This window comes from Pteronotus mesoamericanus, unplaced genomic scaffold, assembly GCF_021234165.1.
Source record: "Pteronotus mesoamericanus isolate MK-2021 breed Mesoamerican mustached bat unplaced genomic scaffold, CSHL_Meso_final scaffold_651, whole genome shotgun sequence".
Lineage (NCBI taxonomy): Eukaryota > Metazoa > Chordata > Mammalia > Chiroptera > Mormoopidae > Pteronotus > Pteronotus mesoamericanus.
The window spans coordinates 27,840,225-27,960,217 of NW_026555325.1; the positions used below are offsets into that span (position 1 = coordinate 27,840,225).

Genomic DNA, 119,993 nt, shown 5'->3' on the forward strand with positions numbered 1-119,993 from the left:
CCCCTGCTTTCTGTTTCCATTTTCTGAAAGTCAAAATCTGCTCTAACTAGCACCTTCCCTCTACATTCACTTTTTTACAAATGCCTTAATGATTCTTCATCACTGTACGTTAAAGCTCCAGCTTTGACATGCATTTGCGGTTCTTCATTATCTGGTCCCCACTTGCCTCTTGGTCGCTGTCAGTGCTCATTCTTCACTTGACCGATATTGAACGTCTGAGAATATTCTGAACATGCCGTCCTGTTTCTTGTCCTCGTATATGTCTTCGGTAATCACCATCAAGAGAAATACATACAGTAATTACTACATGCTTGGAATTGTTGATCTGAAAGCTTTACTTGTATGAAGTCATTTAATCCTGTCAAAAATTATTACCATGTACAGATAAAAACTTGAGGCAAAGAGGAGTTAAGAAACGTTTCAAGGTTGTTCATCTCATAATTTAACTGATATTTGAACCCAGAAAAACCTGGCTCCAGAATCCATGCTAGAACCACAATTCTGTAATATTTCCGGTGTTCAGGCTGCCCTAGGCCTCTGATTCTTTCAAGCCAGATCAGAGTTCACTGTTGTAATCACCCCTGTGTTCTCCCATAGAGTAAGTTTGTACTTCTTTTTCTGAGCTAGAAGGATAACGCAAACAATGACATACTGGGAAAACATGTTAGTGTTATTGATGGCTGAGAGGACTAGAATATAGTCAGATCAGTTTTGGACATATTAAGTTGATGGTGATAGCTGAATATTCAAATGTAAATGACCAAACTGGAATTGCAGCATAGGCTCAGCAAAAAGGTCAGTGCTGCAGTATAAACCTAAAAGGAGAGGAAAAATTAATGAACAGTAAAGGCAAAGAATCTAAAATATAAAAGAAGGCCAAGAATAGTTGAGTTTTATGGAAGACAAAGGAAGACATAATTTAATGAAGGAGGTGATGATGGTCATCACTATCAAATGTTAAAAACCCATGAAATATGATGATGACTGAGAAAAGATCATTGAATTTAGCTAATTGTAGACTGATGGTAGTAAAAGCCAGATATGAAAGCATTAAAGAGAGAAAGAAGGTGCTTTGGAAGAATTAAAGTCAGCATTGGTTTGGTATTTGAATTGTCAGTCACAATTTATTTCACACAGCTTGAAAAAAGGAAAGAAAAACCAGTATCTTGATGTTTTCCCATGAAATATACACATATTGTGGCAAGTTCAAGACAGGGTAAGGCAGTCATTAATAGTCCAGTGAGCAAGCTAAAATTTCTATGTCAACATATTTTTCATGAAGAATTTACACAAAATATAATTTCCTATATATTTATTTTAAAAAATTTTTGGTCTCCATACACTCATAAATAAGGGTTACATTCCTGGAAAACAAAAAAACAAGAAATGCTGCAGTTAAGATGAATAACTCTATGAACATCCTGCTTTTCTAAATAAACATTAAACAGAGAAGATATAACTCATGATAACCAGGAAGAGAGTAGGTACAGTTTTGTTCCAGATGGGTAATGTTCTTTGTTCCTGTATCCATCTTTTGTATTTTCCACTCCTTTCCTCCTAATGTTATTGAGAAGGATAATAGCCAGCATAGCATTTTGAAAACTCAAAATTCGATGCCAACAAGATTATTCACAGCCAAATTTTCTCATAAATATCACTGGGATCTATATTCCATTGAATTTCAACTGAGATTAAGGTGGTAAATATAGAACCCTGATTTTAGAAGATGACTTTTAAAAGGAATGAGATAATGGGCCTGTAGGTAAAAATGCATCAGAGTTGAGGAAAGTTATTTTTTGAGATTCAAAAAAATTTTTGAAAGTGCAAATCCAGACAGAAAGAGGCAGAGAATAGATAATAAGAGAAGAAAATAACTCATTTTCTTCCCAGTACGTAGAAATGAATGGAGAAAAGTGGTCTCTGGAAAGATATGAAGGAAAGGAAAGATGGAGGGAAAAGGAGAGAGGGAAAGGATGGAATGGTAGGGGGAAAGGAAGAAAGGACAGCCAAGAGAGGAGTAAGGACAGGAAGGGAGGAAAACAGAAGGGAAGAGAAGGAAGATGTTTTTCATTGGAGAGGAAAGAAGTTGAAGTTCATGACAATGTCTTCATGTTTTTTGGTGAAGTAACAGCCAGTTATGTGCAATACGGGTGTTCTGAGGGGATGATAAAGAACCTGAACAACATTGAGTCGATATTGCAGATTATCCACTTGTGACATTAAGAATTTCTGGGCGATGCAATTTCCCCAACAATATTTGGTTGCTTGAAATATTTTCCTAGTGTCTTTGCTGCCACATTGATTGAATCAATGTTAACTGACAGCTTCATAGACTATTCCCATGTGCGAGGAAGAAATGTACTATTGGCTGCACCTGACTGAAGTCATATTTTTTATCGTGAACCTTTTAATAAATTCATAGTGATTCAGAAACATTTATTATCTTACATAATAACATGAATTTCAGTGCATATGTGACAGAATATACAATTATAGCACGTATTTTCTGTCTTTAATATAGTTTATATAGTGCTAACACTTGAACTTTCTGGCACACACATGCAGTCATACAAACTTAAGGTTGAGTAGTTGTCTATCCCAGCAGTTTCTAGATCCTTGACTTCATATACTAGTAAAACACAACAAATAGGAGGACCAACTCAAGCCTGCCAGTTTTTAACTTGGCCAAAGGAAATATTAAAACGAATAACCTGCTATAACACACAAATAATTTTAACCTTTAAAAAATAATTTCAAAAATGCTCTTTTACAATATAAATCTTTAAATTGAAATATTCAACTTTATAAATATTTATGACATTATTCTTTATAATCTGGGCTGACTGTAGGCACATGAAAACCTTGTCATGGGGGCGCTGGTCTATGGAGCTACGTTTGGGGCGATTAACTTAGACCCAGGCAACGCCTGGGCCCCTGATCCGACAGCTAGTAAGCCAGCCACCTTCGATTAGGACATGGACACCATCACCAGAATTTAGGTCGCATGGCTCCAATCTACATCTCTCTAGCTTTAAATTCTGGGGCTTCAACCACAGATTTCTCCTAAAATAGGCTTACATTTAGCAATATAAAAATTATCATGGAGGGTAAAGAATGTAATCATGTAAGTGACTCTTCAGAGTGATGACTCCCAGGAAACAAGAGTAGTTAAAATACAGTGTTGTTTAAGGTAAGTGGAGATATTATATCTAATTTTGAGGGTACAATAATAAATTCTAGGATGCCAAAAACACACATGGTGTGTAGAGTGAACACATGAATACACATACTACTTCAATTAACACCGCAGTGACAAAAAATTATTCCTTCCCCAAATACCCACATATTTATATCTATATCTATGTATCTTTATTTACATACACACATATAATTAATTTCCTTTGAACCCATTCAAGAATGAGTTGCAAATATCATTCCATTCACCCCTAAACAGTGTAGTGTGCATTTTCCAAGAGCGAGATATTACCTAGGGTGATGTAATAGCCACACTAGATTTATAAAATTAGGAAAATTAATGCCTTTAGAATGCTATTAATCAACAGTCTATACTCAAACTTAGTTTTCTCGGTAATGTTGATGTCACTATTATGTTCCCAGCCCAGTATCCAATCCGGAATCAAACACTGTGTTTAGTTTTCTTCGCTCTTTAACTTTAAGCAATGCCTTAGCTTTTTTAAAAATTTGCTTTTTGTGACATTAACATTTTTGAAGAGTTCAGTCATCATTTTATAGAATGTTCTCAATTTGATTTTCCTTATAGTTAAATTCTGTTTATGCAATTTTGACTGGACACCAGAAAATTGTGTCTTTTCAATATAGTCAGTCCTATAATGATGATGTTATCTTTAAAGGTAGTGTCTGCTAGATTTCTCCACTGTAAACTTTCTTTTTTCTAAAAAATTTAAAATAATACAGAAGAGATACTTTGAAACAATATAAATTTCTTATTCCTCAGTGAAATCTCCCATGAGTTATAGTATTCATTATTTTTCCACAAATCGATTGTCATGATGATAGCTAAATAGTGACTTTCTAACTCCATCATTTCTACTACGTTTATTAGCTGACATTCAACTGTAAGGAAGAGATTTTTTTTCCTTTCTCTATTTATGTATATCAGTATATACTGGCAGACTCTTATTTTATTCAATTGGTTACAACCTGTTCCTATTGCTATCTATTTTGATATCAAATTGCCCATTTTGGCCAGTAAGAACCCCCTTCAAGTTGTTCACTGTGTCTTACTAACATCACTCCATTCCATGATCATTAAGTTACTTTTTAGCACAAAAATATTATGCAAAATAATACAAAAATGAATGTGGTGCTTTATGTGATTATGTTTCACCAGTTCTGTTTGTTTTTCATGAGTACTGGTATGAAGATGGAATATAAAAAACCTGTAGAAATTCTTGTATAACCCTTATTTATGTTGGTTGGAAATAGGAAATTCTTTTCAGCCATTGATAAATCAGAATTAATTGTCACATTGTTTTAGGACTATGATGTCATGAGGAGGCGAGGTCAGTTGTAGGACGAGGGAAGCACTGGGCACGCCTGCTGCATTTCTCGCTGAGGCTGTGTTCTCCCGTCAGGCTTCGTGACTGAGACTGTGCTCTTCTGATGACAAGCAGCACCAGAATTTAGATCATATGACTCCAATTTAGATAAGCCTTTTTTAGACCATCATTTTACTGTCTGGACCACTCCAGTGACCTTTCCGCGATCTCTGTGGATTCTGCATTCGACTTCATTGTAGTTCCTTCAGTTACTATTTCCCTATGCCAAAGCCAGTTAGATTAAACCTCCAAGCTGACTCAAGACAAATCTTTGCCTCTTGTCCACTTTCGAAAACTATTTCATCACCATATTGTCCAGGCAGGAGACAGATGGTAACCCAAATTGAGGCAACAGAGAAAATTTTCACGAAACGGGCATTTTAAAAGGTGTTGGCACGGCTAGGGAAAAGCTCACGAGGAGCCGGGAAGTCCAGCCGCAGGTCTAAAAGAGCATGGGGCATAGGGATGAACGACCTGATGATCCCCAAGGAAGTAGCTCTCATTGTAGGAGGGTGCTATCTGACCCAAAGCATCACTGTTGGTGATCGAAAGTAGCAACTGCCAGCCAAGAGCAACCCAGCAAAGAAGGATCTGGGGAATAAATACCCAGTTAACTCTTCTCCCATTGGTGCTCTCCTGTAGGGGCTTCCCATTGGCCAAAGCAGTTGGAAGCTAGAGAGTAAGAGGTTGACTGAGGAGACTGACGCAATGCATACAATCACCTTCACTCAGAGCAGGATGGAAAAGCACGGGGAAGCGTGGATCCAGAGGTGCGGACTAGAGAGCCAAGCCACACATAGCAACTTTCACTTTTGTAATACAGATTTAAGGGCTTCTTATTGTGCCTCAAGTGGTCACCCACTTGAGGCACAATAAGAAGCATTACCTGCGTTTCCATACTTTTCCTACTGGAACCACCAGTTTATCCTCTGATATTGGTTCCTTCTCCTAACAGAGACACACCTTACTGTCAGCCCAGGTACACCCATTTGGCGGGGATGTGTGTTCAGCTCCCCTTCTCCCCCAATTTGTAGAATAAAAATATCTGCACCTTGTTGTAAAATTCTAATGAAAAGTAACTTGGCAAACAATAAAATAAAAAATGTAATCTTTATTAGTTTTGCACATTTTTAATGTTGGTTAGCATCTTTTAGGGTAATAGTAGCATTTTCCAGCATGCAGTTCACGAATACAGTTTATCTAAGTAGTTTTAAGAAAAAGAGGAGCCTATGATTTGCTTCTTCTGTAAGAAACACAAAATGTCCTGATGTAATTGACTGTATAAGTTTATACTACTCTCTGTTTTTGTGGGGGAAAATGTGAAACCCACATCATATTTAGAGCAACCTAAAGCAGCATGATTGTAAAGAAATAAAAATGTAAACAGAAGTTAGAAGAAAAAGGACGAAAAATGAAAAACAATAAACACTACCTTAGTGCAGGTGCTACCAAAAATGTAAATAAAATTTTATGCCCTTTTCCAATTGCAAAACATAATTTGAATGTGAGTTGTGAACCTATTATGCCCCTTAAAATTATGAAATAATCTAAAATTAGCAAATGCAATAAAAAAGCCAAAATATACAACTACCCAGTCTTGTTTTCATTTCTTTTTTAGCAAATTTCTTCCTGTAAAAAGTACAATGGACAGAAAGTAAGAAAAGTGATTGTGATATTAACCTGAAGATAATTTCCTCTTCATATTTATGTACAGAATGCTGAAAAATAAAATAAAATGACTTTTTTTTTACAGTATTTATATTTGCTTATAAAATTCTAAACACATTTTTAACAGGTTAAGCAGTGTTTTGTTTTTTTTAACATGTCTGTACAGTCTGGCTATACACCATATGTTATCCACTTAAAATTTAAAAATAACCAAAAGGCTATTAAACTGCTGCAAACTATTGCTTAATGACTTAAAGAAATGAAGTTTGTTGAACAATTTCCTTGACTTTACCACTGACATATAGTTTCTCATAAACGAGATTCTGAGGAGCGGGAGAAACCAGATATAGCAGCGTGGTAATATAAACATGCATTGATAGCATCCAAACTATCTATAATGGTACAGAATACATTATATTATCTGTGTAAAGCTTGCACTCTACATTTCTTGTGGTACATATTTGATGCAATAAATACTGTGCTTAGGTCATTATTTGTTTGCTCAAACGTGCACCACAGGGTAAAATGACTATTTACATAATAAATAGCATTTCATTGACATATACAGTGTTGATCTTGCTGAGCTGAAGATGGCTAAACAAAGTGCAGGATTAAGCAGAAATTTATAAAGGATTCTTTTGGTCAATTCAGTCTTCAGGGGAGAAGCAATGCTCATTATTCAGTTTTTTTATACAATAAACAGAAACATAATATTTATGATTCCAGACATTTGAATGACGTTTGCACCTGCTAAGATTTAATGGCCAACCTCCAACCCCCAAAATGATACCCTTGGTCTAGGGGCTGGATCTGAAAAACAAAAACAACAAGATGAGCAAAGCACCTCCAATGATGAACGAATTACTCCTCCCAGAAACATGGATGGAATTTAAGAACTCATTGTTTCCCTTGTGACTTGTTTTTCATGCATGATCTCTAAGTGTAGCATGCCCTCATGCAAACCACGTCTTCGTTCAGATGGGAGGGCCATGTGATTGCTATTAGTCCCAGTGGCATACCTGTTAAAGAGTTCCTTTAATCTATTTCCCAACAGAAACCCCATTTACAAAAATAGTCACATTAATAAACAACATATGGATTAAAAAAAAGATGAATCCACTAACAGATTTTGTAAAAATGTGACAAATGTGGCAGTTGAAATGCGAAGAGTGGATACAATTACTACACTAAAGTGTCTCATGTTAAACAACCCCAATCATAGGTTTGCACCCCTTGGAACTGGTCCCTACAGTCTGAGTAGCCATTTTGTCTCTTGTCTTCAGCAGTGTCAGCTGGTAATGAGAACAGTAACCTCCTGTCAAGGTTGTCTCCCCTTTATACCGAGTCACAGTTTCTGACAAGGGGTCACTGTCTTATTGTAGGCACTGACCTTAAGTAGATTTGTGTAAAAACAGTTTGGCATTGACCTCCTAAAAGAGTCCTGTTGACAAAGATACATCACCTTCACAGGCTGTAAACAAATAGTAACCCAATTATTTTTATTTGTTTTTATTTATTTCCCTTTGGCTTTTTCATCTTTGCCTTCTTGCTCATGTTTTTCCACAATGGGCTTTGTTACCCGATCATAGGAGGGTGGACAAACTGCAGTGGACATGGTCAGATCAGTTTTTTCTGTAATAGAATTTTCATTTATTCTGTCAATTATCATGTCTTCTTTTACAAGAAGATTAGCCCCACCTTTGATTTTATTTTTATTATATGTGAAGGAAGCTTGTTTTAAAGTTCGCTTTAAAAGGTGGCGCCTATAAGCACGCTGAATAATAACAGCAGACACCTCCTCTTGTTTTCGTTTTAAAGTCGTAGTAATTGGCTGGTAGGAGGCCTTTGATGGATTAGAAGCCATGAATCTCTCTTCCATCTGTATTCGGAGAGCATCCATCTCTCCACTCTCTCCCAGAACCCGCTTAGTAAAAGCAAACAGGATGTCGAGACAGTGGATCCGGTCACCACTTACCATGGGCAAATCCATGGCAATGAGTTGGAGTTTGTTTGGCTGTGGCAAATGGAGAGGGGGTTCAAGGGCAGCTGCAAACTGAGATAGTTTTTCAAATTCCATGAACTGGGTGGCATCGGGATCAAACTTCTCCCAAACCTCATAGAACATCTCAAAGTCGTCCTCACTCAGGGGCTCTGCGCTTTCCTCAGTGGCAACACTGAAGTTCTCCAGGATGACAGCGATGTACATGTTCACCACAACCAGAAAGGATATGATGATGTAACTGACAAAAAAGAAAATCCCAACAGAGGGGTTCCCACAGTCTCCCTTTACTGAGCTTCCAGGATTAACTTTATTAGGATCACAGTCTGGAGGTCCACTATTAAGAATAGGTGCTAGCAACCCGTCCCAGCCAGCAGAGGTGGTAATCTGGAACAGGCAGATCATGCTGTTGCCAAAGGTTTCAAAGTTGAACATGTCATCAATTCCCACTTCCCTCTTAACATAGGCAAAGTTGGACATTCCAAAGATGGCATAGATGAACATGACCAGGAAGAGCAGGAGGCCGATGTTAAACAACGCAGGAAGGGACATCATCAGAGCAAAGAGCAGCGTGCGGATCCCCTTGGCCCCTTTGATCAGCCGTAGGATTCGGCCAATCCTGGCAAGACGGATCACTCGGAACAGGGTCGGGGACACAAAATATTTTTCTATAAGCTCAGCCAGAAACATGCCTATGGATAAAAAAAAAAAAAAAAAAAATGACAATGTCAACCAGAGAAGAAGTTGTGATGAAAATAATTAATTTTCTCTCAAGGCTTCAATGTAAAGTTAAGAGTTCTGAAATTCAGTTACATAATCTTTCATTTGACATACATATAACATTTAGTATTTAATTATATATAACATGTAGTATAAATAAATCATAATTTTGACATTCAACATTAAATTAACTCAATATTTGCTGTAGACTGAATTTTTTTAATCCTTAAATTCATATGTTAGAGCCCTAGCCCCCCAATGTGATGGGATTTGGAGATAAGGCCCTTGGGAAATAATTAGGTTTAGATGAGGTCATTATGGTGGGGCCCTCATGGTAGATGAGCGCCTTGATCAAAGGAGACACTAGAGAGCTCGCTGTCTCTCTCCAAGCCCTGCGCTCCCAGCCATGTGTAGACATAGTGAGAAAATGGACATCTACAAGCCAGGAAGAGAGCTCTTATGAGAAACCCATCATGGTGGTTCCTTGATCTTAGAATTTTAACCTCAGAACTTTGAAAAAATAAATTTCTGTTGTTCAGGACACCCGTTCTGTGGTAATCGGTAATGGCACTCTGAACTAAGACAATATTCAGTTCAATAAACATTTACAGCACTTTTTGTCTGTGAGAGGTGTTTATAAACTATTTTTAGCTTATTTAAATCCCAAGACTGAATCTAAAAAAAAGTTAAAAATTTTCAATTCTGGCTGAATCAACACTGACCAACAATATAAGAACAAGTTTATATGAATACTTTTCTGAAAATGCCAAATCACATATCCTCTTTTCAGTCCTTAACCATCTAAAAGTATCTGCAGAGTTTGATGCTATTTTCATCTCTTCATGAATGTAATACTCTCCCAGGTTTCATCTATAATATTCTTATATATTTATTTATATATGCTCTGGTACATCTCTAAAAGAATCCAGGGCTGATGCTGTCTCTGACATTGGTCTCTCAGCCTTTTTTTTTTTTAACTTCTTTCTCCATTTGCTTTTAATTTAATTTTTTTATTTTATTGTCCAGGTATAGTTGTCTTGCCTTTTTCTCTGTTGTTCTCCCCCGCCCTGTCTTCCCCAACCCCCAGAGTCAAACCTTTCCCCCACTGTCCATGCCCATGAGTCCTCTATTCATGTTCCTTGACTTGTCCCTTCCCCTTATTTCCCCCATTAACCCCTTCCCCCACACCTCTGGTCACTGTCAGTTTGTTCTTTATTTCCATGTCTTTAGTTCTATTTTTGCTCATGTGTTTTGTTGCTTAGGTTCTACTTATAGGTGAGATCATATGTTATTTGTCTTTCACCACCTGACTTATTTCACTTAGCATAATGTTCTCCAGTTCCATCCATGCTGTTGTGAAGGGCAGGAGTTTCTTCTTTCATGGGCACATGAAAAAATGCTTCATTTGCCTTTTAAATCATTAAATAATAATTGTACTGAAGGGGAGCTCAATAAACCAAGTGTCTCTGAGTTAGACTCAGTCTGTAAAGAATAAGTAAGCCACATAAGTGTGTGTATTATTTTTTTTTGGTATGTGTAAGAAAGAGAGAGAGAGAAAGTGAGAAAAGAGGTACATGCAACCTTATTACTTTATCCACAAATGATCACTCCATGGATTAGTATAGGTATCAAAGGCTACCTACAACATATGAATTGGATACAAGGCCAACTTCTTCAGAGTGAGGAATGACACATATATCTGCACAACAAAGGTGACATATATTGGATGGTTAAATATTGACCTAATCATATCATCTGGTTTTGGAAAGAATGAATACTTCATGCTCACAAACTTCTTCAATTAACTGATTTTCTTGTGCATTATTACTATAAGCCCATTTCAGGCTAATCTAGAAAATCTCTACCTGATACTCTTAAAGAACCTACTATATGCATTTGCTAACATTTTATTCTTATTTTTATTCTCTTCTCACTCTGTGCTTTTCCTTATCTTGCCATCAACTTCCACTCCTATCTACATGCTGATAACTCTATGCCCATACCTCTGATGCAATGTATTTCCTAAATATCAGACTAAACTTCTCATACTCTTTTCAACAGAGTTATCTAGAATCTAGATACTGTATAGCCTATTTGATCTCAACATGTCAAAACATTTTGATCTTAGTTAATAATATATTTCTAATTCAAATGAATGGAACTTTATTATATTTACAAATAATACACCTAGTGTCTACGATGGATAGAATAGGATACAATACTATATATACAGCAGGAACTTCATTTTGTAAGAAAAAAAAAACATACCTGGATGAAATACATTAAAATACAGTGGTTATCTGTGCGTACTGAGGTGACCTCTTTAAAGTATTTAAACTTGATTATTCCCACTTTTACTTTTATTGAGCTGACTTAAGAAATTTTAAATACTTCTTACCTACAATGGAGAGAATGACAACCACAAAATCAAAAATATTCCATCCTATGGTAAAATAATAATGGCGGAGGGAGATGAGCTTCAGCACACATTCTCCAGTGAACAGCACAATGAACACCAGGTTGATGCGTGACAAAATGCCTGTGACATATTCACTTTGGTCATCTGTTTCTACCATCATTGTGACCATGTTGAGACAGATGAGAATCATGATGCTTATGTCAAAAACCTGTCTTGTTACAAAGTCAAAGACCATTCCTTGAAATTTGTTCTGTAGAGAAACAGAAATGCTTTTAGCCACAGAGGGATTTTTCTGTATACATTAACATCTGTATAGGCACTTTTCTCCATTGACTCTAGTATTGTACAGAGTAACTACTGGCCCTGAATTTTTTAAGAGATGGTTTATGATACATTAATTCTTTGAATTCAGTTATCTAAATTGCTATTTACCACGTGTATTCCACATAATAACAATGCTTGTCAAAAGGAGACTTCTGATAAGAAACATTGCATACTAATTTTCTCAGAGACACAAAATGCATATTAACATATTAAGATAATGAGAAGTTAAGAAACTTGCTTTCTTTTGTTTTACCAATATGTCCCATGATCAGTTGTACCATACATGTGTTTCAAAATACAGTATATATTAACATTTCATTTGTCTTATTCTCAAAGAAGTGTTCAAGGGAACTTGGAATTTCCAGGACCCACCTATAACATTATGCATTCAAAGTTCATGCATGGCAGTACTGATGTTCTTCCATCACACAGTCTTTGCTGATATTGTCAGACAAAGAATTCTGATTGAGCTACACAGTGATATTCAGACCATAAAAGCATTCCTTATGCTTTGATGTCAAAAATTCACATCCCTTGTCACTGCTCCGTGGTTCTGCTTCGAAGTTCTGCCACTGTCAGTCACTGCAGGCTATTTGGCTCATTTCCCTAGGCCACTGAGGAACTCTAAGGATATCTTCTATCTTACATTTTTCCTATACACAGTTGACTCATTTCTACTTCCACTGTTAAGGCCTAACAAAGGAAGTATATTTTATTCATCATTCTCAAGAAGGCAATTGTTGGCTAGCATATTGTGAATGTTCACTAGTATTTTGTTCCTCAGTGCACCCCAGGAATTATTTTAACCTCATAGATCATCATAAAAATCAATACTGTGTGGGAGAAGGCACATTTCAGAGCAGTTGTTTGGTTGGTTTACCATGGAAACATAAGAATACTATTTGTCAGTATGAATTGTATTTATTGACTGTGACTTCTCTAGACATTAGTCATTTCTAAATTTAGAGCCATATATATGAATATTAGATATTAGAATTCTTTCTTTCTCTAACACACTCAGTACCTCTAATAAAAAATACAATGGAAATAAGGTGCTATTTCACTCAACACATCATCAACTTGATGATCTGGCAGAGGTTTACATGTACTTTAACCACATCCAAAATTTACTCCTCTCCCTAACATTATTTGGCAACTATTCTTAAATTATATGATCAACTCTTCTTGTGCCCATCACATTGCCTATGTGTTCTTTGCCATTTAGTTTGGATTCTAGTGTGTACTTCTAAATCTCTTGAAATTAAGGGTGCATTTCCTGTTTCTTCTTTTATTTTAGGTCTCTCTCTTTTTTAAAAGAATCTTTTATTATTATCATAAAAGATATAAATTAAGGATGCTCTAAAAATGGAAAAAATCTTCACTGCTGGAAATGTTAGCCTACTATCTCTTCTGCAAAAACCCATGTGCGTTTTTGTATATTTTTTCCCATATCATTTGATATTTCTTACTCCTGGTCGAGGTATAGGTTTCTGTGGCTTTTTCGATCCTAATTTTTTCATTGCATTATAGTATTTCTTCTGTTCTTCTGTCATAAAGATGTCTTGACCTCCAAAGTATAGAAAAGAAAAATCAAAACTGGTTAAAACTGTGTCCGTTTGCACATAATTTTTCAATGTTTAAATTAAAATAGAAAGTGGACAGTTAAAAAAGTAAATGCAAAATTATACCTGGATTTTTAAGTTGAAAAATTAAAAGTGCTTTTCAGGTACTATAATTTTATTTAATTCTCACAATCATCCAAACTTGACTTAATTATTATTTTATTATTATTTTATGGAGGAATAAATACCAGAAACTGAGAGGTTAATTATTTACTCCAGACCATATACTAAACAAATGGTAAAATTTGGTTTTGAGAAATTAAATACTTGGCTCATTACACTATATATACTACCTTCTTGAAGTTAAATAATGATATTTTATTTTTTAATTATTTTTAAAATTTATTGTTGTTCAGTTACAGTTGTTCTGCCTTTTTCCCCATTGTTCACCCCGCCCCATCCCCTCAACTCCCATAGTCAATCTTCCCTCATTGTCCATGCCCATGAGTCCCCTATTCCTGTTCCTTTGCTTGTCCTTTCCCCTTCTTTCCCCCATTATCCTCCCCACTCCCCTCTGGTCACTGTCAGTTTGTTCTTTATTTCCAAGTCTCTAGTTCTATTTTGCTCATTTGTTTGTTTTGTTGAGTAGGTTCCACTTATAAGTGAGATCATAATGATATTTTAAATTCAAATATAGTGAGGAGTTAGAGTATTTATGTTGTAAGATGGTTTTGAGTACTCATAAAAAGGCACTTCACTCTGCCAAGAATTGGTGCAAAAAGACAGAAAGAAAACTGGACGAGTTGGCAGAAGAGTTATTGGTAAGTCAGGGATCAGCATGGCAGGTGTGTGATGGACCAGTAGGGACTGAGGACTTGGAACTCAGGTTAATAAGCAAAATAAAGCAGCTTGATATTGCCTACAGAATAATATTAGGAATAATAAAAGCGGATAGAGCAGGAATGTTCTAATAGTGAAAAAGTCTCATATAATAAAAGCACTCCTTATATAATAAGAAAATATACTGAGCAAATGAGATGAAAAAGCAATACACAAAGAAATATAAATAACAAAAATAGAAATATAAAATGGCACAAAAATTTAATATATCAAATATCAAGGATTAAAAACAAAGAGAATATTTGAAGCCAGTGAAGTAGCACTGAGCTGGGCACACCCACGCATTGTTACCGGCAGTATGAGTGGGAATATTATTTTGGGGAAGCAAACTACTTTACTATAGGAATTTATCTTAAGAAAATAATAAAAATTCATTTTTTGGCACAAAGTCTTTTGACAAGGCAATATTTAAATAATTGAAGATTAGAAACAACTTAAATCATCAATATATTGGGGAATGGTTAAATTATGATAATGTATTAACAAAATACTTATGTACAGTCAAAAAGAAAATTTATCATTATAGATAAAATTATTTCAATAACAAGAATATGTATAGAAAAAGTTTGAATGGAAAACATGTAAATAGTGGTTTCTCATGAGTAATGATATTTCTGTACTTTCCATATTTTCTATAATGTGCACTTATATTTGGAATAATGATAATTAATAATATAAACAGCTATTTAATTCCAGACTGGAACTGGTAGTTTATAAGCAAACATCAGGAAGAATGAAGCGGAATTATATAAAGGGAATCAATGAAGGGATTTAGCTGGAAGATGTATTTTTAGTAGGGGAGTTATAGGGATAAAACAAGTTGACTTTGGGAAAGAAGCGTATGCTTGGGTTCTTTTCTAGTTTTTTCTAATTATTTTCTCTCAAAAGACAGAAAATATAGTCTCTGATTAAAATAAAACAGAGGTGAGAGAGGTTTTGCAAGCCCATGCACAGGAATATGGAACACATTCTTGGCTTTCTACAACCTGAAAGGGATGGGCAGTGGGTGGCAGAGGGGGAGAGGACAAAAAGAGATTTAATATACAGGGTCTGGCACAAATAATGCCCCCTCCCTTTTTTTTTTTTTTTTTACAAAATCTCTTATTACAAAATCACAGGCATATAATTCTGAGACAAAACAGTATCACACTCAAGCACATCGGGTGCTTGACATTTTAGGTGAAATGTACTAATTGCTGTCCATCTCATGCGAGACATTCATGTACCCTACCAACCACACTCAAGCAGGCCTTACTTCTACCAGACCCTGTATATACCCATTTGGTTTCTGGATTAAAGTACCATTTGGTGGTGAGAACACTTCAAATAATTTTACTATCTTTAGTGGGAGAGAGAATATTAGAAATACTTATCTTCTTTTTTTGCTGGTTGAAATTATCTATGATGACACCAATAAACAGGTTCAAGGTGAAGAAGGACCCAAAGATGATGAAAATAACAAAGTAAAGATACATGTACAGACTTTCCTCATACTTAGGCTGGAGTTCCACCTACCAAAGGAAAATATTTTGTAAAATATCACAATACATGTCGATGCTGGAAGTTTTTGGTGCTTTTTCATGAGAATAAAAAAGGAAATTCCTAGTAATACTTAAGGATACTTTTCCCTACTCTGAATCAACTACCTTTAAAAAAATATCTCTGAAAGTGGCCTTTAAGGATGTCTTCATGTAAAAAATACAGTTATCAAGAAACTTAAGAATCTATATCAATTTCAGTAACTGTAAATACAACAAATGTCTTGATATTTGGACAGTAGTATGTGAAATTTGGGAAGTTTTTAATGTACTGAATTTTAATAATTTAAAAATTAGTGAAAAATTTTTACTTGAGTAAATATATATAGATTGTTTAAAAACAACCATTTGTGCATACATGAATTTATTCAACAAATGTGAATTGAATTATTCATTTAGATTTTCAGCATCATATCTTTTACATCATAACATTCATCAAAAGTTTCAGGTTTGAGTAGATATAACTAGCACTCTATCTCAAAAATCTTCAATTGATAATTTAATATCTAAATTGTACTTATTGTAAATTAGCATTGAGCTATCATCTATCACTTAGTAAAGGTATAAAGGAGTCATTAAGGATACTTCACTAATAGATTTATGTCCTTCTAAAGACAATAAATTTAAAAGTCAACCAAACACACAAAACAAATAAGCAACCAAAATAACACACTCGAGAATATCAGGAGGTACTTAACATAAAATTAAGCCACTTATAGGAAGTGCATGTCAAGAAATATAAAAGTGAGCTCTATCAGATTAGTTTAAAGATTACAGGGACAGTCTAGGATGATAGACTAAGCAGATTGGGCTTTGGAATGGACAGATCAAGACCTATAGGAAATAATTAATTTTAAAAAGTTTGAGGAGCACGGTTGGAATGAGCATGGATATGAGTTCTTTTCTTGAAGCCTGAAAGAAGCTATTGCAGGAGAAATCAAATAAATTAAGTATTCACCATGGGATATACTTGTAAACTTAAAATAATCTGTGGGTCACAGAAGTGATATCAGCATTAGCAAAGGCTTGAGTAAATTTCTGGATACTAAAACCATATAAAAGAATGAATAAGAAAGAAACTGTTATGGGAATTTGAGTCTGCCTGAACAACACCCCCAACTTTAATACTGTCTAATATGGGGAGTAACTATATATTTCTACTACTGATGGCAATCACATATCTTTTCACATTTGCTCCTGCACAACAAAAATATTACTAATTATAATTAGTAGACAAGAGGAAACAAAATAGTAAATATTTAGTAAAAGAATATTTGTTAGTTATTAAATATATTAATGTGCTACTTTAGTTTTGACTTTCAAAATAGTTTTGATTTATCTTTGAAAGATGTTTTTGATAACCATTGGTACACTTGAATATTAATTTGAATTATATTTTTTCTTTATTTTTAATTAGTGTAAAATCATTCTGTTTGGCTGCTAGGCTGTGCTGAACTAATTTTAGCACTCAACCAATACCATAAAAAGAAAAGATGTATGAAGTACTTACATTTCTGGAATCAACTGCTGCATACATTATATCCATCCATCCCTTGAATGTGGCCTATTAAAAAGGACATGCATGTTTTACTTTGGCATAAAAATAATTGAGACCTGACTTTTAATAAATATCCTTACTTAAGTATTTTTAAAAAGGAACATTTTCAAAAGACTTTCAAAACAAATTTTATAGGGATTTTGGAATTTTAATAAATATTCTTACTTATGTATGTTTTTAAAAATGAACATTCTCAAAAGACTTTCGAAACAGCTTTTACAGGGATTTTGGACCAACACAATATCTTAGCAAATGTTTTAATTTTTAAAACACATAGTGAACAAAACAGTCATTTGATACATCCTCCTGCTTGATAACCAAGTCACAACTACTTCTCAGTTCTTTAGAGTTAATGAAATCATGCAATTTTTAAGTGTTATCAAAATTTGGTAGAATAGTTTTAGAAAGCTTTACAAATACCAACATATTTGGCAATATCTGTAGCAGCAAAACAATTACAATGATATGATCATCTGCTGAAATCTAGCTGCAAGGTGATCAAAATGATTGAAAATTTAAGGTTTCTCATTCTTTGTAACACTCTAAAGAGCATACAGATACAAAGGGGTGAGAAAAGTAGGTATACAGTTGTGAGTACGTGAAAGTTTATTCTTGTAGTATTTATTAATTATTGTATTATTTATTTGTATTACAACTGTAAACCTACTTTTGAACACCCCTTTATATAAAGTCAGAGTCGCAACTATCCTTCTAAGAATTTTGGAACATAACATCCAGAAATAATCCTATATTCCATTCTTTATAATATCTTGTAGAGTTGGTTAATATGGGTAAGAAAGGTGATAAAAAGCACAGTAGACACTTGGCATTCACAAATTCAAGAAAGATCTTAAGTCTAATAACTCATAGTAATTTATTTGTCCCAGAACATGAATTTCGAGCTCTATGAGCCTGAGAGGATTGTTCCTTAGCTAGTAAGCAAGTCTAGAAAAGCTTTCAGCATCTGTATTGCAATACACACAAACACACACACACAATATTCTCATAACGTTAACACTTGTGAAGTGGTGGATACTGTGGGGGAAAAAAGCCACATAAGAGTGGGGGTGATGGCAGTGAAGAGAAAGTAATGATTGTTAGCTAGAAAATAGAAGTTATTTGTATATCAAAGAGGAAAATGTTAAATGTGTCAATGGCTTGGGTCAATGATAGAGCCAGTCCATAAAAACAGTAGGTACAGAAACAAAGAAAAGTGATTCAAAGAACCATTTCAGTGAATAATTCTGTATGAAGCCAAATATAAAGCTTAGAGTTTCCTTAGTAGCATAAGTTATACAATGGCTTTGTGTTGGATCATTACCCTATATTTTCATAATTGTTTAGTATTTTAATGAATTAGTTGAAATTTTCAAATTTTAGTTTGTACATTTTATGAAGTGGGACACTTTGTTGATATTTACAAGTGTAGTTATTAGTTAAGTGTTAGGATAAATGCCCAAGGAAATACCATGTGTCTACTATCATCTGTAAAGAAGTCATACTCGCCAGACAGTTTAAATTTCTCTTTTAAATAAATGGGCATTCGGAGTAAGTAAGCAACATCCATAAGAGAAATAAGAATTTCCAACAAGAAGGTGGGAAGAACATGTAAAGAAATCATAGCACAGACACCTCTGAAAGAGATGCAAGAGGGTTTGACCAATGTAGGCTTGTTTGCTTGGCTAATCTCCTGGTTGAACAACTGAAATTATAACCTTAGTGAAAAGACATAAATTTCTGCCTTTACAACTCTGCAAAACCACAAGGGAAGCACTCATTCAGCTTTTAAAGTTGTTAAGTGGTGTTTCAGCGGACAAAACAGAGCAGTATGTGGACAAAGCTTTTCCCACTCTCTGGACTCTGTCTCTATCCACTGCTTTGCTGTGATGCAGTTGTAAAAGCAGCATCATAGGAAAATATTCAAAGGACCACCATCTTTTGCATTTTTATAAATTGTAAGTTATTTTTCTTTTGTATTAATCAGTCTTAGAGACTCAGGAGTGAAAACATTGCTATTAAGATAAAATAGACTTAAGTAATTGCACTGAAAGGTCATTTGCGGTGAAACAAGAATCATAGCTTGTGTTTCATCTCTGTATCCCATATTACTTCTCAGTATTACTTCCATTTCACTGTGAGAATCTGATCCTAAAACCTAAATATCATTCCCCAATCTTCAATTCAAAAAAAGCAACTCAGTAGTAGTTAATTCCCACCCGTTTGAGCCAATCCAATCAGGTGTGTTATGTCTGTGTGCTTTGGAGGTTGGTGGAGGTGTGATTCCACAGTGAAACAAACTTATCAATTGCAGTAGAAAAAAAATAATAAATTTAGTGATATATTAATAAACTGTTTCATGTAGGGAGAGAAAGCATTATGAAAAGAAAGAGGAAAAAACCTTTGGAAGGAACTGAACTACTTGGCCACTATCAACTATGTCTGTATTGCAGCATTTGGGCTCATAAGCTAGTTAAAATTAGGAAAAATATGTTATAAACTTCCTTTTTAGAAACGAAATAATGGATGTATGTCATTACTTTGTTATTATTCCAAACAATAAACAAATTTCAGAGAAAAAGAGTTTTCACTTACAACTTGAAGCAAAGAGAGATACCCAAATCCTACATTATCAAAGTTTACTTTCACATTTTTCCATCGGGCAGTTTCATTTCTTTCTATTAGTTTTAGGCAATCAGAATGATTATTCACTTCGCTGATTTCAAACATATCACCAGTTGTGGTGTTAATACAGTGGTAGAATTTGCCAGCAAACAAATTTACGCCCATGATGCTGAAAATTAGCCAGAATATAAGACAAACCAGAAGCACATTCATGATGGATGGAATTGCTCCTAAAAGGGCATTCACAACCACCTAATACACAAATGGAAAAAAAGAAAAGTCAGAATTCTTGTTGGTTAAGAAATATTAGACATTCCCTTTCTAGTCTTTAGTTTTTCTAAAATTTTCACTATTGAGACTATATTAGGATATTTAAAAGCAAAGTGAAAAAAAAATCTTACAATGAAATCCATTCTTTCTTAAGCAATACATTTAGGAAAAACAAATATAGACAATATGACAAAGAAACAAAAAAGTTTAAAAATAGAGAAGAGGAAATAGAAAAAAACAAAATTAGAAGCATTTACTGCCAGAGGAAGTCACAATATGTGTTGTTTATTAGAAAAAGAGAACTAGGAAATCCTAATTACAGGCTCATTTTTAAAAAAGGCAATATATTAAAGAACAAAACTAAAATATTTGAATTAGTTAATTTGACTAATATACTTTAATAAATTAAAAATTAAGATGTATAAATATGAAAATATTAAATACCTAATATAATTTGTCCTTAATTATTCATGCATTGCTATGACTAATAATTTTTGCATAAGAAGCAAGACAATTTAGCATTATGTATTTCATTAGATCATCACATCTTTATTTCAAGCTCCAGTCATGTCAGTTGTTTCATTTACTGAGTTTAATTCAATAAACTTATTTTAAATGAAACATAATAGTAATCAGTTTGTTAGGAAAATAATAAGAGGAGGGATGCCATCTATAGTTTCCAAATCTAATGTGATTGCATCAAATTCTGTGCTAAATAGTTCTCTACTTTTAGTTTCTATAGAACTATTTTTTCCCCTTTTGTCTTTATTTCTAGATCATGAATTAAAAATTGGAGTTTCCGTGTTTGTCAACATTGTAGGGATGACTGTCCTTTCTCCCTCCTCCACAGTTCCCATTGGAGCTGCACATGAGTATTTAAGAGGGAAGATAGAACAGGCCCTAAATTGCTCCTAAGTGGCAGATGATGCCTCAGACTTGAACATTAACAGCTAAGTTAATTCCACCTGGGTATCTCTATTATTCTAGTCATTCTGATCAAAGGTAAACAACAGGCATCAAAATATCTTCTGTCATTTGATGTTGGTATATTTTTAAAACAAAGTTTTGTGACTGCCTGTCTGAAAAAACAAATACGTGAGCGAATTCCATTTGCTTCTGAGCCATGTTTAATGTCCGTAAAGAACTGTAGTCTTTGTGGGGTTACAAAACAGCGTACTAGGTGGGCCAAGGGAAATAGTAAAATCACTAATGACAAAGGTGGAGAAATGAGCATGAAAAAATTAAGTCGGTTGAGTTATCCAGGCAGATCTGAATGATGTGGTCTTTGTAGCTTACCACACTGACACATGGCACCTGGCCTTATCTCACTTGGCTGTCTGCATTCATGCAACTGACTGAAGAAATATTTATTTATACTTTATTTTAAATGTGTGAGTACCCGTAGATTTCCCTTGGAGTCAAAACTTGAAAGTTGAAGTCAAGTTTCTATTTATTTGCCTCCTTTTCTAAATTATTTTGCCTAACATCTGGATAAAAAAGCTATTTCTATTGTGTATACACAAGAGTACATGTTGAAAAATGCATATTTTTACCTAAAACAGCCAATCTAGAGCATGAGCGAAGTACTGGTTACCTTACCAATTTTTTACATTTTTTTCACATCAATTTGCAGGTCTCCCACTTCTTTCTTCAAAACCTTTCTCTTTTCTGTCAGTTCTCTTCCATTTTCACCTTTGCCATTCTAGTTTTGGTTTCTGATTTTTCATACTTGCAATATTGTTATAGCCTTCTTTCTCCTTCCTTTGATCCACATTAGATGGATTACTCTTCTCCAAATCTCACTTTAAAGTAATTTAATGGCTCCCCACTCATTATCAAATATTTTCCTTACCTAGATACTCAAAACACTCCACAATTGACATGTCTAGTTTTAAATTCCCTAACCACCTACTTTTCATGCCAATCTGACTAATACAATTATCTCAGAATTGTGATGCCTTTTTTTTTGAAATATCCTGTCCAAAATCTCCCTTTCTAATATACTCTCTCTTCTCACAAGCTTTATTTCAAATAGCACTTTTTTCATGAAACATAATTTCACCCCCTCAGCTTAGCTTCCAAAAGAAAAATGAATGTTTCTTCTTTTGAATTCAAGAATCAATTCCAGCTCTGGTCAGAACCATAAAGATCATTGAGTATTGTGTTCTCATTTGGCAAGTGAGAAGAGTGAGGCTAAGTCAGATCAAGTTCAGAAAACAGACTAGAAGTAGTATCTAGTGCTCTTTGCACTCAACTTCCTTAATTCTTCTTAGAGTCATTTGCACTTATTTGGTATCCATATTGCTCTGTATTAGAGTTAATTGCATTCCTATAATGCTCAAAGATGATAGGCTTTTTATTTTTAAAATTTAAGATGCAAAAATATATTTTGAATTCTCCAAGACTTTGAGTGCCTTGAATGTAGAAATATAACAGAGTGCTTTGAACAGAGCACTCTGTTCAAATACAAAAATGGTTCATTGAATAAATGAATGAATGAATGAATGAAGTTTAACTTAGCATTTATTGATCAAAGAATAATTGTTAAATGTTGTTCTGGATATGGAATGAGAATAAAGAGCTGGGCACAACAAAAAATTGGAGGTTAGTCAATATGTCTGAGAGATTTACAAGATTGACTTGTTTGGTATTAAAATTAGCCCTATGAAATTCATGATGCAAGTCCTCTGCAGCAGTACCTTTCAGGTATGACTGCAATGCTGGCATACATTTGGCCCAGAGAAAAGGTTTATTTTTATGAAGGTAAAAGAACTATATTTTGAAAAACATTCCACATAGTATTAGGGGATTTACTATACAAAGGTCCTTTCATATTTACAATTTTATTAAGTTAGGCAATGAAGGATCAGTGAAAGAACTGTCTTTTCCCAAGAGCCCAAGCCTGTCCTTGGTTCAGCACTAGAGGGAGGCGTGTTAACCCTCTTCACCCTCCAGGGATTTGCGGTAATTGGTTCCCACATGGGAAGATGCTAGGCAGAAGTAGCCTGAATACATTGGAAAGAACAATTTGAGGTATCAGGCTGAATAAAAGGAGATATCTAAGACAGGGATTATTTTAATGAATTAATACTAGAGGTTGTTTGTTCTCATAAATGTTTTGTAAAACATCATCAAGTAGCATATCCTGATTCTAGCACAACCCATTCTTTTAAAAACTGTTTCTGGTTCATTATCTGCATTTTTGATTAAATCAATATGAAATGAGATATTGACAATTACATATTCAAATTAATATGAGGAATTTTGATACATGCAGAAATGTCTACTTGTCTGAACAAATTGTCTTTGAACTTCAAATCATTATTACTCATGGATTCTAATGTTTCTGTATGTGAGATACAAAAAAATACTATATGAATAAAAATCAAAAGTAGGCAAAGTATAAATCACACATTAAGTATGAAGAAGAGTAAGAGAATCTTTTAAAAATCTAATGACTATATTTGTTGTGGAGTTTAGTTAAGGTAATTGTTTTTGAAAGACATAATACATCAATTATCCATATAAATATTCCAAACTTGTTCTGCCTCAAAAATAAATACTCTCCTTCTTGCACATTATTCCTAAACTTCAAGAATACATAAAATGTAGATTTATTTTCATTTATGTTTTCACTGTGATATCTTCTAAGATCTTAAGCAGTTAGTTGGGAGTGATGTAGTCTAAGAGTGAGTTTATGCATTAAATTCAATTAATTAATGAATTTAATAAGATCTTTGGTTAATGAACTTAAATTAAATTAATGATTCATTAAATTTAATTTAAATTCATTAACCAAAACATCTTATTAATACACATAATGAAGTGCTTTTGTTTTATTTCTAGGTAGGTGTTCAACTCTGCATAATTCTAATAAGTCCTTGTATATTACTGTACTTTCATTTAAAACATAAATCACATGTGCATACTCAACTCTTTCTTAATATATTTTGCCTTGTTACATTTTGAAAATAACCCTTATAAATTTATACTTAATAAAAAAAATTAGAGTGGTCACATAGTCAATACTAGTCTTATACCAGAAATATTGCACTCTACCATCTGCTCTCCTATGTCAACAAGGCAAAAATTCAACTGCTGGTACCTTGTTGGCAATTTTCAGGACCCAGGCCAATGCAGAAATGGCAAGGGCTTTATGCCTCAAAAAGCATCATCAACTTGACAAGTTAAAAATTTCACCCAACCATTCTAAACCAAGGTCCCCCAACCATCACCGATCAGTCAATCTCCCCATCAATAGGTAACTCCACATACACATAACTAAATCATAATGAGTGAAACTTAATAAAGATATCAACAGTAGGGGTTCAAATCCACAGAGAGTAAATACTCAAAGGTATTTTTCTGAAAAGAAAATTCAAGACAATTGAAAATAGGGGATTAGAATGTAAATACTGTATTTTCCCTAAAGTGGTGCAATAGTACCCTTCCCAATCCCTCCCTCATCCCTCTACACAACGTCACAGTGAAAGGATGAAAGGTAGCAAAAGGGGTAATACAGTACCCATAATAAAGGGCTGAGGGGAGGAACCAGCGCTCCACCCCATCCAAGTTGGAGCAAGATTATCCTATATAAAATAGAAATATATAGTTTGTTATTAGTTAGAAATCTGATATGACAGAACATTTGGTGTTACTTTTTGTATATGATGCTCTCTGTCTGTTTCCCTATCAATCAAGACTTGAGTTCTTTTGAAAAAGAAGGTCTTTACGATTTCCTAGATTAGGAAATTAAAAACACAAATTTAAGTACAATTTTTTTTTACTCTAGATAGTCAATGACATCAATTCATTCAGTTCAATTTTACAAGTTGAAAAATTTGGACTGGAAATTTGAAATACAATAAATGTTTAAAAGCTCTCAGCCAGAATGTGCATGAAACATGCAAAACATAAAGTGCAACGTGATGATAATTTGTTTTTTACTTTCTAACTTCTTATCAAGCATTGTACAACATGCTTTATTTGGTAATGTTCCATAAAAGCACATGCTTTGAAAATGTGACAAAACAGCAGAAATAAAATGAATGCCTGATTTATGCTTTTACACAGCTATTGTGATTTTATGCTGCCAGGGAAAAGAATAAAATGAGAGTTCCTGAATATATTTAAATCTCACTTCCCAATTATAAGCATCATTATTATCTCCATGCTCTCCGTCAACAATGATTACATTTTTCACAAAGTCAAAAAATCAAAACACTTAGAAACACAAAAAATAGAATCCATAATCAGGTGATTTTGTCTCTACAATGCCAAATATGCATGGAAATGATCAGCATTTTGGGGTAGTGTATACCCTGTCATTATGAGGCAAGGAACGATATTCATAAATCTGTTAATTTAAATGATTAGTTCATCTCTTATCAGCCTTTATAAAGGGTTTGTGCTTTTAAAACTCCAAATTTCAAAAATTAATCTCTCCTTATAATATAAAAAAAGCATTACTGATCATTATAGATAAGGTCATTTCTGTAAAAATTACAGGTAGAGCCACAGGACCAACATTGTTATGGAAATAACATGTTTAAATATGGGAGTATCTGGCCTTTGATTCATGGTCAAAATTTTGCAATGTTTATAACAGCTCCAAATGCTTAGCATTGTTCAGATTTCAGGGGACTTTTAAAATGTGTAACAGGAGTCCCTTCTTATCCAAGGAGGATACATTCCAAGACCCCAGTGGATTCCTGAAACCATGGATAGTACAGAACCCGATATATACTATGTTTTTTCCTACATATACAAACATATAATGAAGATTAATTTATAAACCAGACATAATAGATAAATAACAATAATTAATAATAAAATAGAACAATTATAACAACATACAATAGTAAAAGTTACATGAATGTGGTGTCTCTCAAAATATTTTCCTGTACTGTATTCCTCTTTTCACTTAAAGAAAGCACTCACTGTAAGGCACTCTTTGCCATAACTGAATTGCCAGCATCACTATTCTTGCACTTCGGAGCCGTCCTTAGGCAAAATAAGGGTGACTAGAACACAAGCACTGTGATACCGCGAGAGCCCATCTTACAACCAAGATGGCTACTAAGTGACTGTCTTGCTGTTCACAGAGATGATTCAGGTCTTGGGTGGGACAGGGCAGGATGGTGTGAGATTTCAGCACCCTACTCAGAATGGCACACAATTTAAACGTATGAACTGTTTATTTCTGGAATTTTTCATTTAATATTTTTGGATTGTGGTTGACTGTAGATAACTGAAACAATGGGGTAAAACCTTGAATAAGGGGGAACTTCAGGTGGCAACTTTTCAAGTAGAACGTATTAAAATAACATTTTTCTCTAGAATTGAAATTGAAAATCTACAATAATAAAAGGTGACATTTTATTTGAAAATAAACTTAATTTCGCATACCCTGGAGAAAATTTACTTTAATATTTTAGTAAAAATATAACGATCTCTGTGAGAAATAAAGTAAGACTATATTATATAATGTTAAATTGTTTCTAATGAGGAAATTCTTTATATATGTTAGGGAAACTGAAGACAAGTTTTATGTTCTTAAGAAGTGACATTTAAAATAAATTTTATTTTAGAAGAACGCATAATAAAGCTATCAACAACCTAGAAAATGCAAATGGAAATCTATAATATAGCTTAGTTTCTAAAGACATAACTAAATCTTGGGCAGCAAAAGAACAATATTTTTCTATTTGAATCACATTTAATTCAGCATCTTTGTTTTGGTAAAAAAAAATGATTTTTTAAAAAACAACTACTTTTTATGCTGTACATCTATAAATTCTTCATGCTTTTAAAACAGGCATGGAAAATAACAAGTAATGGCAAAATTTCTAATCAGTTATAAATCATAGGAAATGGTTTAACATTTCCTCAGAAGAAGTAATATAAAATCTTGTATAATTCTGACAAATAATATTTAGGTTATGGTTAATTTATGAATCATCTATATAATGAGTCAAAATTACATTTTGTGTTATTATGCTGTGGATGTTTTACTTCATTGTCATGAATATTGTGTGGATTTATACATAAAAATTCTTTGTTACTAGTTGTATAAGTTAAGAATAATAGAGTTACAAATTGAGGCTATATTAAACATAATTTTTTTAAAGTTTAAATTTAGTCAATATTTAATATCTACCCTTAAATTATTAAAATAATGCAAACTTTGGCATTATACAAACAAAATTCTGACAATTTCTTTTTCCTTTACGCTTATCCTCAGGCACATGTGTGATTCACATTATTTTCAATAAAATTTGTGAAGTACAGTTTAGATCATCACAATTGAGAAGCACATGTCAAATTCACTTTAGCTGATTATCACCATGTTATTACATATAGTATTTTAATAGTGCATTTGCTTTTTTATATACAGTATGTAAGGAAACTCCCAATGTAGATTACAAACAAAGTCATTTTAATAAGCACAGCAGATAAATGATATTGTATCATTTCAAGGGAGGCCTAAATTCTCTTGCATATCACCTAGAAGTAAATATGCAAAAGATAAAGTAGCAATTTTGCAAGGATTTGCCATTCCTTTGCATGCATGGTTTATTTTTCCTTTTTAAAATTTAGTTTAATTTAAGCTATAGGCAATACTTCCAGTTCTTTCAGTTTTCTTACCCTCATCCCTTCAAATCGTGATAAAGCTCTTAGTGGTCTCAGAGCTCTTAGTGTCCTGAGAGATTTGATGGCACCAAGTTCTGAGTAACCCAAGGCATTTGCTGTTAAACTCACCAAGGAGACCTGCACCAATAAATAAATAAATAAATAAATAACAAATAAACAGATTTGCCATTTAATATGTAGTTAGTATGTCATAAAACAAATACGATTTTTGCTTATAATTACTCAGAAGATAAATGGTCATGTTTTCAGCGAACCTTTTAAAATTTTAAGGAAACATTTTCTGTTTGATGCAAAAAGGTAGCTTTTAAGATGTTAATTAAAAAAGTTATTTGAATAAAAAACCTCAAATGTCATGTAATTTCTTAGCTGTTCAATTAATTAATTAGTAGACCAACTAGTTTTTATAAAACTAAATAAAAATTAATTTAAAAGAAAAAATCCAACTGTAAGAAAATGTTACTAGTTATCCTTTCTTTATTTTATTAAGTTGCTGCTGAATACAGGGCTTTGCCTATGGATAAATCAAATACAAAAACTGCTTTTGCACCAGAAAAAGCAAGAAATCTCTATCCTGCAGTGGTATGTTCAACTAACTATATTGATATTCTCAGAAATTAATGTGTTAAACCGCATTAATTTTGCAGTTGATTTTCCAAAGGAGATTCATTGTCTTGCTAATATCTTGTTTTCACTTGTCTAACACTTATTCCTGTATAAGTAAATAGAAGTTAAAAAGTTATTTCATCATAAAACTCACCATATTTTCTATACTATTTTACAGCTTCTGCCAGTATGTGTGGTCCAAAATTGCCAATCAGTATGTACAAATAAATAAACAAACATTTACTTCATTTGTATGAAATATGCAATGACTAAGAAATAAAAATTTCAGATGTCTAATTCTCTAAATAAAGAATTTACCAAAACTTCATATCTAAACAGAGTTACGGTTTCATTCATTTGGAAATTTCCAAATACTCTGGACACAATATTTGCAAAATTTTCTATTTGTAAGTTTAAGTTGCCTTATATCTATTGTAATTTTGCCTTACTTTAGATGTGCTATAATTCCTTTTGTCTTTTGAAGAGTGATTTACTAATCCTTATGAAATAATCAAAATAGAACATTGAAAATAAAAGTATTACTATTGCAAAACTACAAAATGCTATATAAAATTATTTTCCTAAAATATTTCAGAAATGATTATTAAAAACCAACCTGTAATAATTATGAGGTGTTAAAATAGAACTTCTAATGTTTGAAACCTCAATATTAGAAACTATTTCTCTTAATAATATGATGAAACGATTATTTTGAGGTTTTCTCTAAATTCACTTATTTCACTGAAACATTAGTAAGCCTCTCAAATAGCTTTGGATTTGTCTTTTTTTAGAATTATGAAGATATAACGTATGCAGGACTCAGCTCTAGAAACACATTCCACAAGAAGTCTGCATAGACCTGCTGGATTATTGATATCTTTGAGGGGAATAAAATTGTCTATGAAACCTGTAATAACTTGGATATACTTTTCTAAAGCTGAAATTATGCCAAATTGATAACATGAAACATGATCTTGACTTTAACAAATTTGAGGGCAGTCATTTGTTTTAGGGCAGTCACATTTATCTATAAATACTTCATTTGTTTTAGGGGAAATGAAGTATTAATTAGTTGGTATACAAACCTGTGAAGGTCTGATACATTACTAGTCTCCATTCTAGGAAAACTCTCATCACTGCATAAAATAGTGTTTCCCTACACTCTGTACATCTTACCTCCTATAATGAAGTTAAAATCTATATTATATGCTCTTTAAACTTACCCTTTAAAAACTTTGAGTAGGTCAAAGAGAATTTTAAAAATTGACAGGAGCTCCCACCATTGTGACTGTTTATTGAGTGCTTTTAAAAATATATGTACTAATATCATGATTTATAGGGTCAGGAGCCAAGTAACTTACTCACTGGCATGGAGCCAATCAGTGGTAGGGCTGGGATTCCAACTCATCTGTCTGATTCACATACGTATAAGGGATTTAAGCAACATACTCAATTTTACCACTTTCCCTACAAACTGCTGTTTTTTTATTTGGCTTTTTGCTAGATAATGACCATAAATCCCATCCCTCCAATGCTAAATCATTACTAAATTAGTCTATTCTTACAAAACCTACAGTATTATTCAATGAATTAGTTTAGGTTCTATTAGCATATTCTGTCAACATAACATAATGCTCTGAGATTTACTATTTTAGAATTAGCGTATAGATAAACCAAACTATCTGGAATGGAAGACAAAGATATGGAGGATACATACATCAACAATTAAGAAGTCCAGCCAACACCAGGCATTGGTGAAATATGTCTGATAGCCATATGCCACCCATTTTAGAAGCATTTCCAAAATGAAAATGTAAGTGAAAACCTTGTCAGCATATTCCAACATTGTCTTAATTGTCTTTCGCTGATCAATATATATGTCTTCAAATGCCTATAAAGAAAAGTTATACATTTTAGGTTTCTAAAACCATTATACTTTATAGGTTATTTTTTCTTATTTATATATATATATATATATATATATATATATATATATGATATTCAATTGGAATAGGACAGAGGAACAGTAGCGATTGCTGCTTTTTTTCTCTTAAAGATCTTTTAATGAATCAAGGGAAAAGTTATACTCTCCATTTATATTATAACTGAAAGAAAAAAGTAAAAACATAGTTCTAATGAATTAATTTGAACTACTAAGAAATAGTTCTTGATGTCATATAATGATGGTGCTACTCCCACTTGAAGTTATTTATGCCTTTTGTTTAATTTCTTTTTCTTCCTCTTCTTGGCTTTTTACCATACGAAGGAGGTTGAAGAAATAGAAAGTGAAGCTTATTATTTTCATAAACCAAACGTTGTAATTGATAGTCACACTTTCCAATTTTACTGCATAGTTGGGTTCATTTATACCCTTTACCTTTCATTTTTGTTGATAGTTTATATTTTTCAGCAGAGACAATGATGGTAAGATAAAATTACTTCTCATTTAGGCCACAATATGTGTTCTTCTATTATGAACTTTTCTTGATATTTGATGTCTAAGTTTCACATTCATTTCAAGGGTGAGAGATTATTCTTTGTCTTACATAGCATGTAGAGAAATTTATTTCATCAGGGAAATAGGCAGGAAATTATAGGCCTATGTTCTAGTTATAAATTTAAGTTAAAGAAACTAAAGTAATTTTGTTTCAATCAGGTAAGATCTATCTATCTATCTATCTATCTATCTATCTATCTATCTATCTATCTATTATCTTCATCTATATATCACTTATGTTATGGCTTAGGTATTCCATTTGTGTCAGTGTTTTCTGAAATGGTATCTATATGCTATGCTTCATATTTTTGTAAATTATTTTTATGTACATGTAATATAATTCTGATGTAAAAAAAAGTTGATATAAAGAGAAGCCAATCCTTAAATAAATCACTTAGATACACTGCCTAATATTTGTTAACAACATTCATTGTTTCTTAAGTAGCACAAAAATTGTTACACAATTAAAAAGGGCACAGAAGTGCTTCCTAAGGACTTACTGATTGTCCATAAAGAGATAATAATAATATCACTCAGAAACAAAACTCATCAGAATTTAGAAGTTACAGAGTCCTAATCACAGGACTACCATTCATGTCACTGTATTTGCCATTCTTACTTTATTATTAAAATATAAATAATTGAATATTCATATTCTTTGGTTATAATGAATAAACTGAAAGGAGAAATTTTCTGGGTTACTGAATAAGCAAAAATTTAAAAATATCTTATGAGAAATGTATGTACACACAGTACAAGTAAGTATGGAAATGAATAGTTATAGATTAAGTCTGTAGTATGGAAGATATGAAATGGGCTAATTAAAATGCACTGGAAATGGATAAAAGGGTGGGTTCGTGGGTAGATGGGTGGTGGATGGATATGAAAATGTATGTATGTTTAAGGAAGAAGTCATGAGTAGAGATAACAGTTTGGGATTCATCAAATAGGGGTGATGGCTGGTGCTGTGGAAATGGAAATGGAAGCACAGTGAGGGTTCAGAGGGAAAAGCACACTTACTAAAACAATGCAACAGAAGGGCTTAATAAGTCATCAATATTAAATTTTCCTAAAACTTAGTGTTATATCACTTTTGCTTAATATTCACTCACCAGAGCACCACTACTAAGGAGAATCATGAAAACAATGAAGGTTTCAAACCAGTTATGCTCAACTATTCGGAAACATGTTCTTCTCAGGTTCCACCATTGCTTTCCTCTCCCTTCTTCCACACTGATTTGACAACATTTGAATCTTTGAACACAGCCTGCAAGTATAATGTTTAAATAGATAAAATAACTTCTATAGCTTCAATAGTAACTTCTGGCATGTCCCTGATCCATCTTCTCTTTCCTATTGCCATCTCTATTTTGCTAACTCTCTAAGCCTGGAGTAGCAAGAGCACATGTGTTAGCTGTGTGAAGTTGTAAAAATTATTCAGGATCTTTAAGTGGTTTCCTGGCTACCAACACCTGCTTTTCCTCACTCAACTGTTACTTTCCAAAAAAGAACTTTGTACAGTACAAATCAGTGTAATGTAACTTTGCCTTGTCCTCCATCATCCCACTGCACTCTGTTAAAGTCACTATAGAAAAGGACTTCAAACTGGAAATTGATTATAAACAGAAAACTTCCCTCTTAAAGAGGATAGAGAGTAACAAGATAGATCTCTCCCAACAATGCTGGTATGTTACTTTTAAGATTTTGTTGTGGTGCTCCTAGAAGAGCTTACTTGATTTTCAAGATTAATTTTGTCCACTAAAATTCGATTTGCACAGTTGTGCTTTGATTTATTCCTTTTCTTACTCTGCTTTCACTCAATCTAACATTAGAATTAAATCAACAAGTATCTGTGAATATCTTTGTAAACACCATGGAGGGAGGAAGGAAGGGAGGAGGGGAGGAAGGAAGGGAAGTCGGAAGGAAGGGGAAAGGAAGAAGGAAAGAAGAAGGGAAGAAAGAAAGAGGAAAAGAAAAAGAAAGAGAGGGAGGGAGGATGGAAGGGGAAAAGGAAGGAAGGGAGAGAGGGAGGTAGGGAGGAAGGAGGAAAGAACAGAACATGGACCTTGCCCCCAGGAACATTACACTCTGGTTTTCAAGAAAAGATGTAAACACAGAAGGGGGAAAAAGTCAGGTATTCTGTAAAGGAAAGGAAAGGGAAGGAAGGGAGAAAGAAAAGGAGAAAGAGAGAAAAATTGTAACAGTTCAAAAGAGAGAACAGCTCCCATGAAAGAATATATGACTAGTTAGTTATCAGGAGAATTAAATGGATATATTTATTACAACTGCTGAGCTCTTTTTCACTATGGTCAGATGAAGGTAGTTTGAGGACTTTGGGTGATGTGTGTAATTTATATAGGAAATAGAGGAAGGCATTATATATCAAGCCTTTGAAGAAGAGATCACTAAATAAAGAATATGCAAACATATTCATCTCTTCAAAACTCAGCCTCCCCAGAAAATCTGACCATTGGAAATACTACTCATGGGGAGAACAAAGCTTTTAGGCCTGTTTTCCATATTGTAGCAAGCTCAACTAGAGACAGTTCAGTTACCAGGTATTGGGCAGAGTTTATTTTCTGTTTCATCCAACAAGCACTGAGAAAATGACGATTTCACTAAAAAATACAGTTTAGTCTTTGCAACTCATTTAATTCAAGTTATTTTAAAGATAAATTACGTATATGAGAATTTTGACTAGTCTTTAAGATGCTAACTTGTAAAATCATTTTATTTTTTTTAAATGACAAATTAATCACTTGGTTTGATTTTATTAAAATATTTTTCTGCATGTTTATGATCCCTTCTACAAAATGGGTAGAGGTAACCAAAACATAACAATAGATTATAAATCTTGTAGCATATTAGAGGTAATAGAAATAGATCTACTACAAAATTGTATTCTATTATGTGTGGTCCATTTTGGGAGATCGAAAACTGGAAATAACTTTACTCCATACATTGAAGATTATCATGAGGGTCATTTTCTTTACCTTCAGTGAAACAGGCTTCAGGTTCAAGGGTTTCCTCAGGTTCCACTACGGGCTGCTCTTCTGCAGGCGCACCAATGTCTACAGTGCTGCCTTCAGATGAGCTACTGCTTTCATTAAGTTTCTGTGTGGCAGACGGACATAAAAAGTAAATAATTTTAATTTTGGCAACTAATAAATAGCCTAGCAAGAAAGGATTAGTTTTATCAACTGATTTTGAATTATCATTGAAATAGATTTTAAGTTTAGAGCCAAAGCGAAATTGAGTAAGAGGAAAAAGGAAATCATCTATATTAACTCCTTTACCATAGTTTACAATGGAAATATGAAATCAGATTGCTATGTTATGAAGTTACAAATGGCCATCAGAAAGATGTACTAAGCAAACCACTGTCCTATGAATTAGAAAAGCCCCAATATTTGTTTAAGAGGAAATCTCTTAATTTTCAGGTGGTTAGAATTTTTTCTATTATTCCACTATTAATTTCTAGTACTGCATTGTGATTACATAATAACCTACATGATGTCTTCTATTTTGAATTTATGAAGATAATAACCCTATACAATGTCTGCTGTTCTGAATTTATTGAGGTTTACTTTGAGATCCAGTATATTGTTAATTTATATAAATGTATCAAGGGCACTTGAAATAATAATTCTCTGTAAACATAATTTTAGAGATAATATAGTTATAGCATATTTACTTCTATTATTTATATTATTCAAATTATCATTGTCCTTATTGAATTTTTTTTTTGTTTTATCACAGGTGAAATGAATATTATTAAAACTCTCATAAGTGGTATATTTTATCAATATATTCTTATACTTCTCAGTGTTGAAACCAAAGACAATTTGACTCTGAGTAGTTTATTTAATTGGAGAAAAACACTATTACTCAAAAATGGAAGGGAAAGAATTTTAGATATGTGGAAAGAGTCTATTTTTACATTAGTACATTAGATATAAATTCAGATAAAATACTAAAATGCAATTGGATAACAACAAATCTAAAACATTTTTAAATAAGTATTTTATTGATTTAAAAACCAATAAGGTCACTTAATTTTTCCTATTTTGTTCTTAAATTAAAATTCAATTTTATTTTGAAATTCACCTAATAAACCCATTGGTTCTCATAGTTTTTGAAATTAATAGGCTATTTAAAAAATCCATTGTAATGTTTACTAAATAATTAATCATCCTCTATTTTACTAACTTCCAAAATGAGCCAGTTCATTTGAAAATATGTATATTTTCACACAGGATTCTCAACAGCAAAACTCTACACTGACTTGTCCATGTAATTTTGGCTGTCTGACTTAACAAGTGAGCCTAGAGTATCAAGGACCACGTCATACCTGAGGCATCTAATTTGCCTTGTATATAACATTAACTATAATCTCAATGGTAAGAACTCCGTGGCTTTATGCAACATCTTTCCTTTTAAAAAATTTTCTTTACTGAAGCAAATGATTTTGTCCCTAAGCATGAAAACAAAGCAAAGCAAATAAAATACTCCAGGATATTTTTTAAGAGTAAGTGATTAAATGGTATTTTCTTGTTTTCTAACTTGATCTTAGGACATTTCTGCTTTTATTTTAAACTGGGTTTGATACAGGGATCTTATTTATAAGGTTAATAGGAATTCAAAATATCATAAGAGGTACAATATATTAATAAATCTACAATATAAATAAATCTGGAATTTAAGGGCAAAACAAAATATGGATGTGTGCATATACAAGGTCTGTCCAGAAAGTATCCATCCACATACTATGGGAAAAAATAGACATTTATTGAAGAAGATATAAGAAACATTGCTCATAAGACAATGATGCCTCAGTCCCCTTCAAAGTAGTCACCTTGGGACCTCATACAGTTCTCCCAGTTGCCATGAGCTGCCCTGCCATATTTTCCTGACTCTCATTGATGGTCTGAAATTTCTTCTCTTTCAAAGGTGATTTTAGTTTTGGGAAAAGCCAGAAGTTGCAAGGTGCCAAATCTGGACTGTAGGGAGGCTGAGTCCCCTTGGTGATTTGATGTTTTACCAAAAAATTCTGCACAAGATGTGACTGATGCATGAGTGGGCTCATTGTCACAATGAAGCTACCATTCAACAGTTGCCCATAGCTGCAGACTTCTGAATCATCCCAAAAGTTTCCAGGGAAGCATATTCAAGCTTAATACAAAATTTGATGAAGATGTGTTGCTCTACTCGCTCAGTCATTTTGAATGCAACAGCCTCATAGTACACATACTCAGTCAATGGTGTCTACTGCCTCCACTGACTAGTACAGTGAAGTTTTCATTGTTCACGTTTGTGCATTCCAGACCACTCTCTTTGGCTGCTAGGTTACATTGATGTTGCACATACCATTCTCATTATATTAACAATGTCTGGACTTTTTCCAGACAGACCTCATACATTAATTTTGAAAAAAAATCCTTGTTTTTAAAGCTAGGCATGTACTAGTTTAAAGGCAAGCTTTTTACTATTGTTATATATTTAAGATATATTTATATGTTAAATCATACATAAATGAAATGCTCTGCAATCTTAAAATATTAATATTTCATTGTGTATATTGTGTATTAGTAAATATTTTTAACATACACTAAGCATATTAAAAATTAAAATGACCTCTGTTAAAGACTCTCAACAAAATACCCTTATAATACCAAAGAAAAAGATACTGTACTGAGATTTGGCATTTTCACGGAGCACTAAAAAAGTTAAATATTAATTTAATTCCCACATTATCCCTAAAACCCAGATGATTTCTTCAGCAGTAGGTATGTTATAAGGACACTGTACAGTGATTTATTCACATTTATCTTTTTTTCCTTTTTTTTTTTACATTTGTCTCTGCCTCCCCTGACCATTTTCCCTTGCCCCCTCCCTTCTTCCCTCCCTCAGCTCTTCCCCTTTGCACATTTAATAAATATTAAATTGTTCTTATTAATTGTGATATTCAGTGTTAGTCAAGATATATAGAACTGTAAACAAAGGCTCTAACTTCAACCCTCAGCTATATTCCTCATTAGTTATATGACCTTAAGTTCCCTAAGCTAATTTTATTATCTGAAAAGTTAGACACATTCCTTTCAAGATTATTATAATTATTAAATCAGATGGTGCTTATTCATTTCTTGGATCATTCATTCATTCACCATCTAACAAATATCCATTAGAAAAATACAAAAACTACATTATTCTTCCATTTATCAATCATCTCCCTTGGCTTAAATATTTGATTTCTCAGTGAAATAAAACTTTACATAATGGTAAAACATTCTAAATGAAACAATATATAATCATAAATACAGGCAATATAACATATGTATATACATAGAAATTAATACCTACCAACAACCACAAAATCTTACCTCCTTGCTTTCTTCCAGATCCGATTCACTGCTGAAGTCCTCTGTGTTTAAATTTTCAAAGTCAGATTCTCCTACGGCAATTGGTACAGTCACAGTAAGACTGGGATTGTTTATGAATGACATGTAATCACTTTCATCGATAATGTATTTTTCAACACTGCTGCCAGTTCCTATTCCACTTGTGGTTCCATTTACATCTTTAAGATAGTCAAGATCTTTCCCAATTTCTGTTATATGATTGGACATACAACTGTCTTTCTTATTGTTTAGATCATCAAGTGGTTTAATTTCATCTAAAATCTTTTTCTTTCTAACAAAGGCTTGTTGAATAAATTCATATATCTTTCTCTTCACATAGGCAATTCCTTTATGCATTCTATCCACAGCAATCTGGAGATTGTTCATTTCATTATCATCATCAGTGGCTGCAAGGTTGTCTGCACTAAATGAGCTCAGAAGCAAGGCCAAAAAGAGGTTCAGGACCTTAAAAATAATACAAATATAATTATAATTTCACCCTAATATAACGAAGAGCAGACTGAGTTCACTTACTCTTTTCCATGTACAGGAAACTGTAACTTCTAACAACCATATGAGAAAGGAACGCCAAAGGACAGTTATTAGAAGAAACTGGGCAATTTGAATTTGTGATTTGCTCAATAGCTACTTCATTATACATATACCCTTGTGCAAAGAGAGGATTTCTGTTGATCTCAAGCTCTCTCACTTATACAGTGAAGAAGCTGAATGAGATGCCCTAAGGTTTAGCTAAGTTTACAATTGTGTGATTATAAGAAAACAGATTGATGTATGTACTTATACAAGAGACCTAAACTTAAAAATTATTAGTGTTTGAAATTATGAAATTTAAATTCTATAGTTTCACTTTGATAAAGATTGATACTGAATTGGACATTAATTGAAAAATGACCATTATAGCCCAGAATAAGAGTTAGTTTAACATAGGTATTGACACTTGTTTTCTTAATCTCTTGTATTTTTCAAACCGACTAATTGGGCTAATTGAATAATTAGGAGAACTATTTATAAACAATCCCTAATATTTCCATAAGGTTGGCATGTTACTATATATATTCTTTGGAATACATTATGCATTTCTATACTATAAAAAGTAATTAATTTTTCAAACTTAAGAGAAGACTTGATCAGTTATTCCATTTAGGTAATCTCAGGATTTATTAGCCAACCCTTGTTTTGACTGAGAGCCACTAGAGAGCTAGCCAACCCAGGTTGGCTAATGCATCTGCCATATGACAGAGAGTAACTGAACACCATTGCCACAGGGGGACAAAGAAATAGTAAAATCACTATGAACACTTAAAGGCACCACATTTTAGTCTTAAACTAGCCTATTAGATTGGATTTTCTCTAAATTGTTTTTAGACTTCTTCCCTTGTCTCTGAATGTTCCAAGCATATCCTATTAGGCCTGTCTTCAATATGATACTGTGCTGGAATTCTCATAATAAATGTGATGAAATGGCTGACAAAGTGGTGCTGATTATAATTACTATAGGGTTCCTGCTATCTGGCTATGTTGACAAAATGAGACTATAAGCATATCTAAAGTAAGGGATTTTTAAATTATTAATCACAGTTTTTGTTTTGGATAAAGTGGTCACCATTCTATTATGCTCTTTTCCTGAAACTTTTCCTGAAATTCATATCTTAAATGGGCACATACCACCAGGTTTCCAATGACCATGACCATCATGAAGACAGTAAGGCACATGGCTTGACCAGCGACCTCCATGCAGTCCCACATGGTCTCTATCCACTCTCCACACAGCACGCGGAACACAATCAGGAAGGAGTGGAAGAAGTCATTCATGTGCCAGCGTGGGAGTTCACAATCATTGGAAATCTTGCAGACACAATCTTTGTAGCTTTTACCGAAGAGCTGCATGCCGACCACGGCAAAAATGAAGACGATGATGGCCAGCACCAAGGTGAGGTTTCCCAGGGCCCCCACGGAATTGCCGATGATCTTAATCAGCATGTTCAGGGTGGGCCAAGATTTTGCCAACTTAAAAACTCGGAGCTGGAAAATTAAAAAAAAATTAATATATATTATCATGATCTTTAATAGTATTACATATATTATTATCTATCAAGAAATGATGATTAATATTGAATCTGTTACATCTGCCCTGCCTTTGAACCCTCTCAGGTTCACGAATAATTTTGGACAAAACTTAACAAGAATCTAAATCTTCCATATTTTAACCATGTAGATCATTTTCCTTGAGAGTAAAAGTTTAGTAACTTAAAGCTGGGGTCCAACTCTTTTTAATTTGTTTTGTGAAAGTGGTTATAAGGCATAACAAGCCTGACACTACTATTAACATCTGAATTGCAATGATCTCTACTGATATTTATTTGTTAACAGCATGCAAAGTAATATCATATTGGGCCCTAAGTGGGGAAAAGTATCTATTATTCACTAATGCTCCTTTGGGTCATTGACATAGCTACATGAGCCTGCATTTTAAAAGCTGGAATATTTCCCATGATTACAATTCTTTCCTTGATGTGCAAGAACATTTATGTGAATCAATGGGCATGTTAAGCAATCCTACAGATTTCAGTCCTGTGATTTTTGGGAAGGGGCATATTTCCAAAGGTAGAATTAGGAAAAATTTCTGCATGCACATCTTCTATCTGATCATAATCCATTGCAACAAAGGGCTGTTTATATTTTCAAGTTACTACTAAAATGTGATACATTTTCATTAAAATTTTTTTTAGATCCAGAAATATTAACTGTAGTCATTTTAGGAAAAATAATTAGTCCAAATGGTAACTTTTCATGACTATGCTTTTTGCAATAAAGTTTTCTTTTTAAATATATGAGAACATTTTATCCATTTAAGAACAGTTTTTGAAAATGCAAATATTACAAAAATCTTAAAATGTTAATGGTTTTATGCTCAAACTTATGACAATATTATGCAAAAATGCTGATTATTGAACATATTTTTTGTTGTTGTTTTGCTGTTTTGTTTTGTTTTTTACCAATCGAAATGAACGGAGAACTGATAATCCTTCCACATTGGCGAGGCCAAGTTCTACCAGGCTAAGTGTCACAATAAAACCATCAAAGATATTCCAGCCTTCTTGAAAATAATAGTAAGGATCCATGGCAATAATTTTCAGAAACATTTCTGCTGTAAAGATTCCAGTGAAAACCTAAGATCAAAACAGAATTACTGTAATTCCATTAGATAATGATAAAGTAGAATAACACAATATTTGCTCTTAGAACAAAATGTTTATGCTACTTTCCCCGTAATTACCTTATTGATATTATACTTTACCTGTATTATAATTACCTTACTGGTATTATAATTACTTTACTGATGAGGAAAGAGGACTTCCAATATGTTCAGTGACTTGCCTGATATCATACAACTGGAAAATGGCAAAACTAGGATTTGAGTGCAATTCTATTTTTAACCAATGTTCTACCCATTACATGAAACTGTTTTTCCTCCAGATTTTCTATAGCACAGGTATTGGCAAGACTTTGCCCATGAAAAATTTTATTTCTCCATAAGTTTATCCTCATCTCCTTCAACTCAGATACTTATTATACATATATAGCTATTATTATAATATGTACATTACTATTATCAATTTGTTATGCACATGAAAAAATAAATTTACTTCTATACTATAAATACTAGGGCTTTAAAAATATAAATACTGCAATAGAGGGTGTTTGCCATGTTTTCCTTTTTTACCATTACACAATTTAAACCACAAAACAAATATTATGGAAAATTCATGCATTTTACTTCAGAGCCCTCTTTCTTTCAGCATATAAAAGCTAACATTCCTAAACTGAGTCAACTAACAAACACATTAATAACATTTTTTTAAGCACAGAAAAGAATTAAGTGGTAACCATCACCAAAAATGATCTTGTTAATCATATAACATATGAAATATACTGGAGATTTTCATTATTTTATAGTTTTGATATAGAATAGATGGAGAAAACAATACATGTCCTACCTAGATCCTGGAAGTGGAAACTCTGGAGACATTATTTGATGAGTTAGATTATTGCTTATAATGATGATGACTAAGCAATTTTATTTTAGTCTTTTACTTCAATACAAGTAGGGGAACTGATATAATATCATTTCAAAAAGTGTGTCCTTAAACGGCTTCTGCATCTTGAAAAAGTTATAATTGTCAATATTCTCTTTTCAATATCCTATGTCTATTACTCTCTCAGCTTTTTTTCTCTGATATTAAGAGCTATTATTGTTGGCAAAATGTGTAATGTAGATAGCTAGATATAATTCCCATCTTTTGGGAGCCAGGAGTCAGAAGTGTGGTGGAAAGACTGCTATAAGCTATTAAATTTAAACAGTTTCTTAAACAAAAAACTGAAGACTAAACACATTTACCTTCCAATATGCTTACCAAGTTTCCTACTGTAAGCACATTATTGAAATGATCTGTCATGGGATAGTGCTCCATGGCCATGAAAAGCGTATTTAAGACGATGCAGATGGTGATGGCCAGGTCAACAAATGGGTCCATCACAACCAGGTTGACCAGATGTTTCACTTTTAGCCAATATGGTGAACAGTCCCATATTAAGAATATGTTGGAAAATTTGTACCAACAGGGTGGGCATTTCTGCCTGGATTCTTCAAGTTCTAGAGAAAAAAATAAGAACCACCAAAATATATATTTTATATACATATATAATTATCGTTTCATATCCACTGGACTTTTTTTCAGTGATCAATACACTTCCCTCTGCTACAAAGTCAACCACTTTTGTACTTAAAATAAAACCTAAAATATTTATTCTTTAGACTGCCAAAGATATTCCTTCAGACATATACATAGAATAAAGATAGCAAAGAATAGCCTCTTTCCTCTTTTATTTATTTATTTTTAAATTTTTATATATATATTTTAATTTTCAGTTTTTTTATATATTTTTAAATTGATTAGGCTATTACAGTTGTCTCATTTTTTTTTCTTCCCTTTATTTTACTCTGCCCTGCAACCCCCTTCCCACCAGTATTCCACCCCCCTTAGTTCACATCCATGGGTAGTATATATAAGTTCTTTGGCTTCTCCATTTCATATACTATTCTTAACCTCTCCATATCTATTTTGTACTTACTATTTATGCTTCTTATTCTCTGTACCTTTTCCCTCACTCTTCCCCCTCTCCCTCCACTCTGATCTCCAATTCTATGATTCTGTTCCTGTTCTAGTTGTTTCCTTAGTTCATTTTTGTTTTAGGTTCAGTCGTTGATAGTTATGTGTTGTCATTTTACTGTTCATAGTTTTTGATCTTCTTTTTCTTAGATAAATCTCTTTAACATTTCATATAATAAGGGCTCAGTGATGAGGAACTCTTTTAACTTGACATAATCTGGTGAGCACTTTATCTGCCCTTCCATTCTAAATGATAGCTTTGCTGGATAGCATAATCTTGGATACAGGTCCTTGGCTTTCACAACTTTGAATACTTCTTCCCAGCCCCTTCCTGCCTGCAAGGTTTCTTTTGAGAAATCAGCAGATAATCTTATGGGAACTCCTTGGTAGGTAATGTCTCCTTTTCTCTTCTGTTTTTAAGATTCTCTTCTTATCTTTAATCTTGGGTAATGTAATTATAATGTGTCTTGGTGTGTGCTTTCGTGGGTCCACCTTCTTTGGAATTCTCTGAGCTTCCTGGATCTCCTGGAAGTCTATTTCCTTGGCCAGATTGGGGAAGTTCTCCTTCATTATTTTTTCAAGTAAGTTTTCAATTTCTTGCTCTTCCTCTTCTCCTTTTGCCATCCTTATGATTCGGATGTTGGAATGTTTAAAGTTGTCCCTGAGGTTCCTAAGCTTCTCCTCATTTTTTTGAACTCTTGTTTCTTCATTCTGTTCTGGTTGAATGTTTATCTCTTCCCTCTGCTCCCAATCATTGATTTGAGTCTGGTTTCCTTCCTTTTACTCTTGGTTCCCTGTATACTTTTCTTTATTTCACTTTGCACTGCCATCACTTTTTCCTTCATTTTGTGACCATACTCAACCACTTCTGTGAGCATCTTGATTTCCAGTGTTTTGAACTGTGCATCTGATAGGTTGGTTATCTCTTCATTGCTTAGTTCTATTTTTTGGAGCGGTGATCTGTTCTTTCACTTGAGCCATATTTCTTTGTCTGGGTGTATATGTTATGTTGGGAGGGGTGGATCCTCAGGTATTCACCAGGGCAAGGAAACCCAGGTTGTTGAGTTGTGATGCTGTATATGGGGGAGGGGTCTGAGAGGGAAAATGCCACTTGATTGGCTCTTGGCCAGCTTTCAGTCATTTCCCCTGCTATCCACAAGCAAATTGGGCCTTTCTGGTGCTGATTCCTGGGTGGGTAGGTTTATATACATTCTAGGATCCTGTGGGTCTCTCCAACAAACTCTCCTGTGAGGCTGGGAGTTTTTCCACTGCTGCATCCTCCACAGGTTTTTACAGCCAGAGGTTTTGAGGCTTTCTTTTCCTGTGCTGGAACCCTGGGTTGCACAGTCTGTCTTGACTCCGAGCTGTTCCTCCAGGTTTATCCACATGCAAATGTGGGACTGCCTGGACTGCCAGCTGCCACCTCACCTGCCTGGTCTTCCAGCTGCTGCCTTGCAGCACATCCTCTCTGCCCCAGCTGCCCGTCTCTGCCCCTCCTACCGGTCTGGATGAATGTTTCTTCTTTAACTCCTTGGTTGTCGTACTTCCATACAGTTTGACTTTCTGGCAGTTTTGGTTATTTTTTGTTTTTAAATTTGTTGCTGTCCTCCTTTTGGTTGTGTGAGGAGGCAAAGTATGTCTACTTATGATTCCACCTTGGTCAGAAGTCTGCTCTCCTTTCTTTTTTTCTCTTGCATGCATTGATAATATGGCTCAGCACTCGCCCTTAAGTGGATGATCTTTTAAATGAAGTCTCAATAGAAACATGGGCTGGGGTAGTGTAGATATTATGTGTAATTCTCTGTTAATATCTGGCCAATATATGATCCTCAGACTGTAAGGGATAGGGTAGAGATGAATTGAGCCAAGAATCATCTTATTAATTTGTTTTTATTTTGTGACAATTACCTACTTCTGTCCTCTAATCTTGAGAGTATTAAGGTTGACGTTGGAAGTATTAAGTGAAGTATAACAGAAGAGAGGATCACTATGACTAATGGGATTAGAAACCCCTAGTAAAAATGCTTATTCTTCATTTTCAAGGAGTTTCCACACACAGGAAAACATTCATTAGAGGTTTAATATCGTTGAATTTAAAAAATTGTTACAGATCCTAGAATTCATAAGTACGTATAACAAATAACAACTCTTGAATAAGACCTATTATATTCTCTTAAGAATACAGGGGTGGACAAAAGTAGATTTCCAATTGTGCGCCTGTGAAATGCAGTTAATAAAGCTATAATAATAATAATAATCTGCATGTCTTCTTCCATATGAATAACTGTAAACATACTTTTGGCCACCCTTGTATACAGTTTCCAATGCACAAATAGGGATATTTGTTTCAAAAGGGACAATACATAAGTTTAGTAAAATTAATTGAAATGGCAATGAAATTTGTCACAAACCTTCTACTGTATTTGTTAAAATGCTGGCTATACTCATTGCTCTTTGCCTTTGGGAAGGATCTTCTAGAAAGTCCATGGACACATGGAAAGAACTTGATCGTCTTTTTCTCATTTCAGTTTCAGTGGTTGTTCCCTGCAAAGAAAATGCTAACGTATTAAATATTTCATTTATGCAATATAAGTTAACCACTGTGACACATAGATTTCATGAAACACATGCATCATGCACTTTCATATTTAATTGGTAATGGCAGATATTGCTGACTTATTGTATTAGTAACCTGGCATGTCCAAACTGTCAATCACTTAGTCATACAGCAAAAATTGAGTTTTTTTAACTTTCTGATTTCATAATTTTATGAGACATGATGTAATTTAGGAATAGTTGATAATCTCTTGAGAGATGTGTTTAATAGTTACCTTTATTTTGGAACTAACAGTAAAAAACTAACAACTTGAAAAAGTCATATAAATGGTTGAGGCATTTTATTTTGAACAAGGTAGCCATTTATGTTTAAAAAAATACAAATGATTGTGACACATCCTACTTTCTGGGCACAAGAAATAGATAGTCACTGACAACACAAAATGTGTATTTAGTATTTATTTATTTATTTATGCTCACCTGAGGACATTTTCTAATTGCTTTTTTTTAGAGAGAGGAAGGGAGAAAGAGAAACATCAATGAGAAGGAGAGACACATTGATGCGAGAGAGAAGCATTGATTGGTTTCCTCCCGTAGGTGCCAGGACTGAAGACTGCATATGCTTGTGACCAGACCAGGGATGGAACCTACAATCTACATATGTGCCCTGACTGGGAATCCAACCCATAACCTTTCAGTTATGAGACAATGCCCCAACCAACTAAGACACACACACACACACACACACACACACACACACACACACACATTCGGGCCAGGGCCAAAATGTGTATTTAAACACACACACACACGCTGCATGGACAAAGTTTTATCCAGGGTACCAAGCAATAAGTCACTTAATTCTGACTTATTCATGCCTTATCATGCTGATATATTTCCAAGTGAGTTAACAGTCTAATAAGAGGTGCCATCTATTTAGAAATTCCTCATCCAGGTATATATCATGAACACATAACATACCTTTGGACACAGGCAATTTTTTACCTGTCTATATTAATAATTTATTTTTTTCTTTTCATTTAGATTAGTTTGGACAAGACCTATATCAGCATTTTTTAAGACTAGAAATTTTAAGAAAAAAATGAAGCTATATATTTAGGCACAGTGTTCTTGAAAAATCTTCTAAATTAAGGCAGGGCTATAGTGAAGAACATGTTGGAAAGATTTATTATACACCCTTTATATTTAAATATAGACATCATTCATTCACTTTTACACCAGGGCTGTAGAAGATGTCATGCTATCTAAGTTCAGCATGGGTATATAGCAAATCCTCCAACTGGAGACAGTAACTTATTATTGTGCCTAATTTATCCTTAGCATGTTTAATAAGTAAATGCATTCAGGTGTTATGCAAGAGAGGATTGAGGCTCTAAGATTTAGTTGGTTAGTCTATAAAGGTATTAGAAGATGCAGGTGCATTCACAGCTTGACCAACCAGGAATCATTCTCAGGGGGTTCCATTCTGTAGAAACACTGGCTGGTGCAGTAATAATGGGCCAGCCATGTCTGAACTATTTAAAACTTCCTTACATTGTCATCAGTAGCTGGCTTATCTATTATCACCTCTGGCAGAAGCTGTCCAACAGGCGATGTAGGAACCGAAGGTCCACCAACCAAGGAAACCACACCATTGCAATCCACAGTGCTGTGCATCTTCCCATTGGCTGGAAACACTGCCAGCATCCGGGACGACCTACTGGTCTGGCTTAGGTTACTGTTACGTCGCTCCCCATGTCGTCGTGGCACAAACAAGGAGTCTCTCCGGCTCTCATTATCCTCAAAGGTGCTGTGCTCATCATCGGCAAAGTCATTCTCTGACCCCACATCCTTTGCTCGCCCTCTAAAGCTGAAAAGGCTTGTTCTGCTATTTCGCCTTGGAGAAAATAGGGAGCCACGGATGCTCAACAAAGACTAAAAGTTCAAACCAAATAAAAAAATAAATAAAATCATATTAATATAGTCATTCAAAATGAGCTTTTATTTTGCAAGATTAAGTTGACGGAGATTTTAGCATTCATAACAGAGCATGATTCATTCCTTTTAATTAACATTTTTATTTTATGTGCATTCAGATTAAGTTAAGTTATTTTTATAGGAGAAGTTTTCTAGTCTTTGAGATTAATGAATGGGGAAATAGATTACAACATAAAGGTATATTGAAAAACAAAACCCTGAGCTACCATTTTTCAAATTCAAAAGGAAACATCCTTAGAACATTACTATGGACATTGTAAGCATCTGATCAACATCAACATCCTGACCATAATAAGGATACACTTATTGTCGCTGCTCTTTCAAAGAATTTCATAACTTCTTACAGATTGTTTTAGTCCATCTTCCTAAAATCACTTTAAATTAATTATAATTTCTTTTTCATCTGCAAGGCTCAGTGTTCTTAGAACTCAAAGATAAAATTTCTCAAATCAGAGCGTTGAGCTTTTCAATACAGTATACAATGACTAATATTTTCAGAAGCACACCAGATGGTTTATGAAGAAGTTGGCGGAGGGACGACATAAATTAAACACAAAGACATTACAGATCAGCTGAGGACCGGAAAGATTAAATGTCATTAATTACAAATACCAGCAGACAGTATGAGAATCCAGGTCTGAGTTTCAAGTCAGTGTTGTCTCAACTACACCAAGCTGTACGCTTACATATACGTGGAATGAAAATTTTCACGTAGCTATGCTCAGAAAGGATGGGTGTAAATGTGATAAACACAGCAGTCAATTCAGTTGATGAAAATTCATCAGTCTGATTTAATTCACCCCCTGTCTTCAGCATTCTGATTCCCCCCATGAATCAGGAGACTCAGTAGGGCCATACCTGATGTGGGGAGGAGTACCTCTTTTCATACGTCAAGCGATTCCCTTCAATGGAGAAGCGAAAGCCTTTCCTCCTGATGCTGTCTTCAGATTCAGATTTGTGGAATTCATCCTCATCTTTCTCTTCCCCACCAGACTGCTCTTTCTGTTTTCTTTTCTTTCTCCGATTTCTTCTTTCCTTAGCGCTCTTAGAACTCAACTTGGAGGCTTCGGATGAGCTGTCAGAGAGGCCGCCTGCTGCACTAGGTTCTCTGGAGTGCTCTGAGGCAGTGGCAGCAGCTGCCTGCTATGTTGGGGAGAAATGATCTCAGCATGGCACTAGAGAAGGCTTTATCTTAAAAAAAAAGTCTCAAGTATTTGCATGGCATTTAAAAATACACTTAGCTGACTCAAGATGATCTCACATAGAAAAAGCTCTGTAATTATTAGAGGAAATTATTTTTTCTTTTCACCTAATGAAGACTTTCAGAGTTAACTTGGTAATCTCTTTGCTAACATTTATTGTATTTGTATTATGCTCTACAGACTGCATATTCAAAAGGATCAATCAGGCATCAACAGGAACAGAAATTCATTGTACTTTTGGGAACTTGATTTACTCTAAAAATTGGTATTTACTTAGCACTGTCTTCTTTTCTTTGAAAAAGGAACTGGAACTTGGAGGAAAAGCTGATGAGTTACTTGAGGTCACATCCAAAGGTAGGAGGAATGAGGCAAAGAGCTGAGGTCCTCTCTCTCAGCTCTTTGAGACAGGGTTGTAAATATCCTTAAAATACTATTAATACAATTTATGGAAGGTGATAAAAATCCTTTCCTTAGCCCTACACAGTACTCTATCAGAAGGCTGGAGAAGGGAGTGTCAGTAGTTCTGCTAAGCAAGACAAGACATTCAGTTCCTCAATACTGCCCCTAGCTTCTTAAACTCAGCATTTGTTCATTCTGGTCACCTGAGGGAACAACCTATGCCTTTCAATTGCAGCTTGTACTGGTACTAAGTTGGCCAATTTATTATTATTATTATTAATTAATTATTATTATTATCTCCAGAATACCTTCAATACAGATTCCTCCAAAATAAATTAATATTACCCAATCAACTTGGGTAAAGACAATGAGCTTGTATGCTAAACTAAAGAGTGAGGAAAGATGGAAGTGATAGGAAAGTCACTTTTTTGAACTATGAATACTGACACCTCATTGTAAAACAAGTAGTCCTTAGGTTATCTGATCTTTACAAAATTGATATCTTTCATATGCTTATTGGATATTGCTATATCAGAGAGCATTGTGTTATTTGGTGAGTGCCTTATTTATGTAAGAAAGTCAATTAAGAACTACATTAAAAACCAATATAATTTGGTTACAGAAAGGAATGGACTATTTTCTAATAGCCAGGTGAAGTGTTTTTATATAATAATCAATAAATTTTTTAGGAAAATAATTTCTAAGCATTTTCTCCTAATGTCAGTATACTTATTCAGTAAGTGTTTCTCACTTAAGAAAACCCAAAAATCACATTTTGCCTTTTATCCTAAGAATCTTCAGATGATTAAAATAGCATGAGCGAGTTCTGCTGTGGTCAATATTTTAAACATCTTAGAATAAGGAGAGAAACTATCTATATAGATGATCAAAATGCATAAATCTTTACTAATCTCTTATACTACCAGCTTCTCTTGAGTACAACCAAATTGTCTCTCACTTTCTCTCCAGTATTTTTGTAACAACCATAACAATATAAAATATAGAGTACCATGAGACAGGATATACTTCATTTGGTGAATTTACCTGAGCTGCCTCCTGTTGCTTTTTAAGCTGTTCAAGCATCTGCTGAAATTCAGCTTCTTTCTGCTCTGCCTCTTCCAAGGTGGCCTGATTCTGCTCCTCGTAGGCCATGGCCACCACAGCCAGGATCAAGTTTATCAGGTAGAATGAGCCCAAGAAAATGACCAGCACAAAAAATATCATGTATGTTTTTCCAGCAGCACGTAAAGTCTAGAAACAACAACATCAGCATTATTTTTTCAGTATTATTGATTGAATAATGGTAGCTTCAACTTTTAACTTGAGTGTTTTATAGGACTCTGATATAAACAATAATTGTGATGGTTACACTGTTCCTACCTCTTTGTCAGTTTTTAAGCCTCATCCCCTGCTCCCCTAACTCATACATTCACATTCTGATTTCTAGAAGGGAATTCTTAGAATTACCAAGGATAAAACAGAGATGAATAAAATACCATGGAGATGTTCATCAAAGAGCTGAGTATGCCATGAAAGTCAATGAAGAAACCAAAGTCATCTTTCTACATCTGATTATTATTTTTATCACCTGCTCCCTGATGGATAAAACTTGAGGAGGTAGATGGGGCTGAGGGGAGGGTGTGGCATCTGTTTGGGAAGATTTCTGTCTGGGAAGAGTGGTTAGTAAGTTTTGACCCAAGGGAACATGAGAGAGAATCACAGTCCCCAGCATCACTATGCTTAATGCATGTTATAATCAATAGGAATTACAAACTCAATCTCCTGATTTCAAGTTGTGCTCTTTGCACTATATCATGCTGTGGTTTGAATTTCACAACTAACTTGGTTTTCTCATATACTTCTAGTTAAATGCAGTATGTGTCTCCTCAGGTTCTCACCAGCTGGTAAAGGTTTTCCCAGAAGTCCTGAGTCATTAGTCGAAACAGGGACAAAAAAGCCCAACTGAAAGTGTCAAAGCTTGTGTAGCCATAATTGGGATTTCTACCAGCTTTCACACACACATATCCTTCTGGACACTGTCTGTAAATAGGAGAAAAGAAAGTTTACAAGAAATTCTGCTTTTTTAATCTGGTAGCATGCCATATTTATTGTCTGTTTCAAGGAGTAGAAGTATGAGAAATAAGTAACTAATACTTTTCTCAACTCTTGACTTAATTTTACTATCCACTTGATGTCATCATTAAAATAATGCATAGACTTCATAATAATATTTTACAAAATTATTTTCTGCTGATAACTAGCATTTTATTATATATCTCGTTCATTGTCCCTATGATAGAGCCTCCATAGTTGGTTCCTAGCTCATATACACTCATCTAGAAAAAGAAACATGAAAGCTAAACTATTACTTCTTGTTTTATAAAACATAAGTGCTTGTCTAATACTTAAATAAATCTCACCTTATAAGTAGCTATAATTATAGCAAGTTAGTATAAAGTTAGTTGGCTGTTATCTGTCAGTTTCTACAACAAATGTGAAAAAGTATTTCACGCACACACACACATACAGGAACACACACAAAGTATTGGCTTACCCTGCATCAGAGCTATTTCCACATAGTAATGCATCTAAAAAACCCTCCAGAAAATAATGATATCCTGTTTAGAAAAAAGAGTCATAGGATGAACATTTCAGGCGCTACATTTTTAGAGTTCAATGAGTAATTTTAAGTACATTATATAATTCAAAGACACGGGTATTTGCCCCTTTCCCCTCCAAATACTAGATATTACATTAAGGGGATTAAATACTTCATATAACAAAGCACTTTTTTCTTTGTAAATGGAGAAGTAGTGATAACTATAGGAATTAACATAATATTTAAAAGGTATCAGTGTTTTTCCACCACCCTCATAAAAAATAAGAATTGCATATTATAAAAATAAGTAAGAATACCCTTGTCTTTTCAAAACAGCCACATATTTTAAAATAAAGGGATCATATCTTTTCTGGCCTCCTATACTTTTAAACACAATTTATAAATGTTTAATAATTAATTATAATTTACATTCTACTGTCTTCCAGAATACATCATAGGTGGCTTTTAGTAAAGGATACATAAGTCATGTCAACTACTAAAACAGTTGAAATAAAAAATAATCTTAAGTACTAAAGCTTAAATAATTACTACAGGTGAATACTACATTATCTCAAAGTTTTCTGTTTCTGTCAAATTCCTTAGATTCTTTCAATATCCAGCTGAAGTGTCATTTCTGTGAATTACTTCTTGACATTCTCTACTCCCTTCCCACTAAAGACTGGCAAAATTGAGAACTCCCACTGTGTTACCAATAACATGTACATACTTCCATTATTATTATACTCATTGTCCTACAGTGTGATTATTTCTTTACAAATACTGTTTCTCCTGGAAAGGAAGCCAAATGGTTAATTACTTCCATAATATCGTGTTTGGAACATAGTTTTCTTTCAATAAAGGTTACTGAAGAATAAGTAAAGGGATAACAAGAATAGAAACATGTGAAATTAAATAATCATTTTGAAAGAGAAATTTTTAAGAATAAAAAGCTTAGATTTTCTAAGAAGAAATATTTTCTAGATGCTAAACCTTCAGATAAATTTACCCTCTGCATAGTTCTGTAAGGGATACAAAACATAATGGAAAATATAATTTTTACTTCTAATGTCATTACATCTTTGAACATAGGGAAATTCAGAAAGAATTTCTTAACTTTTAATAAAAATTAAACAAAGTGAAAGTAATGTTGTTTCTGGATAAATTTTTGACATCAGGTACTTATAAGTGAAGATTTATCAATTAAATTCAATGATCTATAAACTTAATCTGAAGAAAATATAACTTTCAAACATGATTATCTTTAATTTTAATAAATTTAATTTTCTAGTATTTTCAAAGACAAACTACTTTGTTTATATTTGCATCTAGTTTAAAATAAACTTTTTCAACAAATGCAGTATTAGTAGGGAGCAGATTTTACAGCTGAAAATGACCTCAGGTATCTTTGACTTTGAACATTAAAAAAATGGCATCCAACTAATTTTCACTAGAGAGAATAAACCCTAAATGACATCTGCATAGTCAGTTCCTTGATATTAGATTTTAAAAAAATAAACTCATGACAGAGAGTTAATGAGAGCAGTGGACCTGGTGACATATAAAGTGAATAAGGGACACTCCATGGACTGCTTTGATGTTTTTTTTTCTTAATAAAAGTATTTTTCTTAATCTAGAGATTTATAACTGTTTGCAAATTATTTGTTGGCATATCACTAATATCGTGGTGGAGTTCATCTGTAGCTACCAAGGTATTTTCCAAGTCTGCAAGTATAAAAAGATACTGATTGTTTTTTTATCGTATTTTCATTACTTTAAGAATTATCAAACCATTAATCTTTTCTGATTAGTTCTACTTGGTCCACACAACCAGTCACTAAGGTTTTCATTCTTTGATTTTTTTCTCATAAATATTGGTCATCACCTTAACATAATAAAGATATAGCTAAATTTAAGTACATCTAAAGTCTAAATTTTATGTATTTGATGTTTTTCTCTAAAAGGATATTCTTGTTCTCCATGAATCATATTCTAACTCTCTCTGCTTTTGAAATGTTGCTACTGGCAGATACTAAAATTAAATAAAAGATAAAATTTTATTTTCTTGTCATTTTCAAAAGAGAAAGAATATTAGGCCAATTATTTTTCCATCCTTCTAGAGTAGATTATTTAAACATTTGACTATTTTTTCTATACTCTTAAAATAAAAATAAACTGATTCCCATTATTTCTACTCAAGGTAGTACTATTCTTATTCTACAAATATAAAAATAATGTTTACTTTTAGATCTCACTTGATTTCCATAAATGACAATAAAAATAACCTATTAAATTATAAGCACTCTGAAGCCATGTGTCATCACTATTATTTTCCCAGCATCCTGTACAGTTTCTAGTATAAAAAAGGCATTTTGTAATTCATGTTTAATGGGTTACATTTGTATAGTACTTTAGAGTTCAAAAAGGGCTTTAGAAATTTTTATGTTATTTGACTGTTTCCATCAGCAGCCAAAGGTCCTAGGAAAATTTTTTTCTAGCTGAATTCTTCAGCCTCCCACATGATGATACAACAGGAAAACACCATTTAGGAATCAAAATTAGAATAGTTATTAATAAAATAATTAAATGTGCAAACTATTGACATGGTGATTAAGAGATTAAAAACTGTTATGCAATCATTTAAAAAATTCCATGTCTAAATGGAGGGCAGAGCAACAATGAAAAATTAAATCTACACAATAGTAATTCTTACTTGAATCTTGAATATATGATTTCCAATCAAACTCAATGACAGTTTCATTTATAAGTGTGCCATTGTAATTCATAGTTATATTCTTCTCTATACTATGCTCCTCCAGAGAAGCATTGGTGGGAGGCCATTGTATGCACTTATTCCGCAGGTTTCCCATGAAGAGCTGCAGCCCGATCAGCGCAAACACACTCAGACAGAACACAGTCAGGATCATGACATCTGAGAGCTTCTTCACCGACTGGATCAGGGCTCCCACGATGGTCTTCAGGCCTGAAAGAAAGAAAGAAGGCCATTACTATGAAGAGTTAGAAGGTCTGCAATAACAAAAGCCTCACACAATTTTCTTGAAAACATATATTCCATGCTTAAGTCTGAAAATGAATTCAATGTCAGTGAAAGAGCAGCCCTTCGTGGTAGGTTGAAGTGCTTATGGAGAGAGCCTCCAGAAATGTAATGATCTAAACAATGAAATGAAGATCCATATCCCAATATGTTGGCGAGAAAGTAATGGGAGATTCATGGTCTTCATGAAGCCTATTTTAAGGGAAGGCTCTTGTATTTCTCTTTTTGCTAATGAACCTTGGCCCGTTATTCATTAGAGTCAGTTTCATAACAAATCACTTGAATAAGTATTTTTTAATTCCTACTTATAAGAAAGAAAGACTTTTACATAGTGTGGGATAGTTTGGAATATAATTATACTTCATATAATAAATTTTTCATGCAGAGTCATGCTAGTCTTTATTATCTTATTCCCTTGTCTTTTAGAGCAATATTAAAATTACATTGCATAGACATAGTCATCAATGACTATAATAAATTAGAAATTACAGACTGGTACACTCAGTAGGGACCAGGCCCTGACTGGGTGCTTCAGTTGGTTAGAGCATTGTCCTGATATGCCAAGGTTGTGGGTTTGATTCCTGGTCAGGTCACATACAAGAAGCAACCAAAGATTATATAAATAAGTAGGACAACAAATTGATGTCTGTCTGTCTCTCTCTCTCTCTGCCCTGCTTCCCCCCAACCCTTTCTTTCTCTTTTTCTCTTGAATAAATTTAAATAAATAAATAAATAAATAAATTAGGGACCAATTCCTTACAATTGATATAGAAGAAAAAAATGACTTCTCTACGTGCAAATCACACAGACTATATTATTACAATGTCTCATGCAAGAAATTGTTAAACCCCAAGGCTGATGAAAAATGTGTGAAATTGGGACATACTATGATGTCTCAATAATAAGAATCATTTTCTTTGAAACATCTGATTTTGATTGTTATGATTTTGATTATTATGGTTGTGATATTCTGTGATGTTGACTATCAAGCAGAGAAGCTGTTGCTGAAAAACATATGATGGGTTCTAACCCAGCTCTCACCTGGAATGACTGAAATTGTTTTCAGGGCTCGGAGAACTCTGAATGTTCTCAATGCTGAGACATTGCCCAGGTCCACAAACTCTGTCACATATCTGTAATAGGGAGTTCACACACAAACACAATACAAAGATACAAAGAAAGAAAGGATACAAAAAAAGAGCTGTAGATACAAGGAGCCTTATGTTTTACACTAATCACTTCTTACCTGGAATTACAGAAATAGTTTTCAAAGCTCTCAAGACTCTGAAAGTTCGAAGAGCTGAAAAATTGCCTAGGCTTACAAATTCTGTTACAAACCTGTAGAATTAAATCAGAGTTATTCAAGATTTAAGCAGGATTTTATATATTTGCTTGGGTCTTTTATAAAGACCTTCTTGGTGGTTTTAAATGATAATTTTGTAAGTACCAATTTAAAAATTAGAGTCTATTGCTATGGTTTTCCTTACATAATTTAATGCCATTAACTAGATGCAAACTTCATGTAGTACATAATCCTGTTGCCATTATGGAAAGACATACAATCAACATCACATGTAATTTAGGAGAATTAAGTAAAAAAGGAAAGAGACCTTGGCTAGAGTTTTAAGGTTTCAGTTAGAAAAAAATGCATAAAATCATCCAAGAGAAATTTAGCCATGGAAAGTCAGATTGCTGGACTATCTGTACATGATGAAGTTTTCCTAATGTAACTCTTAAGTCAAAGTTAGGCAAATTAAGGACAATATTTTATGGGGGCACAATAATGCCCCTGGCGTTACTGCTATTTTATTCTAAAAAAAAAAAGTAGTCTCAATATGCCTTCTTTTCAACTGTGGCTAGAGGGAATGGTGAAGAATTGGCTTTCATGACTAGATAAGGAATTAAGAAGAGAAAGGCAACATTTGGAGTCCTGAGTGTATCAGCCCCGCTTCTCCTCCTGTCCTGTTAGAGGCTAAAAGGAGCTCCTGAAAGAATGATGAGGGCAAGTGGTGTAGGTCCCCTTTCCTCCACACTCAACTTTCACCCACTCCTGAATGACCTTCTATCACTTTTCTGAGTTTCTTCTTCCTTGGGGAAGTTCATCACTAGAAAAAAAGAAGGCAGGGGGGACAGGGATGCAGATATTGTGCCCCTACTGAGTGTATCTGGAAGGGAGGTAAGAATAAGAAGATTTATGTCTATGTTGAGGGAGAAAAAAGAGAAGATGACAATTATAAAAGGAATGAAGAGAGAAAAGTAATCATTTTAGAAATAGGAAGTGACAGAGAATATGCCTGTTTATAAGTTTTAAAATTAATTGCTGATGAAATAAACATGTAATGTATTAGTACATGTAATGTACTAATGTATTACATGTAAATGTAATTATTTTTCCTATTAATCTGATGTGTCAGAATCAACTTGCCAGCAGATTTTTTTTGTTATTATTATTCTATCAAACTAATAAAAGAAGGTGGAAAGAGTATATACGTTGGATAAGATCAATGAAAATTTGTGCAGCAGCAGAGCTCTTTGTGCCTGCAGTTTTCAAAAGCCATTTTCAAAGATGTATTATGAATACACTTTTGATTTCATATTAGTCTGTGTGTGTTGAAAAAGCAGCATGTATGAAGTTTGCTGACAGATGTTTGTTACATGTGAAAATTAATTTCAACCACTGCAAAGACTTTGTGCCAAAGTAAAATGCCACTTTGACCTCTACTGTACTAAATTAAAATCCTAAACTTAAATATATAAACCACACTAAAATATTCTACAGTTAAAGCAAGCTTATTCTTTCAAAGCATACGCACACACAGAAAGCGAAAAGAAACTCCTTTGAAGTTTCAAAAAAGGCACTTACGCAAACGTGATGACAGTGAAGTCGAGCCAGTTCCATGGGTCCCGAAGGAAAGTAAAGTCTTCTAAACAGAAGCCCCTTGCAATAATTTTTATAAGTGATTCAAAAGTATATATTCCTGTGAAGGTGTACCTGGAGACAGTATCCAACAAGAATTGATAAAGCAATAATTTCCTTTCATAACATACCAATTTCTTATCATTCTGTTGGTAGAATAGATGAATATTATAAAGTGAATCTAAGTGGGTTGATGTTATTTTCATGGAAATAAAACATAGCCCTAAATCTTAGTTCAACTCTTTACCACATGAGAGTGTCCTGATTGCAGAGTGAGAAATCAATGCTGTATGCTGTCTAGGAGGCTGCTGTCTGAGGTGTCTTAGTGTTGACATAAATTAATAAAGTCTCCTGAGAATTATCTAATACATTCATGTGATGGAGTGGCCAATCTATAATATTGCAGAGGCATAAAACAATTTTCCCTCAGAAAGTAAAATACTCAATTTCAATCATGTTTTATGAATGAGAAAACACTGACAAATTAGCAAGTCTTTATTTTTCCTTCCACAAGACAGGCTAACTTACTTGGAAACGTAACTTCGTTAACATCAAAGTGGATAATTCTAGAGTCATGGGAGGTAAAAATTTAATTTAGAATAAAATATTAGGCTGATTCGGAAATGTGGATGTTTCCAAAGTTTGTATCTTTTACTCAGAAGTTGGAAAACAAAAATCACAAAAACCAGGGGGACTAAAGACCTGCGGGCTCTTGCATGTTAACTTCAATCCTTAGGGAATTCTTTGAACATATATTTTTTTCCTTCGTAATCTTTGTTCCTTTTCTGACTGGCTCTGATCTGGAACGGTCTACGAATTGACGGCGCTCTCGGGAGCAGCGCTCCCCCGCCCCCGGGTTGCTGTTTGGGCGGAGCGGTAGCGGTTGGGTACCGCGCGGGCGGCGTGGGCGCCCCAGCCGCAGTCATGGCACGTCCGCCGCTCTCGCAGGTGTCCCGGAAGAGAGCCCGTATGTAGAGAGCAATGCTCCTGGTTTCTGAAATGCTACCCTCTCGCTTCAGTGTATTTAGACCCCGATCTATTGAATGTTCAAGTTCGAAAATCTCAACTGTTGAGATATGTTTTTCAGCAAATGTTTTTGGTGACGACTGTGCTTGAAACCGTTCAGGTCTGGCCTGGATAGGATGTGGCTGGTGGAAGGGGAAACTATGTGAAACTCAGCATTGTCTTCTTATCGCATGTATAAGCCGCCTCTCTAAATTCTTAACTTACTGAGTGCATCTGAAATTTATTGGGCACCAAGGTCTACTATTTCGGCCCTTTTCTGCAATTGCTTTCATCACATTTGCTTCGGCCACTGTGGATCCTAAAGGAAAAGTGGTAAGTGTCCAAGCATGGTGGGCTTCTGGTAACCACCAAGTACAAGAGCAGAGATACTAGACCCAACACCAGCAGGGGTCAGCGGGGATCATCTTCTCGTTTGGTAACTGGGTTTGGAAATGGCCTAATAAATATGCTCTTTGGTTTTATTTAGAAGGTACATTAAGATAGAGCTTCAAAATCCTAAATATGTGTGCATGTCTATATGCCTATATAAATATAGAGATATATAGAGATCTATCTATTGTGCATATATAGTCACATAATACATGGTTTAAAATATAAGTTGAACTTACTCTACATTCTTTGTCCATTCCGGAGGGTTACTCATTGTCATAAACACACAGTTCGTCAAAATAGTGCACATAATTAGCATGCTGAATAATGTGGGTTATTGTTAAGGAAAACACACACACAAAAAATCGAAGTCCATGTATTATATTATATAAAACTAACATTGAAATGCTTGAAATGCAGTTTAGCCATGGCTCAGTGACAAACACACTGTGGGCAAGTCATCCAGTCTCTTTGAATTTCAGTTTTCTCATCGGTAAAATGTGATAATAATATCAGCCTCACAGAGTAGTGATATAGATTAAATGAGATCATGTACAAGAAAGCTTTATGTAAGTACAAAGTGTTGCTTTTGTTACTGTTATTAAATCAATATATTTACCCCCAGATAACTTTAGTGGGAAAACTCTGTGTAATCTGGAGTCATATAGTTTTTGAGCAGAGGTTGACTTAAACCAATTCAGGTGATTAAAACAGTGAATTGTTGAAGAGGGCACATACCTGCAATATTGTAGTTTCTTAAATACATGTTATATAATGTAGTTCAATACATTAAAAATTCATGTACAAAGTGCAGCATGACGTGTTGGGTTGCTCTATTTTGACTGAATCTTTTTTAAGTTTGGCAGCATTGCGTATGATTAAAAGTGAATACTCGTGAAGGCCAGGACTTGATATGATGTGAATATAATTAAAATTCAGCCTAAAAGTGGTTCTTGGCAAATCATTCATCCTCTCTCTGTCACTGAATCTCCTTATGCCTCCACTGATTTTACACAATGGAGCTAATTTTTGTACAGACCTAATCAACTATAGACCTCATCAGTTTGAGGTCCAAATTAAATGAGTTAATATTAAGTACTTGAAACAGGCCTATATATCGGTAGATAAGATCTATGTGTTAGTTAAAACAAATGACTAAGACATAAAAAAAAAAGGAGCTAAAAGAGACCTTGAAAAACAAACAATGTAATCACTGTATTTTAGAAATAAGAAAAATAAGGCCTAAACCCAAGAGAAATTAGGTAAGTTGGCTGAGGATGTGAACACAGGTTTCCTGCCTTTCATATTCTTTCTACTACAGTTTATTGCCAAAATAAAAATTTTCCATTAAGTAAAAAGGGAAGTTTTCATCAAATGACCACATGATGGCACTAGAAACAAAAACTAGGATAAGGAAACCTCCGTACAGGTAGAAATGCTGAACGTACGATTTTTATGTTTCAAATCTTTTAATTTTAATAACAACACTTTTATACCACTAAGGAATTCCTTATCAGTTTAAAAATCGAATGGCCTTTTAATTTTACAATCCTGTTTTAAAAATCAGATAGTATGAGTTGATTATCATTATACAAGTATTTCTGTATTTATTATTGATAAAGCCATCAAATGAGACAATCAGAAATGAAGTGTTTGTAAATGAATATGAATAGATGGAGTTAGTTACCAAGTTGTCTTTTTTTTTTTTTTTTAACACCATGGGAATCACAACGCCATATCTCTAAAAGCCATTTGGGAATATAACCTAAGCTTCTTTCACTCACTTTCATAGTCTTTACTAAAAAGCAATTCATTTTGTATGGCAGAGTCATAATTCCATAACTTAAATTAAAAATTTGGCCAGTTTTCCAGTATTTTCTTCATGGATTTCATTAGGAAAATTCAAGAATTAACTAAGTATAGGTTAAGCCCCTGACCATCTTTCATGGAAAATAAGTTTAAAGGTTTATTCCAAGGTTCACTAAAATGCTCTTTATTATAGATATATCTAAACTTGGCTCTGGAAGTAGATTTCTTTGTTACATCATTCTTTGCTGCAAATTCTTATTAATCACAAGCTGCGTACACAGATGGTAAAGACAAATATAGTTATCTTATACTCCATTTGTAGAATTCAATCCATATAAGTATATAGTATTAGAAAGATCTATGTAGATATATAATGTTAAGACTGTAAGTTTCAGCAACATCTATGTGACTAATAAACTTTAAGAATATGGCTTATAAAAAAAGAATAAGGCTTATAATTCAAAAGCAGGTACAAAATTAGAGTGGCAAAAGGCATAAAATATGTATATGTCCTAACTTAATTTTATATTTAGCTATAAAGCACTTATAGACTATGTACAAATAGTTAATATTGATCACTGGAAAAGGATATGAATGTACCAAAATCTTAATAGCTATTTTCCTAAGAGGGTTGAAGGGAGTTAAAATGTACAGGGCAGAGGTGGCACTGAACCGGAAGATGGCCTTCCCTTTATTCAATACTATAAAAGTCTGTAAGATAGGAACACAACATAGAAGTATAAAAGTATACACCATTTAAACTCTATTGCCTACTTTCTGTCGTTACAATGAATTTTTCCAATGTTACAACTTTCGATGTGCACCATGAAGACAAACTGCCACTGTGTCTCTTCCTAACCTGAGAAGACATTCAAAGGTATTACTTACCTTTTACCCAATGCTTACCTGCAATTTCATCATACATAAGACATTTGTCCAAGAGAATTTATTTTCTTAATATTTTAAATATCTGAGTTAAATGAATATCTTAAATGGTTGAATATTTAATTTCATTTTTAAAATCCTGACACTACATTCCTTTTATAGTGATTTCAGCTTTTTCAATTCAAATATCTTGAAAATTAATCCTGTGGAATGCAAAAACCATTTAACAAAACTAATACTTAAAAAAAATAACTGTTCTTTTTCCATTTATGCTTATAAAATAAACATTATCACTCTATTTGTAATAGGAAATAGAAACAGCCACCATCAAACCCACTCTTGGGTTAGATGGATATAATCCAGTAATTGATTTTTGGAGGCCAAGTTCCCTGGGGAGTATCTGTTGACCAGGAGTGCTAAATTCTGTATTGGGATTTCTGAGTTAGCTGACACATTGAATTCTGATCCCAATTGACTGCCTATTTCCTCTAGTGCTTTCTTAGCACAGGGGAAAAGCTCAAAGCCTTGTAGAACCTAGGATCCATGAATGTGAATGAAATTGCATTCTACAAATTAGGTATATTTAAGAGCAATCAGCAGCGCGCAGACAAAAAATAAAGAAGCAACATGCAATAGCATATGAAGGATTCTGACTCAGAGTTTCTTAAGATGTTTGCATATAATCACACAGAGCTGGGAGTGCAGGGAGCCATTTTCTCTGTGAAGAATGTTTCATAGGAAAAGGTCTTCATACTTTTTAATTAATATTCACCCATTCTTTAAATATTTTGTTTTTTTTCACCCTAGGGTGCCTTAACTTTATGTTTACTTTCTACTAAGAATTTTTGGCAAGAGTTTCTTCTCTACGCTTAGTCTTCAGGCTATTAATAGGATTCTCATTGCTTTTTCCCTCTACCTTGAGTATTTTCTAAATTCAAGTAGAGTAATCACTCCCAAATTTTGACTGAGTTCCTATCTGAAAATAGCACTTTGTATCTGGCGTGTATAGAGTGCCCTGAACCAGGACTGTGAAAGTCTGGTCTCCCAGCTGGGGCTGGTGTCCAAGTTATTGTTAGTCTGTGACACGACAGTTAAAGTGTCTAGAAACTTGTAAGTCAATTTGACGAACTAATTCTATATCTGTTGCCTGCAATAATAAACAGGAGGTGTGTTTTATAGGTCTATTCTCAATTTTCTAGCAATTAATTTTATTGTGTTTTAGGAGAATGGTGACCTCACCTTACCAAAATCTCTGGTTCAGAATACAAAAAACAAAACCAAAAACAAACAAAACGCTGTATACCAAGTCCATTGTAGGAGGGGAAGACTTCACCTGTGCTTACTGGAAGAACCACCACCTGTGTCTACAATACCTAGTCCCCTTTTTTTCTGATTCATTCAATTATCCTTTCCCTAAATGACATTGTGAGTTTATCATAAAACATGAACAGACTTTTGCAATTCAAATGACTTTGCCTCAGGGGGTACTTGCATCAAGGACACAAATAGGTCCAAAGTAAGCTAATTTAGGACTGAGTATGGTCCACCTTGCAAGCCTACAGCATATGCTTCCTTTCTCCAAAAACATGCCAAGTAAAACCTGGCATGGATAGAAATATTGGAGGCTCGGAATGGAAGAGCCAATATAAATATAACCTAGCATATATATTTTAAAAATAAGAATCTCCTCATATCAAATAACATTACAAGCTAATTTTGAAATAGATACTAGTGATTCAAAGAGATACTGAGAAAGAAGTTACAATTCATAGATGGCCTAAATCATGGGCTTGAGGGTAAGGGGGACGATGATGACACTATAGCTCAGTGGACAAGGCAAATCACCTGACTCATCTTAAGGGCACGGGACCATGTGCAGAAGAGATCACCTGCGACTCTGGCCATGTGCACCTTCCATCTCAAAGGAAGAAGGAAGTAATTGGTGAAGAGGGTGGCAAAGCATTAGGCAAAGCTGTGGAGGCCAAAAGAGGGGGAAGAGGAGAAAAAGGAAAATTCTTCCCTGAGGACTAGAGTAAAAAAGAAGCAAAACTCAGAAATTGAACACATAGGAGCCCAAAATGGGAGTGCTAAGCGCTGGACCCATTAAGGTGAGTTGAACGAAAGCCACTGCACCCCTGAAGTGGCTAAGCAATGCTAATGCTCAAAGTCCTTTCATGTAGAGGATTTAATACTTGGACATAACAGTTAAAGGCAAATGGACATAGTTCTCAATTGTTCCAGGCTTAGTTGGAAACTCTCACTGATTTTAGGTGGTATTCCCTTAATTTATGTATAAAATTCAAAAATGTATGAAAGATGATCATTTTTAAACAATATTTATAAGAAATGTATGTTACAAGTAGTCAAGTAACTGTAGAATTTCAAACATATAGATACTTGCCTTCGCCATTTAACAAATAAGAAAGGATCAAAGTAAGTATCAAAGATGTTATGTACCTCAAACTGTATAAACAAATACAGTGGAGAAAAAGCAGATTTACAGTTGTGAGTATATGAAATAATTTATTCTTGTGTTATTATTAATTGTATTATTTTCCATACAAACAACTGTAATCTTACTTTTGCCCACTCTGTATTATATAACTTTAAGCAAATCAAGATTTACAAACTATTCAACTGAGTGTGATTTTTTACATTTTCTGCTCAATTTTTTTTATTGTGGTAAACTATATAACAAACTTTACCATCTTAACCATTTCTAAACACATAACTCAGTGTTGACCTTTTTTTTTTTTTTTACAGAATGTATTGAATCGCTTATTACCGTGAAGTTCCTTGACATCCTTTAAATCTAAACTAGTTCTACAAAAATTTCATTAGCACAACTCAGGATAATCTTTATTGCCTGAAGTCACTTCAGTATGAAAGAAAAAGGTCAGAATTGATCATGGAGAAGAAAAGGCATCTAGCCTGGAATGGACTTCTCTAGAGCCCAAGGCTGTAGGAAATTCATGAAATCATTTTAACATGCAAATAATTTTGTGTCTGAGAACAAATGTCAAAACATAGCATTTTGAATGAATTAGAAAAATGAGATTCTATAAATGAACTATCACTATAAAGATACATATGTAGGAACACAGCTCTTTATTTACAGCGTCCAGCAGAAGTAATGCATTGAGTGTGGCTGGTACAGCACATGAAGGTCTCACACAAGATGGACAACAATTTGGACATCACACCTAAAATGTCATATGGTGAGCTTGAGTGTGATATTGTTATGTTACAGAATTACATGCTCATGATTTTGTAATAAAAAAGGGCATTATTTGTGTCAGACCCTGTATATTAAATATTGGTCAAAGTTTGTCACTTATCTCTTCATATATAGTTATCAAACTAAAGTAACATTCCTTGAGCCCCTGTATAATAAACTGTTAATATGTATGAGCATTGCAATTACCTGGAAAGTAGCATGGAATTAGTTTTAGGTCCAAATTTAAACTTAATTGACTTCATTGTAAAAGATGTGTTTTGTTTAGCTCAATATTTACACAGCACTATGCTACGGTTTATAGGGGAAATAAAGATATGCAAGTCATTACTCGAAGGAGCTTATAAACTAGTGAATGTTTAACGGTGTCCACTAATAGAAGAAAGCCTAGAAGGATAAATGAAGGTTTACCTATGTCAAAGCTCTTCAAAGGAAATATGTAAACTAAAACTCTGAACTACATATGTAATTTTAAATAATAGCCATGTTTTAAAAAAGTAAAAAAGAAGCAGGTGAAATTAATTTTAATAATGTTTTCTTTAATCCAATATTTCTTAAATGTTACTATTTAGGGATGAAATCAATATTAAAAATATTGAGACATTTTACATCCTTTTTATGCAATCCTAAATCTTAAAGTCTGGGCTTGCCACATTTTACATAGAAGAACCACACATGGCTTTGTCTATTATATTGGGCAACACCGACCTAGACATAAACCATTCATTGTACCGCTAGGTCAGACTCTCTTTAGCAAGGCTGCCAGGTAAAACATCATTTCTCACTTTAAAATCAAACCAAGAAAAATGGGTAATCACCCCCAGCAATCAACAGCTTAATAGCCTGTAAAGAAACTTTGGGAAAATATAAGTAAGATTTGTTTTAGTTACGTAGTTATGAAGAGTGCAGACTCTGGAATCTGATGCCTTGTTCAAAATCTGGCTCTGGTGCCTTCCAGCAGTGAAATCCTAGACAAGTTACCCGACTTTCCTGTGGCTCACTTGCCTGTTTTGAAAAATGCGAATAAGTATATTTAGCTCATAATGGTGTGATTTCAGTTCAGTAGAGATTCTCATGCCTAGTATTCTGTACTTTTAAAAAATAGCTCAGGTGATTCTGCAATAGGGCTGTGAATCTGTTTTGGCTAACTAGTGATTTTTTAACATTGCCCAAATTATCAGTAATTATGCTGTACATGTGGATTCAATGACAAAATCTATATGTAACAGAGAAAGGTTAGCAATGATCATGAACAATTGAAAAATGCAGAACACACTTTTGGTTATTAAATGTATACCTTAGCTTCAAAATTTAAAACAAGCAGTTTTCAACTTGTGTACACACTGTGTTTGAAAATGTTACCTGGAAGTCAATTGATTAGAATTTTGAATATATTTTCCTGCAACAGAGTACTAGGTTGGGCTGCAAGGAATACCTCTATTTCCTTGTTGTTGCCCTGGCATTGGAACTAGGAGAATTCCCTGGCTCTATCTCCTGCCAGAAGTGGGATCAAACCTTTTCCAGCTCCAGGCTGCTGGCTTAAGAAGAGGTTCCAGCAGGGAGGGGTAGAGTAAGAGTCTTGCGGCAGGAGGAGAGATGCTTCAGAGCTTTGGGTGTAAAGAACTGCACAGAAAGTCAAGGGATGCCTGTAATGACATATCTCTGGGGACATTTCGCATACTGAGGGAGTTCCACAGCATCTAATTCTATTTTTTTCCTGTGGGCTCTTGAAATGGTTTCACCTACTTATTTGTACCTTGCCTATTTATAATAACCTGTGGATTCAAGCCAAGATTTCCCACCTTTTCTGGCTCACTGAGGGATGGAAAGCTTTCTTCAAGTTCTTTATCTGACTCTGAAGTGAGCATGCAACATGAAAAAGACTTTCTTCTCTCCTACTCTCATTCTGTTTCTCCCTCCAGACTAGGGACAATCAGCCTAAAAAACAACCTGTGGCACTTGCCTGTCTGGGGCCCGCTAAGCTTTGATATACATCCTTCACCTAACTACACAGGTGGTCTTTAAGTCAGTAATCAGAAATCAAAATGTTCACAGCAGCTAGGTGGCAAGAGGTACCTGTCGATTTTTGGTAAGCAAATTAGAAATCCAAAAAATGCATGATTATGCATGTGTGTGCGTGTGTGACTGTGTATATAATCGAGATGTGTAAGTCTGAGATACTGATTCAAAATTTTAAATATTGCGTGAGACAACTAAATTAAATATGTCTGTGGACTGTATGCCTCACAGCCTGTTATTTTCTTTGCTTTAAACTCCTGCAACAGAGAAGAGTTGGTACCCAGAGAAGAGTCCGTGAAACTGCTGTCCCTGGCCTGGAACTGGGTGAAACGGGGGGGCGGGGCCAGTGCAGGAAGTGACCCCACGTGAGGTACCGGCGGGGCTCTCACCGCCAGGTGTGCTGACACCTATGTCTCTGTCTACCTCAGACAGAGAGAAGAAAACCATAACCACAGGGGAAATGACAAAGTCTGGGGATTAAATATTTCTCAACTCTTTATCTTATCCTGCACCGTAGGGGTGGTATTAAATGCTCAGTTAACTTTTTATCACCTGGAAAAACTACTTTGAGGTCCAGTTTTAGTACGGCCTTGTGTGAAAACTTTGAGCAAATTGTTCCATGTCAATCTCTACCTCTAAAAGGAGAATAAATGTAATAGAACTAATCCCAAGCTTGTTTGGATGAAGAAAAATAAAACATGTGAATGCCCTTAATAAATTCTAAATGTGTGCTGTTTGGTGTTCAAATATATACACCTATGAAAACTTACATATCTGAAAGCAGTGCCAGTTTTCACATCGGAACTTCCCTGTTCAATAAATTTCTTCCCAAATTCCATATTTAGAAAACAAGGCCATTACCTCCTTCCCTCTGATACTTAAACATCACACCTCCAAAAGAGATCCCGATCCCATCCATTATTCTCCATCTTCATTGTCGAAAATCTAGACCAAGTGTCCAGAAAGACTCCTAACTTGATCTTTTAAAATGTAAAGTAGACCATGTCACTTCTTCACCCAAAGCCTTCTGATAATTCAGTTTGCCCATAAGCTTCAAACTCTTTAAGCTGTACTAAAAAGAGGCTTTTACCTAGCCCCAGGCCCCCCTCCCAACCTCATCCTGTGCTCCTCTTCCTTAGTACAGTCCAGCTACATTACATATTATCTGATAGACTGTTTGTTCTCTTTCCCTGGAAGATTCTTCTTTCTTTTCTCTTTTCTGTCCTTCAGATCCCAGTTTGAGTGCCCTTTCTTTAACAGATGCGCACAACTGAAGTTTTCTGAATCTGTCCTCTTTGGGGGAAAAAACACACTTATCATACATGTAGAATCTGGTGGCAAATGTAATTTTCTAATTATTTTAGAAGCTGATCCAGACCCACTGAGTCTTTAAAGTTTTAGTTTTTCCAAAGGCAGGGGATGCTCCTGATGGATCAGAAGTAGTGAATTGGCAAGTCAACTTTGGGAAACACTGCCAGCCTGGGAGAGAAGGAGTACAACTAACGAAGTGGTGTGAGTAGAGGTCAGGAAAAGCAGTAACAGTCTTACTTAGATTCTATCACTGGCTTGTCTTTTCCACCGGTATCATTAGCACAACTGCCGACTCAAAGTATGGCAATGGGCCATGGAAGCTGACAGATCAGGTTTTCAATCTAGTCTCGGCTACTTAATAGCTTTGTGATCTCAGGCAACTTACTTCACCTCAGTTTCATTATTTTTAAATACAGACGAAAACTATCTTGGAAGGATGTATGGATTAAGTAAGAGCTGTAAATACCCTGATGCATAGTGTACAGAATACAGAGCTATTGTTTTTGCCTGCCTAGCATACCTTCTCTGACCGTCCCCATCTCTTCCTTTTAGAAAAGCCACTGCCCTGTTGTCTGCTGTTGTGGAGCTGACCCACCCCTTGGCAACACAGGTCAACTGCTCTGGCCAATAAGACCATCACAAACCCTTGGCCACAATAGGTTCAGAGGAGGCCATGTGACCTAATAAGAACCTATTTCAGGGCTTTTGTTAGAGCTTTGGAAGAAAAAGTGGAGTTAGTGAGCTGTAGAATGTTAGTTTGGTGCCACTGGTGGCTATTTTTGCTATCCTGTGGGAAGCGCCAGCCTACGAATGCAGTTAGCATAGGTGAAAACAGAACCAAAAATGGAAAAGGACTGTGTCCTGATGATGCCATTTTAGGTACTAAATTCTTTGATGTTAAAATCAAATTCAGCCTATTCACTTCTTCCTTTATTTTTTAAAACCAGTTTCTGTTGCATTTTTATCACTTTGACTTGAATGGTTCCTTACTAATACAGCAGGTTCTCAATAAATAGTAACCATTATTTTATCACCAATATCATAATCTTGGGATTGTTTCTGAGAGAGAGGCTTAGAGGTGACGAAAAGAGGGGCTTAAGGAAGACATGAGGGGTGGAGAGGAGAAAGACTTGAAAGTCAGCTATACTGTCTTGAATGTAAGGGAGAACTCCGCTGACTATTAATTCTAGAGTTAATAATTTGCAAAGAGAAATTGTAAATTGGGGACTGTCCATATGATAATTCATGGAATCACAAGCTTTTAATTATCATCTACTTTCCTGATTTTTTATTAGATTACTTTTGCAGGAAAAATTTGCTAAACTCAATTTAAAACAAAGCAAATTACTCTCTTTACCCAATATCACAACAAAAATTCCTGTAGCAATGACAGACCAGGCATGAATTTAAGAAGGAGTGTGTATCTTTTCAAAAAGAGCTGATAAAGCCCTAGCCAGTGGCTCAGTTGGTTGGAGCATCATCCTATACACCAAAAGTTTGGGGGTTTGATTCCTGGTCAGGGCACATCCCTAGGTTGTCAGTTTGATCCCTGGTCAGGGCACATATGGGAGGCAAACAATCTGTGTTTCTCCCTCACATTGATGCCCTCTCTCCCTCTCTTCTCTCTCTCTCTCTCTCACCTTCCACTCTCACTAAAATCAATAAACATTGTAAAATTTTAAAAAATGATAAAATGAGCAAATAAATTGTTTTTAAATGATCCATGAGACAATCAAGGAAAAGGTACATTTTTAAATGATACATTCCTACATTCCATAATTAACAAACTTATCCATTCTCACTGCAGATCTAAAATACCTTCTTCTACTTCCAGTACACTGTCACACTGTCAAAAGGATATTTCCTTCCTTGGTACTAGTGAGTCATCTGTAATTTTAAGAAGAACATGAGAAGGGAGAAGTTTTCTGTAATAAAGAATGGGTGAAGAATTTGAAAGCATAGCCAAATGGTGCAAAACCACCCTAAACTATGAAAGGTAACTGAAAAAAGAAATCCCATAAGGAAAAAAAAAGGTGCCTTCACAAGTTAAATGTTCCTTGCTATACAACTAAAGTAAATAAACAAACAAGGAACCCAACCTTGAATGGTGTTCTGAAGACCACTGGAGCAGAGCTCATATGGTATGTAAAGTTCTGTGACAGTATTCCAATAGCACTATTTTATGCCTTATTTCTTACCTTGGACTTCAAAAGGCTTGAAGCATCTGAGGGTCTGGAAAGCTCCTAAAGCTTCCATGCGCCAGGAGTGTTCAGGAGATGGTTCCTACTATTTCTTCAGTTAATACTATAGTGTCATGATCATGGATTAAACTAGTTTAAAAATTTTAGTAGAATTTTTTAACCTTATGTAATTTGCACATTTTAAACTGGGGCAAAGAAGATAAAAATATGTGGGCATATGCCATCTGGAAATGTACCACTGGCAGTGACATTTCCATAAGCTCACTGACATTGTCTTTGTAGAAGATCACAGAGAACTTAGTGTTGTTTCTATTCTTTACACATAAATTCCATGTATATATGTATATATACATTCCTTATATATGGGCTTTAATCTAAAGTATAACAAAAAGGGTAGATTCTGCAACCATTTTTATAATAGTCTTGCTTTACTTATTCTATGTATTATTAAGAAAGAAACTAGAAAATTTGTATATAGATACAAATGACTAATTAATTATCATACTTGAGAAAACCCTTAGGGAGGTCACTGAACTAACTGATGTTAGCATATTCCAGCTCACTCAGGCAATAAAACCCACATCCTCAGTAGAAATAGTAGTGGGAAATCTCATTCTAAGAAGCATTTTCTCTCGTGAGATTTCCACCGTTAGACCTTATAGCTATGCCGGAGTACTGTGCATGTGCATTGCATTGTTTTCATGAAGATCACCCTGCCAATCTCAGAATCTCAGATACTCAAGTCACTGGAATAAAATTAGTCATAATTATCAAAAGAACAATGTATTATTTTTAAAAGGTTATTATTTTGCTGAGCATTCCAACTTTAATCAAAGCAAATAAAATCAGAATTTAAGACTATTCTTTCAAAATGAAATATTCCAATTATAAAAGAAAATTTAAGACTAGAAAACTGTGTACAGACAACTGGAGAAAGTTTTAAAACATGAGAATGCAAAAGAATGAAATTTTAAGCACATAGTTCAATCAGGTGTCCTAAGCAAGCTGTATTAGTTTTGAAGGTCTTCAGTCCTGCAAAAAGTTTTAATTTGCATTGCTGTTGAATGACTTACATTTGAAGACTCCTTTGATGTCAGCTCAATGTGAAAGGAATGGATGTGCCTTACGTTGGGGAAAAATGCCTGATAACAATATTTTTCTTATCAGGTTGTTCTACTTGCACACTGTGATTTGTTCCAAAATGCCAATGTGTTTTTCCTTCCTCACACAATGTGCATTTGAAGATAAGGACAGAAGATGTTAACAGCAAGTTTGAATGAGAACCTAACAAAGTTTATAAGGGTTGTGTCAGCACAAGAACCTGACTGACTAGTCATTCTATCAGAGCTGATCTTTCACGCTAAGCTTTAAAGTCTTTCTTTTAAATAGTAAAAGGGTTTGCATAGATTTGTTTTCCATCTGCCTTTACATCCTTTGTTATCATTCATTATGAACCAATCAAATCATTTTGTTTTGGGAAGTCTTCTCAAGATAACAACTTTTATTAGTCTGAAAACTCTTTAATATAAAGGAAAAGATTGATTAGATGATTTGGTTTTCACATGAAGAATCACTGCCCTTGTCAATATGCATTAGTTTGGTCTTTCTCAAAACATTCATTTACTGTTTCACAAACAAGGACATAGCACATGAGCTGGGATGCTAGATTTCCAGCCCTGTTTGGTGAAGACTCTAGTGGCTTTAACAATCTTTAGAAGGTGATTACTATTGGAGAGACGGGCGCTGGGTGTCTGGGAGTAGTAAAAGTTCTTCTGGGTTCGAGCCCCTCAACCCATGATAAGAGCAGTCTTTGAATAGACTGACTATGCCCATTGCCTACCAATGAATGAACATACTCCATGGGATGAATGAATTTCTGTCTAAAACACAGCAGAGTCATTACTCTAATAATGAAGTAATTTTAAATAAGTTAAAATATTTGAATGATTGGATTATCTGCATTTTTACTTTCCTTATACAAATAAACCTGATATTTGCTTCATTTGAGCTTTAGCTCAAATATATTTCAGACAATATGTTAAATTGTATTCCAAAGGACTGATTTAATAAAGTACAACATTTTTCATAACTTAAAAGGCAGTTATGAAATGGAGAATATCTTACTAAGATTTGGCAATGTTGTAAGTAATGTTAAGTGAAAAAAATGAAATCTTTGGAAAATGAGTATCTCTTTTTTACTGTAAAGTGGACAAAACAGTTTTTAAAAAGGGAAACTCTGCTACACTTACACCAGCTATATCCTGAAAGTTAAAAGAAAAAAAAATAAATACAGTGCTAGTCATCCTACTGTGAGGTTTTTATCTCTGAAACTATAGTAAAACAGTCTCAAATCCACATATTAAAATTGCCAACTTAGGCATTTGACAAGGACTAATTTCATGTTGTCAAGAACTGTGCCAGCAACAAAGAGTCTAGCGTATGTCCAACTAAAATATTTCATTTGTTTAATTAAAATTTTTGTACCATACCCTTCCACCAAGAGTTCAAAAATGTATTGTGTCAGATAAAAAGATAATGAAATGTTGCACTTTAACTAGTAATAAATTCAATCTAAAATCAATACAATAACATTTTTTTTAAATTTTAACTTTTTCTGTAGTCTTTTCTTCTTGGTTTTGTGAAATCATGGTTTAATGAAAAGTTGGGTACTTAATACAAGGTATTCATCTCAAGTACACATACAGAAAATGCAGGCATTAAAATGTCATTTATATGTTCTTCTGAATACTACATTTTTATTAATTCTTACCAATATAAATATATTTTACAAAAAAATTGAATAATTTTTTAAAATTGGAGTTCATAAAGAAATGTTCCAGAATTAACTGATTTATATAGATTACCTAATTAAAAATTGAAAAACCCTGTGGCATCAAATTTTGTTACATGAAAAATTAATAATATTTTTGAAATCTTTATGAATTATAATTTTCAAGTGCAGAAAACACATAAAATTCTACAGTAAATACAATCTCTGGGGAGAATTTTCTAATTCATTAAATTAGCTGCCTATAACAGATTTGTTATTAGGTATCTGTCATGGTAGATTTGGGACAGCTCCGTGTGTTGTGGCATAATCAATTCATTTCTCAAGTATTTAAATTAACACACACAGATGTGTTTTATTTCTTAAACAGAAGGATACTTAAGATAGTGCTAATTCAACCTGTGTTGGTGTTATGAGAGTCCAAAGAAGTATGCAGTAGGCAATTAGCAGCAAAATATGCCTGATAAAAAAACACTCACTTTTTTATTGATATAGTACGGGTCCAGGTCCTCCAGCGGCTCTGACACCATCTCTGGGGGGATGTCTCCATAAATAAATGGAAGGTTCTTTCCAGCTTCCAAGTCACTATTTGGCTTTGGGCCATTTTCGTCATCATCTTTCTTGTCTGGTTTGGGATTCTTAGCCTTTTCTTCTGCAATGCGCCTTTCAATAGCCGCAAGAGATTCTCTGGTAAAGAAGTTGAAGCTGTCAGGTCCTGGTGGTACAAGCACTGTTTGCTCCATCTTGTCATCCTGCACATTTTAATTACCATTTACTCTTCATATGAAAGTCCTAAAAAAAAAGAATGCTGATATTTTATGGTGATTAAGAGAAGACAATATCTATAAACTCTTGCCTTAAATACTAGAGTACTGAAATTTTTGTGTCCAATTAAATTGAAATATAATTTGCTAACTAAATATGAATTCTTTTTTTTGTAGTATGAACACTTAACATTAGATCTACCCTTTGGACAGAAATTTTAAGTGCATAAGACAGGACTGTTAACTATAGGTACAAACTTATATAGCAGATCTTTAGCACTTATTCCAGTTACTTCAGGAGTGATAAAAAGGCCACCAATTTGTTTTAAATGACAACTTTTCCTTCAGCAGACCCTGAATGTATGAGTCCTTGATATAACATGAGAATAGACACAGCTCAGATCTGAATAGCAGGAGCTCCCATTTCTCCCTCCTCCATGCCCTTGAAACCACCATTCTCCTTTCTGCTTCTATGAGTTTGGCTTAACAGATATGGTTTCTATCTGGGATTTTGTTAAGTGTACCAACCATGTTTATTCATTCTTGTGCTTTGCCGATACAGGAACTGTGCCATAAGTTAAGAAAGTGGTTCAAGTCTAGCCTTAATTGAAGTACATTAGGCTAAATACCACCATGTCCCTAATGGGCTGTTCCCTCTGTGAGACAAGCACATGAGGATGTAGCCCCATGGAGACAATGGTTAGCTCATAAGCAGAACGAAGGGGAAAGGGAGCCATCTCTAAGAGGATATAAAACCCAACCCCCTAGCCCGGATTAGTGGCTCCTGGCCAAGGCGGTCAGAACAGTTTGCTGAAACCAGCCTTAATGATCAAATAGTCATTGCTGTCCTCATTGGGTCTTCATCTATTCTGAGTAGGAGACAACCAGAACTGTGATCTACTCCTATCAATAGCCATGCTGAGGCTGGCTTACCTGAACACATACAGAAAGAGAAAATTCAAGACTGAACAAATGCCATTGATATGACTAAGAATGAAAGACTAGACTAGGAAAGAATTACTAGATTGAGTCGCAGTGGGAGAAAACAGCTAAAGATTGAGGAGACAGCAGGGTCCTCCTATTTCAGGGAAAAAAAGAGCAAGAAAGAAGAGAGGATACCACGGGCTCAATAGGAACTGCATTGTTTTTCTTCACTAAAGCAATAATAATATTCTTGCTGATACTATAGTCCTATGGTGCTAAACATATTATGAGAACCTGAGCAAAACTCTCAACTCCAGACAGCAGAGTCAGACCTGATATGATGCCAGAGGCCAAATCTCAAATGCATTGTTTTTAGGCGTATTTAATATGAGCTCAAATTTCACAGATATTACTGAGCCAAAACTTCCCAGAGCCTAAGCTACTGCTTGGACACAAGTTTGTTTTGGACACTGCATTAACTCATTGAGGTCAGCAAGCTATGATCCAGTTAATTGCATCTTTGGTGTATGTGAATTGCAATAATAAAATTGTAGCTATAACTATTCTGTGAAAAGTCCTATAGGGACCTCAAATTTCACTGAAGGAGGTTTCCATTGCTGTGAAGTTTGTGACCATATTTTCAGTGGGTGACCAGAAAGAAGGGGGAATTTAAGTCTAAATTTTTACCTTCAGTTTATTGAGTTATATAACAAACCTTTCAGAGCTCCTTAAAATCTACCTGCAATCACTGAAAGAACCAAAAAAAATTACATTAGTAAATTTAAATCAAAGGAAGCTCTATTTCTCCAATAAGGCATCAAGAAAATAATGGCCTTTACTTATTTGGAGATACAAGTTTAGGGATAAGAAATTGGTGAATTTTTCTCACAAGGAAAATATGATGGCAGAGATGCAATTATGGTTTTTATTTTTAATGAACTTTTTTTTGATAAAAAATATGTAAATGATGTAAATTCAAACAATTTAACAAAAATACTGTGTAAAATCTCCCTTTCATCTTGTCCAGCACTCAATTCCTTTTCTCAGTGGTTATCTGTTTCCAGCTATTTTTCTAAAAATGTAATAGGGATACATTGATCACATGAGTATATGTATACATGTTCTATTTAAAAATACATCACACAGTATCTTACCATAGAAAATGTATTGCACCCTGCATTTTTCACTTAAATGTATTAGAGTTCATTCCTTGTCAGTTTTTATAGATTCAGCTCTTCCTCTTTATTGGTGACACAATTTTCCATTGTTTGTATGTACTATAATTTATTGAGTCAATTCCCCAGTCATGGGTATTCAGGTTGTTTCCAATCTTTTGCTATTAAAAATAAAACTGCAATGAATATATTTTATACACATACTTTAACAAATGTGTAGATTTATTTATGGTGTTAATTTCTAAAGGTAAGTTTAGGTGTGCAAGAAGTAAATCTTTTATTTTGATATAATTGCATAATTACTCTCTATGAAGCCGGTACCAGTCGATTCTCTTGAGAGCAGTGTAACACAGCGCTTGTTCATCTATATCCACACCACATAACATTAGCATATTTTCAACACTTCCAATCTGATTGGGACAAAAATGAAGTCATAGTTTTAATTAGCATTTGTTTTATTATGAGAAAAGCTGAACTTTTTTTCATATGTTTAAGAGCTACTTTATTTTCTTCTCTGTGACTGCCCATTTAAAGAACAACCCATGTTTTCATTTTCTTTTCCTTTTTAATCTATAGAACCTTTTTTAATTATGACATGAACTGAATAATTTTGTGATGTGGGGTCTTTTAAAAAAGTATATATTCTTTGACTTTAGGATGTTTTTGTGCTATAGATCTAATTATTTTTAATTAAAACTTACACACCATTTATGTGATGATCGTACTCTAATCCTTCTTTGGCTTTTAGATTTTGTGTCATGCTTAGGAAAGCACCCATGTCCCTGGAGATGTGGAGGAACATGTCACATATTGTGTTTTGTTGAACTTTTAACATTGTTGTGGTTTAATTTTATAAATTTAATTTTGTAATCTACTTGGAGTTTGTTTTCTCTGTCAAGTGAGGTAGAGATACATTTTTTCCAGTTGTTCCAACATTTTTTGCTGAATAAATAACTTTTCTCCACAAGTAAACAATGCCACCTTCATAGTATGTTAAAATATAAATATACTTATTTATATGAACCCTAAAGTCAGCAATACACTTTACAAAGTTATCCTAGGTGTATTTTCATTAAAGATAAAAATCAACACTATTACTTAACAATTTGCTGGAGGTACAAATCAATACAATTAGATATGAGAGGTAATTACTTTTTAAAGATAAGAATAAGGGAAGTAAAATTATAATTACTTGCATATATAAGATTATATGCCAAGAAAATTCAATAGAAATGTCTGAAAAATACCTACAAGTGGTAAGAAAATCAAGTTGCATAAGTTGAAAAGTAACATAAAAAACTCAATAAATTTACTTTATAGGAACAAGACATATTTAAAAATACAATGGAAGACAGTAGAAACTTTCTCACTGTTGGAAACAAAGCAAGGAGGTTCCCCCTCACCACTCTTTTTAAACATTATCCTGGAAGTCCTGGCTGATACAATAAGACAATAAAATGGATACATATTGATAAGATAAAATAGAAGTGTTTTTATAGCTAATGACATAATTATGTAGAAAATTCAAAAGAATGAACAAAAGAATTCCTAGAACTAATATGCAATTATAGCAAATTTGCACGCTATAATGTTGATATACAAAAGCCAATCACTTTCCTATACACCAACAATAAACATGGAATTTAAAATTAAAAAATCATTTATATTACCACCTTACAAAATGAGATAGGTATAAATATGACAGATTATGTGCAAGGTGAATATGAGGAAAACTGTAAAACTGATTTAAAAAATCAAAGAACTGTATAAATGGGGAGATAATTCCTGCTCAGTATTATTGAGATGTGAGGTTTCTCCAACCTGATATCTATTGGTCTACTTATCTACTGATCGATGCAATCTCAGTGAAAATTCCCGCAAGTTATTTTGTGGACATCAAAAAACTGATTCTAAAGTTTATATGCAGAGATGAATAACCAAGAAATAAAGTTTTATGACTGGCACTACCCTACTTCAAAACTTACTATAAAACTGCAGCAATGCCCTGGCTGGTGTGGTTCAGCTGGTTGGAGTGGTAAATCAAAAGGTCCTGGCTTTGATTCCTGGTCAGAGCACATACTTAGGTTGCAGGTTTGGTTCCCGGTCAGGGCACAGACAAGAAACAACTAATCAATGTTTTTCTCCTTTCTCTCCCCTTCCCGTCCCCCCACCTCTAAAATCAATAAAAATGTCCTCAGGTGAGGATTAAAAAAATACATGTATATGCACAAATAAGTTTTAAAAAATCTACAGTGATTGAGACAGTGCAGTATTAGCAAATAGTTTACAGAGAAACAGAACAGAATAAAGAGACCAGAAGTAGACCCACATGAATATAGCCAACTGATCTTTGATAAAGGAACAGAGTCAATACAATAGAGCAAACACAGTATTTTCCAAAAAGTAGTGCTGAACAAACTGGACTTCCCCCATCCCCCGCCCCCCCAAAAAAGACTCTAGACACAGATCCTTTTCCTTTCACAAAAATTAACTCAGAATTGATCACAGACCTACATGTAAAGTGAAAAACTATAGAACTCCTACGAAGACAAATTAGGATAAAATTTAGATGATTTTTTGTTTGGCAATGACTTTTTAAATAAATACCGAAAACACAATCCATTAAAAGAATAATTGGTGAGCAAGACTTAATTAAAATTAAAATCATCTGCTCTATGAAAGACAATGTCAAATTAGTAAAAAGACAATCCATAGAAAATATTTGCAAAAGCAAAGCTGACCAAGGACATTGCCTGGCTAGTAGCTCAGTTGGTCAGAGTGTCGTTCCGGTATGCCAAGGTTGCCAGTTCCATCTCTAGACAGGGCACACACAAGAAACAAATAATGAATACACAAATAAGGGAAACAATAGCTCAATGTTTGTTTCTCTCTCCCTCTCTAAAATAATTTTTAAAATAGAACTCTTAACTCAACAATAAGAAAACAAGCACCTTGATTTAAAAATGGGCCAATGCCCTTAAGAGTTACCTCATGAGAGAAGACATGCAGATAAGAATTTGAAAAGATGCTCCACATCATATGTCACCAGAGAAATGCAAATTAAAACAACAATGAAATATCACTTCACACCTAATAGAATGGCCAAAATCCAGAACAGTGACAACACCATATGCTGGCAAGGTTGTGGCAAAACAGGAGCTCTTGATTCATTGCTGTTGGGAATGCAATATAGACACTGAATGGTACCGCCACTTTGGAAGACAGTTTGGCAATTCTCACAAAATAAAACTTAGTCTTACCAACAATCCAGCAGTTTCCCTCCTTGGTATTTATCAAAATGATTTGAAACCTTATGTCCACACAAAAACCTGCACCTGGATGTTTATAACAGCTTTATTCATAATTGCAAAAATTGTAAGCAACCAAGATGGTTTCTAAGATAAATGGATCAGCAAACTGGTATGAACAGGCAATAGGATAATTTAGTGCTAAAAAGAAATGAGCTATCAAGCTATAAAACAACATGGAAGAAACATAAATGCATATTACTAATTGGAAGAAGCCAATCAAACTGAAAGCGTACCTACTGTATGATTCCAACTATATGACACTCTGAAAAAGGCAAAACTATGGAGACAGTAGAAAGATTAGCAGTTGCCAGAGATTGGGGGGAGGGAAAGATAAATAGGTAAAGCACAGAGGATTTTTAAGGCAGTGAAAGTTTTCTGTATGATACTATAATGGTGGATACATGTCATTATACAGTTGTCCAAATCCATAGAATGCTCAGTACCAGGGGTGGACTTTGAGTGATAATGATGTGTCACCATAGTTTCCTCACTCTAACAAATGTACCATTCTGCTGTGCACTGTTAATGGTGGACTGTGCTTTTGTGGGGGCAGAGCATAGACAGGAACATGCCATTCCTATTCAGTTTCCTGGGAACTTAAAAAAGTAAGTTAAAAAAAATCCTTGCCTGAAGATACATTTAGCGATTTGGGGGTGATGGGGAAGAACATTGATGTGAGAAACATCAATCAGTTGCCTCTCACACATGGCCCAAGTGTGGACTGAACCTGCAGGCTAGGTATGTGCTCTGAACAGAAGTGAACCTGCAGCTTTCCAGTGTCCAATCAACCAAGCCACACTGGCTGGGACTAAAAAAAGTCTATTTAAAAGGGGAAAATACAATTGATGAAAATTTCATGAATAAAATATAAGAGTTTTTTTAAGTTTTGAATAAACTGAAAAGTATAAATGGATGAAAAGGCATATACTATTCTTGGATAGGAATACAGTTTTGCACTGACAGCTATGATCACTTCAAATACCATATATGAAATTATAAATTAAGGCAGACACTAGAATTACATTTATATGTGAGCAATTTAACCCATATTATAATAATACCAAGGTTAATGAAAGTGTTTCTTCAACCATAAGTACACATAAGTACACCTTATATTCAAATATAACTAAAAATCTTAATTTGGTATTATTAATATATTAAAATAAATCAATAATTTAAAATGTAATTAAATATAAATAAATATTAAAAAATATAACTCAAATGTCCTTGTCTTTGGGTCCTTTGCACATGTTCCTTGACTTCACCCTTCCCCTTCTTTCCCACATTATTCTCCTCCTTCCTCCTCTCTGGTTACTGTCAATTTGTTCTTTATTTCCATGTCTCTGGTTTTATTTTGCTCTTTTTGGAAGTTCTCTAATCTTTTCATTTAAGCTTCTACTGTCGCCATTATGACCTATTATGATAACTGCTATTATTTTATGCCTTATATGACCCTGAAAGAAATTTACAAGGAAAAATTCAATTGACTAATTGATGAGTAAACTAAACATCCTGTCTCAGGTTTTCACAGGTTGTGGCTTTTAAGTGTTTCCTTACTGACAAGTGTGTGTAATGTAAGAGTATCTGATGTGAATGCAGAACAGGCCATTGGAGTTTACAACACAGGCTTTCAGGAACAAAAGACTTGGTTTGCCTCAGCCTCTGAACTTCTGAAATGTTAAGTAAATCATTTTAAGAAAATCAGACAAAGTAAATCAGAAAACCAGGAAATAGCAAACACTTAAAGAAAAGTAATATAACATCTAATCCATTCCTCTCATTTAACAGAAAACAAAGTGAATTAAACAGAGTAAATTTCTTTGTTTAGAATTTGTGTGCTTCCTACTGCCCAAATAAAGATGTGATTTGTCCAGGCTCACAGAGCTCATTAATGATAGGAGTGGAATCAGAACTTTTATTTCCTGATTCCCAAACCAGTGCCTGCCAGTTTCCAATAATTCTGAAATAATTTTTAAGTACTTAAATGATTTTAAATAAAATGTATGCAAATATAACACAAATAGCCATATTAAACTAGAATGCACTCAATGAATTATATTCCTGGGAGAAACACAAAACAAATCTAAGAAATGAAGTATTTTGGCAGAAATAAAGACTACGTTTAAAAATCTGAATAACAAATCCTGAGTCACCAATTCAAAAGAACTTATTCACCCCTATGTTCATAGCAGTGCTATTTACAATAGCCTAGTGCTAGAAACAACCTAATTGCCCATCAGTAAATGAGTAGATAAAAAAAAAACTGTGATACTTTCACACAATGAAATAATATGCAGCAGAAAGAAAGAAGGAACTCCTATCTTTTGTGACAGCATGAGTGGAACTGGAGAATATTACTCTAAGTGAATCAAGCCAGTCCATGAAAGACATATACCATATGATCTCACCTATAAGAAGAATCTAACAAACAAAAAACACAACAAACAAAATAGAACCACAGGCATGGAAACATGGAACAGACTGAAAGTAACCAGAGAGGAGGAGGGAAGAGGTTAATGGTGGAAAGAAGGGGAAGGGACTAGAAAAAGAACATGCATAAATGACCCACATGGACAACAGTGTGGGAACTGACTGTGGGAGCTGGAGGGTGGGATGGGTGGAGGGGGGAAAAAGTGGGACTACTGTAATAGAATAACAATTAAAAATATAAAAAATTAAACAACGCCATTAGAAAATATAAAATCTGAATAACAGGAGACAGAAAGTGCTCATAATATTTAAATTTAGAAATTGTATTATGCAGGTTTGAAACCTGATAAACCATATTTTCACAATTTATATTTTACTTCTAAAACTTTTTAAAATTTTGCTAAACCTGTTTTTTTTCTAGTTATCAACTGAGCAGATCATTTCACATATTTCACCTGCTCCCACTTAATCTCCCCAAAGTTTGCTAATACTAAAGTTCTAACATAATTGTGCAATATTCATGTATCTTGACCACCTTATATAATTTGAGGTGGGGAAAATTCATATATCTGAAATTCTATCTTTAAAAAGTGTTGATTTTCATGCTGGGGAGAAAATACAGACTCCTGCCAAAATGACTGCTATCTCCTTGCAGAGTGCTTTTACTATTCTGGGGACAAGAAACCATCTGGGGATGGTGATTTGTGGAGGAATGTTTGAGTTGATTTTGTGGTGTTTCTGCCACCCACTTTACAAAAGACTGTTGCTGCCAATAATAATAAAAATAACTAGGAACAATGTTATTCTTACAGTTGTGATCTCACATAGCTCTTTTTTTAACACCCAAGAAAGAAATTGCCTAACGTAGACTTTTGCAAGCCTAAGAAATATTGTTTTATATATTTGTTTCTAGAAATAATTTAGTTTAGTATGTTTATGATGAAAGTCTTTTTTCATTTAGTTTTTAATAATATTCATATTTTATGAATATAATATCATATTTATTATAATTAGGATTAACTAAACAACATATTTCATACATGTATTTAAAACATTTACATTCTTAACTTCATTATCCACCCCTAAATTTCCATGCTATATGCAGATTACACTTAAAATAGGAGCACATATCTAACGTATGTCTACATCTACATTTGTGTGTTTAAAGAGTATTTTTCAGGACATCCTAATAATAAACTATGAACTACAAATTCACTCAATCCACTACTGCCTTTGCCAACCCAATATCAATAAACTACTTTGTTCAAATTGAATAGACATTTAATTACTCTGCTGAACAGATGGTCTATACTTCAGATCCTAATGCAAAGTTATCACAAAGAGTATGATAAAATGTACTGTATGGTAAACTAAAATAAAACACTGCATTCTAGTCATGTTTGGAATCAAGAAATATGTAACACATCACTTTTTTACTAATAAAATTGTGCGATTTGCAGCATGCTTTTAGCCTTAGTAGATAAGTACCAAATTAAATGTTTAGAAAAAGAAATAGAACCTAGTGTTCCAGTAGTATCAGTTGAAGTTAACTTCGAATATGAGTCTAGTTTGGTGAAATGTTTGAGGCGGTATTTGATGAATTTAAAAAATACATAGACCTATTCAAATCAGTTCCCATAATATGCTTTGCCATGCATGTGATGTTGTAGCCCACATGCTTGTACTCTTGGTCCACACAGAATTTTCCTATACAAATTTAGTTTTTTAAAAAATATATGTATTTATTGATTTCTTTTTAGACAAAGTAGAAGGGAGAGAGAGAGAAAAAAAAATCAATTTGTTGTTCCACTTATTTATGCATTCATTAATTGATTCTTGTATGAACCCTGTCTGGGGATCGAACCCACAACCTAGGCATATTAGGATGATGCTCTATCCAACTGAGCTACCTGGCCAGGGTCACAAATTTAGTTCTAATAGATATTATCTTAAGTTTAATCCTATTTTTCTTTGCCCTATGGTAAATTTGTTTGCCAAAATAATTCATTGGGTCCAGTCTTATGTGCAATCCTATTTTCAAATTATGCCTTTATTATAACATCAGTGTTTTCCCTGAACTCCAGAAACCACTCAGCCCAGTAAGACATATCTTAAACTTAACGTATATCTAAGTAAAATGATGCTTTGACAGTATGAAGTACTGAAATGTACGTGTCCTACATTTAGACAGAGAGCCTTAGCCATTGGAAAGTCATTATGCAGTGGCATAGTTTAGTAAAATATAAATTTGTGTGTGAAAGCTTATATTTTTTTCCTTCGTCAGTTCAAGCAAATTGAATTGTCGAGTCTTTAATATCTCGGGAATTTTAGTAGAGCAGTAAACACAAGTTGCTTAAAGTCTATGCTTCTTTCTCTTTGTGAAATCTTAAATGCATTAAACACGTGATATTAGAGTTTCCAGAGCTGGGGAAATGGGAGAGAGCTGTACAGGTGAGTAGTGAGAGTCTGTAGATGGGGAAGGGGATGGCAGCGCCCTAGGCAGGCAATAAAATCTCAGAGGGGAAGCTGGAAAGCTGATAGCAAGGATCTTAGTCTTACTCAGAACTCCAATACACTAAGCACCGCAGAGAAGCCTTAAGGAATTGAAGGGGTTCAAGGGGCACCTTGGTGTTATTCAACTGTGATATATGAAGTCTTTCTAGAAGGTATCCAGTCATGTAATAGGAAAAATAGAGACAGTTACTGAAGAAGATACATGATATAAGCATTGTATACAGGACAATGACACCTCAATCCCCTTCAAAGTAGGCACCTTGGGACCTCACACTGTTCTCCCCATTGCCATCAGCTGCACCATTGCATTTTCCTGAATCTCATTGACAATCTGAAATCTCCTCCCTTTCAAAGGTGATTTTAGTTTTGGGAAAATCCAGAAGTCACAGGGCACCAAACCTGGGCTGCAGGGGGGCTGAGTCACCTGGGTGATTGAATGTTTCACCAAAAAGCTCTGCTTGAGAAGATGCAAGAGTGAGTGCGTTGTCATGACAAAGCGGCCAGTCACCAGTTGTCCATAGCTGCAGCCTTCTGAATCATCCAAATAGTTCCCACAGAGGAATGTTCAAGCTTAATGCAAAATTTGATGCAGACCTTGTATGCTCAGTCATTTGCTCCCAGGAAGGGGATGGTACAACTCCAGCCATTGCCATGTGCCTTGCAGGCCCTCCTGGTAAGTGGGATTCCTGGAATATACATCCTTGCCCCATTGTCTTTGACTATGTGACATGCTTTGGCTGTTGGAGGACACAAACATAGTCTTCAATCAAACAGAAACTTTCAAGGCAATGTTGTGGTGCCAACCAGTTTCTTGTTCTTTTCTCTTTGCCCTGAGAATGGCATGTATCAAATAGAGGCTGCTCCTTCAGCCTGGGTCCTGGAACAAGAAGACACATGGAACCAGAGCCAAAGGGCAGCCACCAACAGGCTCGTAAATCACTGAGAATTTGGGGGTTTTAACACAGCGAGGGTAACTAACCTGGTCAGTGAAAGCCACTGACCAGGTTAGTGACCAGATAAGTAAATCAATTAAACAAGAAAATACACTCTCTTAAAAATTTTTTAGCTGAGATTTAGTTGTGCTGTCCTTTATTAGGTTCTGCCTTTAGTCATGTCATGAAAAATGTAAGTATCATTAGGATGGGGTTTTTTTTCCTTATAGGGAAGACAATCATACAAAGTAGGAGGATCATGGGTCCTCCCCACATTCTAAATCTTGTGAAAACCAGGATCTCTTCTTTGTAATCATACTCAGAATAATTAAGGGAATTCCTTTGAGAGCCATGATTAGTTTGTACCAAGAACACAGTAATGGCCTTAACTATAAACAAATTATTGCCCTGGCTGGTGTGGCTCAGTGGATTGAGCACTGGCCTGCAAACCGAAAGATCGCCAGTTTGATTCCCTGTCAGGGCACATGCCTGGGTTTCGGGCCAGGACCCCCGGATGGGTGTGTGAGGCCACTGATCAATGTTTCCCTCCGTTACCCTCTCTGTAAAAATAAACAAAACCTTTTTTAAAAAGCTTTAAAAAACAAGTTATTTATGTCAAATTCTTTAGTAAAGAACTCTTCCATATTAGGAACTAATCTTGTTTTGGTGGTTCTCAGAGATTCGGGAGGATATAAAGAGCAGAAGTTGAATTGCTCATGGCTGTGTCTGTAGTTGCAGATTTTGAGAATCTGAGTGGAGGTGACAGGCACTAAAAGCTGAATGTGGGCCCCCCAGGCCTGTGCAGCTGGGAATGAGGAAAGCACTGCCTCAATTCAGGGTGTATTTGTCAGGTTTTGAACAAAGCGGACTTCGAGAGCAGAACGTGCGGAGGCCGGTCCTGTTATCTGCGTACTCTTCCCTTTCTTGTCGCTCATCTTTTCTCTCCCAACTCTCCTGAATTTCCATTTCTTTCCTTTTCCTCAGCCCTTGTCTCACTTCTGTTGCTTTTCTTCCCCCAAACCCCCACCCTCTCACCGCATTTGTAGAAATGTCAGGAGTCCACTCAACTTTTTTAGAAAACCACTGTCTAAAAGTAATTTAATATAAACCCCGCAAAGATACTGACAATGAATGTCATTACTCCTGCTGTCTCTTGGGCAATGCGAGTCATTTGTGCTGGCAGGGCTGGTAAAGGTGGGAGTTGTGTGGCTATAAGTAGCAGCCAGCAGAAATAGTGCTAGAGTCAGCATTTGTCCTTTTAGTGCTGTGGGAATAATGGGAGGGAAAAATCAGGCTTACTTTTTACAATTCCTTTGAAGAAAAAAGGAGCCAGCAGTTGCATTTCGTGTATGATTATCTAACCACTATGCTATACACCTGAAACTAATACAAAATAATATTAAATATAAACTGTAGTTGAAAAATAAAATTAAGAAAAAGAATATAGACTAGAAAAAAACGAGGTATTGAGAGAAGAAATGGTAACACTTCCTCTTTGTAACTATCTACCTTGCTAACCATTTTGTTGAAAAAATGAAATCAGTGTCTAAACCCTTTCAGGACTCAAGGCACACACGATTAGACTTTGGTCCTGAGAACAACAGAGTACCTCTCTTTGGTAACGTCTTTACTGAATGTCTAGGCATTAGTGTTCTTAAGGTTTCAGTTATTTTTTAGTATTTTGCTGACTTTCACTCTTGTGTTGCCTGGACAATTCAGGGTGCAAAATAGTGTTGTACACGGGTGTGGGTTAATGTCACTCTCTAGCTGTTATAATTCTATCTAGGGTGAGTGCCCACCCACTGCGATGATTCTCACAGGTATGTATAGAGTAGACACTACCAGATGTCTAGTGTGTCTGTCACAGCAGCTCCTTAGTCAGGCCTGTTCCTGTCTGGGAAGTATATGTGTCGTTCATACATCAGTGTTAATTGATTTAAAGAGACTGCTTACTTCTCTTATTGCTCAGTATCAAAGTGGGTCAGATGAGTTAAACTGAGGGTCTCAGATTTCTTTTTCTGGTGGAAAGAGGCAGAGAGTGGAGTTGGGTAAGAGCTATTTGTTTCAGTGGAAGCTTACTAGTGGAGGAACTACTTTTTAGTGTGTATTTTCTGACAAAGTTATCCAAACGCCCAGGAACGACTGACTAAAAGGCTGGAATCAGGATAAAGTGTAGGGTAGTAGTGCTAGAGAAAACTCACTTATTCCAGAATTATTCTTGAAGACAAGTTTAACTAATAAGGGGAATCAGTGGTGGGATTTATTTTTCAAAAATGGATAATGGCAATTGTTAAAACCAGTGGTGGAGATATCACAATAAACTAGTGAAACTACTTAACTTCACATTTTAAAAAGAGAATCATTTTTCTTCGGGGAGTAGATACCTATGGTTCTTTAAGTTAATAAATATTAGTTTGCATTAAACTTAGAAGTAAAACACTGTTTACAAAGGTTAAACAAGGAGTGTATTTGCGTGTCCTTTGACTAGTTCATACAGCCCATGGTAGGGGCTGTCTTTCCAAGTAGAAAAGCTGTTTTACCAAGCAATGAAGATAGATTTTCACTTTACCTTTACATGCATTATTCAGATGAATGCTTGTGGTTAGAATCTCAATATGTTACCATGAAACAAACCAAACTCCTACCTTTGACTTCCTTAGCTCCATGTCTGATGGATTAAGGGAACAATATACGGGGGGAAAAAAGAACATTTACTTAATATAACAACAATGTTGCTGATAATAATGTTTCCTATTAACTTCAGTGTATAACTAAAGCAGTATTCTCGGATAAAATCCGGGAGGTTTTTTCCCCAGCATTTAAAGTTCTGTCTTTGTGCTACCTACAATGTACACTGAACCCATTAAAACTCAATCAACCCACCTCTGAAGTAAAAAAGCAGTTGTGATATCCTAGTTCTCTTTCAAAACACTCAGAACAGCTCCTGGCCCAACAGAAATAATAAATGTTTCTTGAAAGGATAAATGGTAGCTGGATGGCTAGATAGAGCTCTTTAGGAATATGAGGTTTGTCTGGAAAAAGTCCAGCAATTGTTAATATAATGAGAACAGTTCAGTGGCATTGAGGCAACTTGGCAGCCAAGGAGAGTGGACTGGAATGCACATGTGTGAACGACAGTTTCACTGTACTAGTTAGTAGAGGCGGTAGGTACCACTGAGTGAGCATTTGTACTGTGTGACCATTGCATTCAAAAGGACTGAGTGAGTAGAGCAATGAATCTGCATCCAATTTTGCATTAAGCTTGAACATTCCTCCACAGAAATTTATTCAGGGGATTCAGAAGGCCGCAACTATGGGCATGGTGATTGGTTGTTTCATCAAAACAATGTGCCTGCTCATGCATCATGTCTGGTGCAGAGTATTTTGGCAAAACAGCTGATCACCCAGGTGATACTTCCCCTACAGCCCAGGTTTGGTGCCCTGTTACTTCTTCTGTCTTTTCCCAAAACTAAAATCACCTTTGAAAGGGAAAAGATTTCAGACTGTTGATGACATTCAGGAAAATACAACCAGGCAGCTAATGGCAATTGGGAGAACTGTGTGAGGTCCCAGGGTACCTACTTTGAAGGGGACTTGAGGTGTCATTGTCCTATGTACAATGTTCCTTGTGTTGTGTGTCTTCTTCAATAAATGTCTCTATTTTTCATATTATATGACTGGAAAACTTCTGGACAGACCTTGTATATGTTGAGGTTGCCTGAATCTTAATCTACAAATTGATTGGTTGCTAAAGTTACCAGAGCCATAGTTCATTTTTTTTAAAGGCATATCTGGAGGAAAGGCTAACTAATTTTATTATGGCCTCAATATCTGTAAATAATCATGTTTTTATTAATAACTTTGGCTTCCATTTTTTAACACAAATCTCACATAGTTTTGAAAACCCAGTTCTTGGTATGGATAATATCTGTTTGCTCATATGTTAATTGGTCAGGTTTATTTTATTATAAAAATTATCAATGTAACACTATCCTCCAAGGACTGGATAGTGCATCTTTCCACATCAATGACTTTCTTCCATTTTTTATTTCATTACTTCATTCTTGACTCAGTAGCTCCTATGTAGGCAAATTTCACAAGGAAAAAAAGAGAAGATAATTTTGGATGACTAAGGATAAAACTGCTGAACCCGAAAAGACACATAGCAAAAATAAAAATGCTCTTAAACATCTGTGTACATCATAAACCTATACATGCTCTTGAGCAATTGTATTTTCCTTCAATCTTAGAGGTGATGCAATAAATTCCTAGCAAAAGCCAAAAGAGAAATAGGAATTGGCAACATTCAGCTCTCCTTAAACAGAGGTAGTCCATAAAGTCGAGAGGTTACACAGTTGACCCTTAGACAACACAGGTTTGAACTGCTCGGATCCACTTACACACTGATTTTTTTTGTCAATATAATACAGTATATAATACATATAACATCCAAAATATGTGTTAATCAATAGTTTATTATAAGGTTTTCTGTCAACAGCAGACTATTAATGGTTAAGTTTTGGGGGAGTCAAAAGCTATACATGGATTTTTGACTGCATGGGATGGTTGGTATACCCAATCCCATGTTATTCAAGGGTCAGTTGTATTGTCTTGACTACTCACTGTGCAGGAGAGAAACTTTTTCGATATAAAATGTACCTAGTTGTACATAAAACATAGTTAAAAATCTTTTTTTTTCACCTTCCATAACACCCAAAGGAGTAATATATACTTGACAGACCCTCCAAATATTTTGGTTAATTGGACAATTGCTAATTAAAATTCCTATTTTAAGCAAAATCTCCCAAACATATTCTAAATCCCAAAATCTAATATTTTATATTATCTAATGGTTTATTCATATTGATATTTGCTACTCCTTATCAAATAATCCAAGTTTAAGATTTCATTTCCTAAGATTTGTGTTTAAAATAACAATTTACCCAAACTAACTCAAACTACAATTGCATTCGACTTCTGTTACTAGCATTTATTTTTGCATGACAGGCTGCATGAAACAGATGCCAGCCCATAATGAGTTAACCTGCATAATATGATTATTTTTTGTCCCTTCTTGAACAATAACTCTTCTGGGAAAGAACTAAGCTGACCACCTGGTAGGGGAAGTTACACAACGCAAAGTGTTGCAGCTACGCACAAATGCAGGAGAGAGATGCTGCAGGAGGCTGGGGAGGAAACCATTTCTATCTGGGGTGGCACTGCTTGCTTTCGGCTGAGACAAAAAAAGAGGTTTTCTTTTCCTTCCATTTTTTTTTAAAGCTCACATAACTAATCTAACATTAATTCCCTTAAACACTGGCTACAAGAATTTATTTACCTTGGGAAATTGTTTAGCAAATTTTAGAAATTAGAGACATAGCACTTTTAAATATTTTAGTCTATCTAGTAACCAAAGCAGAAGAACCTTACAAGAGGGACTTTGATGCTTCTGATTTGAAGAAAGAAATGAGTGCTAAATTTATTGTATGCTTTATTTAGTTTGAGGTTCATTTTGAGCTTAGAAACAGGGCTATAAAAGCATCAGGGGTTGAATAGCACTGGTAGAAGACATTAACTGAGCTGCAGTGGAGGGGCTGACTGTACTGTTACATTTGCAGGCATTACTCAGCACTCTGGGCATCTTCATCAACTGACATATCTTGCCAGCTGCATAAGCAAGTCAAGACCCTTTTTACTGCTGCTCCATTATTTGTTTTTCCGCCAAAGAGGAAGGAGAAAAGACAACTTCAGCATTAAGGAAAAAGGCAAATTGCGCAAATATTCAATAAGAACTAATCAACTCAATCTTTTGAGTCCTATATTCTCCCCCAACTCACCTAGAAATACATGCGTAATCATTTTCTCTGACACATTTGAGAACCAAAATGTGTGCCACACTGTGTCTGGTAAATGTTTCTTTGAATGAATGAATGAATGAATGAATGAATGAATTCATAATCAATGGCTTATCCTAGGCCATCTGCTCAGAGCACAGGTCATAAGTCAGCAATATCACTTCTCTCTCATCTTCTTCTAACACGCATGTTATCACCGAACAAAGAGAAATAAAACAGAGCCACAATACAATTTTCAGAGTTTCATTCAGATAACAATTCTCCTTCCTCTGAAATCCAAGAATGTGCCCTAACTGATGTGGCTTAGTTGGTTGAATGTTGTCTGCAAAGTGAAAGGCCACCAACTCGATTCATCATCAGGGCACATGTCTGCAGTTGCAGGTTTGGTCCCCATTTGGGATGCATGTGAGAGGCAACCAATCAATGTTTCTCTCTCACATTAATGTTTCTTTCCCTCTCTTTCTTCTTTCCTTTCAATCTCTCTAAAAATAAATAAATAAAATCTTTAAAAAAAAAGGAAATCCAAGAAGGTGACATAAAATTGTAATTAAGCATAGATTTTTATATTTGTGAACTAAAATTATGTGACATATTGCTTGTTTATTTCTAATAAACCCTGGACTTTGAGGATATAAATTACTGCACACATAAAAATTATTTGGGGAGCTCTTTAAAAATGCAAAGTTTAAGATCCAACCCCAAAATTTTGTTTAAGAGCTCTGAAGTTGGGCCCAGAATCTGTCCAGGTGATTAGGATATAGGGCTTGTACTTTATCAATGGGCGAATATTGAGAAACAGTGGTATACAAGAATGGACTGAGGGAAGCATCCTTAACAAATATCAAAAACCAGATTTTGGTACCTAAGGAATTGAGTTAATTCATGCAAGTATTGGTTTGTTGATTAAGGATAAATCAATGATTCAATTAATTTAAATGTTGGAAGAGATCGTTTTTGACCCAGAGATTTATTTTCATAATCATGAAAGTTTGGTGGTGCAATCACTATACTTAGATGAGAGTATCTCTGTTCAAATTTTGGTTCTAATTCTTAATAAAATCATGACATTAAAATAGTTTCTTGACTTCCCTCTGCTTCAATTCCATCACTTATAAAATGTGAATGACTGAACATGCTTTAGGTGCTTCCCGGCCTTCACATATTTTTGGAAATTGTGCCCTACATGTAACTCATGCTGAAAGATGAACCTAGAAAACCATATGTGTATCCCACACATTCCCATCTCATTCCCATGATCAGATCCTGATAGGTTAAATAAGGACACATCACAGGGGAACCAATCCCTAAGCTTAACTGAACCAAGAGGATTTTCTTTCTGGAGAATATTTACACTGGAGTAAGACTGAGTGAGTCAAAATGTTGTGGGAACCTGAACTCAGTGATCTAAATTTGAAGCTGGGGAAGTGATATCTGGCCATGAGCAAGCAGAGGACACCAGCCAAAACAGAAAGAGAGAGATAAGCAGAAATGAGAATTAAGCATGCAGCCACTGAGAAAAAGTGGGCTATTTTTTATTTGGTTCTCGACTTCTCAGTTCCAGTTCAGGCTCTTTATGGCTTAGCTGTGTTTTGGTCAATGGGCTCTCTAACTGTATTCTTACAGTAAATAACCTATTTTACTTCTACTAGCTTGAATTTGTTTTTATTTCTTGAACTTTGGTCAGTGTTTCCTGGCCAAAATTTTTAAGAAATGTAAAAAGGCTTTGCTCATAAGGTTCTTAAATTTTAACTGCCTACCTTACCATAGAGTCATTTCTTTTTCATAAAAGTAGACTAAAAGAATCCTTCCAAGACAAATCTTCCTCAAAAATGGTCTTTAATATAATTTCAAGCACTTGGACAAATATCTAGTTGGTATGTCAGAGCTCTATGTTATACAGAATGGAAAAAAATTGTTACCAAGAAAAAAAAAGGCCGCCATTATTATTGCACCTTAAACATTACCAAGAATGACATTTGGAGAATGACTGATTTTGAAGAGAACTGTATACCGATAGGTCTGTCAGATGTGCAACCTACGCATGGCAGCTCTGATGCACTTTGAGTGGTTGAAAGTGTTCTTTTAAATGATCAATTTAGGCCTTGTATAATATTTGCCAGGGAGAACCAGTTTTAGTGCAGCTGACACTAAGTTGTGCCCATAATATTAAATTGCGCCAAATTTATTTTCCACATAAAGTCACAGTTTTATATGTTATATAATCTTTTGGCAGAAATAAGGACAAACATTCAGAGTACGGCACTTCAAAATTCAAAGACTCTTGGTATAAAAATATCTAGTGCTATAGATGTTTCAAAGTAAGGCCAGGAAATAAGTTGGATATGACAAAAATACCAGAAATTTCTTTTCAGCTGGCATAGGCATACAGTTGCTAGGCATATATGTAGTAGAATGGAATTAACAAAAAATAAAAAATGATCACTGAATACCAATTAGCCAATCAATCAATCACCAAAGATACTATTAAATCGCAACTACACTAAATTACATACCAGAGGGCATAAAATCATCAGAGACTTGCAGTGTGCTCCACCATGTTCCCCTACCCTGTCCCTTTAGCTGTTAGGGACAAAAAGCTAAACTGACGAGCCAACAAAAATCGCTATTATACTTCAGCACTTGGCAACCACTTCACCACTCTTTTTGGTGTTTTGTCCTTTATTATTTTGATTTATATTGCATTTGATTTTTTAATTCAGATCAAGTCATTTTTGGAAGTAGAAAAGAAATAAACCAAATGAAGCTTTTCCTTGCTGCAATATATGCACATTTCTAGTGACTTATCTTTCCAGCGATGAAAGATCCAATCATATAGTCCCCTTGAGGCAAACCTACATACACTTAAAGGTAGGTATACTGTCTTCCTTTAGTTTTCTCTTTGGCAAACTGAAAAATTCAATCCAATTTCATGAATACTATATAATTATTTGCATTGATCGTTTGCTCCTTTCTGATTTCTTCCCAACTTCACTAATCTTCTTAGACACTCCAACAGAAAAATGGTAATAAAATAGCATAAAAATGATGCCTGACTTTTGCAGACATTTTCCTCAGTGCAAATTACTGTCATTTTCTAGTAATAGGATATTTTTTAATATAGCCTGTGTCTTTATACAAATCAATTTGTCATATTTTTTTAAAAAGATTGAAATGATAAAATTGATCTTATGTGTAAAAATATCTTATTGACTCTTCCATTCTTCCTGCAACTAATCAGAGACATCATATGTATTGACTTCTTGTTAAACACAAGGGCCTTGTTGATTCCACCAACATGTGACTTGTTTTTCCACTATTTTGTTATTTGTATAATTTGTTTTTTATTTAAAATATACAATACTTTGTCTGGACTTTATACACGAGAGTCTCTCTTTGCTTAATGAACCAGTTTCTAAAGGTTTCAAGGTGATTCTGCTTCCTATATCCCTCAGAGTTATTAATAGCATTTACTACCTACCACTTAAACTTTTATTCTCAATTTCAACATCAAGATCGGTAAGAAGTTATTCAACAGTAAAACTCGCTGGATTTATTTCAATAGAGTATAATTGATGTGCTTCTCTAGGATGTCATGAAATCATTGTTAACCATTCTGAATCACTTTAACTGTTAAGCAATATGATGTAAATCAATATTTGCAGGAAGTCAAGTTTAGAGTTATTCTAAAAATTACAAGAATCTATAATGCTCATTCCAGCTTTTATTTCACACTGAATATATGCCTTACACACATTCAAACCATAAGCTTTTTAAAAATTATATATATGGTAGTATTTATAAGACAAATTCTTTCACAGAAAACTTTTTGACAGTCAATGTGTATTGTTACCATCAACAGACATTAAAGTTTAACTTTTTTCATGGGGTGATCTTTAATTATTCTGGTATAAAAGTTGGGAATCTATGGAAGATCATGTACAGATATACAAAAGCTTCCCTGAAGCACAGATAAATGATATCTATTATTTTTATTTATATATTGATTGATTGACTTGAGAGAGAAAGAGAGAGGAACATTGATTTGTTCTTCCCCTTATTTATGCATTTATTGGTTGATTCTTGTATGTGCCCCGACCGAGGAGTGAACTTGAAACCTTGGGGTATGGGGACGATGCTCTAACCAGCTGAGCTGCCCAGCCAAGGTCCATAGTAGTTTTTATCTGTACTATTTTAGGTGAACATCAATTTCAATATAAGTATGATTTTTGTTGTTTTTCTTTGTTTTCTTATTTTTAAGGATATTTCTAGATATTCAGTTAAGGTGAAGGCCCTCAAGTTCTTTAATCAATTTTTTCAAAGACAGATACCCCATATTTGTCCTTTCATGCAGTTTATCACTGGAACAAAACACTATATTTTCACCATTACTGAAAGAAGTCTCTTAAGAAATATTACCTACTTTTTTCTGTCTTGCTGTTTAATATTTTACGAGTATACAGTAATTATATTTTGCTTCTACTTTTAGTTCTTCCCCTCCCTTCTTGCCTAGAAGGGAATGTCTGCTTCTGGAAATCTCCATTCCCACCTCAGCCTCTAGTCCCTAGTACTTCGCTCTTCCCAAATGCCAGGGTTTGTAAGATCTGTTTCTAATTGGAATCCATTAAAAATAATTATATGTGAGGTCATTCTGAATTCATTCTGAAACAAGGGATATGAAAAGATATTTGGAGGCTCAAAAGCCTTGTATTCAATTTGTGATTTTAGGTTGTGTTCCAGCAACTTGGAAAATTAGAACACTTATACAATGAATATTGTTATTAATAGTTATTTTTATTACAGGCCATACTTCTTAATAGCAACATATATTTCATTTAATTTCATCAATCAGATACTTACTGCTTATTCTTTGTGAACCCCTTAACTACTTTTACAGCCCATTTTGGTCCAAATTTGCTGTCATATAGACTGTTAATCCCTTCGTCCACTGGCATTTTTCCAAAACAAGGAGAATGTCATCTTTAAATCTGAATAAACATTCATCTGCAACTCTTACATTACCTACCAACTTTTACCTCCTATTATATTTACCTTTGAATATGTCTCTTTTTCTGTTTTAATCCATGAGCACCTTGAGAGCAGCATTCATCTTTATTTTCCCTATACCATGCAGAGAGCTTTATTTATGAGAAGCACACAATATATAGTTGCTGAGTTAATCAATAAAATAATGTGAATAACAATGCCATTTCCCAAGAGTGAGAGGTGCAAAGCACAATAGTTCAAACTTCAACAGCTATATCAAAATCAAAAGATAAAATACAGAACATTTTATAGTAAAGGATATTGTATGGTGAAATGGATGATTTATTGGAGGGTCTCAGTTTTATAGTAACCAAATAGTTTTCTTAATATTTAGACATGTGATACACATACACACATATGTATGGAGCAGTGGTTCTTATTATGATTCATTCTTGAATAAATAAAAAGAAAACACAACTTTGGTAAGAATTTTTATCAACTGAGTTTTTGATTAGCAACTAATAGAATATCAGTCAATTGTTTTCGAAAAAGATGCTAAGACAATTCAATGGGAAAATAATTTTTTCGGCAATTGGTACTGGAAAAACTAGATATCCACATGCAAAAGGAAGAATTTGGAACCATATATAACACCATACAAAAATGAATTCAAAATGCATCATAGATATAAATATTAAAGCTAAAACTATAACATTGTTCTAAAAATATGAGTAATGCCCTGGCTGGGTAGCTCAGTTGGTTGGAGCACTCTCCTGCTATGATAGGGTTGCAGGGTGGCTCTCTCGTAAGGGCACATGCAAGAATCAGCCAATGAATGCATAGCTAAGTAAAACAACAAAAATTGATGTTTCTGTTTCTCTCTGTCACTGTCTCTCTCTCTCTCTCTCCTTTCCTCTATGTTCATAGCACTGTTATTTACAATAGCCAAGGTCTGGAAATAGCCTAAGTGCCCTCAGTAGATGGGTGGATACAAACGGTGTGGTACATTTACACAATGAAATCCTACGCAGCCATAAAAAAGAAGGAACTCTTACCCTTTGCAACAGCATGGGTGGACCTGGAGCATATTATGCTAAGTGAAATTAGTCAGTCAAAGAAAGAAAAATACCATAAGCTCTCACTCGTATGTGGAATCTGACAAACAAAATAAAACCAGAGGCATGGATACATTGGACAGACTGAGAGATCTCAGCAGAGTGGGGAATAGGGAGTACTGGGAGAGATTAGCCAAAGAACATATCTGCATGTATGCATAGCCAATGGACAAAGACAGCAATGTGGTAAAGGCTTGATGGGGTGGGGGCTTGGTAGAGGAAATAAAAGGGGAAATGGGAGATATTTGTAATAGTGTCAACAGTAAAAAAAATAAAAATAAAAAATAGAATCAATAACATTCTTAGTTGAGGACCCAATGAGATAGCATGCCATACCCACTAGAATAACAGTCATCAAAAAGATAATAAAAAGTGTTGTTGAGAATGTAGAGAAACCGGAACCCTCATATACTGCTGGTGGGATGTAAAATGGTACAGCCATTTTGGAAAACACTTTGGCAGTTTCTCACAATCTTACACAGGTATATCATATGACTTGGTAATTTCACTCTTAGATATCTAACCAAGGGAAAGGAAAACCTACATGTATATAAAAACCTATATGGGAATACTTGTAGAGCCTTATTCATCATAAACAAAAAGTAGAATCCTCCCAAATATCCATTAATTGACAAATGGATAAACAAAATGTTTATTATATCCATATAATGAATTATTACTGGGCAATTAAAAATAAAAAAGTAGTGATATGTGCTGCAACATGGATGAGCCTCAAAGATAAATGAATCAGTTAAGTGAAAGAAACAAGATGCAAAAGATGATGTATTGCATGATTCCATTCATATGAAATATCAAAAGGCAAATGTACAGAGACAAATTAATTGCTGGTGCCTATGGCTGAGAATGGGAGTCAGGAGTGACTACAAACAGGCATTCTGTTTTTTTCTTTTCAGCTCAATGGTCATGTTCTAAAATTAAGTTGCAGTGATGGTTGCACAACTCTGTAAATATTCTAAAAAGCACTGAACTATAAAAGAGGCTACCACCACAATGATAATCATGTCAGCAGTGATAACTGGTTCCCTTGCTTTTTTTTTATGAATTGGAGTATCTTGATTCTTTTTCCATTACTCCTCTTAGGGTTTCAAGAAGTTGAGAATTTTGTAAAAATAATGACAACAATATTTGAATGAAGTCAAGAATGATTATTTATAGAATGACTATTAATTACCTTAAATCTGTTTCTGCATTAATTGTTATAATTTATATTTGTTGAGGAAAATCTGGCATCACATAGATATGTAGTTGGAAAATTTTAATAGCCTTTTCACATAATTGGGAATAGTCTCTGATAGTTTATCAAAGCTAGACAAGTGGAATCTGAAAAACATATCAATAAACTCATCTCTGTACACTAAAATCTATTCCTTTACATTGCACTTTGAATGGATCTATTATCCATGCATGATTTTGTGTCATTATCCATTGCTCATTTGTGAAATATCAGTTGACTGAGTAATGCAGATCTTGGAAATGTTGAAATATTTCATTATTCATCTGCTAACATCACCATTAATTACATCAGAAAATCCTTTAAGTTTTGAGAAGCTGCTGAGCTCATGGTGATAGATACAAGTTTTCCAAAATACTAATTTTTCTCTTGAAAGTTCAAATATTGTCATTGGTAACAAATATTGTTAGTTATTTTTCTTGATGACAGGCTCACTTCATTCATTTTCAAAAAATCATCTGTCAAATAACCAAGTCTGAATAACCACATTTTGTCTCTCAGTCATTCTTTCAAGTAAAAATGTTTCTCATAGAAAAGCAGCTAGTTTGGCATGCAAGTCAAACAATTGTGCAAGGTTTTTGTTGTTGTTGTTGTTGTTGTTTGAGTCAACTATCGTCATACTTTGGCGTGTGACAGATTTTTTATGTGTGCTTTCCATTTCGGCACATAGTTAAAACATCTGTACTTGCATATCTAGATGAAATAGAGTTAATACTTTTTACTGCTTCATCAAAGACATTTCTTTAGTGAAACTGGCTTTTAATTTTATTTACTTACTTATTTGTACTGGGAGTGAATGACAGTGATGACTACCATGACTGCTACCACAGTTCGGTTCCACTGAATTGATGGATGTTAAGGTGCTAAGGCCAGGAGTTTTCATTGTTCTTGCACCATAAATGCAAATGTCAATATAGTGAAAAAGGCAAAAAAAGAAAAGTTTTCGTATTACTATGAAGACAGTTTTGATGTGATGAACTCCTTAAAAGGTTTCAAGGGAAGTCAAAGGGGTCTGTGGACATTCTTTGAAAATAGCTGCTGAAGTCATGTTAATAATTTTTTTTTCGTTTCTTGGATTATATTCTCTACGCATCAAAGACTATGAACATAGGGGGAACACAACTATGGAAAATTTTTGCATGACCCACTGAGTGGAGTAAGGGTTAGAAATGAAATGAAAAAAAAGAAACAGAGGTAAAACAAAATGCCTAGGAATAAAAAAAATAATCAGAGTAAAAGAGAGCAGTAAGATAAGGTTTAGCCCAAGAGAAGAGAGAGTTATGATTGTATTCTTTGTTATTCCATAGAGAGTTTTATGGAGGTCACCCTCTTATTTAATTTTCTTTGCTCACTTCTTTTAACTTATTCACTATATTTATGCTTCCTTTTTTGGAATTTCTTCAAAAGGTACTCTTGTCTTCATTCATACAGGTTGATTTACAATCCTCTAAATGCTTTCTAAAAATTGGTGTGCAATCTTTCAGACTCCTCAAATCACATGAAACCTGCAACACCAAAGCCCAGGCACCTCTGAAATTATACCATTCTAGACCTGAAACCAGTCTGTTACCTTTTTAATTTTGTCTCAACGAACTAACATTCATAGTCCAAGATACCTCTGGCCTTTTTAAATGGCATCACATTCCAGGGTAATGTCAATACTACTGCCTGGTAGCATTTGTCAAGTCTCAAAGTAATCCTTTCCAGGATTTTCAAATTCACTGACTTTCTTAGATTGAAATATTTTATGTAACAGAATTCTCTTAGTTTTCCCTTCTCTCTGAATAAATAATGACAAACCCTGAACTCTGGTTTCTTTTTTTTCATTCAATATTTTTTTTAATTTTTAAATTATTAATAACTGTTTAAAAATAAGTCAGATATTGTTATCTAAGACTTGTCATTAGCCATTTATTTCCCTTCACACAGATTCTTCTCACTATATCCTCAACACAAATAACTCACATCTCCAAATGCAACATATACTAATTACCTTCATTGCTCCAGTCTGCCCTCTGGCTCAACACTTAATTTACTCTTGTTGCCGTTCCACGTGCTAATATTGGTTATTTTATAACTTGATGTTGCCAGTTTGATTAGTTTTATTTATATAGTTTTAAAATTTATGTGCACAGTTAGTATTTACAGGTATGTTTGTTTTTGTTTTTTGATGTTCTCAATCTGAGGCTGATTTTTACTAACATCGTGTATGTAGACTATTTTCAGTTTTGTTTGGGTGGAATTGCTCTTCCTGAGTGTGGGAATAGTTTGGTGGGACTGTCAGTCAAGAGGACAGTTCAGGTTCATAATCCAAACTTGACCACCATATACTCACTTCTTAGCATTTTAATCTTCAACCTTAATGTCAAAAAAAAAATCCTGAAAGCAATAGAAATGATTCATTTCAGGAGATAGCAGCACTTTGCAAGAAGCACCAAAAAGTCCAATATCTGGGCTACCTGACTATCATAGCTTTCTTTACTCTTGCCATTTCCAGTGTCTAGATTTTAGCTACCCCTCAACTCTGTGAGCTGTAATAACTTTGTAAAACATTGCTTTTATATTTAACCTGTTTCAGTTGCTTATTAAAACATTTTGAAATTAATTATTTTATTTACAATTTCCTCATGACTACCCAGTATTTTATGTGGTTTTGTCACTTTTCTCACTGAAACAAATAAGAGCTTTAGCTTAGTAAATTTATCATAGATTATAAATATAAACATGATGTTATAGGCGTACGAGTGAAATCAATGTCACTATCATATCATTTCTGCTCACTTTGTTATTCATCATGCCTCTTTAAATACAAACCTAATCAATTGCCTTCTTGGACAAATACACAGACCACTCTATATTATCCACTGGGAGGAAGACGTAAATAATGAAAAATCACCATAATATAACAATTTTATTAACAACAAAAAATGAGTTATCAGTGTCAATCTTCATGCTTATTATTTTAGCATTCACAAGTGTAGCCAAACTGCTATGGACTGAATTGTGACCCCTTCAAAATTCATATGCTGAAGTCCTAATTTATATGCTGCAGAATGTGACTATATTTGGAGAGAAAGCCTTTAAAGAGGTGATTATGGTAAAATGAGGTCATTAGAATGGTGTCTATTACAATTTGACTCTTTTCCTTATTTAAAAAAAGAGGAAATTTGGATACGGAAAAAGGCACTAGGGATGCATACACACACACAGAAAAAAAAGTGCATGAGGACACATTGAAAATGCTGCCATCAGCAAGAAGAGAGGCCTCCAAAAAAAGCACACCTGCCAACACCTTGATCTTGGACTTCCAGCCTCCAGAATGGTGACAAATTTCTATTGCTTAAGCTAATCATTCTGTGGTATTTTGTTATGGCAACCACAGCAAGCTAATGAAACATCCAGACCTACTTGAATGGAATTCTTCTATGTTAAGTCCAATGGTTTCCCTCCAATGGTGTTTATGAAACAAAGAAGACTAGCAATATATATCAAAAAGAACATGGATGTCTGTATACAGTTGGGAAAGCACGTGCAATATATTAGAGATGTTTATTAGAAATAACTATCAATTTTTCTCCAAAAATATTATCTCATTACTGAACTGTACATCATCATCATCTTAAATTTCCAGAAGAGTAAAAAATGAATACAATTTCAATTAGAAAATTTTGACATGAAGATAGGTCAAAATAGTGTTTAACAGTTAAGGGTCTATAGGTCAATAGTCTCTTACTTTAAAGTTATGCTGAGTCCCATAAAAGGAGAATATCACTGTTCTTTTCTTAAATAATAAAGTTGTCCCTAGCACCCAGTGTATAAAAGTATCACTAAAGTAATTTGCTAAAACATAGATGCACATAAATATGGCACAGCCAACAAGATTAACAAGACAATTCAATGGGGGAAGAACAATCTTTTCAACAAACAGTGCTGGGACAACTTGATACCAGTACATAAAAGAATGAAGTTAGACTCCACCTTATATTATATGATATAAAAATATTGGCTCAAGACCTAATTTTTTTAGGTCTCATAGATCTAAACGGAAGAGGTAAAACTATAAAACTTGTAGGGAAAAAAAAAGTAAATTTTCATGACTTTGGATTAGTCAATAGTTTCTTACATATAATATCAAAAACACAAATGAAAAAGGAAAAAAATTAAAACCCACGATTATAGATACTTCATCAAAATTAAAGCTAACGTTGTAGATAGAGCACCACTGGAAGAAGAGGCCATATGAGGGGGCAAGGAGTTTTAACCACTTACAAGCATAAAATAAGAACCAAGGTCTCTTCTAAGTTAGAATAGAAACTCACGCTTGCGAGAGAACAATTAACAGACTGCTAGGTAATTGAGAAGAAACTGAGAAGGGAACAAATAGCCAGAAAAGATAAAAAAAATATTAAAATATAAATTTTGAATAAACAGAAATATAACAAAAATTTAATATCGATAAAAATGAAAGCTAATGTTTACATTTTACCATACTACTTTGAAACCAAATTAATATTAATGAATTGGCAGAAAATGATTTGAGCACCTGCAGTGCCCTGACCACTCCAGATGTACAAGCTGGTTTCTGTCCTCAGCGTCTGCTCTGTTCGGCACCTTCTCAGTTCAGTTATTTCAGGGTACGCTCTCAGGTGCAAGTAAGACCTACTGGGTCCCTGGGGCTATTTTTATTTTGACTGATAATTTGTAACAATCTAACCAAAAATTTCATTCAAACAGACTTTTTTTCCATCAACAGCATCTTTCAAACACTTTTCAGTCAATTTCACTTTATTCTAGGAATCATGGCATTTCTCAAACAACTTTACAAAAACTGTTAAAACTTTGTGCGTGAAAATGACTGTTTCTGAAACCTAGGAACTTTTCACTATTAAATATGAGACTTAAATTGCTCCTTGATTTGTCTTTTGTAAAAGCCAGGACCAATTAGAGTACCTGCACCAACTCCACGGACCAGACTGGTCATCTCTATGGTCTATTTCCTTCCATTTCATCTGCTCTCCTGATTCCTCACAAAACAGGTGCCATTTCTTATACCCGTGAGACCCTGTGCCCTTTGGGACCTTTGTGTTGCCTCCTTTTTCTCTGCTCAGAATCTTCTCCTCTTACCTCATTCAGATAAAAAATCACTTTCTGCACCTCTCAAATAGCATTTTTATAACAGTGTAGAACCTTCATTTCTGACATTTTCTCCTTTCTTTCCTTTTGATTCAAACTGGCCTCATCCAGCGCCCTGACTTGCCTGCCTGCTTCTCTCTTGCATGACCACGCCCTTAAGTTTAAAGCCCTTAGGACAATGAGGTTCTGACCCACATCAAACAATCTTAGGAACAAAGCCTGGAGTCTGTTCACCCCAGAAACAGAATGTCAGTCGACCTAGAACTATCTTCTACTCCTCCAGTTGTGTTTCAGCTCCAGGCCCAGAAAAGTGGCAAAACTAGAAGTCACGGCTGACATCAGGACCAGATGCACTGATCAACTACTCCCTACTCTAGTGCTGACCAGTCGGCTGAAACCATGACACGACCATGACCCTAACTCCTCCCTTAGCCACCAGGATAAATGATTTAACTCATACTGGTGCCCAGGAAGCCACCTGGGAGCCAGGTCTTTAGCATCAGCCTACCTGTCTGCCAGAGTGGACCACTGCCTAGAAACAAACCCTTACTTTCTTTGCTGCAAACTCCTGTCCTTGTCTTATTAAGCTTTGATGCATGCAAACAAAGGGACCGGTTTAGTCCAGCAACATTTTTATCCTTCATGCCCCTCTTGCCCTTACTATCGCCTTACCCTGCTACATTTTTTCTTCAAAGAACATATATTCACTACTATTTCATCACACATTGATTTCTCTGTTGCCTACCTCCATCACAACACTGAAAACACCATGTGGGCAGGAATTTTGTTTACCATATTCCAGCAGCTAGAATAGGTACTGTCTTTTACTATAGGAGGGTGCTCTTTTTAAAAAAAAAAAAAAAGAATGAATATAGTAGATGTAGTGAAATCATTCTAAATCAAAGTATTTTGCAATTTGTGGCATGTAAGAAAACAGATGAATTACAGCGGCCATGTGCAGGGTGCATCAACCTGAGTCTGGAGCATCAGGGCTAAGCCAGCCGTAGCTCTACCATCACACGGCTGATAGGACCTGCAAGAGCACAGGCACTGCAGGCGACTGCCTGGCTTCAAGTTTGGGTTCTGCCACTTACAAACTGTCTGACCAAGGGCAAATGAACTTAACTTCACTCTGCCTTGGTTTCCTCATCTATAAATTGGTGGTTAATAATGGCACCTACCTCATGGAATTAAAAGAGAAAGCACTTGTAAGTGCAGCTTGGAAAAGTGGCTGGTACCAAATAAATGCTATACATCTTTGTTAAATAAAACAATTAATAATGTGAACTTGAATCATGGGCAAAAGGAAATGGAAAAGCAGAGTTTGGGGGAATCTGGCTTAACTGTTTTTCTGACCACAGTTAAGTCTCACATAACTCTCCCCTACCTCTACCATATACCAATATAATCTAAAGTGAGCTGTGAAACATGTTTAATTGACTAATCAGAATTTCAAAGGAAAGTGATTACTTCACAGTCTCAGCCCCATTGACCCTCAGTTGAAGACTGCAAGAGCTTCAATTTTTGATTCCCATTCTCCCTCACCCCTCTTCTCTCTCCTCTTCTCCCCCTTCCTGGTAGCTGGGAGTTCAGATCTTGGTACTTACAGGGAGGAAGTGATGGGACTGGCCTCACCAACTACCCAGTGGAAAATACCTGGTATGGGCCCTCAGGCAAAATTTTGGAGGGATGTTTTTATGTGTCAAGCACATACCAATATAAACTGATGAGGACTGCCTGGCCTGTGGTGTTAGGGGTAACTCCAAACAAGCCCCAGGTGTCCCCCCTCAACCCCCAGAGAAGGTGCTCATATGTTTTCCCTCTTTGAATCTCTGGGTTCCTTGACAGTGCCCTCTATTCAAGGAACTAGAATGTTTCTTACTGGACTTCTCTGGGAGATTCCAGAGTTTTCCTGTGTCTGGCCAGAGTTCACTTCTGGGGCTCTAGTCTGTTCCTGTGCCCTGGTATCTCTGCTTGGTAAGGCAGGCTCCTGCCTGAGATCCCCAGTGCCTTCTTGGATACTGTATAATTAACTAGGCCTCCAATTGTGCCTTCCCCTCCCCTCCCATAGATGGAGGAACCCTCTCAACCATGCCTTAAAGGGAAACTGTCCTAATAAATGAGTCTCTAGATAGAAAATATCACAGCAAGTGGGGGCCAAGTAAATGGACACCATTAGTATCAGCTGCAAAATCCAACAAATTATTTTTACCAATATGAACATTCTGGATGCACTGGCCATCTAAAGAGATTTTTGGAAAAACAGAACAACAATGTTAAGAGGGAAGGAAAAAAGTCCCCAAATGAGTTGCAGTGAGTTTAATGAAACTAATTCCCTTGCTGGTTTTGTGTGATATATAACCAGCCACTCTGCTCTGGTCTAGTGGTTTATAATGTTACTTTGCCTTCTCCACTAAATTGTGTTCCCGTACATCTCTGTGGCCATCCATTCCTGTCTACACATTATGTTCCTAAAATAGACACCATCTAAAAATCTCTTCAAGGAGCTTTGGGGAGGAAGGCCTACATTGCAACACTGATCCTGGGGAGAGGTGCCTGCGCCGGCTTGACAGCAATTACAGATGCAACCACCGCAAAAGGAAGGTTTACAGGAGTTTTTCACCATAGTTATTCTGCTTCCCAAATGCACAGATGAGGGGAAAGAAAGTGTCAGACGCCCAGTGAATGGGCAGAAGCTCTAGTTGCATCACCCTGGTGTGCCAGGTATTGCAGCAAATAGGAAAGGTAAGCTACCCACTGCTCCTAAAGCCAGAATCACCAACCTCAGCATGGAATTTTCCTATTTCTGTTTGGCAACATCATCTTGGGATGATTAAAGTGTTTTACAGAGAAATGTGTTCTGTTACTCTACTAGCGCATCAGAAACACCAAGTGAACCTGTAAATCCATAAAAACGGAAGCCACGTTTTGTAAGTGTAATAACAACAGTGGTTGGCAATCTGCAAGTTTGCTTCTGCACCTCAGAAATATTTAGTCACATGTACATATGGAGAGAACATTACCCTGCTTTGGCTTTAGTTGTTTCAGCAGACATGTAAGAAGCCCCTACCACCACTTTCTTTGGACTGATTTGTGAAACACGAGTGGCAACCCTCAGTGAGTAGCTGAAGGGAACAAAAAGAAATATGAGAAGTAAACGTGGTGCGGGGGTGTCTTTAAACACATGCCTCAAACAGGTAGGAGGGAGGGAATCCATGGTAATGAAGACCTTTAAAAAAGCCTCCTGTCCACCTGAAGACCTTTCTTGTGCTAGTTGGAAAATCAAAAAGGTTCACACTGGGAACAGAACAGCATCTGCAGTATCACTGCTGACAGTGACCTCTGTCTAATTAAAAGTAACTCAATATTTCCCATTTGGCATTCCACAGAAGAAAGATTCTTGCCCACTTCCCTCATGCTCCTTTATTTTTTTTTTTAAGTGTGGTCAATCGGAGTTAGAGGGAATAAATCATTGGCCCCTCCTCGCCAAAGCCATGAGGCATTTCTCCTGAAAAGCCTAGCCTCTGTCTGAGGAGGCTGAACACCCCTGCAACGCTAGGATCCAGCAGCAGCCCCACTGCCTTCTCTTCCGGGGCTGAACACTGAGATCTAATTTTTGCTCCCTACTTAAGAACACTATGACCTCTATTCACAGCTAGTCCAGTTCTAAAGCACAAGTGAAGGAGGGGGCTTCAAAAGGAGACCTTGAATAGGATGAAAGCAAGCAAAGGCAAGATCTGGCCGGGTTCCAAGCTATTTCAAGCCAAAGAATAGCATCTTGTATCAAAATGCTGAATTGCAAAACAAACCTGATTTCACTTAGTGGAAGGTTGAGGGAGGAGGGGGGAGGGGAAGAGGTGGAGAAGGGGAGGAGAAGAGACGGAGGAGGGGGACAGTTGATTGGAATTCACAGGCAAAAATGGACTTCCTGCTTTGCCCAAAATGTATTTCCATGGGTTCCTTTACCAAAGGAATAACTGGAATGAATATGTCTAACTAACATCGCGACAAAGCAACCAGACAGCTTACCTGATAAAAAGGAAAATCACCCATCTGCAGTGAGGAACTGCATCTCCCAGAGACCAGATGATACCAACGTGTCTTCACTTGCAATTGTTCAGATTCCTTCTTGAAAAAGGTGACCAAGTAGTTACAAGGACTGCAGTCTCACTGGGGCAGAACACACATACAGAAACACACACAGGCACACAGATACACATGCACCAGAGACCTCCGCAGTATCCTCTCGGTTTCATCCTGGCCTCACTCTCTGGTACCTAATACAAATCAGCAAATAGCTTGTTAAAAAAAAAAAAAAAAAAAAAAAAAGGTCGAGGTAGCACCTTACATTATATCACCATCTAGTGGCCCAACGTTAAATGTGTTCCCATCGGCCGGATTTCTGTGTTCTCAACCTCTTTACTCTCAGTCTCCTTCTTTCCCTTTGCTCTCTCATTATTCCTCCCTCTTGTTTCTCCTTCATTCTCAAGTGTTCTATTGTATCAAACAACTAATGACTCAAAGATTAAAAATTTTAAGCTACATATAGGTATATTCAAATATAGTAAATAACGTGTTGTTTTTCCATTTTATTTTTGTTTAGAAGTATTACTTTATTTCCTACTATGAATCTTTATCTTTACAAATTATAGAATTTGTGAATAAAATTTTATTTGTGTTTTATTCCACCAGGAAAAATCAGGCGGTATTTTATTATGCAGATCTATGGTTTTCCATTGGAAATCTTAATTTTTTTCTCTTTTTTCATATTGTGTTTAAATATTAGGCTCTGTGTTATAGTGAACAGCCCAGAGTGAGAAGATGTTTTACTTCAAGTTAAACAACAATTGCCTTTGAGCCAATGAACTCTTCTATGAAAACTTACATTTTCCCCATCTTTATCTTTAATTAAAAGTTAAAGAAGACTATCTCCCCACTCTAAATGTCTATGGTTTTATTATCTTTTACCACAATATGTTTCCCTATCTCGTGGACATGACCTAAAGCTTAATTACAATGACATGTTTTAATAAGCAAATTTGAATCCAATTAAGTATTACCTCTTGACAGAATTATGGAAACCATATTTACCAGGTTTTCATAAGACAATGGGGTATCCACGTGAAATTATTTATAATTCCAGAAACTGATAGTCAAGTTTTCCATGTTATATACTGCACTTTAAAACAGAAAAGGTTTTTAACATTTGGTCATGCATAAACTTACAATTAATCATAGGTACAGGGTCATTTGCAGTAATTTGCAGTAAATCTTTTATCCTGGTTGTTTTTTACCTAACATACTTATTGTTAACTATCATTGCATGTGTTTTACCATTTATTAAATAATATCACCTTCAACATTTTATTTTTTTTTTACTACAGGGCTGTATGACAGTTAATATTATTAGAGCTATTTCCATTGTAAAATTGAGAATTCTTAGACTTTCTGAGCCTTATCAATAATGCTCAAGGCCACACCTAGAGTTTGCAAAGCAATAAAACTAGAACTCTTGATCCCAAAATCAATTGTTCTTTGCAACATATTCAAAAGTCCACCTATCTTTTTTTGTTCTAGAATGTAGTTTTTACTTCTATGTTCGCAAAACATTTACTAACCCTTATTTATAATTACTCATGGCCCAACTTCTTATATATAAAAGAAAGAAATTGAGAAATCATTTTCTGTTCCAGATAAAAAATAATTCTACACTTTCACAAAGGCCAATTAAGGGAACATGAGCACACTAATTAAAGTTAGTCAGTGTATGGGAAATGGTGTTGCTCAGTCTCTGGTACAGCAAGAACAATGCTGAAAGGAACCAGAGAGACAGGCGACCAATATTTGATAAATAATTATCAGGATATAGAGATGAAGAAGTAGAAAATATGTGAACTAACATGCATTTTCTAAAAATTTTAGACTAACACATTCCAAATAAATAGTATTCATGGTTTAGACATATAAGCATAAAAGGTAAGAACACCGCTCGCCACAAACTTTTATGCCTTCCCGTTGTTTAATACAGGGCTCAATTTTTTGAACGTCTCCTCATAACAGTCTTCTCTATAGTTCTCCCTCTTTGATCCCCAGAGATGAACTTCTGCGCCAGGGTACAGACGACCAGAGCAGGGCGGGCGCCTGACCACCTGGCCTAGTCAAAGAGAACGGCTGCATGTGATTCTAGCAGCTGTAGGGTCCAGCTTTCCCTCTCAAAGCAGACTCAGAAGCAGGTGGGCAAAGGCTCTGAGAGAAAGGAATCTTGCAGGTATGGAAGAAGTAGTGACAAAAAGAGCCAGAAAACTCTCAATGACTTCTTATTTCTGGCTTCAGTCCTCCCCAAGATCCAGATACTTTCCTGATTTGGGGTTCTGTGATAGACAAAAACAAACTCCATTTTTGCTTTGTTGAACTTGGTTTCTGTTACTCAGTAGAGTCCTAACCATTCATTCACAGCAGGAATCCAAAACCTCCCACCCTTGAAAACTATCAAATACTGCTCATATTTTGGGTACCTGGCTCTTCATTTATTCACTTCCTCAAGCTTCTGCTATATGCCAGTCACTTTTCCAGATACAGAAGTTACCTCAGTGAACAACACAGAACAGCATCCCTCCATTATAGAATTTACTCTGACACTTCAGACAAATGGGAAGGCACACTGCTTTCAATACCCCACCCCCTCCCACCTCTGTATCTTTGTTCGCAATCTTTACTTCTCTTGAAAGACCTTCCCCCATCTGTACATGGAAAATTTTACCAATGTTTTAGGCCATGTATTCTTTTTTCTCTAGCGTCTTCTTGTTTTCTCTGTAGAATCCATCTTATTTTGTGAAATACGGTTATTTGTTAAGGTAAAAGCATTAGGCATAAGAGAATAAATGGCTGTTCTGATACAGACTGTGAAAAAAAAAAAAGGACAATATCCCACCCATTGCACAATGAGTATGTTTAACAAATGGATGGCTCACCATTCTGTACACAAGACAGTCATTTGCCAGAGCTGAAGCAGTTTAGCAACACTGTTAACTTTAAACAGTCCTCATATAAGGCCTGGCATAAAAGCAAGATATGAGATTTTTACTAAATTAGTGTAGTATACACGTAAAATGACTTATTCATAAAAGTTGGTAAAAAATAAATTTAAACAAAACTTTGTATGTGCTACCTTATAATACTATTTCACTTGCCCCTTCTGTCCTTGTGATGAGAGTTTTATGTGCATATTTGCCTCCCAAATTGTAAACTCTGTAGAACCAGCTTTGCATTTTATTTATCTTTGTGTATCAGGTTAATTTATTGAGGTATAATTTTTTCTTTCTTACTGTTAGGTTTTTGGTTTCAAAGAATGAAAAGGTAACTTTCCTCCCTTTCCTCCCACCCTTAAAGTTAGCCATTGCAGGAGATTCTCTGAAATCTTGTCTCAGAAGGTAGAAAGAATATACATGCCAATGTGTCAATACTTCGTCAGCGTATGACTGCTTGGACTTGCTAAACCAGCTAAGAGGTTTGGACTGTGCCTTCCTGTGATGGAATGTCTAACAAGGGAAAGAGTAGGAAAGCATAAGATGTCTGTTAGTCTTCACATAGTTCTCTCCATCATGTGAATTAGATCGTTACTTTAGTACAGCCCTGTTGGGGACTAGTGGCAGCAGTTCACTGTTCAATGTACAAAAGAGTAATGGAATATGGCAATGGGACATCATCACCTTCCATAAATCTTGGGAATTAAAGAGGAAGAGAGATCGCTCAGATGAAAAAGGCTGCGACAGTTCCTTTAGTCTGTCAGTTCTAAGACCGGAGAATCATCTGTTGTGATTCAAAATTTGAAAAGAGAGCTCAACGTGAGAAAGCAGAAGAATCTGTGTGGTTAATATCAGAATATTAATATTTCACTGCATAGAAAATAAAGACAATTTGTCAAAACATTTTGCCTGATTTCCATGTTTTGGAGTTCTGAATCTTTTGTCTAGCTGCCTTATGGAAAAGAGTTAACTCAATTAATTTGGGGCCTGGCCGGCACATGGGGGTCATACTTAATCTCTGGCCAAAAATTTCCCAAAGTAATAGTCAAATCACTATGTTTTGAATTTTTGATTCTTTTGCTCAGAATTGTAAATTACATTTTTTTGAGTTTTAAGGCAGAAAATGTTTATAGATTTACCAGTAATTTGTTTGGGAATTTGGCTCACCAAGTGACACGGAGCTGGGTCTTCCCTGAAGGAAAGGGATAGGGATATTGGTGTCCAGAACTGAGCCTGGGCAGTGGTCTGACCTTGGGGTGGTGTCCCAGGGTCAGATAAAATAAGGGTGCCACACAGGCTGTGGGTGGTGGCAGGTCTTCTGAGAGAGTAGTGAGTGATTCCAACATGGATCACAAATCCCAGAGCCAGAATTTGAACCCAGAACTTATTATTCTAAATTCATAGGACCACTATATCCTTACCTTGCTTCAAACCCTGGCTTTGCCTTTTTGTGATCAGAAGATGGAACTCAGCTAAAACACAGTACTGATATGATCCCATGGTAAAAATAATTTACCACTTCAGAATATTGCTTTTGTAGATGTGAGTTTCCCAGTATTCTTCTGTATATGCAGCATTCTGCAAAGACACTACCAGCATCTTGCTCTCCTCCAAGCATTTACAAACACAGGCCCTTTAGCAACCACTATTTTAGAAATTTTTCAAAAAAACTCATTTCCTATCAGAAAATAATAAACTCTTATGTTTACTTTCCAGGTTAACTTGTTCTTTTGAAAATGAGCCAGAAGTGAATGTGAAATTTACCTGTTATTAAATAAATAAATGCAGAAAATGCAATTAAGAACCCTCTTTTAGGATTAGAGCCAGCTAGTTTCCTAGCAAGTTTAAAGTTACAATTTCTTAATATCACAAAATTGGCCTATTAGTTTCAGAACATCTTGTAAGTATTAGAACGTAGGCATTTGAAACTGTGGTAAAGGCCACATAGCCTCTCCCTACAAACACACAAATCAGCTATCTTATCACACATGATATCACAATATTTCAGGCCTTCCCCCCACTTGGACTTAACTGAATCAAATCTATTACAGGGTCATGATTTTTTTTCACTCATAGATTGCCATTTTTTAAATCACCTACGATGTATTGAGCCTAAATAATTGGAATTATTTTTCTTACTGATTTTATTTTAAAATATCTCTTGTGTCTGCAGGATCAATGTGTTTGTGGGCACAATGTGTGTGTGGGCACAGAAATATTTAAAGTTTACCAAAAAAGTTTTTAAAAAGTCATTAATATCTCTCTCTAGTAGAAGAGAAGAATAGGAAGGGTGTTTCTCATTTTGCCACAATGTGTACAGTAAAGCGAGCGAGAGGGAGGGAGGTTGTGGGTTCATGACAGACCAGACCCTTGGCCTCTGCCTGCCTTCCCTGCCATTGCACACGCAGCGCTGAGAGCCAGACCTGCAGGGCAAATCCATAGGCAGTCATTTCCAGGGAGGCAGTTACTTCTTGTTGGAAGATTCACTGCCACTTCCTTTCAATTAATAGGCAGCCATTGTGTTGGGGAGGAAATGATTGTATTCCTAAACTGAATACCTAAGTTTTATGGACAAGACACTATAATACACAAACCTGATTTCTCAAAGGGAATTGAATATATGAATGTAAAACACCTGATGAGGTCAGCGTTGCAATATCGGTTCAGGATGGCTATTAAATTACAGGACTACTTTCGATCACTTTATAAGTATTATTCTTTCTGTATTATACAACCATCCAAGCAACATTTTAAAAAATTACTTTATGATTTCTTGGTATATACATATATCAAGTCATTATGTTATATACTTAAAACTAATTCCATGTTATCTCAATTATATCTCAACTTAAAAAAATCACTTTAGTGTTCCATATGAATTTTTAGTTTTAAATCCTTTCTTATTTGGGAGCCCAGTTTATTTATTTCTTTATTTTTACATCAGCTAAAGTGTAAGAGTACCCTATCAATATTTACTGAGGATGACATCAATGTCAGTTTTCATAACAACAAACTCTCTGCCTTCCCTGAAATAAGCAACCATCAAGAGCCTGCTGCCTTCATTTCCTCTGCTTAGAGACCTTCTCTTTTCTGGCTACCTTCCCTCTACCCTTTATTTGATTATCTCCCCACCACCTGACCCCGCGCCCAATCTTGCTCTTTCAGAGCAAGAACGATGTCTTGTTTATTTCCCACACATATGCCAGTGTCTGTGGTTGAATTAGGGCATTCTCTGAAGAGGAACTGATGATATCTGCTGATTACCAATGAATCAAAAGTCCCAGAATAAAATTCCACAAAAAATTTGTATGTAGGATAAAGTAACTTTTTGAACCTTATAAAACACAGTGCCAACTGATGCAAATATTTATTACTGCTTTATAAAAGTGATAATCATTGAGGAATTGTGGAGCTCAAAAATTCTCAGAAATCATCCAGACAAGGATTCTTGTTTCAGACATGAGGAATGATGTCATGAGAAGCAATGTGACTTGTCCAAGGTCACATAGCTAGTTATATACCACAAAAGTCCATTCTAAATTTTTCCACGTGATGGAAATTAATACTGAGTAGGTACATCAGCACATAAGAAGCAAAATGGAAGTGAGTGGAATATTTCTAGAGATGCCACAATTGATTTTCACTCATGTTTTGACAGAGAGATGGATGTGATGGAGTGAATGACTGCAGTTACTGTTTAAAAAGGTGATGGACTAACCAACATTGGTCTTAGCAAATGTTAAAGAAAGTGTCCGTCCTTCAGTCCAGCTCCAAGTACTGATCTTAAATATTAATTAACCACAAGGGTTCAAGCTCAAGGGCACAGGTACCAACAACTCAGAGTGTGACACTGAAAGATTTCAGGAATGCAAGTCCAAAGAGAGCCCCAGGAAATATCCAGGAAGCAAATGGTCATGAAGTTCTAGAATTTCTTTGAAAAGCCAAAGGATAATCGGCAAACATATTTTCTGTTTCTTTAAAATCATAAACCATATGAATATGGCAGTTATATTTTACTTATGGAAACAAATGTAACATTTCACATTTGAATTTTATGCTTTTCTTAAAATATAGGAAGGTTCCATAAATCTGAGACTCTTGAAACAAGATAAATACATCACAATATTTAAAACATTATGTACAGAGCTACTGCCACAGAAGGATAAAGAGAAAAAAGGAAGATAAATATAAATTGTTAAAAATACATGATCATAGAAAACTAAGTTACTGTGCTGGGTTCCATTCTATGCTTACATGTGCTCTTTCCCATATTCTTAAGCCAATTAAATATTATGCTTAGGCTTTTGCATGATCTATTTCATGTAGCGAGTTTCCTCCCTATGCAAAGAAGAATCAGTTAAAGCTAGGAAAGGTATTGGAACCTAAATGCCAGTTTGTTTTATTTTATCTTTAGATCAACTACATCACTTATCAACATATAGAAGAGGTTTAATTAGAAGAGGATTGTCTTTACACTAAAGTAAATAGTTGATACCTATGAAGACAAGTCATTACAGAATTAAAGTGAATTTTGCTATAACTTAGCACAAGCGAACATGTAATTCCTGTTTCCTTAGAGGATTCTTACCAACAACTTTTTCCTTTCATGGTCAAAGGCAGAAAGCCATTGACTTTCAAGAGGATAGCAAAGCTATCCATAATGCACACCTAGGCCATTAGGATTAGGTGCTGTCGTGTTTCTCTGAGAGAGTGACACCTTTCACACATCCGTAAGCAGTTTCAGTCTTCAGAAATCTATTCACAAATTTACACAGGTCACACATAATTACATGTCTTCTTCTCTTTTCCTTGAGAAAAGCAAGAATTCCACTGTGGCCTAAATAATGGAAGATGTCATTCAGGGTCCATGTTATGTTGTCAAATTCTTTAGAACAGATTGGTGAATAAGGGGGAGGTCCTCAAAGAGAGTCAAATGATAACTAGCCTACTGCTCCCAGAATGTCTTGGAAATTTTGTGGCTCATGAACTGAGTTGCTGCTTCTGAGATTGTCCCTATCCACATTGGACAGCAGAAGAGCACCAGAATGTCTTACTCACAGCTGTGATCACTTGGGGATTGGGGGCAGGAGAGAGGTTCTGGGAAGTCATACTCCCATGCCTATGGGCAGTGTCCTGTACCTGGTCTTCTTTAGTTGGATGAAAGGCAAACAAATTTCTCTACACATTAGGGGATGCTGACATGACAAAATCACTATCCCATAACATTTTCCATAGTACTTGATATAAAGAAACTCAGAGGCCAACATACTTGTTCCTTGCTCCATGCAGTCTCTATGAAAGTCTTTACATTCTGGTTGTTATCAGTACATTATATTACATTCTTGCTCTCTGTGGGGAAGAGCATGCTGGATAGCAGGAAAGGGATCTTTCTGCATCTTTAATGAACACATATGGTCTATGACCATTTACATTTTGCTCTCCTTTCTGTTTCTGCAACTAAGCGAATACAGAATGGGGATCTTTCCATGACTTCAGCAAGCATTCAATGCAAAAATTATTTGTCCATCTTCACATGGTAGTTGCTTCTAAGATTATATATATACAATTTTGGCTATTTGTTATGCTCTAACTCCCCTTTTCTGCTTTTCTCTTCCTCTCCCCTCTGCTCTCCAAGACAGCAGGAGCTTTAATCATGTTTTCATCTGCCGATTCTCCTCTCTAGCACATCACAACAGAGGTACCTTTCCACGAAACATCAAATGTTTTAAAATTGTACCTCTGATTCATTCAGGATCCTGGAAGGAAAGAGACGCTACACTCAAAAGGTATTAAATGAAAATAATTTAATAGAGATACTTAAAGTAAGTTAAGATGGTTGATGAAGCATTCAGGACTCAGCAATGAAAAGAGCCAATGCAATCACCTGGTCTTAACAGGCAAGAGAGGGAATGCAGGCACCAGATTCCAGTGAGCATTGGAGCTTTGGAAGAGCCAGCGGAGGTTACCCATAGAAGGATGCAGCCACCTCCTTAGGCTAGAAGGTGGGGTGTGGTGGGAGAGATCTTCCAATTTTCTACTAATGCCTACCTTGGGCAAAACTCCAGAGCAGCAAGAAGAAAAGGGGCTCCCAGATTGTGTCTAATCATGGAAAGTGGCCTTTGGGGGCTGCAGGTATTTCCAGCTCCTGGTCCCACTTCTATGTGACATTTTGCTCCCTCCACTCTCTTCCCTGGATGTGCATCCTGCAGCTTGTGCTGGGGCAGCTGCTCTTCCATGGCCACAGCTATCGCTGGGCTCTGGAATGCTGTTTCTGTCACGTGCATGTTTAGTCCTCCCCAGTTTTGCATATCCTTGATACCTCATCATCTTGTTTTGGCTCCGTTAAACCTATTCTGTGTAAAGTCCCTTCGTTCACATTGTCCTCATTAAAACTTCCATTCCTTTGCAAGCACAGGGAGGATGGCTTGCCCAGTCTTCCAAAAGGGAAGAGCTGGTGAGACTTGGGGAAAACAACTGTGTCCCATCTTATCTCTAATAACACTCTTTTTGCTTTAAAAAGAAACACATGAATTCAATGTATTCTACAGAATAAGAAACATCTTTATAAGATTCTGTTTAATACTTCAACTCTTAGCACAGTGCCTAGTATATAGTAGGTATTCTGAAATATACTCAGAAATTATTATTAAGAGAAATAATAATGGATATATGCTGAAACCTTATAGCAGTCTCATGAAATAGATTATGATATAATTATTACAATTTTATACATCAGGAAACTGAGACTCAGAATAGTTTAGTAACCTGGCCAGGGTCACACAGTACAGAGATGATTAAGTATGGTTTTGAAACCAACGCTCTGTCTCCAGAGTACCTAATCATATCATAAGTTCATACCGTACTGTTTTATATAAATCACTGTCATGTCATATTATTATCATCATTGTGGTAAGTCTCTGAGATCCAGGTTTAAAGACAAACAAGAAGGAGATGACAGAGCTGCTCCTCAGTAGGCTGGATTACATTACATTATACTCACACAGGATTCAGTGGAGGAAAGACTGTTCTACATGTGGCCAAGCCCAGAGAGTTTGCAGGTGTACAGTAGGTGTCCAGCCTGATCTTCGTCAAACATGTTTAGGGTGCAGCCTGTGGCAGGGTGGGAGGGTGGCAGATGGCACCCTTTTCACTTTTTTTGGATTCTTCAGTCTTCCACAGGATGTGAAAGAATGTAACTGTGTATGGAAATACATTCCCCAAGTCAACAAATAAACTAAACACAGGAGGAGGGAGGGGAGAAGCTTGCCCCAGCCTGGCAATGCTTTAGTTTCCAGAAGTCTCCACATTTGTTACAAATGGAGAGGCCATAAAAGCAATATTGCTGATCATGAACATTTGACAATAAGATTGCTTTGGCAAAGCTTCATGTTGCAAAGATCATACTCAGTGGCTGTTTTTTCTCAGCTCATTTTCTACAAACAAAAAGTAAAGTGCTTTTCGGCACTGCTTGATATTTGTGCAGATGAAAAAATACACAAAAACACCATACTTTCTAGGTTTTAAAGCCTTGCTTCTCAATGTGTGGAATGTGGACCCTCAGTATGGGCATTTTGGGAGCTTGTGAAAATGCAGCATCTTGGGCTCCCCTCCTCCCTGCTACAGCAGAATTTGCCTTTTCACAAGATCAAAGTGATACCTGTGCACATTAGAGATTGAAAAGGAGTACTGTTGGCAGTGACCTTCACAGTCTGCCTCAGAGCCTATGAGTACTCACATCCCTCTGCATCCATAATGTGTCAATCAGCCGCTGACTTCTCGTTGTTCCCTAACACGCCTGCCCACCTTCGGAAAGTGTGCTTGTACGGCTGAATCAGGTACTCCCCTTCTCCCACCAAGAAAACTCCTAACCTCTGCTTCAAGTAACTTTTGAATGTCAATTGTCCTTTGTGGACTTAAACTTTCCAGTTTCTCTTCTCCCAGGCCCATTCTACAGAGGCAGTCACTGTTAACTTTTTTTTGAAACTTCTGAAATTTTGTGTGTCTATCCAAGCATCTGAAATATATGTTCTATATCTTTTCTTTTCATATTTGACAAAATACCATATATATCAATGTACACCTTGTTTGATTTACAAGATGTACATTGTTAATCATTTTAATTCATTTTAAAGTTCATTCATTTTAAAGTTCTCAGGTTGCTATTACTTAAGAGTATTTCAGTGTGTGTGTGTGTGTGTGTGTGTGTGTGTGTGTGAGTGTGTGTGCGTGTGCACGTGCGTGTGTGTAAATAAATTTACTTAATCAGTGTTCAAATGATAAACCCTTATTTCCAGGGTTTATCATTTGTTTGTTTTCCCTTGTTATTTCAAACAATGCTGGTATAACACATCGCTTTACAAATTCTTTTCCCACTTGAACAACGTTTTCTGTAGCCTTCAGTTGAGGAAATGGATCTACTGAGGGGAAGGCTGTGTGCCTTTTAACTTTGGTAGGTATGCTGGATATCCCTCCAAGTTCTGGCACCATTTGGCACTCGAGCAATCATGTTAAGATATCTGTTTCCCATACCTTTTTCCTGTGCACCCCGAGAAAGAAGATACCTATGAAGAAGAGTTCCGGGTAGCTAACTGGGTTCAAATTAAAAAAACCCAAACAAACAAATAAACAAAACAGAGCCCAGCATTCAACTCTACATGGGATTGTCACACAAACTGCACTTCAGAGAGAAGCCTGCACCGCCTGCGTCTGCACGGAGCTGCCCGGCTGCACTGTGTCTCCGCCGTCAGCGCCAGCCCTTAGAAAGGAGTTCCCGGAACCCTACTTCACCCAATAGCACTAAGGCTTCTTATCCCATCCAGTTGGAGCTGTGTAGCTATATCCTCGTCAACATCTTCACCAACAAATCAGAGTGGCTCCATTTTGACCAATCGGGACAGTTTCTTTTGGATCAATCAAACTGCAAGAATTTGGAGTCCTCATTTACAGGAGCATGAAGCAATCAGGGATCGGGAGTGGGGACTTCTGTTTATGTAATCCAGCACCCCCCCTGGCTCAGAGAGAGCATTTCCTTTTCCACCAAAGATTGAGGACTGCATTTCCTTTGCTAAGCTGAAACACTGAAGCTGTCTTCCTGGAGCAGAGCGAAGTGGAGCAGATCAGTGCAGGCCAGAGCAGACTGGTACAGAACGGAACAGACCAGCCTAGGGCAAAGCAGACCACTGAGGAGCAGAGCAGAGTTACTTTGCCAGAGAGGGGCCTGGCCCCAGGACTACCTTACAACCATGCTGTTTTCCCCAGCCATGCTGTATCACAATTGAACTGCTTTGCACTGAATACAGTTTCCTTCTTCACTTCACTCCAAATTAAGGATTCCTGCTGTTGATGAATTGGTGTCAATGACCATCCATCATTGACAACCATCAGTAGGAATTATCAAACGTTTTTTCTTTCTTCACTGGGAAGTTAAATCTAGGCCATTATTATTATTTTAATCCTCACGAGTGGATATGTTTTTACTAATTTTAGAGAGAGAGGAAGAGAGAGAAACATCAATGTGAGAGAGCAACATCTATCCGTTGCCTCTCATATGCACCCTGACCTGGGATTGAACCCACAACCTATGTACGTGTCCTGACCGGTGATCAAACCCATAACCTTTTAGTGTTTGGGAGGACACTCCAACCAACTGAGCCACCTGGTCAGGGCTAGGCCAAGTTTTGACTTTACCTAGGAGTCTCCCATAGGAATTTA

At 35.2% G+C, this 119,993-nt stretch overlaps 1 protein-coding gene across 5 annotated transcripts; it reads right to left on the minus strand.

Annotated features, from left to right (window-relative positions):
• Positions 1-5,671: 5,671 nt before the first annotated feature.
• On the minus strand, positions 5,672-107,500 carry LOC129061725 (sodium channel protein type 1 subunit alpha). Of its 5 annotated transcripts, XM_054562471.1 has the most exons (27): positions 107,287-107,500; positions 73,349-73,661; positions 61,023-61,141; positions 58,861-58,950; positions 57,173-57,301; positions 55,351-55,442; positions 53,968-54,237; positions 51,213-51,276; positions 50,557-50,698; positions 49,703-49,909; positions 47,916-48,200; positions 46,614-46,994; positions 44,915-45,047; positions 41,748-41,986; positions 40,329-40,502; positions 38,998-39,354; positions 37,294-37,776; positions 33,907-34,027; positions 32,026-32,180; positions 30,134-30,307; positions 27,808-27,930; positions 19,861-20,142; positions 17,221-17,274; positions 15,546-15,683; positions 13,180-13,284; positions 11,366-11,636; positions 5,672-8,939 (listed from the first exon to the last, which is right to left on the minus strand). In XM_054562471.1, exons 2-27 carry the CDS (start codon positions 73,610-73,612, stop codon positions 7,762-7,764), a joined length of 6,030 nt encoding a protein of 2,009 aa, XP_054418446.1. In that variant the 5' UTR covers positions 73,613-73,661; positions 107,287-107,500; the 3' UTR covers positions 5,672-7,761. The 5 variants fall into 5 exon arrangements, with proteins under 5 accessions (XP_054418446.1, XP_054418445.1, XP_054418443.1 ...); XM_054562470.1 differs by lacking the exons at positions 61,023-61,141; positions 73,349-73,661; positions 107,287-107,500 and having other exon boundaries at positions 46,647-46,994; positions 47,916-48,197; positions 58,861-58,966; XM_054562468.1 differs by lacking the exons at positions 61,023-61,141; positions 73,349-73,661; positions 107,287-107,500 and having other exon boundaries at positions 47,916-48,197; positions 58,861-58,966.
• Between the last annotated feature and the right edge of the window lie 12,493 nt (positions 107,501-119,993).

Coding starts and splice junctions, on each gene's coding strand:
- LOC129061725 (XM_054562471.1), bottom strand. CDS start 73,612: ATGGAGCAAACAGTGCTTGTACCACCAGGACCTGACAGCTTCAACTTC. Junction 39,355..40,328: donor TTCTCCGTTCATTTCGATTG/GTAAAAAACAAA, acceptor TTAATTTTCCAG/CTCCGAGTTTTTAAGTTGGC. Junction 37,777..38,997: donor TGGTCATTGGAAACCTGGTG/GTATGTGCCCAT, acceptor ATTATTTTTAAG/GTCCTGAACCTCTTTTTGGC.